This window comes from Camelus bactrianus, chromosome 8, assembly GCF_048773025.1.
Source record: "Camelus bactrianus isolate YW-2024 breed Bactrian camel chromosome 8, ASM4877302v1, whole genome shotgun sequence".
Classification (NCBI taxonomy): domain Eukaryota; kingdom Metazoa; phylum Chordata; class Mammalia; order Artiodactyla; family Camelidae; genus Camelus; species Camelus bactrianus.
In genome coordinates, this window is record NC_133546.1 from 25627488 (window position 1) to 25746612 (window position 119125).

General features: G+C 34.4%; 1 protein-coding gene across 4 annotated transcripts; it reads left to right on the top strand.

Annotated features, from left to right (window-relative positions):
- The first annotated feature begins 40299 nt into the window (after positions 1-40299).
- Positions 40300-115994, top strand: HBS1L (HBS1 like translational GTPase). Of its 4 annotated transcripts, none has more exons than XM_010965609.3 (18): positions 40321-40503; positions 43918-43983; positions 51219-51347; positions 54046-54240; positions 86625-86721; positions 91058-91320; positions 91791-91956; positions 94646-94763; positions 97907-98053; positions 99645-99719; positions 100278-100395; positions 100810-100878; positions 103327-103431; positions 106611-106701; positions 107112-107220; positions 110984-111084; positions 113575-113719; positions 115330-115994. In XM_010965609.3, the coding sequence occupies exons 1-18, from the start codon at positions 40461-40463 to the stop codon at positions 115339-115341; spliced, it is 2049 nt and encodes a 682-aa protein (XP_010963911.2). In that variant the 5' UTR covers positions 40321-40460; the 3' UTR covers positions 115342-115994. The 4 variants fall into 4 exon arrangements, with proteins under 4 accessions (XP_045380378.2, XP_010963911.2, XP_010963910.2 ...); XM_010965608.3 differs by having other exon boundaries at positions 40322-40503; positions 86613-86721; XM_074368319.1 differs by lacking the exons at positions 40321-40503; positions 43918-43983; positions 51219-51347; positions 54046-54240 and adding an exon at positions 55674-55697 and having other exon boundaries at positions 86613-86721.
- The last annotated feature ends 3131 nt before the right edge of the window (positions 115995-119125 follow it).

The window sequence follows — 119125 nt, forward strand, 5'->3', positions numbered from 1 at the left end:
AAAGAGCAGTCTTCAATCGATGATTCTCAGCATTTGTTGCGTAAGTACTATAGCTCATGTCCTTCAGTGGAGGAGGTTGGGAGTAAGGAGTAGCTGTCTTAATGATATACTGTTTATTGGCTACCATCCCTTCCCAGTATCAATTCTCCAGTTCCCTACCAACTTGCATTTCTCAAATAAACATTGTCCTTTAAATTCTCATCTCAGGATCTGTTTGGGGTAACCCAAACCAAGATAAAAAATATTTGTTATTGTTGAATGAATTACTCACAAGGGATTCTGGATACATGTTTAGAAAAAAGGCTGAAAAGGGGACAGTGCAGCATAGTTTCATGGACGGTGGACAGCTGGTTCAGCAACCAAGAAATGGGGCCACCACATCCTAGGGAGGAGACAAAATGGCTATACTACAAAGAAAATGAACACGAACTCTTGGCAGCATCTGAGAATCAGTATCTGCAATTGAGTCCTCAGAAATATACAAAGCTGAACACAGAAACAAGGGCACATAATACTGACTTTCTCACATGAAACCTGTGTAGTTGCACAGGGCCCCATGCTCAGAGTGAACCTGGACTTTGTTTAACACTCTGCTGTTGCCATCTTGAAATTCTTAATAATTTTTAAAAATCAAGGATCCTTGTGTTTTCATGTATGTAGCCAACCTAAGGTGCCCACCATATTTTCTCATTACAGTTGAGGACGATGAATAGACTATCAAGGATTTGGAATGGAAAGAAATAGAGAGGTTTTATACAGCTAGATGGTAGGTCACTGAAAAGTCCTTAGGGTCTTCTCATAGTCTAATTAAGAGTGCTCATTTTTTATTTCAGATAGCTATAGCAGTCTTGGAAGCAGAAATAAGTGATCTAGAAATATTTCATGCTAATAATTACTTAGTATAAATCATTAAGGCATTTTTGGATGGATGTGTTATATATTCTTAGTTTTTGGTTTGATTTGTTCAGAGAAAAAGATACAATTGATGCTAACTAGAAAAACTATGATGGGACACTTACAAAAAAGTTATATTTGTCATCTTCATTGACCTGTAATATTCTGTTTTTGTGGTATGTGCCCTCTTTGCTGCTGGTGACTTTTTAATTGATCAGTCATCTGACTTTCCAGTTGGAGACTGCCAAGAATTCTTGATATTTCAAGTCTGACAACTGGCATGTAAAATGCTATTTTTTCCAAATATACCATTTTCTTTATTCCCATTTAAAATAGTAGAGATTCTAAATGGTACACTTAAATACTAAAAAGATAACTTTTGAAATGAAAAAGAAAAAATATTTGAGAAAAAAAACCAATTATCCCTTATAGGAAATTTTAGATTGTGAATTTTCAAGTTGGGTGACAAGTAAGTAGAGTATTGCAGCATTTTCCACTAACTAAAAACAGATGTCATGTGATGCTGGGTGTTACATTTGCAGCTGACACCCACTTCAAAGAACAGGTGCCTCTAGATGTTTATAAAAGAAAAAGCAACTCTTGTACCAGTCTATAGCAGCCTGCAGGAAGTGATGAGTGGGAGCGATGGGAAGACTAGCTCAGCGGCAGCTCTGGGTCACTATGTCGGGAAAGTTCATCAGGGCACTTAGGTTCTCATTGTACTTTCTCGTGGGTGAGCTTTCAAAGTCAAAAGCTAAATTACTGGATAACAATTATTAAAAAGTAATGACTTTACATGCAAAAGAATGAAGTTGGACCCTTACCTTACATCATGTACAAAAACTAGCTCAAAATTGATGAAAGACCTACATGTAAGATATAAACTACAAAACTCTTAGAAGAAAATAGGGAAAAAAAACTTCATGATACTGACCTTAACAATGATTTCTCAGATAAGACACCAGAAACATAGGCTACAAAGGAAAAAATAGGTAAATCGGACTTTTTCAAAACTGAAAAGTTTTATCCATAGAGTGAAAAGGCAACCCACAGATTAGAGAAAATGTTTGCAAATCGTATATCTGATGAGGGACTAGTATCCAGAATATAAAAAGAATTCCTCTAACTTAACAACAAAATCAAACAATTCAAATAAAAAATGGACAAGGGACTTGAATAGATATTTCTCCAAAGAGGATGTGTAAATGACCAATAAACACATAAAAAGATATTCAGCATAACTAATCATTAGAGAAATGCAAAAATCAAAGCCACAATAAGCTATTACTTCATACCCATTAGAATGGCTATTATCAAAAAACCAAGAAATAAGTGTTGTCAAAGAAGTGGGCAAATTGGAATCATTGTGTTTTACTGGTGGGTGTGTAAAATGATGTAACCATTGTGGAAAACATGGCCGTTTCTCAAAAAATTAATCATATAATCATATAATCAAATAATCATGTAATCCTGCAATTCTACTTCTAGGTATATGCTCAGAAGAATTGAAAACAGGAACTCTAACAGATATTTGTATACCAATGTTCATAATTATATTATTCACAATTGCCAAAAGGCAGAAACAACCCAAATGTCCAAGAACAGAAAAATGGATAGGCAAAATGTAGTATATATATATACAATGGAATATTATTTGGCTTTAAAAAGGAATTAAGTTGGCATATGCTACAACATGGACAAACTCTGAAAACATTATGCAACATGAAATAAAACCAGATACAAAAGGACAAATACTGTATGATTCCCCTTAAAAAAGGGACCTAGAATATGCAAATTCATACAGACAGAAAGTAAAGTAGTGATTACTAGGGGCTGGAGGAGTGGGGAATGGGGAGTTATTGTTTAATGGGTGCAGAGTTTCCATTTGGGATGATGGAAATTTTCTGGAGATGGATAACATTGATGGTTGCACAACATTGTGAAGGTATTTAATGCCACAAGGCTGTATACTTGGGCTAAAATGGTGAATTTTATGTATATTTTACCATGATTTTTTAAAAAAGAAAAGAAACCCTTTAATCAGTCAGAAAAAGGTAATGGCTTTATTACATTTTTAAAAAATGCTAACATGGGCATATGAATTTTAGGCACTAGAGAAAAGCACCAAGTGTAAAGCAACAAGTCTCACATTTGCCTCACATTCTGATAAAAATCATTTCAGGCATCTCTCTCTGCATTTATTTAAGATGGTTGAATGAATGAATAAATGGGTTGGCAGTGGCATAGACTGTGATAAAGAACATAAATTGACTAATAATGATGGAGATTCCTCAAAAGACTAGGAATAGATTTACCATATGACCCAGTAATCCCGCTCCTGGGCATATATCCAGAAAGAACTCTACTTCAGAAAAACACCTGCACCTCAATGTTCATAGCAGCACTATTTACAATAGTCAAGACATGGAAACAGCCTAAATGTCCATCAACAGATGACTGTATAAAGAAGATGTGGTATATTTATACAATGAGATACTATTGAGCCATAAAAACGACAACATAATGCCATTTGCAGCAAAATGGATGTCCCTGGAGAATGTCATACCAAGTGAAGTAAGCCAGGAAGAGAAAGAAAAATACCATATGATATCACTCATATGTGGAATCTAAAAAATAAAGAACATAAATACAAAACAGAAACAGACTCATAGACATAGAATACAAACTTGTGGTTGCCAAGTGGGAGGAGGGTGGGAACTGACAGACTGGGAGTCCAAAATCTGTAGACACTGACAGGCATATGCAGAATAGATAAACAAGATTATACTGTATAGCACAGGGAAATATATACAAGATCTTGTGGTAGCTCACAGCCAAAAAAATGTGACAATGAATATATGCATGTTCATGTATAACTGAAAAATCGTGCTCTACACTGGAATTTGACACAACATTGTAAAATGTCTATAATTCAATAAAAAAATGTTTAAAAAAAGAATGAGATCATACTATACATACTACTTTTAAAACAGAAATGTTATATTTAATTTGACCTAAATAAAACACAAGGGAAAAAAATGAAAAAGAAACTGAAGGAATTACTAAAATTCAGAGAAATGTTTCTTTTTATCACAAGAAGACTATGGTTAAGAAAAGAGGTTTGAATCATTTATTTTTTAAGCTACACAATTCAGTTTTGGATAATGACTCCATACTTTTATACTTTTATACTTCCATCTCCTCTACTCCAGTCTCCCAATTTTTGTTGCTTATATTATTTTCACTTTATTGGAGTTTATAGTATCTTATTCTGAAAATACAGTCTCCCAGGTTGTTTCATAGTAATTTTAAATTTAAATGGGTTTAGCGATCAACATCGTTTCCCTACTACCTCTATTGTTGAGCTTCATCTCCAAGTTGTTAGTTTTCATTGTTAAAATAGATTTTGTCAAGAAGGGCTCTTTTCCCTGAAAGCTTTCACACTGAAGTATGCCTGTACCTCTATATTTGAATGTTAAGTTGGCAGGGTATGGTATTCTTGAGTCATATTTTCTCTCCTTCAGAGAACTGTAAGCAAGCATGGCTCTACTGTGTCATGGTATTGACTGCTGCTATGAAGATGACCAAGTCCTGACTGATAAACCCCCATCCCTCACCTGTAGTAACTTCCCTTTCCTGCCTGCATGGATTTCAGAAGAACTCTTTCTTTGACCTTGAAACTCAAGAACTTAACTAGTGTATGTTCCAGTGTTGGCAATCAGTATCAATCTTTCCTAGTATACGGTGAGTCCATTTGACCTCCTATATCAACTACTCCTTCATTTCAGAAAAATATTGCTGAATTACACCTTTAAATAACTTTCATTAAGTTTGTTGTGATGCTATTTCAAGGACCAAAGTATCTATATGTTGGATAAATTTTCTGTGTTTTCTAATTACTTAATTATCTTTGCCCTCTATTTCCCTAGTCATTTATTTTTTAAAAAATCTTTTGGATTCACAGTGGATATTTCAAGCTCTTTTTCATTGAACACCAGATAATTCAATGTTCATATATACTATACATATGTACATAAATACATTCAAATCCTTATGACTTATAGATATTAAAATCTATAATTGTATAATTTTGTTTCAATTTATTTTATTGATTGAGAGCAGAGGTCAGCAGGCTTTTTCAGTAAAGGGTCAATATTATAGGCTTTGTGAGATTTTATGAGGTCTCTATCACACGTTCTTTGTTTTTTATTCTTTACAACCCTTAAAAATATAAAAAACAATATTAAGTTGCAATATTAAGTTGCAGTCACAGGTCATACAGAAATAGCTACAGTTTGTGGACTCCTGCTCGAGAATCACTTTATCATCTCTTTTTATTGTTTATCAGCTTGACTGTACTTTTTATTGAACCTATACACATATTTGATTATTTTATATACAAAGTACTCTTGAGAAATCTGCTTCTGTTTCTTTGTTTTCTTTTTTCCTCTTTCAAGCAAGGTTCTTCACCTAGTTTTGCTGCTAAAGTATTTTACTTCTTTCCATTCTCCCTCCCTCTTTCTATTTTTTCCTCCATTGCTCTTTCCCTTCCCCCTCCCCGCTTTCTTCTCTCTCTGTTTCCTTCTCTCCTTTCTTTTCTTTCTCTAGTGTGTTTGTCTAGTTGCCATGACATTTCTTTTCCTCTTGTGCAGGTTTGCTTAGATGGCTTAGTTCAAATACTCTACCTTCTGTAACAAAGTGTGGATGTGCGCTCTCTAAATCTCTGGGACCTCTTTGTTCTTTCCCCTCTGGGCTTATATTTGAGGGTAGTTTTTTTCTTTCAATCCACTTTTTCTGTAACGTAACAGCAAAGACAGTAGGGAGGAGAAGGAGCGCGAGTTTAAGCTGGGCTGGTGCAGTCCATGCTGGGAACTCTTGTTCTGCAGAGTTCCCTAGGATGTTACATGTTCTGTCCTATGGCTCACTCCACTTAGCCCAGGGGTATATCTCATCTATGGCTTTGGCTTACCACCCCAAGATAGCACAGAGCCTTGAGAGATGGTAAGTACTGAGGGCCTTCTGCCAAGCTTCTAAGTTAATTGCAAGTGCTTCTACTCTTGAGGAATTTCTCTTGACTTTTTCCTAGCAATAGGCACCCTAAGTCTACACTACAAAATTTTTAGCTCATCTTTTTTATTCCTTACTGATTATGTCTGGGGGAAAATGAAAAGCTATATAATGTCATATCGTGTCCTATCAAAAAAAATTTCCCTCCTATTCACCCCTTTTCTAATTTTATAGTCCAAGGTTATTTACTTTTCCTAGTATGTTTAGAAGGGAGATTCTGTGATTCTGCTTTATTCTACAATTTTCCCCCAGAAATCTTGAAAAATATACATCTCCAACATTAAGATTCTTATATGATCTATACTAACACAATGACAATCATTGCTCATTAACAAGTTAAGATATTTTAAATCCAGCAGGTGTTATACTCAAATACCAGGGCCAGACTATAATAAAATTATGACTATGATTGAATAGATAGTATAATCTTGGGGAACTCAAAACAAAAACATAGACTCACAGGATTGGAAATGACCTCACAGGACTGTGTATTGTCTTTGGGGCACGGGGCTGGCAGAGTGTTTGCAATCTGCTGTAGAGACTGGATACACACAACAGCACACACACATAGGGAAACAAGAACGTAGTTTGTGAACAAAGTGGCATTTCAAATCCTTGGGAGAAAGAAAAGTTATCCAATAAATGGTGTTATAACAAATGGCTAATCATTTGAAGGAGAAACTATGAAATACATATTATAGACATCCTTTTATGCAGGAGTCTCTATGTATGTGTGTATGGCTATCTCAAGTAATGTCCAAAAATAAATGACAGAGATATTGTTCTTAAATGTTAAAACCCAAACCTTTAAGTGCCAGAGAATAACTGTTAATATTTTTATAATCTCTGGGTAGAGTAAAAATTTCTGAGTTTGGTGCCAAAGGTAACAGATTAAATTACATAGAATGAAAAACTTGAGTATTTTTTTTGGTTAAAAACATCAAAAATTAAAAATCAAAAGAAAAGAGACTGAGGAAAGTATTGCTACATATTTAACAAAGGATAACTACATAAATAGTTCTCAGAGATAAGTAATAAAAATATCCAATGTGAAAATAACAACGTAGATAGACATTTCACAAAAGAGGAATATAAAATGAGAGATAAATATATCTTAAAATTTCGGTGTCATTAGTAACCAAAGAAATACAGGGTTTTAAAAACCTAACAAGATATCATTTAAAGAAAAATAACAACAGATAGCCAAAGATCATTTTAGTGATAATATCCATTATTGGCAAAGGTCATTCACTGCTGGAAGTAGTTTGGCAAGAATTAAAAATATTTAAAGCTTTGACCAGGTGATTCCACTTCCCAGAATTTTATTCTAAGAATTTAAGTTTATCTGTGAACAGGAATCTTCATTCACAGCAATAGTGCTTATAGTAGTAAATAAAGTGTAAACAAACATATGTTCAGTTAACTAAATTACTGTGCATCTATGCAGTAGAATTCCATGTAACCTTTTAAGGTGATGTTGTACAAGAGTACTTAATGGCATGGAAATATGCCTATTATAAAAGTAAAATGCAAATTACAAATATTGTATACTCTTCAGAACAGCTCTAATTTTTTTCACAGGCCTGTGCTTTTCTCAATGTAGACATTTCTGGAGATTTTTATTTTATTATTATTTTTTTCTTTGTACTTTCTCAATTTTCTACCATTAACTCTTAAAAAGAGAAAAATGTTAAATTTTTTGATAGTAAGTGTCAGAAGTTTTTGCCAGTAAGTGTCTTCTGAGGGAACCGCCCTGATAACATTTTGTGGTTTTGATACAGGAACATCTGCTTTCCAGAGTGAATTTAATCCTGATGTAGTGTCAGTAGGGCTCCTTAATCAGAAAGACCAAATTGCTTTGTTCTCCTGCAATGTCACGAAATTATTTTCACAATCAGGCTTAAAAAACAGAACTTAAAAATGGTATGCACTGAAAGTATGTCTGGTGGTGGTGTTAGCTGGATGTAAAAGTTATTTAATTTGCCCCAGTAACCACAGAGGGGAAGAATGGCAGTGGGCATCTGGACAGGCTGGATTAGAAATCCGAAGACCTAGCTTCTAGTTCCATTTGGCCCATCAGCTAGAAGTGTGCTTTGGAGCTAGTAAGAATAATAGTAACAATTACAGGCATTATTTTTTTAACCCCTTGATTGCTATGTGTTACTTTCTATAGCACTTTACTGTATTATCTCTGATTCTCACAACTTCTTTCTCAGAGTATTAAGTATCCCTATTTTACTGATGAAGAAACTGACATTCAGAAAGCGTGCTGACTGTTAGCCAACTTCCTAGTTGCAGAAAAAGGTGTGATAATATTTCCAGCTTGTTTCCTTCACGAAAGTCCCGATTGCCCCAGTAAACATCGATGAAAGGCAGTAGCTTTGGTTTACTTTGGAGACTGACTTAGAAAGAAAGGCTCACTAAACTGTTCTGATCAAAAAACTTCCACTATGGTCATAATTCTATTCAGCAAATACTTAAGAGATGTCTCTAAATACAGAATTCTGTGAGTAGGTATCAGGTTTAAGTCTTATTGTAGTACTTTAATAGACTTGAACATTAGCCTTTTAATGAGTTTGCGACACCATACAAAGTTCTGAGTCTGTATCCTTGCCTGGGTTGGCAAGGACAAAGAATATAATTCATACATTTATAAAGTGAAAAAAGACAGTCCTGTTTCATAGATATTGAGAAAGTTATTTAAACAAAGAAACGTGAAGAAACGGGAGTAAGAGACTTGGTTGAGCACATGATGTAAGTTAGTACCAGTACTAACTAATAAAATACTACAATTCTTGGCAAAGAACACTTTTCTGCCCGCTAAGTCAGATGAGATTGTTAAAATACCTATGCAGAAATGCACACCTCCTTTCTTAATTTGGTTTATTTTTCTGTGATTTCATTGCAATTCAAAGAATAGCAAAAGAGAACAAGGGACTGCCATGCTCGGGTGATGACCTGCTTTTGATATTCTTTAAAGTATTTCAGATTATTTTCTTATTCGTAAAGTATCAGGCATTAAAAAAAAAATAAAGTCAATGACTTAATGAAGAGTTCAGTTGTATCCAATCTACCTATCAGATGAGTTCACTCATTAATGAGCAAATGGAGTAGTGAGAATATCTGAAGTGATTAGCATCTCAGAAGATTCTCGGCCTCAGGCCAGGCCATTTTCCCTTAAAATATGACCATAATCATGCACATGTCAAAACTCATTTACTATGAAACTGATATTGGTTTTGGAATAGGGTAATACTTCTTAAAGTATAGGCAGTGAAAATGTCTCATGGACTTTTCCCTACCTCCCTCTCTGTCTTCCTTTGCTCATCTTTAAATGCTCAATATTTGAAATATATTGAAATAGCATTTTATAATATGTCTTTCAAATTTCTACTTTATAGCTAACTTGCAATTGGAAAAATCTTCTTATGCTTTCAAAAAAATGATCTAGAATAGAAACTCAAAATACATCCTGTATTACAAAAGTGTAACCAAGTCTTATGTTAGACTTGAAAGGCTCAGAGTATTTAATCTTATGTACATTAAACAATGGAATAAAAATCCAACAAAGCCTCAAGGGTCTAAAAAATTGTTTTTGGAAATAAGAAAAGCTTAATTTAAGCAGTAAAGATAATTATCACGCTTAAAAAAATAAGTAGTGGTGAATCACCAAGGACCATTTTACTATGAGTCATAATGATATGTGATCAGAGTCTTTAGTAGGTAGACTTTTTTTTTTTTTTTTAAAGAATACCCTTTGGTGGTTTTCTTCTGCCTCCGGATTTTTCATAATTTGACATTGCTTTCTGGGGCTGAGACTTTTCATCTCTAGAAGATTCACTACACTATAAATACTGTTCTTGTGGTTCACATGGTACAACAGAGTTGCTCATACAGATGAGTCCCTTCAGTATCACCTGTTCAGCTTCTTTCTCCACCTCATCCTGTCTCATGTGCAGACACATAATATGTTCAGTTGATAAACAGGATGGTTTAAGGAGAAAGGTGAGAAGCAAAAAAGGAGAGTATGAAGTTTTCTGAGGGTAGATGTGTTACATCTTTGTGTCCTCCCTCCCCTTTGTAACTAGCACAGTTACTCTGCCAGTAACATATAATTGGATGTTGATAAATATTTGTTGACAAAGAGAATGAATGGTTCAATGAGGAATTTTTGAGAATGGTTTGTAGCCTCTTTTATCGTATTTGGTAAAGCAATTTGAATAAAACAAAATTGTAAGTTAGTACATTGGAATAACAATATATGTTAATAGTACTTTATAAAACATATAAAACACTTTCATATAATTTATTTCATTTGAACCTCATGAAACTCCTGTTAAGGAGGCGAGTGTTATTATACAGGGAAAATAGAAGGTTCAGGATCAAAAGATGACAGTGTTTTTCTTCAGTATCTCACTACAAAACACCAACCTCTGAGAGTGTCTATCTTCTGGATAGCATATCGCTAGTTGTGGTCATTGTGGTGAGCAACAAACCATCCTGAAGATTAGAATTACACCAGTTTAGGGATGAAATAATTAGGTTAATGAGTAGTTTTAGGTATATATGGACAGAATGGTGGGGAATGGAATGGGATAGAAGCTTATAAACGAATATACAAACAATAAACATTTAATGAGGACTTACTATGTGCCAGGCACTTTGATAGGTCCCTTCTCATAACATTTTCTCCATTTTACAAATGAGGTAATTGAACTTCTTAAAGATTGAGTGACTTTCCCAAGGCCACACAGCAAATATGTGGCAGGGGTGGGATTTTAATACCCAAAAAGTATGATAAAGGTTTCTGTCTTAAAGAGTTTGAACTTTGGTTGGAGGAAAAACCATGAGCTACATGCATCAACTGGATAAATAGAGATACAGCATAGAACAAACTCAGCTGTTCAAATAGTGTATATGGCATGAGCTAGAACGGTGAAGTTCTTAGGAGAGGTGGAAAACTTGATTTGACCCTTGACAGGTGAGTAGGATTTAGTTACGTGTAAGGGAAAGGTGTTTCAGACAAAGTGAAATGCATCAGTAAATTGCCAAGATAAGGGTGAACATAACAGAGTCAAGGGACAATCAGAAGTCTGGAAAGATTTTCATGATCATTAACAGCTGTTGTCTTCCATGATTTAGGGTATGGTGCTGGATATGTCAGAAAGTTCAGAGGCATTAGTCATGTCATACAAGGGGTCAGAGAGGGCAGTCAAGGTCTGGGTTTGTCAATAAAGGTTTCATGGAGGAGCTGGATCATGAGCTCAATTCTACTGAAATCTTAGAACTGAGATATGCACGGAGGAGAGACCAGGAGAATGCTCTCGATAAAGACACGCTGGCTTTATGGTATGTTTTGGTGGAGAGCAATATTGCTATGGGCTTTGGCTTCCAGACTAAAGGGTTTGTGCTTTTTTCAGTCAAAATTTAGAACCATTGAAAGTTTGGAATTGCCTGTTAAGAAAAGACAGAGATATGACATTGGTTTTGTAAAATTGACTAAAGAAGAAAAGACACAGCAGTTGGAATTAGAGCTATTAGGAGCCTATTAAAATAATTGATCACTAGAATGTGGACTGGGCAGTGGAAAAGGAAAAGAGAGATGGAAAGGTCTGAGGACCTATTGGACATGGATGGAACAGAGGGCAAAGAAAAAGAGGATGTGAAGAAGTCTGGTCTGGTGACTAGCAGACTGAGGGCATCTTGGTCCGTCTGCACGATACTGCGTAACAGCCACAGCTCTCCAAACTTAAGGTGTTATTTCACCCCTTGCCCTTATGATGAACCTATGGAGTGGATCCCCAGGGGCCAGGCAAGTATTGCCAGTGAGCATAGGAGGTTGGTGGCGGGGAGTGGTGACAAGGGAAGAACCGGAGAGCTCATTTCCTATCTTCCATATTGTGTAGATTCTATTGGTTTTAACATTTTTGAAATTAGGGTACATCTTACAGTCTTACAGTCATTGTCAATGTGGTGACAACTGCAATGTAGTTGATTTCGCCTGAGCATGCATGAACTTGTCATAGCTATTTGTGTTATGGTCGATTCAATTTAATTACATGCATCTTGATATTACATGTATTGAGCTTAATTGTCGTATAAACGTCTTTTAATGCTACTATTTGGCATTAAAAGTAAAGGTAATTGTGTACAAAAAAATTCATGTAAACAAAGCAGTGGGGCATACCATTGATATTTGCTGTATTAGTTTTCTATAGTTTCTGTAACAAATTTACACAAATGTAGTGACTTAAAACAACACATGTTTATTATCTTATGGTTCTATAGACCAGAAGTCTGGCACAGGTTCCACCAGGCTAAAATTAAGATGCTGGTTGGGCTGCATTCCTTTCTGGAGACTCAAGGAGAGAATCCGTTTCCAGCTTCCTGGGGCTGCCCACATTCCTTGGCTCGTGGTCCTCCTCCTCCTCCATCCTCAGTGCTGGCAACGACAGGTTGACTCCTCAAGTCACATCTCTCTAATCCTTCTATAATCACATCTCCCTCTGAGCCTAACCTCAGCTGGGAAATGTTCTCTGCTTTTAAAGACTCATGTGATTAGGGTCTACCTAGGTAATTTGGGATAATCTCCCCATCTCAAGGTCCTTAACCTTAATCATTATATTTTTACACCTTAATCTTTATGTCTGTAAAGTCCTTTTCCTCCCATGTAATCTAACATACTCCTAGGTTCCAGGGATGGGGGATTCGGATGTCTATGGAGGCTAATATTCTGCTTACAACATTAGGTAAAGGAAAAATTCATCTTTTGAGAAATGACCATGGCTTCCTTTTTTTCTTACAAAGCAACAACCAGTACTTTATGAGACCCATAAAAGGGAGTGATCACAAAGCATATGCAACTATATTATGTTTCATTATTGAGATACTTAGAGAACATTTTCTCATAAGCCAAGCAGTACAACTGGGTGATGGGGAAATTGTCCAATACTTCAGGATGGATATAAAATATTTCAAAGCCAAGAGACTTTCCTGAAAGAGATTTAGAGTATCAGAAGGGTAATGATTTTCTAGACTATGTAAAATCTGAGCCACATAAGTTCTCATTGTTTTAGTGTCTGAATTAGTTCAGCATTTTTTTGCCCAGTTAAGTTTTTAAATTTAATTTTATTTTTTATTGACATATAGTTGATTTGCAATGTTTCAGGTGTACAGCAAAGTGATTCAGTTATATATATATATATAAATATGTTCTTTATCAAATTCTTTTCCATTCTAGGTTATTATAAGATATTGAGTAAACAATAAGTCCTTGCCCACTTAAGTTTTAATGTATTTCAACTTGGCTTTGTTAGAACTGTCCTCTCTTTGCCCCTTGACCTCTTCCTAGATAAGAGTGAAAGAACAAGACAAGCTTTATAAGTCAGAATATGTGTTATTCCTGGGCAAGAGTACGTTAGTGACAATTTCCAGTGTGGGTGGATTTGAGCTTCTGAAGGATGAATATTTTCCAGTCTGACTTTCTATCAACATCAAAGACTCTATTGTCATATCTGCCCCCATTTACTACTTCAATCTTGTGCCTATTATAAAATACGTTCTCAACCTCAAGATCTTTTACAGAAGTCTTGTTTCATATATTTAAGTTTATAGTTAGTTAAATACAGGCTTTTTGAATACCTACCTGTGCCAAAACTGTGCTAGCGGCTTCAACATGTGCCAGCATATCACATTTAATCCTCAGAGTGTGTCCAGGAGGCATATAGCCCATTACTGGGAGCTGAGCTTCATTTGTTCCCAATAATGTTCCACAGGTTAACTCTCGCCAACGGATAGTCTGGACTTGGAGCTATGTGATACCAACTACAGTGACCAATACTCCTCCAACGTCAAAGATTTACTAACTTGGAAGCTACTGAATGCTCCAAAGTCTCTGGTAGATGTTAGAAATGTTACAGTGCATAAGCAAGGCAACTGCTTTTAAGAAAACAACAATCCTTTATAGATAATTGGCTTCTGGTACTTTTATTTAACAAAAACCAATGTTAACTGTCAGTTATATTTGTGTGAGGGCTGCGAGCGATGAAAACTAACCATCATTTAGATCTGTATCCTTAGCTCCTATAGATTTTTTGCAATACGTGTGATTGCTCAGGAAATGTTAGCATAAATATGGGAGTGGAAAGTAAAATATTAGGAGCTACAAAAAACCCTAAAGAGTAGTAGCTGGTTAGATTGGGCATAAGTAGATAAATGAATAAATCAGAAATGTGAATCAGGTAACTTGTTTATAGAAATTTCCAATTTCGCTTCCAGTACTTCTGCTTCCTTCTGTCTATTGGGGTCCATGGAGGCTGTTTCTACTGGTTCTTATTCTCACTTAGAGTGAAGGCACTGTCTGATAAAAGATTAAAATGCCAGCTGTCTTTGGAGGATACTCACTTTTGCAGTGGCTTTAAACCCTAATAAACATAAAAGAAAGAACTCAAAGAATAGCACCTCTAATGTAGAATTTTAGGAACAGAGACTAGGGCAAAGAAATTTTGTTTAAAGTCCTTCAAGGTTTAATTTTGTGGCGGTCTATTAAGCTGATTTTTTAGCTGCCTGTAGAGGCCCAGACAATAATTTATAGAGTAAACATTGTTTTCCTTGTATTAGATTAATAACATTCTGAAATGAGAATCCATGTTCCCAGGTCACTGTTTCCCCAGAGTTCAAAAGTGAATCCATGTTCCATCAGACAAAATCCTAAGTATAATTTCAATCATATGCAGATTAAAAAAATTAACATTCATTTCCCAACAGAGTTGGCTTTTCCTGGTGAATCATTTGCATGCAACTTTATTTCATGAGGTCTCTAATTACATACTACCAGAGGACAAAAGGTACTGTAGGTTGCTCTTGTGTCAATAGATATGATAAACTAACAATGTAGTATTTAAGAATATCCCCTACCCCTGCATTGGAAAGTGATCTCAGGCTGCCTGTGCCCTGGTCATTGAAAAAAAAAAAAGAACGAATATCCCTGGCTGTGAGGCAGCAGTAGCCTCGTGCTGGTTCAGAGTGGCTCATAAGAACTGATTGCATACATTTCTTCCCAGCTCAACCCCAATGACTTCACTTTGGCAGCTTGAAATTGGATATGGTACAAGTATTTATACCATGGAAACTGGCAAACAATGCAGATCAGGTTTGTCGGTCTGTTTGTTTGTTTGTTTGTTTGTTTACAGAGCACTGGCTTACCGGCTCACCACTGGTGTGGGTAATTTCTGTCTCCCAAAGGAAGAAATATACACTGTCCCTCAGTATTTATTCACTTTATCCCAGCTGACCCCAAGCCAGGTCAGCTGAGCTATTACCTTAAGAATGTATAAGACTGCAGGCAATAAAACGATCTGCAATTGTTAACAAATAAATATTGAGTGCCGGCTACACACTGTGGATATACATGTATGTGACCACAGTTAAGGATGGTCCTGTCTTCTCATGATGCTTACAACTGGTAGAGCCTGATGTTAATCAAAGAACAGAAATGTAAAAGTCAGCTGTGGTAGGAGCCTTGATGGAGAGGTGCATAGTATCACCAACACATATCAGAGGATTTGACCTCTTCAGGGAAGGAAGGAAAGTCCTTCCTGAGTAATGATTCCCTGTGATTGAAAGAAACAGCTAGATTTAAAAAGACAAAGGTGGGAGATGCCCAGTACACAGGAGGTGCTCAAAAAGGCAAATGGTGGGTAAATTGCCTGCTTGTGTGCTGGAATCTCTGTTCAATGTTGATAGCAATTTCCTGGGAAACCCGGGTTTCTTTCGATTTCAAAAGCATATCACTCTGGCACAACAGCTGGAGGTGTCTTTCTGACCCTCTTTGGTCTCTTTTCAAAACTGGCTTTCAGGGACCGTTGGCACCTGCTCACTGGAAGAGCTCCAGCTCTGTGTGAGATCATGTGACAGGGGAGCCATGGCCTTTAGTTACACATCAACCACACAAACAGCTGTGGTTTGCCTAGTTCAAAAAAAAAAAAAAACTAGTCTACTTTAGAAGCCCAGAAACTGCCAGCCTCTCATTGTTGTGACGCCGTCTGTCTTCGTGTCTGGTTGTTAGGCTGTTTGTTCCCATGTGCACTGTGACACGTTCTGTCTTGCCCTTTGCTATACGGTTTATAAAGGTAAAATTCCCTCAAGGAAAAGAAAACACACACACACAACCACACCATCATTATTAAAGTAGCGGAACTTAGATTTGGAATGCAATTGTATGTGGAACATCAGAATATTTTGCTTAAAGACATAAAATATAATCATAATATATATATATATATATATATTTGTTGGTGGTGAAAGGGCAGGGAGGCGTGGAAAGTCTGCAGGACGCAAGGGTTATTTGATGAGAGTCAGTGGTGGATATGCCAAATGAGATCTGTTGTAGAAGATCTTAGCAGCCTCAGGCATGGAGGTACAAGCCTCACACAGTATTCTAAGATTTCTGGGTTGGGAAGGTGAAGAAGAAGGTTGTCCTCAACCCTTGGTCACTGTGTTGATTCAACCATCACTGTCTTGATGCTTACCCTGAAGCACTCCCAGCTCTTCCTTTTTCATTGACTTTCACAAAAGAATAAGAAAGTTCTATGTCTTAATTCCTATACCCATGACATCACCACAGAACCCAAAGTCTGTGCATAGTCATTGTAAATACCCTGGTCCATTTCTTTTTTTTTTTTTTTTTCCCCTGGTCCATTTCTTAACCACTGTCTATATCACGAGCTGAAAGAGGCTCTCCTAGTACTAATAGCTCCCATATATTGAGGGCATATCACATGCCAATTGTTAGAGTTCACCCTTTGTGCTGTAACCTGCACAGCAATGCCATGAAAGAGGTATCATCTTCATTTTCTAGATAAGGAAACTGAAGTGTAATGATAATAAATAGCTTCATAAAATGCCCTTATCCAGGGATTCATGTCTATGTGAGGCTCTAAAACCCACACTCTTTTGACTAACACAGTATTTTTGTTTCTGTTTGTTTTTTTCTCCATACTCTATTCATTATGGGAAAAAATTTGGAATAAATTATTTAGTTTCTCTTTCCAAATCTCAGACTAATTTTTTCCTAGTTTTAACGATGACATAACCGTAATAGCCAAGTGATGGGGTTCATAATAAATTTCCTTATCTTCTTTTAAATGCTGCTGAAGTTAAGTAAAAATAGGTGCTTTTTTAAAAAAAACACATCTTTTAAATATAAAGATCTTTAAGGGTTTATGAAAGCCTAGGATATTCAAATGAAAGTTATCTGTGTTGAGTTCCTGCTAATGGAATATTTTAAACAGAGTCACTGATCTTGACTTACCATGATTATCTTTAAGACTCTAAAGTCCAGATTGTGGAACCACAACAGTAGTGACAGACACAAAGTGTATAACACAGAAACACAAAGTTCAGAGACTTTATCAAAATCATAATAAATTTAAACCCAGACAACCTAGAGGAAACTATTACATAAACAAAAAGAGAAATTGCATTGAGAGAACTACCTTTGTGAAAGTGAAGTGAAAGCAGCTGAATTTGTCTTCCTTTGGTACAACTGCACACGTAAAACACGTTAAAGTTCAGCCTGAATGCAGTGACCTGGATCAGACCATCCTTAGAGTCAGTTTGTAGCAGCACTTTCTTCTGTCTGTCTGTAGCCATGGATAAATAACTCCAGCAGGAAATGTGCCAGGGATGTCAAATCAACATGGGTCATCCCAGACCCCACCTCTGCAAGCCCCAAGGAAGGGTAAAGCAGATCTGAAATTAAGCCCTAAGCCTAAACCAAGAGCTTAATTGAAAGTAATTTTAAAGACTGGTTTATCTACTTGTGGGGTGAGGGGAGTCCCAAGTTTGACTCAAAGACATATACCAATGTCACTGTTTTAAAAAATGGCTTGTAATTGTCATCCTCCACCTCTTATTAATTCTGAATATTTTTTGCTTTGACAACTGAAAGTCGGTCACATAGATTCTTGTTCTTTCTTAGGGTTTTCTTGGTGAAATATTCTAATTTTTAGTAAAAAACACCTCTAACGTTTGGTGATCTTACTCCTACTTATTTTGATGATCGCAGCATCTCCACCAACTTTACAAGATTTTTCATTAATTCTGATTTTTTTTTGAAGATCATGCTTTAAATTTGCAGCATATATTCCATTCTCAACAAGTTGGTTAGAGTGAAAATTGAATTTTGGGAACTGATGTCTATCTATTCATTTTTTCATTCACTTATTTTTGCCACTCTTCATCAAATTATGGTTTCCTATATTTGACTAATACTGTAAACTCTATTTCTAATTAAGATTTACTTATGGCTATTACATCATAGATAAAATGTATTGATTTTTCATAAATATTTATTTGGGACCTTCTCTCTGAGTAGATTAATGGGTTGAGCAGCTGTAAATAAAACCTGCAAATAATGAAGGAAATATGCATTCTAAGCCATTATATTTATTGATTTTTTTAGTGGAGGTACTAGGGATTGAACTCAGGACCTCCTGCATGCTAAGCATGCATTCTACCACTAAGCTATACCCCCCAAACCATTATATTTATTAAAATTAGCTGGCTATATTAATCAAATGTATGAAAACATTCAATAAAATCATAACTATATATTTTCTTCATAGCAGGAAACAAGTTAATTTTTTGGTGATTAGACTGAAAGTTTCCTTGACTCTTAGCCCAATAGATAGTTCTAAGAATTTTGAGCTCTTATAATAAGAACATCTTGTAATCCGGGATTGCTGACGGAGAGTTATTTATCTCTAAAGAATATACTTAGCATAAATTTTCAGTTTATTCTCGTATGAACTCTGGTGCATGGCAAAAGATGAGGAAATACACGACTTCTGAGAACTGAGTTTAACTGTAGAAATTCAGGACTCTATAGCAGAATAAGGATATTTCAGGCAAGGGGATACTAGGTAAAGAAAAAAGTGAAAAGGGATTTCATTATAATTATAGAGTTTTAAAACATAGACAAAAGTAAATAGTCTGCATGTTTTTCCCAGTCCATGTTGGGTAACCCTCTCTAAGTCCCCATTTGAAACATTTGCCTCTGCTCTGGTGTTCCCTCTTCGTTAGATGTTTCAAATAACTTCTTCTTAAGAGCACAAACCATATTCTCTGCAGTTAATGACTACACAAAAGTGGCTTACTTTTGAGTTTCTTTATGTCTTTGTATTTTATTTTCTCTGCTAGGTCGTCCAGATAGTAGTTGTTCCAAGAATCTGCTATAAATCAGTCCTCTCGTATGTCAGCCTTGGGAAGATAACCATGGTCTGCTGTTGATGGCCTTGCAAAAGATCTGACCATTACACGTTTTTACTTTTCTTCTTTACTTTTACTTTTATTGGAAAAGTATTTGTGTATTACTTCAAAGAGCAGTACAATCTATCGAGCAATAAAATGGGTACTTAATATGATACACAGTGATATGATGAATAATTTCAGATTGTATACAAGCACTAAAAGTATGCATGAAAGGATGTGGCACAAGGAGGTATGTGGAAATCATGGTCATATCATCATCTGTTAGGATAAAATTTTCTTTGGTTTTGTTTGTTTTTCTTCTTAAGTAATTAATAGTGGAAGAGCGATAGACTCCAGAGTTAAAAAAGAAGTTAGTAGTAGGGTAAATAAACATATTGCTATATTTGAGTACATTCTATTGAATAAGTTATGAAAATTCACTGGCAATTGAATAAAAAATTGCATGTCCATTATGAAAATTCAAAAGGAATAAACACATAAACATCTCTTCTCACAGCAAGACAAGGCTTTAGAAAGAATAAAAAAGATTTCACTGACCAATAATAGATCTTTAAAATAGTTTCCAGCAAATATATAATGGAATCTGGAAATGAAATGTTATTGATGTATTATACAGTCCTTTGCTGAAATAGGTTTTTCCCTTTAGCATGAGAAACCCATTTAAGCTATCTTAAACAAAGGGTAGACATACCACCACTTAACAACTCACCTATTGGCTCTATCCACTTAATTTCCTGTCATTACAAATAAGAGTTGTAATCAATATTTTTGTACTTATATCCTTATACTGGCTATGAAATAGATTCCCCCGCAGTGAGATTGCTGAGCTGAAAATATATGCATATTTTAATTTAAATTTTAATAGATGCTATTAAAATGCTTTCCAAAAATGTGTTAATAATTTACTTTTTCAAATATAATTTTCCTATATTCTTAGCATTAATATTTTAAAATTTTAGCCTTAAAACAATTTACCCTTGTATAAAAGAGTAAAATGAAATCTATTGAAAAAATAGAATTAAAAAGTGACTATATCAAGACTGCAGAATACAAAGTCAATATACAAAAATCAGTTCTGTCTTTCCATTAGCAGTAAATAAATTGAAAACATACAGATTAAAATAGCATAAAAATCATGAACTACTTAGGGATAAGTTTAAAAACATAAATGCAAGACCTTGTATAATGAAAACTACAAAACAATTTCCCTCAAATCTATAGAGCCAATACAATCCCAAACAAAATATTTCCTTGGTGGATTTAAATTATTAAAAGAAATTTCTCATAATCAGATAATCACAACGTTAAAACATAATGCCCCATTTGCCCTAGCAGTTAGTAGCCAACTATGAATACCAAACAATCTTTGATACAGTACAACTAAACTGATTGTTCAAAATACCTCAACATTTCTCTTAAAAGTAGGAAGTAGGATGATCTTATGTCTTGGTTAGCCAGAAATAGTTCCTATTTAAATCTTTTGTCCTAGCATAATTAGTAATAATGTCCTCTGCCACTCTCAAAAATACCTTGATTTCGATGATAAATTTTATGGTCATCTTAGTTAATAAATAAGAAATCAGTGGTTCAACTTTACCACAGTAAGCAAAAAAGTTGAGTGAAATTTAATAATTACCTGTTTTTATGTTAAATTGATATAGTCTTCTGTAAGATGTTAATTCTCTTGTTTCTTTTATTTTATATATGCATACATATTATATTACATATATACAATTCTTTAGTATGGGTTCCTTTAGTTCTTTAAACATAGGTAATAGTTGATTTAAGTCTTTGTCTAGGCAATCCAATGACTATGTTTTCTCAGGAACAATTTTTATTCACTCCTTTTCCCCTGTGTATGAGCCATACTTTCCTCTTTATCTGTGTCTTGTAATTTTTATGTTGAAATTTGAACATTTGAAATAGCTTAATAAGGCAATTGTGGAGCGCTAGAAATCCAGAGATTTATTGTGTTGTTTATTTAGTGACTTTCCAAGCTAATTCTATAAGGCCTCTTTATTTTGTAGTGTGTAACGACTAAAATCTCCATTTGGGTAGCTTAGTGATCAGTTAGGGATTAGTCTGCAGTTTCCTTCTACCCTTTGCTGGGGGGCTGTGTGTGTGTGTGTGTGTGTGTGTGTGTGTGTGTGTGTGTGTGTGTTGAGGCACACTTTCAACCTCAGGCAGCCTGTTTTTATTACGCAAAAAAGGAATAATTTTTATACATTTACCTTCTGTGTCTTAAGTTAAAAACAATTTAAACTTTCCTAAAACATTTTTAAACAGAAAAACTCAACACTGCTTCTTTCTAGTCTATCCATTGCTTTTGTTTAAAAAAAAAAAAGACTGTTTTACTATGCTCAGACATCCCAAGGACCATGTGGCAATGCTTACAAACACCTTCTTTCTGTAGCAAAATACTTGCTGTTCACAGAAATAAATGTGTCAGGCTTATATAGACTGTAAATAATTGAGCAGGCAGAAGTCTTGAACAGATTGTCTGCTTAAATATAATTGTTAGTATACATAGTGTTCTAGAGAAACCACACTCCCAACAATTCACTGTAATACTGCAGTATGCCCTCCCGCATATGGAGGGGCGATGTTTCAGAATGGCCTAAAATGATCTGTTGCATTTGATGTCTTTTTGTGTATACTCCAAAGCATGATTAGACATTTAATGTTCTTTAAATTAATAAAAATCCTGAAGACGCTATGAAAACCATGTATAAAAGCTTACTTCATCTAATTTAAGATTAAAATAAGACTAAAAGGTTCTAAAGGAAACTCATGGTTAGAATTTGGTGGCACAGCTTTCATGTTTCTTTTTTTCATATTTTTAGCACACTGTTATCGCATGGATGCTGCTGACTTTGAGTGTCTTTCTATGAGAGTCTAAGTGGGAGAATGGTTCCCTGAAAAATAAGGCATATTGTAAATATCAAACATGATATTTAACTAGCCTCAATATTTGTGATTTGTGTTTCCCACATTGCACACAACTAGCAATGTCTGCTTTAATTAGCACATGGTAACTGAATCAAAATTTCACACCAGGGGTATGTATTAGCAAGAGGAATTTACAAAGGTTTCTGAATCTCATATAAGAGTTTGGACTTCAAGCTGAAAACATCAATAGCTATTCAATGAGTGCCTCACTGAGAAATCCAAATGTTACTTCAAAATCTGTTTTACAGTAGAGAATAATGAGGGAAGGATTTAACATCTGTGAAGAACTTTTGAGTTTTGTCTTTAACTCTGTTCCCTATGGGACACGAGCATTTTCTGATTTTTTAGCATCTCAGCAGCATCATTGTGTGCTGAGCACCACCATATGCAATTTAGCTTTTATCATGCCAGTGTGGCACTGTGTTTTTGCAAGAAATTGGGGGGCAGAGCACTTATTCCCTACAGTGTGTGATATACTTTGTCATGTGGAAATCCAAGATGTACCCTTAGTGCCTTGTGGTTTACAATGATCCCAGGGATATGATCTCTTAAGCCTATTTACAGTCTCTCTCTTTTTCCTTTTAGGATTCCAAATTTGTCAAAAAGACCAAGCTAGGAAATGAATGCCATGCTATACTCTTTTTAAAAAAATTTTTCAATTGAAGTATAGTCAGTTTACAATATTGTGTCAGTTTCTGGTGTACAGCATAATAGTTCAGTCATGTATATACATATGTATATTCACTTCCATATTCTTTTTCATTATAGGTTACTACAAGATATTGAATATAGTTCCCTGTGCTATATAGTGTAAAATTGTTGTTTATCTTCTTTATATATAGTAGTTAGCATCTGCATATCTCAAACTCCCAATTTATCCCTTCCCACCCTGTTCCCCACCGATAACCATAACTTTATTTTCTATGTCTGTGAGTCTGTTTCTATTTTGTAAACAAATTCATTTGTCTTTTTTTTAAGATTCCACATATAAGTGATATTATGTGGTGTTTTTCTTTCTCTTTATGGTTTACTTTGCTTAGAATGACAATCTCCAGGTCCATCCATGTTGCTGCAAATGGCATTATTTTATTATTTTCTATGGCTGAGTAGTATTTCATTGTATAAATATACCACAACTTCTTTATCCAGTCATCTGCTGATGAACATTTAGGTTGTTTCCATGTCTTGGCTGTTGTAAAATAGTGCTGCTATGAATACTGGGGTGCAGGTGACATTTTGAAATAGCGTTCCTTCTGGTTATATGCCCAGGAGCAGGATTCCTGGGCCATATGGTAAGTCATTCTGACTGGTGTTAATTTGCATTTCTCTGATAATTAGAGATACTGAGCATTTTTCTCATGTGCCTATTGGCCATTTGTATGTCTTCATTGAAGAATTGCTTGTTTAGGTCTTCTGCCCTGTACTCTTTATTCTCCAGTCTTTCTCCCTAGACACTTGATCACTAAAACCTATTTCCTCCTCCTTGAGCCAAAACAAACAAAAAGACAAACAAGCAAACAAACAAATATGTCAACTGATAAACATTAACTTCTCTTAAGCCAGTCTCACAAGTTCAGTAAATATGCTTAGATATTCCTAAATTACGATAGTGGACATAGTCTAGGTGCAAGCTGAGATTTTTCTTCCCTACATGTTGTCCCAGCTGGAGAGTGCCCCACCCTAAGGGCCAAGTCCCAGTTCTCCATACCTCTTCCTCTAGGTTCCTGAGGTATCAACACCAACCAGGCCTGGCTCCTCCTCAGAGGCTCTGCTGGGTCCTTCCTCAGGCCTCTAGTTTCTGATAACTCACACTTCTTTCTTTTTGCCTTTGTGTGGTGGCTGCTTCCTGGGGTTGCTCATGTCAGTTTTACCTCAGTGCCTCCTTCTGCTTTTTCAGTCCTCTAAACATGTGTTTCATTACATTAACCTGGTGTCGTTTCTGTTTTCCTGACTGCACTGCACCCTGGTTGTATCAGGGCAGGGGCACCACGAGGCGGACAGGAGACAGGAATCATTGCCTCAATCAGGATGAGAGACCTTTGCTAGGACAACACCAACAGAACAAGAAGCAACGGGAAGCAGCAAGTCCTTTCTTCAGCCCCAGCTTTCCTGTCTTCCTCTAACATCTTCCATTGGCTGAGCCCAGCAGGGAGCCAGATGGCAAGGGAGAAATGTGCTTTGCTGAGTCTCGGCCCCAGTGTCACAAAACAGGATTAAAAAGTGGGTTTGGAGCTAAAAGATAATCACTTTATAATCATTACACATAATTTTGACCATTTCTTTTAAATGTTAGTGACCTCAGCTGGACTTCTGACAGTATTAGGAAGTCAATGTATGACGTTAGGCACTAGAAAGAGAGGCTTTGTACACAGCATACAAAACACTCATTTTTTAAAAATCTTGAATAAGTATACAGACATGTACCTTGTTATTTCATTACTAACAACTTTTATTTAGTAAAAAAAAAATGTGGATATGTACTCATATTTTCCAAGATAATTTTATGGTTCTAAAATCTAGAAAGCCTATAATCTAGGAATCAGAAAGTAATGAAGACAGAGTTACAGAATTCAGCTGTAACATACTGGAAAGACTTGAAAGTGGGTCTGACTCTGAACAGCAGAAAGTTACAGCACTGAAATCACAATACTATTGTGTTTTAATCTTTGCTTTAAAAATATTGTTTAACTTTACTCAACCTATTTATTACATAAACATACGTTTTCTTTATAAATGTTGAATTGCATCTATTTATTCATTTGTTAATTCATAAGTTATTTACTGAGCATTTGTTATGAGTCTAGAAATGTGCAGGGTATTAAGGATATAGTAGCCCCCCAAAAAACCAAAAAACCAAAAACAAAAATAACCCAGGATGTTTCTAGCTTTAATTTCCAAAGATAGATATTAAGCAAGTAATATAATAAAACTGTTGGGTTTTACTATAAGGAAAGATTGTGAGTTTATAGCCCATGTAGCTGACTATGTTGACAGAATTAGAGAAGGTCTTCCTGAAGGGGTGAAGTTTAAGTTGAAACCTGAAGGAGGAATTGGAGTTGAACAAGCAATGGAAAATAGGATGGAGTGAAGGAGGACCATGGGGCAGTGTGCGTGAATTGAGAAGGAATTAAGAGAAAAGGGAGGGGAGAAGAGGATTCTAGGTCTACAATCGTTCATATTCATTGACACTTTTGTTGTCTCTAGACTGGACTCTCCTATAATTTTATATTATTTTTCCTTTTTCAGTTTGTATCTCCAGTTGTCTAATGAAAAGTTTGTCACACAATGGTGTTCAATAAATAAATGAAAAAATGTATGCATGAATGTGTTTTCCCTTTTCCTAAAATATTCAATCTCACCGAGTTTCCTGGTGACCAAGATTCCATGACTAGACACTTCTACCTTCAGGTTTAGGCATGTTGGTTTTAGGAAACCCAGTTTAAAACCCAAAGATCTCACACCCTAAAAAGAAATAATACATTGACTTACACTTGGTCAATAACAGAAACATTTGAGACAATACTAGCATTTGAGGGTTCACAGAACTATTATAAGTTCAGGACCTCAAAGAGGAAATCAAATGTTGTCATGCTTTGGCTTTACCTAAAACACTCAAATATAAAATATCAATATTATCTCATCAGCTCACTAAAATTCAGTCAGAAAACATTGCATCTAATTCATTGAAAGTTTCTATGTTTGCATTTTAAATGGACATAGGAATAGAAAGCTGTCTATTAGTCTGCGTGGGAATTTTTCTAATACTATTCTTAAAGATGTGAGAGGTGAGATGTTATTCTAAATATATAATAATAAAAATAACAGGAGGTTTTTTCACCAGACTATAATCAAATTTCTAATTAGACTAAAGAAATAGGCAAAAACACACAATAACCAACAAAACAAGAAATATTAAAAAGCAAAACAAAACAAGTGTTTTAGTTAAATTCTTAAATTCTTGAGTAGAGTAAGTAACAAGAAAGGGAGGAAGGAGGAAAGGAAGGAAAGGGGAAAAAGGAAGGATAACTTTTATTCCTGCCACCTAGTATGATAGTAAAATGGTAAAATCAAGTCAAGGTCAAGTAGACGTGAGAAGTCAGGTGAGGAGCAATTAATTATCCATATACTAAGTAATGATAGAGATCCGAATTTACTATAATTAAAAATATTTTTGAGTCCCTGAGAATAGCAGAGTACCCTAACCAATACATCAAAGAAAAGTATTCTTGTTTGACTCTGTGTGTGTAGATTTGGTTTCTGAGGTTGGAGGGTGGGGGCTTGCAGAAATAATTAGGCAATGTGGCTTTTCAGGGCTGGACTTTGTAAACTTAAAAATGTTCCCACCTTAGACTTGTTTAATTAGATTTTAGAGGACCAGTTTCTCATGTGAAATTTGTCGTAATTAAATTAGAGTGCCTTATTAAAGTATTAATGCATCTACAGAAAACAATCTTCACATTCAGTTACAGGCTATTGGACTTAGCCAATGGCTTCTACAAGTAAGACTATAATACAATATATTCACAAATAACTAAATAAAGACTCTGGGGCAAGAAAATAGTGGAATCTGGGAAATGGTAGGGAGACAGAGTAAGGAGAGAAGTCTTCCTCCCTACTAGTATGCAAAATTGATTCTAATATTTGAAGCAAAGAAGACTTATATTCCCAATTTTAAACATATCGTTTGAGAATGAGTCACAACAATATGTGTAATCTCAATTTTAAAATAATAGCTAAAGTAAATGAAACCTTTCTTAAGATTTACCAATGTTTCAGGCAAATTGACAGTTTCTCTCTTTGTACTCATGTAATAAAGCCTAAAAACACTTGTTAGACAATTTTTTGTCTGGAGCTTAAAAAAATGTTTCTTCTTTTCATCTTGTGGCTAATGTTTTCCTATTATCAAGACTTTGCATGCTTTTAACACCCACCCAGCCCCATCACATTATTTTTTTTTGGGTGAGCTCTGAGTGACAAGTACATTGATACAACTGAATCATCCTTCTGCAGGCATGTCTTCGTTATCAGATTGGTTTTCAAGTAGATTTGTACATTTTAAAAGTGCATCCGTTGAACAAGATTAGTCTTTGCAAGATACGACATTTATCCTAGCTATGGGTGATAGAACTTTATACTTCAGACACGTGAAGCACTCTAGATAGTAAGCTGACATATTGTTAAGTAGTCCTTTATTTCTGGTTATCAGATTAATCCACCAAAATGAAGCTAAAAGAGTGTTATCATGAAAGTTTGTTAGGGCCAAGTTTCCACCCTCCTGTGAGGCCAGGATTTTCCAATAACCAAGCCAAGTTAAGTCTTGCCTTAATATAAAAGAGAATTCAGAAAAGCTGACAACTGAGAGGTGAAGTAAAGAAGCAAGCAGAAGCTGATGTTTTCTTGGATTTCTATGGTGAGTCTAAAAAACATTCTGAGGAGGACTGTGCAAAAGTTGAAAGTTGCTTTCCATCATGAAATTTTCAGAAAGATGCCACCTTGCTATATACGAATAATGATATTAACTTATATTCCCTAATCATGAGGATCCATAAACATATATTACTAACATAATAAAAACATACATTGCTAACATAATAAAGATCCAAAACGTTGTTGCTGGGGAAATTGTTAACAACCTAAATTTAAAGAGTCTTTTTTGAAGGATATAAAGAATTTGATGACTTTTAAAAAGCTAAGACTCACATTCTACCACGTAGTAAAATGATGTGAACAACTCCAGACATGATTTATTAGCTTTTCAGGAAATGAAGTATGACTTCCCTCAATTAAACAGCAGTGGGTTTAGGTAGGGAGAGAAATTATTTGACTTGGAATTTGACCAGAATGTGGAGATATTAACATACCTTCCTCTTGAAGTAGTGTGTAATCTTTAATAAATACAAATGTGTTAAGGGCTTAGATTTTTACTGATTTTCCAGAAAATAATTCCCTTTTGCTTGATGAGGAAATAAAACCATTATGTATAAATTCTGCAAGCCTTTTGGAAAGTTCTCTCCCTCACCTTTACACAAATTCCTCACATTTCCCTTTCATCCATTTCTCTCAACTTCTCACCTTCTTTCCCATCCACTCCCACATATTCCTTTGGTATATATTGTGCAAAATATATGGTCAAGGATTTAGCCCACATCCTGATCTTCTCCCACCTGAATTACTATATTTACAAAGTCAGTGGGTGCCTGACTTACTTTTAGCACTGAGTCAACAGTCTTCACCCCCACTCCTCTAAAGCATCACAGATTCTCTGATTTGTCTCCTTTCCCTTCCAGTTAATCTGTCATTGTATTTTTGGTTCAAGGCCTCATCATCCTGAAGGTCAAAATGCTTTACTGTATCTGGCTAAATTTCTTTACTGATCTTGTCTTTTCCTGTTCCATACTCTCTTCTGCTTAAACCCCATTAAAATCTCTATTACATTTCCAATGCTTAGCTTTCTTTCAGTCTCTATTATTCGCTTTAAATGTTTTCTTGCCTTAGCTTATTATCTGATTAAAAATTGATCAACAGACCAGAGTTGCATGAGCTTTAGAAAGGACATCTAGTGCAATCTCTTCCCAAATGAAGATACATTCTTAAAATTTTCTCAATAGAATGCTTCCCATAATGTGAAATTCACTCTCTCTTAAGGTACTCGGTTCCACTGTTAGAAAACTTTGCTTAAATTGTCCTAGTATTCAACTGAAATTTCTTTGTAAAGCTTACCCTTCTAGGGTAACACAAAATAAATTGATTCTATTATCCACTGGGTAGTTCTTAATATATTTGATAATAACAGTTATATCTTCCTTTGGTCTCCTCTTCTCTAGGCTAATTGATCCTAAGCCTTTCAATCATTTTTCCCTAAAGCATGGTATTCATTCTCTTACACCATCTTGGTCCATAACTCCCTCTCAGTCTTCATGTCCTCTGGATATGATCATCCTATTACCATGGTTCCCTTTCGTTGACTTCCCAGAAAGCATTTATCTCAATATTAACATTTATTTGATTATTTAACATAACTTTTGCATCTTATCTAATGTCCAAACTTGTATATATTGCTTATAAACAAGTTTAGAACAGGGACTATGTTGTTTCTAGCATTGCACTTATATAACATACATTAAAAGACAGAGAAATGGGCAAATTTTTCAATTCTAAAATAATTACCAAGATAGATATCAAGATGAGACATCTCAAACTGACTTCTACACGTGGAAATCAGCATCTGTCATATAGCTTATTATTTGCTATAATCTATACAGAGTTCCTTACAGAGTGATCAGGTCATATCAGCATTTAACATTAAAACTAGAACCTTGCTCCTATTTTCAGATCTGGTAAAGAACACTGTAAATGTACTTTCTTCTTTTACATTCAAAGATGACAGATGCTGATATTGCTGTAATTCAAGAATCAAGGAAATAATAAACTGGGAGGAAACTAACGGGTCATGTAGTACAATCTGTTTAAAAAGAAACAAACAAATGAAGGTAAAATGTGTTACCGGATGACACAGTTACTCTTGATTAGTAAACTAGACAAGAGCCAGAGCTCCTAAATGATAATCAGTTATTCGTTCTCTTACACCAAGTTGCTTCTTAAAAGGAAGCAAAATAAAGGAGTTTTTCCATGTATTTCTTCTTGACAAAGTTTTCTCTAGCCACTTCTTATATTGATAAATGAATTACTGTACTTCGGCTCCCTGAGACACACATTAAATCCCAGAAATGTGCTATGATGTGCATGACTGTGGAGTTTAGTTCTACCACAACTCAGAATGATCTAGATTCTTTCTAAATTCCCCATTTGTGACCTTTCTAGAGTGCCTGTCCTAAGGTATATCAATGATTTAAATATCTCTCCCTCTGAGATACTCTCCCCCTAGACATCAGTCCGACTCCCAAAAGGTTCTTCACCTGAAGTAGAAAGAGCCAGCAAACAGGCAGTCTTTCTGTGGACAAGGAGTTCAGAATTCATCAAGCGAATACCCCTGGGTCCACGGCTGAGAGGAAGAAAGAGGGGCCAATATAAAGGCCAGTCTATATCTGGCTCTTCTTATGTTGGCCAAACTGATTTTTTTTAAAATCATAATTTCCAATATTATTTTCCTCTCAAATTTTTTACTGTTTTCTCTTTCTGATTGACTCTCAATGGCTATGACTTACTTATGCTTACCTATACGTTAAAACAGATGTGTGTTTACCAATATGTTCTGAGTGAGGGAAAAACATTTTCACCTTTTCCATGGTCTAAAAGAACAATTAATTTTTAAGGATTTTACTAAAGTTTTAAAAATGTTCTTATAGAAAATATAGTGTGTTTTATTTAATTTGATGAAGACTGTTTTAGTGACATAGGTCATTATACCTTGCTTAATTTCTTACTCCCTTTCTCTTTTACTACTCAAAAAAATGACTTATGGAGCAAATAGTCCTTAGGAAAAGTCTGAATCAATTATCAGCACAATCAAAACATAATAAAATTGTAATAATATTTAAAAGAAATCATAAATGACCCACATTAATATTACTTGGGAAAGGGATATTTTATCAAAAGTTTCTTTGTTGAGTTGTGGTTTTTAAAAAAAGCATAAATCTTTGAATAAAATATTTGTTCCCTAAAACTTTTCAGGCAATTAATGTGTTGGGTAACATGTTAAAGAGTGGAGACTACAGAATTTCATAACATACATTTTCCAGTTAGAAAATCAAGTCCTTGTTACACTAGCTTTCCTGAGTAATTTCAGTATGAAGTATCAATGGAATTGAATAAAAAGATCTTTTGTGATTATTCACAGAATACCTAGGAGGCAGTTTTCAGAATTGTGGCTAGTGATCAAAAAAAAAAAAAAAAAAAAAGCCCATACCAAAACCTCACTTAAAACAGACTTTCTAAACTTTTATTCTTTGTCATAAAAATGATCATAATAGATAGTGTTGAACATTAACTACCATTAATATTTTTATGAATTATGAGTCTATAGGTACATGGAATTCTTTATTTAAATATGGCAGCATTTATTGCTATCTCCCTTTGAAATATTTTTGGGTTAACAATTATTCTGGTTATCTGTTGCTACCTATCAAATTACCGCCAAATTTATTAGCTTAAAACCAAAAAAACCCATTTATTTTTGTTCATATATCTGTAATATGAGTAGGATTGATCAGGACAGTAGGTTTTCTCTATTCCAAGGCATAATGAAGGCTGGGGTCTGGGATCATCTGAAGCCTCATGGTTGTGGATGCCGGCTATCATCTGGGATCTAAACTAAGGCTGATGCAGGAACATCTACACATGGCCTCTCCGTGTGGCTGTTTGGCTTCTTTACAATACGTGGCTAAGTTCCAAGAATGAGCATCCCAAGAGGATTGGATGGTGGATGGAAGCTGTATCATCTCGTATGGCAGCGTAGAAGATGCATAGTGTTGCTTCCACTGTAGTCACAGATCTACCCGGTTTTAAGTGGGGACATATAACCTCATATCTCTCAGTGGAGGAGTGCCAGCATTGCATAGTAAGGAAAGCACATTGGATAGAATACACTATTGTAGACATCTTAGGAAAATATAACCTACCACAATAGTGATGGGAAATCATTAGGACTAATTGCTGCTCAATGCTCTACTTGAAAAGATTAATGCCTATTCTATTTATCTAAACGCAAACATGGCTATAAACCTTCTAGTCATATCAACCTGATTATTATGTTTCAACCAGAGTCAAAGTAACTCTTGCTTACTTAAATCATACCCTAGAATCACAAATCAGTATGTAAGAAAAGTAAGGAGAATATGACTAATCATATTGAAACTTTTCCTGGTTCAAGTAAAAATGATGAGCCAAAAGTCTCCTAAATTATCTACGGCCCAATCACATAGAAAGTTAATCAGTATCAAGTGGTCACGTCTCAGTGTGATTTTTTTCAAAACTGCTAACAGATTTTACGGGATTGTCTACAAAATCTATGATCCAATATATAGGCAACATTGTTGCATGACTTTCCCATATCCCAGTTTTCCAAGATGATCCAACACCTCCAGCCTTATACACATATCGAGATGAGGAAGAAAAAAGTGCTTCCCTTCTGCTTTTCCCATTTTCCAACTTGTCTCTCTTAAGAAATTCTAAAAGGAGTTATCCCACATGGCTTAAATGGTTTTGATAGAAATTATTTTACTCTTGCCTTCTAAGAGTTTCTCTTGATTTAGTTTCTTAAATAACATATACCTCCATACCCCCTCCTCTGCCTTTTCAAAGAAAACAGAGCATGACAAGGCAAGGAAGGGAAATTCCTCCAACAGCTCACTGTTCTAAATGACTTCTAATGACAGCCTATTTTATCTTTTCAAACTCTACCTTTTATGTTTGTACTTTTCTTGATTTAAATTTGATTTGCAAATTTTCTTTGCTTTGAATTTTCCCTTGGGATTAGAAATGCTTTGCCCTTTGACTTGTTATTAATATTCTGTTGGTGCCTTGGAGCATTTTGTACTGTGAATACACCTCTTTCCCATGGCTAAGGAGCGGTATATGTCCCTCAACTAAATGTACGTAGGCAGCATTCAAGATGATACACACAAATTGACAGTTTACAGAACTAGAAGAAGTTGTGCATATGTTAGCAATGTATGTCCAGCAAGCCTGAATTGAGACCAGGATGGGCAAATAAGCATTTCATCTCTTCACTGAAGTATTCCCACTCAACATTCTCTTATCCAACTTTCTTCAATTTTCCAATCTGAACTAATACATTTCCCTTGGTCATTCTTTTTCAGACAATACAACAATCAAACCACATGATGTTACTTTTCTTTTTCTTTTAATTCTTATTTTTTATAGAAGTGTAGTTGATTTACAATGTTAGTTTCAGGTGTACAGCAAAGTGATTCAGTTATACATATATATACATGCATATATATATTTCAGTTTCTTTTCCACACAGCTCATTATAAGAAATTGAATATAGTTCCCTGTGCTATACAGTAGATCCTTGATGTTTGTCTATTTTATATATAGCAATGCATGTCTGTTAATTCCAAACTTCTAATCTATCTAACCCCCCCCTTACCCCCCTGTTAACCACAGTTTGTTTTCTGTCTGTGAGTCTAGTTCTGGTTTGCAGATAAAATTTGTAGTTTTTTTTAGATTTCACATATAAGTGACATCATATGATATTTGTATTTTTCTGTCTGACTTACTTCACTTAATATGATAATCTCTAGGTCCATCCATGTTGCTTCAAATGGCATTATTTCATTCATTTTATGACTGAGTAGTATTCATTCATTCATATATATTCATATATATGTGTGTGTGTGTGTATATATATATACCCCACAACTTCTTTATCCAGTCATATGTCAGTGGGCATTTAGATTGTTTCCATGTCTTGGCTATTGTAAATAGTTCTGCTTGTGAACACTGAGGTGTATGTGTCTCTTCAAATTACAGTTTTCTCTGGATATATGCCCAGGAGTGGGATTGCTGGATCATATGGGTAAGTCTTTTTTTAGCTTTTAAGAAACCTCCATACTGTCTTTCACAATGGCTGCACCAATTTACATTCCCACCAACAGTATAGGAGGTTTCCTTTTTCTCCACATCCTCTCCAGCATTTATTATTTGCAAACTTTTTAGTGATTGCCATTCTGACTAGTGGGAGGTGATACCTTATTGCAGTTTTGATTTGCATTTCTCTAATAATTAGTGAAATTGAGTATCTTTTCCTGTGCTTGTTGGCCATCTGGATGTCTTCTTTGGAGAAATGTCTATTTAGGTCTTCTGCCCATTTTTTGTTTGGGCTGCTTGTTTGTTGATATTAAGCTTAATGAGTTGTTTGTATATTTTGGAAACTAGTCTCTTGTTGATTGCATCATTTGCAGATATTTTCTCCCATTCTCTAGGTTGTCTTTTAGTTCTATTGATTGCTTCTTTTGCTGTGCAAAAGCTTTTAAGTTTAATTAGGTCCTGTTCCTTTATTTTTGCTTTTATTTCCATTATTCTACCAAGTGGTTCAAAAAAATATTGCTGCAATTTGTGTTGAAGAGTGTCCTGTCTATGTTTTCCTCTAGGAGTTTTAGAGTATCTGGTCTTACATTTAGGTCTTTAATCCATCTTGAGTTTATTTTTCTATATGGTGTTAGAGAATGTTGTAATTTCATTCTTTTACATGTAGCTGTCCAGTTTTCCCAGCCTTCTTTATTGAAAAGATTGTCTTTTCTCTAGTGTGTATTCTAGCCTCCTTTGTTTTAGATTAATTGACCATAAATGTGTGGGTTTATTTTTGGACTATCTATCCTGTTCCATTGATCTGTGTGTCTGTTTTTGTACCAGTACCATACTCTTTTAATTACTGTAGCTTTGAAGTGTAGTCTGAAATCAGGGAGTGTGATTCCCCCAGCTCCGCTCTTCTTTCTCAAGATTGTTTTGGCTATTTGGGTCTTTTGTGTTTCCATACAAATTTTAACATTTTGTTTCAGTTCTGCAAAGTATGTCATTGGTAATTTGATAAAGATTGCATATGAATCTGTATATTGCCTTGGGTAGTACAGCCATTTTAACAATATTAATTCTTCCAATCCACTACCTTTCCATCTGTTTGTATATAATGTTACTCTTCTTATTTGGTATGTTCCCCACCACCTCTATGTTATTCCTTGTCTAAGAAACTGTAGACTTATAAACTGCAACTGCTGATTGATGCTTGATGGAGAGAAGTAAAATGGAAGAAGCTAGCACATTATTTCAGATAATTCATCCTTGACACCTCTTCTCAAAGTAGATTCAGTTTGATGGGGTCTGTAGCATATTCAGTTTGGACTCCTTTAAAAAGAGAAATATGAAATGATTATAAAATTATTTTGAAAAGTAGATATGTATTTAGATTGAAAAAAAGATCTCAAAAATAACAAATTTATTTGAAAAACTGACGAATACCACAATCATAAAATCCATAAAATAGCATAATACACCTGTGAATTGCCTATCACACTTCTTTAATACTTTTCCCTACATTTTTACCTGCATATGATTTGATCACTTCTTTCCTTCCCATGACAATAATTTTGTGATATTTTCTGTAGAGAGAATAGGAAGATAATTCAATCTTTCTATTTGTGTAAAATTAAAAAAAATATTTTTCAAAGTCTATTGTGTGCCTGGCATCATGAATTACAAATATGAATTTATAGTTTGGTGAGTTCAGATTTCTTGAAAGCCTACTTTATTATACATATATGTGTGTGTGTGTGTATAATATATGTATATATTTATTGAGGTATAGTCAGTTTACAATGTTGTGTCAATTTCTGGTGTACAGCACAGTGCTTCAGTCATACAGGAATACACATATATTTGTTTTCATATTTCCTTTCACCATAAGTTACTACAAGATATTGAATATAGTCCCCTGTGTTATACAGTATAAACTTGTTGTTTGAAAATTTACTTCAAATTGTGATTTGTTGGCATTTTCAACATTCTTTCAACATGTAACTGTCAAATGCATTTATGCTTCGTGGTGGAATTCTACAGGTCTAATTAAAGGCATCATCCCTGTTAAGAGGAAATGAAGTATACATATTAACTATCAAATATAACTACAAAATAATTTCATATAAAATGTTTGAGTACTAACAGAATAATCATTGTGGAATAAATTTTTATAAAAATCTTGAAGTTGTCTTAAAAAAAGTTGTAGGCGTGGAGTGAAAAAAAGGATTGGGTGTGATGGGAAATAAACAAACAAATAAATACATAAAATACTACAACTATGTTCAATATCTTGTGATAACCTTTAATAAAAAATGAGAAAACAAAAAAAAAATACTCCAGAGATAATCTTGTATGAGCCCCTTATATATTTGTGGGAAATTGGGGTCCACAGAAAGCAAGTTACTTGCTCAAGAGTCCATAACCACTACAGATTAAACAACTTCCAGCTGCAGCAAAGAGAAATCAATCATTTATCATGCATTTTAAAGTATCTCCAATGTGATTTGTTAAAACTGAATACTAGCTAGATCAATGACACTGATTGTATAGAGAACCAGTGTATGGAAGGCAGCTAAAGGAACCTATATTATATAGCAGTATGTTAGTTTCAGGTGTACAATGTAACTATTCAATATTTGCATATTTGCAAAATGATCACTACACTAAGTCTAGTTAACATTTGTCACTATACATAATTACAAAATTTCTTTTCTTTTAATGAGAACTTTCAGCAACTTCCAAATATATGATACAGTATAATTAACTGTAGTTGCTGTGCTGTACATTACATCCCCAGGAGTTATTTATTTTATAACTGGAAGTTTGTACCTTCACCCATTCCACCCTGTTCCCTCCTACCCCCAATCAATCAGTTCTCTGTATCTATAAGCTTTTTTTAAAAAAAAGTTCCACATATAAGTGAGATAATACAGCATTTGTCTTTCTCTATCTGATTTATTCCACTTAGCATAATGCCCTCAAGATCCATCCACGTCACAAATGGCAAGATTTCATTCTTTTTTATGGCTGAATAATACTCCATTAAATAGCTATATCACATTTTCTTTATCCATTCAACCATTGACGAATATTTAGGTTGCTTCCATGTCTTGGCTATTGTAAATAGTGCTGCTAGGAACATTGGGGTGCATGTATATATATATTTTTAAATCCATTTATCAGTTAATGGACATTTCAGTTGTGCCTACCTTTTGACAACTGTGAATAATATAAAAATGTGAACAACTTTTTGTGTGAACAGGTGTTTCATTTCTTTTGAGTATATATAAAAAAATACTTGTAATCTAGAAATTTCTACCCACAGCCTATATTTCCAAATTATCCACTCTCCTTTCTCCCTTTCTCATTCCTTAAAGTTTCTCTTTCCAAAATCCTATTGATATATGTCTCCAAAGTTATGAAATTCTTCTACATTGCAAATATATTTATTTTATATGTTATAAATTTATTCAACAATTACTCAACAAAATGTATTTTATCTATTCCAGTTTTGTACTAGCCACTATAATGGATGCTGGAGATACAAAATTAGGTAAAGGATGTCCTGCTTTTGAGGAATTTGTATCTAGTTGGGGAGATGGAGAAGGATAGATACAAACATAGACAATTAGAATATTATTAATATGTGTTATAGCAAAGACAGCCAGACAGAACTTTGAGTGTCCAGAGTAGGGGTACTTGTTCTGTCAGAGTCAAGGAAGATATCACAAAATGTGTGATGCTACTGGGGATCTCCTGAGTAATATAAGAGGGCATGAACTTTGAAGGGTGTTCTAGGCAGAAGGAATAACATGTGCAAATGTCCTAGGGCAGAAAAAGCATGAAATCCTAAAAGTAGGAACTATGACATACAGTGCCTCAGGTAGGGTGGTGCAGTGGTGGCAGGTAAGGTACAAAACCAGGCAGCAGTGAAATCACAAAGGATGCCGATGTCTTTCTAAGGATTTAAACTTATTTTGTAAGTAATGTGGCTCCATTGAAAGATTTTAAATTGGAGGATTAGTTATTTCTAGAACACTTAGAACAACATGAACCTCGAAAAAGTTAATCTTATAATGAACTCTTGAACCATATTTATTCTTGTATTTCATGACAAAGTGCTTGACAGTCAGATAGCCCAGGATTGGTAGTTGAAAAAAACCTACCCTATGTAGGAAGAAGGTTTTGCCCGGGCATTATTGTTTTGCTGGTATTCCCCATTGAATGTAGTTCATATCTAAATATAGAACACTTTGACTTCTATTTTATTCTTGTAGGAAATTATTCTGCCTTATAAAGTTCACGACCCCACCTTTGCTTTTCAAAGTTTTGATATGTTCTGCATTAAGCTTCATAATACCACACAGAAATTAAAAAAAATCACCTACTGAATTTCTTTGAAGATGTGATTCAGCTTCCCTGAACACCTTCTTGTTTGTTTAGTTACACTGTCAATGCTTCTGTCAAACACGGAATCCTTGGATGGCCTCAAGCTTTTTAGGGGCAAAGCCTTGCCTTGATGAGGAACCTATTCACTGGATCTTGCCAATTTTCACTCAGGTAATGTATGCCTTTAAAAAAGAGAGAGAGAGAAGGAAAGAAAGGAAGAAAGAAAGAAAAAGGAAGGAAGGAAGAAAGAAAGAAAAGAAAGAAAGAAAAGAAAAGAAAATAAAAGAAAAGAAAAGAAGAGAAAAGAAGGAAGAAAGAAAGATGGGAGGGAAGTCAGGGGAAATTCCATAGAGGAGAGTAAGAATATCAATAGCTCAGACAGAGGGTTACATAACTAATATAGAAGATCAGGAGGAAAATTAAGTCACTTGTTTATAGATTTTACAGATATTTGATGATAATAATCAAGATGAATAGGAGGAGGGTATAGCTCAGTGGCAGAGTGCATGCCTAGCATGCATAAGATCCTGGGTTCAATACCCAGTATCTTCATTAAATAAATAAATAAACCTAAATATCCCTCCCCTGCAAACCCCAAAAAGATGAGTAGATTTACATTATTAATGTGTAATCATAATCACAGAACTGCAAAGGACCATAAGAGGATTCTTCTACTCACCTATGTCATTTTATAGTTTGGAGTATAGGCCATGCTTTCCTATAATTTAATTAGAAAACTCTAGAACTTTTCTTAAATGCTGTGTCTAATGTCACAATTACAACCATCCACCCTCTCTTCCTTTCTTAACGATTAAAATCAATTCCTTTATTTCTCTTTAGGAATTATAGAGTACAGAAGCCACCATAATGTATTTGCCAAAACGCCTATGAGTATTTAAGTAGCTGCCAAGAGTAGTGGGAATTGATGCTGAAATGGATCCGTACAAACTTACTGAAATATCTCTTATCTTGCACTGGTTTTACAGCCCTTCCTTTGTCCTCTTGTCTCCAGCATACTTTTCCTAGTCACATCCCCACAACTTACAACCCATAGACCAAACCATTTGTCTTGTCTGTGTAAAATCCTTTTTATTATTCACTCCTCTATGAGTTAGATACTATCACTATCTCCACTTTCCAGAAGACAGGCTACAATATAGACATTACCTAAAAGTGTAAAATAAAGAAAGCACTTAAGCCATACAAAATTAGCAGCTATTTTTACATAAAATTTTGTCTTCGAGTTACAGTGAACAGCAATGAGAACAAACATTTGGTAGTCAGACACAAACGTGGATAAATTACATTCCAAGCCACTTACAAATATGAATTGAATTTGTATTATTATTTCTTTCCATTATGGATAATAGAAAGCCAAGTAAACTTTTAATTTATTTCTAGAATTTGATGTAAATTGTCACTTCAAAAAACATAAACTATAACTGAAGTGTAGTTTGTTCAGTATAATAAGGAGGTTGGTTTTTTACATAGCACCATTCACTTTGTGATCAAAGAAATGACATTTAGTAATAGGTTATAGATTTATTCATTAAGAACATTTATCAACATTTGAGGTCATTGCTGTGTCTAAGAAGCAAAGTGATATTCAATACTCTTAGCAAGTTACACATGATTATGTGTTCAGTGAATGCTCAGTGAATCCTTCTTTATGTTGCTGCTGATCATTTACATGGCTAAGGGCAGATAGCTGTTTACTAGAGGTATCAATGCAGGATGGAGCAGATACATAAACCATGAATTAGAGGCACAAATGCATGGTGACCTATTGTAGCCAGCTTCTCAACTGAACCATATAAATCCGTTTAAAAAGAGTCCTTTTCCCCTTCTAAAGCTCGGGCTAATTCTTATACCAAACGCATTCAAGGTTATTAATGCCTGTTAGTGCCTAGCGTAGGTCCCAAAGACGAAAAGTTGTATAAAACAAGGTTCCTCCTCTTACTCAGCACACAGTGAGCTTTTTCACTAGATTATGAGAAATCAAATTTGGAAAATAATCTGGAACGGAGGTAGAGGTCGAGGATCTCTACTCGTAATATTTGCCCCAAACCAGCAAACTATAAATAGCGTGATTCCGCTACTTCGAAAGCCCCGTCAGTCAACCTGTCCATGGGCAGGGCCAAGCCGAAACGCACCCACCCATGAGCATGATTGCGCATGCGTCCTCAGGGAGGCGGATGACCCTGAGATGCTGTTATATGACCCTGAGAGGTTACCGTACTCAGATAAGACGTCGCTCATGCGCAGGAGCTCAGCGCTGAGGCCTGCCGGAAGCCAAGATGGCGTATATGTGTTCTCCAGGCCGCAGTTGGCGCTTTATCAGTATCTGAGCGGGTATTTTGTAAGGGGCTGTGGCGAACGCCCTTTCCGCCGTAATGGCCCGGCATCGGAATGTCCGAGGCTATAACTACGATGAAGGTAGGTGGCAGGGTCATTCCGGGACGTCATTTTCACCGTTCCAGCTGGGATCGCAGCGGTTTGGCGCCCGCTTCGATATGTTAGTTTCTCGTCAGTCGTGCCAGGCTGGAGTTTAGAGGAGGCTCATCTGGAGAAAATAACAGGACGTTTGGGTACTAGCTAATGGCGTTAAGTCGTGATTTTTACCCTCTAGGATTGATTTTATTTAGGGCAGGGGAGGTGCTGCAGGACGTCATATGGGAAGGACATTTGACGAGGTTGGGATCCGGTGATACTTATGCACAGTAAGCATATCACCTCTCCCATTGTTTTCTCCCAGGTCGGCTACACACTTTCCTAATTCGAGCTCCGCTCCTCTCCTCGACCCTCCTTTTAAAAATGCCCGTGAAGCGTTCTTATTTGTAAAACACGGATTGACTTAAAGCTTACATTCAGCTGTTTTGATGTAACTTTAGATTTACACGGTAAATCTTGTGTGTTTGTTCATACATACTTAGTGCAAAACCTGGCTTGAGTTGGCTGCTTTATTTTCTATACTTTTAAAGTTAAATTGGAAACTTAGGCGATGGTAGAAAAGATACATATTAAAAAGACCCCAAAAGTAAGTTGATTATATGATCTTGAGGTGAATACTCAGTTCTTGGTTGATCATGCTCAACATAAATGTATTTTTGGGGAAAAAAAAGCAGTATTGGAAAAAAGTGGGTTTCGAAAAGGACTTACTGAATTTAAAGATGATGTAAAAGAAAAAAATGTGAATGTTGTCTAGGAGTTTACATTTAGAACAAGCACAACATCTCTATGCAGTGGTTAGTTATAGGCATCAATCACCAAGCATCATACAAACTAAAACTATAAAATGTGAACGAGTGTAGAAGTATAAAGACCTGTCACTATCACTTTGTAAAGTATAGAGCATGAAGCTTGTTTATTATATTGGTGGTTGTTATTGGCACTCCCAGCAAATTATTCTACAACATCAGTATGCTGTAATCATAGTGGAGGGCAGCTAACACCTTTTGCTACATTTACTGACTGTGATCCAGTCAGCCTGGCACATGTTAGGTTCCTGGTGTTGCCTTCAGAATGGAGAACTTTTTAAATATTGCAGTGGATGTTGGGGTTGCATGTGGATCACTATTACCAGAGTAATAACTTTAGCCTGGGAGATATTTTTGCGAATATGATGTAAAAGACATGAGTGGGCCAAATTACTGCTTATTCACTTCTTCAATACAAATTTATCATTTCATCGATCAACATTAATTGAGTGCTTAGAGAACTGTTTGAGCTTTGGGGACCAACAGCGAGGGGTTTGAGGGAGTCTAAAGATAGACATACACAGTAACAGAAGATGATGAAATGCTACCAAAAGTGCTCACAGAGTGCTATGAGAGCTACTTAAGTGAGGACACTGTTCAGAATGAGTTTAAGCAGGATTTCTATGTAAAGGAAGGCATCCTGAAGGAGAGGTGCTTGGCTGGATGGAGTAAGTACTAAATATCTTCTCACCTTGGCAACCCCAGTCAGGGTGTCAAGTTTCTTTGGAATAGCTGATGACATCATAACCAGGCTGTTTCTATAGCATAAGTTCATCCCCTATTCTTGCTTATATGGGTTCTACTTATTTTAAGTGTCCAGTTTATTTCTCTTCTTCCTAGTTAAACTTTCCTTTTTCTCAGATAATAATTTAAAAATTCCCAAAAGTAGTATAACTACATTTCAGAGATTTAGTGCTCCACAACCTATTTGTTCCTTCTCTTAACTCTCATTTTGTTCTTCTCTGTAATTTGGGTAGTATTTTACTTGACTACTTTACCTGCTAATTAATAAAAGTGCCAGGAGTGCAAAGCCCATACTTTATTTTTTTATTTTTTCCAGTAGCCAGCACAATGCTTTCTGTGCAGTAAATACCCCAAATATTGTGGGGGAAAAGAACCGCTTTACAAAAATCCCAGGAAAGAATTCTCTTTATCTTTTGATATTGTGGCACTTTTAGGGTCAATTTTAGTATTGAAAAACTGACCGAGTATGAAAATTCCTGTTGCTTTTAATGTCTAAATACATTTTTTTTTTTGTGAATGGTGTCTCTTTTGTTTGCTAATACATTTTTATTAACTCGGGATTGAGCATTAATTTATTGAATGTTACACATTTTTATCCAATAGTAGCATGTATCTGATTTTTCTTTGCCGTAAATATTTGATTTCAGCCTTTGAACATGCTGTTTCTGCTACTGCTACATGAATACCCTCAGAAATCAGTGAACTATCCTTTGGAATTGGTTTAAATATTATATTCCTGGGTATCTTTCCCTAGCCACCTCACTCTTAATTCTGTTTTTGTTGTTCGTATGTGTGTTCCCTAGTCATTCTGTATTTCTCCTGTCTCAAGCACTTGTCGTATGCTTTTGTTATTGCCCATTTTCTTGTCTGTATTCCCTGTTAGATTTTAGGTTTGCAGAGATCTAGGAATATGCCTGTCACTCAGTCTTGTACCCCAAATGTCTTTTATAGTCCCTGGCATAGTCTTAGTATTTGTTGAATGAATAAAATGCATTTATGTAAACATACTTATATTCCTTGTGGATTTTTAGTTATAGTTTGTTTGATTCACTAACTTACAATAAAATAGATATTAATTTATGCCAAACATGTGTCAGGTAGTTGGCTAGACAGTCTTGCCCTGAAGGAGCTTATTGTCTCATGGAGTCAACCAGCTATGGTGATTTGAAGACATTCAATTGGAGGAGTGTGCTGGAGAGTCAAAGTGGTAGTGAGGCTTGCTGCTGTACCCCGAGGGGTCAGGGAAGACTTCTGCAAATAGATAACATTTTGAGCTGAAACCTTAACCAGGAGAAGGAAACAGCCTTAGGAAGATCTAGACACAGAGGATATTCTAGTCAGTAGGAAAAAAGGCCAATTAGCTAGAGTGAGGGAAGTTTAGGATAATCTGGTTTTTGTACATTACCTAGCTCTACATGAAGAAAAACTGCTTTCATGGTCTAATTGTATACCCTCCACTAGTCAGTTGTGTAGAAAATAAATGCTTTAGTTATAGAAGGCACTTGGTGAAAAAAAAAGGGTGGATGGCTTATTTCAGATTTTTGTCAATCCTGGAAAGACAAGTACTTGGTCTATGGGATTATTCTTTGATCACATGAAGTGAAAACTTGGAAAAGCTTCATAAAACTCAATTAGCTTAAAAACCTAAGAACATGTATATCTTTATAGAAAGTCAGTGCATATCAATTTTGGGTAGAATTTTTAGAATTTTTTTGAAAAGTGGACATTACAAGTTCCTTTCATTTAGATGAACAGTTTATTTTGGAGAGAATTCAGAAGCTTCCTCATTAATAACTGAGAATATGAAAAGAACTTGTAAATGAATTTATCTCTTGTATTTTTATTTTAGATTTTGAAGATGATGATTTCTATGGCCAGTCTGTAGAGGATGATTATTGTATTTCGCCATCAACAGGTAAATGTTAAAAAATAATTTGATTTTCATTATTTGGGGATTTAAAGATGTTAAGTGTTACTGTCATTCTAGGAGTGTTCCAGAAGGCTATAATATTATGTACTATTTAGAAAGATTCTTATATGTTAACTTTTAAAGGTATGTAAAATAATTTCCTTACTTAAGAATAGAATGTACAGTTTTAATTCCATCATTTAGCTTTAAACAATTTGAAGAAAAGTCTAAAAGCTATGGTTTTCCAATATTCTTTGCAGCATGCAGTTAATCTAAGTTGAGTGAAATGGTAATTTAGTCAGTAATGAAAATCTAAAACTTCTGAAGACAGACAGCAGTTAATTTTTTGTCTCCCTGAATTTCTTGGATATTGGAAACATTGAAGTATTATGCATAGACTTCCCTTCATACAGTACTTTAGTTTATCTACTGTTAAACAGTTTGGTAAATAAACGAAATACATGTAGTTCAGACTTCTGATGGAGCTGCAGAGTAATTTAGAGCTCAAATTCCTGTAGGATTCCATATTAGAGCTGCATCTTCTGTCTCATCTACTGAATGATATCTTCTTTGCCATCATATCAAGAAAACATTCCTGTATTCTTTACAGCAAAGACAGAGTCTTTGACCCAGCTGTTCCTCTCATTTCCCTAACAATATATTTGTCTTCAAATTTTAGCCTATTCTATAAACAGTTAGTTAAAATGCTCTGCTAAGTTTTACTATGCCTTAAAAACAGGTGCAGTTAGATATAGTTGTCTACAAAATAAATAGAATTCATGAAACTCATTTCCACAAGTTTAAAGGTTCAATATAGTAATTTAAATTTCCGTCAAAGTCTGCTTTGTCTGTAATACCTTATGGTCCGCTGAGCTGTGCTGTATACTTACACCTGCTTTAAGCCTCCTCTTAATCTCTGCAGACCAAATATGTCCCTTCTGACTTTTTAGAATTTCTTTTTCTTTCTAAAGGCATAGGTAGGTGCTCTAGGAGTTGTCTTAGCACCTCTACTCCTCCTGTCATCTTTTTTCCTGTTATTTATTACTCTGAAATGCATCTGGTTCTTTATGTGGACTTCCCTCATTTAGCCTAACTAATCAGGGCCTTCCCTCTCTTCCTTTAATGTTACATTGTTATCATTTACCATCCCAGGTTCCTAGGGGAACAGGTAGACAAGGTTGAATGCAACCTTTTGGAACCTTGTGGAGGAGCTCCTTGGAGCTGGGACTTAGACCTGTGACGAGAGGGTTCTGCTTTGTTGCTATGCCGTTGAAGTTCAGAGGAGGGACTGTGGAGCTGGGGCTCAGACCTCTGGAAAGGAGGACGCTGCATGGCTGGTTCTGGTATCTCTGAAGAGATACTGAAGCTGGGATTCAGCCTTTTGAAGAGGGAATTCTAGCTAACCGGATGGTCATGGTTGAAGCTGGTTCTGGAAGTTTTGGAAAAACTGCAAACTGATATTCATTGCTGTTACTGGTACAGACGATTTATACAAGATGAAGTGTTGCTGAGGTGATGGTAACCAGTCAGGAAGCAAAAGGTAAAGGAACATGTGTGTTCCTCTTCCGGCCTTCCAGTCTCCCTTTAGCATCTTCCTGGTGGCTGATCCTAAAAGGGAGCCAGCTGTCAAAGAAGAAATATGCTTTGCAGAGACTTCAACCCCAGCATTGCAAAGCAGAGAAAGGAAGGCTGGGTTAGAAGCTGAGGGGTGGCTCACTCAGCATTCCTTTAAAGCTCGTTACTCAGAGATTCAAAAAGACCATATTTTGTAGGGATTGGGGTTTTTCCCAAGGAACCTTCCAAGCACTTGTCATTTGTAGCATGTTAAAAAAAAAAATTATGGGTTAACCTTTTTGGGCTCCTGTAATTCATCATCATCAGTTGACTAGGGGACAAAGTGATGTCTGGTAGCACTAACTTCATCACTTGTATTGTAAATGCAGTAGAGAGCATGGCCTGTTTATGAAACTGAAAAGATGATGTGGGTGTAATAATTAGGTTTGAATTTAAAAAATGTCTTATACATAGCAGAGACTGGATTGAAGGTAGTACATAAGCGGATGTATATAGATTATTTAGGAGACTATTTTAATGATCTAGAGGAGATGAGGATATTTCAGGACTTTTCAAAATGTGGTCCATGTATCATTTGCATCACTTTAGAATTTATTAGAAAAGTAATTCTTGGCCCCACCCCAGAGTTAAAAACTCTGAGGGTGGGTCACAGCTCCACCAGGGTATTGCTGATGTTTGCTTTGAGAACTGTTTGTTTAGGACAGGGGTGATAGCACCGTATTTGGAAATAGATTCAAGAGATGATTACAGGAGCTTAAGTCTACTGGACTTGGAAGTTGGTTAACTGTGGCCTGTACAAGGAAACCTTCATAGAGAGAGGGACAACTGAAAGACATTTTAATGTTGCTGATTAATGCATTCATTTATCTAGGCATATCTAAATAAATCAAGCTGAATCTTGAGTAATGAGCTAAGGGTACACAAGGTCAGGCATTCTGAAGGTGTTTTTCTGAAATTTGCTTTTATGGCCTACCTTCCTTGAGGTCATAGTTTATCGCTTGTCTCTCACATATCTTGATGTGTGTTGTGTGTGATTCATATTTAGGACAGTCTGACTCTGAGAATTACCTTTGTACACACCAGGAAGTCAACCCACTTTATCAAAGCAGGAATTAGTTTAATGGTTTTGAGTTTCTTCTGTGACAAGCTTGTATTTTTAACGAAAGCATGTGGTTTTAGATTTTTAAATTTTTCCAAAACATGTATAAAGAAGCAGTCACATCAGATCAGAAACTTACTTCTCCTCTTTAGTGGTATATTTTTCCAAGTGATGTTCAATTAAAAACTGAATAGTTTTAGAAGGATACTTTCTGTTCTTAAAGAAGCAGCAAATGTCATTGAAGAGTTGTGTTATAATCATGGTCTAATGAATTCTGGTAGTTGAGTAACTTTATCAGCTAATAGGAATTTCTCTCTAAAATTCACTATGTATGTTTTTGAAACTCTAGTAAGCACAATTTTCCTGATGGAAAGGTGATTCCTAATGTTATAGCTTTTTTTTTTCCCTTTAGAAACATTGACTTTGGTACTGAGTATTGAATATACATTAGGGAGCTGGGGGTAGCAAAAAGAGCCTATGTATAAAACTTTATTTAAACAGTTACAAATTTTGTTTTAACTAATATAATTAGAAATTTTAAAAGATAAACTGAGGCATATTAAATTTTTAAGAGTTTATCTGAGCAAACATCAGTTTGAATCAGGCAGCTCCAAACTGGAAGTGGTTAGGAGTACTCCACTGACAGGAGCTGGGGCAAGGTTTTTATAGAGAAGACATGAAGCAAAGCACGGAAATTATTTGATTGGCTATAGCTTAAACTGTTACATTATTTGGAAGAGCTCAGGTGGCTTTTTGTGATTGGTTGTTCTTAACTCTGAGGAATTTACAGAAATTGACTCTGGGTTGGCTTTCCCTTTGCTTCCAAGGCCGTAGAGCCACTTCAGTCTAATGGCCTCCTTGTATGATTACTTAAGCAAAAGTTATCCTTATTCATTCCATTCCAACTCAGAACCTTTATTCAGCATCAGTTAACATGTTGGGAAAACCCTATTCTAACTAAGTTATAAATGAGTTTGTGATAAGGCAGCTTGTTAAAAGTTCCATTTAAGCAACAGTATGGAACAGTATGGGGGGTAGAGGGATAGTCCTGCCTGAAGAAGTCTGGAAAGGCTTCTGGAAGGAGGTGGGATTGGGACTGGTACATCTGGGAATGAGAATGGCCTCCTAGCTGAAGGAAACAGTGCTTGAGTAGTCGTGTCTAAGTGAGGTGTCTTTGGGAAGATTCACATGATTGATGCAGTTGCACCAGGAAAGAGGGCTAGGAAAGGAAATAAGAATCAAACTGTGGAAGGCAGTTTTTAATTTTCAGTGTGTAGTGTCAGCTTACTGTCAGCTTACTTGAGTAAGGGGGTAGTATTTTAGGAAGGTAACTGGTGATGGTTTACAAAGTGGACTACAGCTGGGGCAGACGAAAGAGGAGACTTGTAGGCTACTGTTTCCTACCTTAACTGACGATGCCAATCAGTTGGGAGTGATTGTAATAATACAGATTCCTTGCCGCATTCTAGCACCACGTGACGTGACCAGACTCTCTAGGCAAAGAAGTCTAGAAACCCGTATCTCTGAGTGTCTCACATGATTTTTATTTTAAGATGTTTAGGAAGTAATATTCGGCAGTTTCAAGAGTCAGGTTTTGAACTCTCTGAATTTTTATGTTTGTCAGAATGCTTTAAATTTTGAAAGTCACTGTGGCTGTCCAGTTTTTCAGAGAGCATTTCCATCAAAGTTTATGATTTAGATTTTTAGGAAGAAAGAGCATTTTATATTTATCCTTCTCTCCATTGCTTTTCTTGCACTCTTTTCATCATATTTGTGGCCTTTTGGGCTCTCATTTCACCTTCAAAGATCTGGACTATTTCTTTTTTCCCCAGTAGTGATTTTCCCTGGGGAAGTTTTCTATCCACCCTCCCTCCCCACTCTCTGGCAAATCCAGCCATTATTTACTTCCAAGACAGTGGTCACAGTACAGGTTTTTGAGTTGGATTTGTGTGTGGGACGGGGTAGAAAAAGCTCCAGGAAGAGTAGGTATTTGGAGATAAAGTGAAATCCTGCTTTGAGAACTTCCTTTTCCCTGTTAATATTTTTTCAGCGAAAATCGTTGACAGAAGTATCTGATTTTTTGCCTCACTTAATTTTTGATATGTCTTAGGTTTTTCCTCAGAGTTCAGAGCTATAAGTTGGGGAAAGTATATTTGTTGCTTTTAGGCTAAACTGAATGGTTTATTACAGCAGGAAAGTGACTTGAAAATCATCAGGCACTAGTTGATGAAAATGGCCCTGTTTACAATTTTTAGTACTACCACATTTTATTGTATCTAAGATGCCACGGGTTGTAAGATGTATCATTATTTTATATACCACTTAAAAAAAATCAGCTGTCAGTCTGAATATTACATAATACTAAGATGCCATTTCATTGTTAAGACTTGTCCCTCATTCTGCGAAAAAATGAAATGGAAAAAGTGATCATCTTAGAAAATCTGTGAAATGGAATGTTTTTCCTGCTGTTTAACCATTGCTGATTTTATAATGGCAGTATTATATTTTTCTTGCTTGAGGAGGGGGAGGGAATAGGGATATATATATATGTGTGTGTGTATATATATATAAATACACACACACACACAGCATAATATGTCATTCTTGAAAAACCTGTGACCTTCAAAATTGTGTACTAAAAAATAACAAAACCTCTGGGAAAAAATAGGATCATGACAGACCACTCAGCCTGTAAAGTACTTAAAAAAAAACAAACCAATAATCATCTAATAAAATGCTTGCACATTTAGAAAGTTACATTAACTTCCTAATAAAGGTATATTCCAGTAAACATAGGACTTTACATTTAACAAAACAGGTGAAAGCTTGATAGAGGTGTAAGGAAGAGTTGAAACCAATGAGTAATGTTGCAAAGACAAAATGCTCACAGGTCTTGGAGAGCCAAGCAAGAAGCATGCACAAAACAGCACATGAGGCTGAACTTAGCCAAGAGGAAGAATGTGGGGCTGGCTGGCATTACAGGACAATTGCAGTTACAGTATAATGTTCTGTCATTGGTGTTATTGGACTTTGCAGCTATTATTTGATGATGTGAAGTATTAAAGTGTTGGGGGAAAAAATCTCATCACTCAAAGCAACTTGAATGCTATACCTCATCATTCCCCCGTTGACTATTTGGTAGAAACTAGTTTGTGTTAAAGAAACATGCATTATAGCAGAATAGAATGGATTCTCTCAACTGCTTTGTGTTTCTCTTATTCTGTTCTCCTGGGTCAAGATATCTCCTACCTCTTCTTCAGTTTTTCTGATGTTCTTGCCTTCCTAATTATAACTGCTCCAATCTTTAGTAATTGCTTAAATCTTCTGTGCTTCTGCAGTGCTTGTCATCTGTGTTACTCATTTGACTTTTTAGAATATATCATTACATTTTCTTTTTTTTTACCTTCCCTGCTAATCTGTAAGGCCATCAGTGATTTATACTATGAATAGATAACACTTATGCCATGGCCTTTTGAGTATAGGTGTTATGCGTAAGCCATAGTTTTATCCATTGTTTATATATGCATTGTCTATAATTTTGAATGTAGTTAGCTTCCCTTACTTTCATGGATAGTGCCTTCCTGAAAACATGCACAAAAGTCAAATATGGCAACGCTAAGCAATAGACTTCCATGTTATGTGCTCTTCCAGAAAGCTAAATAATATGAAGTCCCTGATAACACCTTGCCTTTAGAATACTGTATTTATATTTTTATCCTTCTTAAACTTATTCTTTAATTTTATTCTTTCACAATTGAACACATTCTCCAGGAATTGAGTTTGGTGGTCATCTGGTTGATATGGAAAAGTGAATGCTTTGGGCCTGCATGATGATTTTCTCCTTTGCTCACTTGTATTTCATGTATGATACTCAAGTATGATTTAGAACTTTGATATTTCATTTTGTCTTTTCACCTCTTAATGAAATATATAATGCCCGTTTATGTATTGAGTGATGACACTGCCAGTACTGCAGAGTAGCACAGACTTATGTCTGAAAGTCAGGAGTTAGGTATACAACACTAATACACAGTGTCAGTGTATGACTGAAAGTGTAAGTTGTTTCAGAGTTAAAGCCTATGATTTTGGTCAGCTCTTGGGTTCAGGCAAAATTAGCAGCTCTTGGAAAGTGAAAATAAACCTAGTCTGTTTTCACTATTTTCTTAATTATGCAAATGAGCAAGTTTGATATGAGGTTTAAAATATTTGTACCAAAGAGGAGAAAATTTCAGAGAAGATGGAGTAGTAGGCAAGAATGAGATACTAGGAAAGGTAATTTTTGAAAACTAGAGAAAGTAAGCCCAGTGGAATGGTTTTGGAGATAGGAGGAAAGAAGGAAGATGATTGTAAGAGACTAGTGAATGGTTAGTAAGGACTTTTGAACAGGGTTTGGGGTATGATATGTTTTGTCTTAGTTTCTGTTTTCATCCATTATTATAGAATTTGGGCAAATGACTGTAGGTAGTAGTTCAGAATTTTTAATTTTTACTTTAACTTTTGTAAAAAAAAAAAAAGTTAATGGGAAATGGGCAATATTACAGCATTTTTCAATCCTTTTATATTCTAGCTGCTCAGTTTATTTACTCACGACGTGACAAACCGTCTGCTATTGAGCCTCTGGAAGAATATGATTATGAAGACTTGAAAACATCCTCCAATTCTCTTTTGAACCATCAGCTAAGTGAAATTGATGAAGGTATAGTAAAAAAAAAAATAGTCTGTGTTTTATCTGAAAATGATTAATCAATTTATTGAAATTTATCGGTTTTATTGTGATTGTTCATAATAATGATTGGGTAGTTATGGTTTAGAACATATATCTTATATCTTCAAGGAAAATTTACATCTTATTAATTATATTTTTTGAAAAGTGTATGGTTAATTGTATGTTTGAAAAACTGATCATGTGGCTGTTATTTAGTAACAGATTTTTGATTGGACTCTTCTTAGGAGAGAAACTTAAGTGACGTGTTTTCTTTTAGCAATATTTATTGTTTCATAAGCTCTATGTAGAGCTTATGGATAGATTACAGAAGCTCATTTCCTTGCAAAGTGTTAGGTTCCAAAAGTCTGGTTTTAGTTAAAAAAAAAGTCTTTTTAAATCCAGAGTAACACTGTACAAGTGTTCTGATTGGTCGTAGCCTTGAAAATTAAATTTCAAGATAGAACTCGTAAATGATAATGACATTGTTCCTGAATTTGCTTCTTTTTGGTTCTCTTAAACATTTTAACAAAGATGTTTTGTATTTTGGCTTTCCTCTTTTATAAATAAATTCCAGGTATGACATTGTTTCAAACATAGTAGTCAAGCCATAGGTTGATAAACAATGTAGTAGAACTAGAATTGCCCGATACAACAGTAATGCCATCTGTTGGTAGTGAGCAGGGCTGAACTGATTTGCTCTTTCTATAGAGTGTGGCTTTGTTCTGTAGATGTTTTTAAATTGAAAATTTATGACAATTTGGAAACAGAAGAAATGTATGAATCTGGGAGCTGATCTTTGGATAAATAGGTAAAATATATATCAGCCACTAACCAAATAAGAAAAATGGAGAGAAAGCACAGATATATAAAATTAGAAAGCAGAAAGGGAAACAACAGAGAATAAAAAAAAATTCTTTATCGGTTCTGTGAATACATTTGACAATCTGGATAAAAGTTTGTAGAGGAGTTGCTGTATACCCTTAGTAGTCTTAGTATTTTTAAAAAAATGTGTTACAGTTGTCCTTGTAGTGTTAGAGGGCAGAATAGAGTAGAAGTCATACTTTTTCTGCTATGCTTCAGAATGATGAAGGAGGTATGAAATTCAAAGATAATGTTTGAGAATAAAACTTAATCTTTCCCACCTGACATATGTAAGTAATTGCATGGTAATAATAATAATAATGATCGTAACTAACCGCTGCTAACTGCTTTCCAAGTATTGTTCGAAGTGCCATTTTAGGTATTAACATATTTAATCTTCATAACAACCTTATGAGGTAGGCCAGCTATTGTCCTCATTTTGCATGGGAGGAAAATGAGACACAGAGAAGTAACTTGGCCAAAGTTGTACCAGCTAATAAGTAGCATTAGGATATGAACCAAGACAGTTTGACTGCGTATCTCTACTCTTTGTGTATATGTAAACAACAGTTGCTATAATTAATTAGAAGAGGCCCTGCTCTAGCTATATGAAATATTCTTTTGCATATTTAGTAATTCATGTATTTATGAAATAAGTGTAATTTTCCAGGTTTAGCTTGTTAGCCGAAAATTAATCTTGGACTCAGGTAAAACAGAATTGCCCGATATTTGAGGAATTTATATTTAATAATTTTAAAGGGAGCAGTGGAAAGGGTATTAAATACTTAAAAAAAAGAAAAGGATATTGTCAGTAGATTTCATGTTCAATATGTAAGCATGTAAAATGTCATGTAAAGTGCATTCTGTGAACTGGTTTCATAGAGTAAGGAGTCTGAAAATCTGAGTTCTGTTTTAGTGATTGCTGATTTCATAGTACCATGATTTTCAGTCATCTTATCTTTATGAATTAGAATTTCCCTGATATATCTGTCATAGAGTTATTAAAAGGATTACAAAAGCTATTTATATATATATGTATATATATAAAGTATTTTGAATTTGTCAAGTGCTATTCAAATATAAATTAATATATTCATCTATTTTTATTCAGTGGCCTCTAGGTACCAGGTACCATTTTAGGATCTAGGAATATAAAGCCTTTGCTCTCAATGGAATTTACATCATTAATGATTATTATTAGTAATTGCTTTTTATAATAATATAATCATCAGAAAATAATCATTAAAAATTTTGGACTTTCAGATTTAAATTTTTTATTTTTAAAATGAATGTCCATTCTCTTAATCTACTGAACTTCCTTATTTTTATGGCATTTTTATATCAAGTTATCTTGCCCATTTTTAAAGCATTGTTGAGGATGATTTTATTTGGCTAGGAAAAACTAAAGTTAGCTTAAAAGAAAATTTAAGGTAGTAATGCAGGAAATTTAAGAAATATATTTCGCTAACAAGTTAGAAATATTTTCATAATGAACACTACCTTTCTATACATATGAAAAATAACCAGTACAGACATCACTATCATTGACTGAAGTAGTTATTTCTATATACAGTTTATACTTTCTTCAAACATTAGTCAGTAGTACTTTGGAGACATTTATTATAGTGATTTCTTAATTATTGAAATTGTTCCTCTGATAAGGGGAGATAGGTATATTGTGGTTAAGAATAGAATCATTGTAATTTTTGCCAAAGAAAAACAAGAGTTGAACATCCTACTATTTCATATGCTTTTTTCAGTTTTGAAGATTGAAGTTTCTTTCATGACACCAGTTAGTACAGCTTTTAATTATTGTTGTCTATTCTAGCTCGTCTCTATTCATGCCTTGATCACATGAGAGAGGTACTTGGAGATGCTGTGCCAGATGACACATTGATTGAAGCAGTACTGAGGAACAAGTTTGATGTGCAGAAGGCTTTGTCAGTGGTTCTGGAGCAAGATAAAATGCAGAATTTGAAAGTCAGGAGTGAAGAAGCAGTATCTACAAGAAAGATAGCAAAAGGTATGCTTTTACTTGTTCTCTTTTAGTTGTTTTACAGTTAATACTTTAAAGAGGCTTTGATTTGCTTGAGCTGTTAAAAAAATGGGCAGAAAATTTTGTATGTTATAATAATTCTTGATTATGATGAATTGATTTTCCAATTTATGAATTTTTAAGCTGAGTGCTATGTTCCCTTCACTCTACTAAAGCCTGCTTTTTGGTAATTTCCCTGCTTGTTTTTGTAACTAATGGAATATAAAGGAAATAAAAGTAGATAAAAATAAGACAAAACACTTTTTGCTTCTTGTTAGTATCTTACAGATCTTTTTAATTATTGCTGTTGTTTTTTTTAACTCTAATGGGTCAGGAGATGGAAGTAATAGTCAGACAATGTTAGAAAATCCCTTTATGCTTTTAGCATTTAATAAAATATAATTTAATTTTATTTAAATATCATAAGGTATCATAATTCTACCATGCTTCTGTTTCATAGACAGATCTTTAATTTTAAATTTTTAGAATTTGGGGTTAAATTTGGAATTTAGTCCACATGAGAAGGGAACCACTTATATTCATTGGCATGATATTTGTCAGTAGGAGTGTGGTGATTTGTTACCTGGGTTGATATTTCTTAGAACCTGAAGATTAGATTTTTGCCACAACCAAATTGTATGTAGTCTGTTACTATGAAATAGGGGTCATTTTTATTTAAATTAAAAAAAAATTTATTTTGGATTGGGGCAAGATGCACTTTTCACTGACCAGTAATATGAGAATGAGTCTGTAATATGTCATCTATATTAATAGTTTTTCCTAGTTCATAGTGGAAATTATAGGGTATATTTGTTTGCTTGTTTTTAATACATAAAAAATACAGAAGACAAACTTTACTCTTTCCATTGGTTTTTTTAGATGTTTTGAATTTGAGACAATCCTGACTATAATTTAAGTATCTTAAAACCTTACATTATAAAATTTGTGAAAATTAGAACATTGACTAACTTGGTAATTACCTTTGTATATATCAGTGAACAAAGTATGAAGGTCACTTAAGATGGTTAAAGGAAGGTAAAATCCTTTATTTTTGTTTTTTAGAATATTTACTTTTTATTAAATAATTAAGTATCACTTCATTCATGTCATAATCAAAAGAAACATTTAGTAATTAAATGCCTCATTTCATGTTTCTTTTTGGTTGCTGTGACTGTCTTCTGCATATGTCAACCTATTCATCTGAAAATTAATGGCTCTTGTAAGGTAAGGAGTCTTATTATCTTCCTCTGAAGTTTCAGCTGATAATGTTCAAAACTCTTGTCCTCAATCTGCAGACCGTCTGGATTGCAGTAGCAAATCCTTTGATTTTTCTGCCCCAGGAGCAAAATATGGATTATGTCATAGTTCATCCATTGTACCAAGTCGCTATTTACTTTATAAAAAAAAACTTGACAGACCTAAAAGTGAAAAGAAACTAGAATCATGTAAGTTAACAAAAGAGCTGTCACTAGCTGACCTAATTGATTATATGCCAAGAGATTCTTGCAAAAGTCAGCCATCAGTCAGATTATCATCCACAGATAGTCTGGAGAGTCCACCTTCAAAGAGTATAGATGCTGATTTGTTTAGACCTCATGCATCTGAATGTATTTCTAAAGATGATTCTGCGTTCAAAGAAATACCAGATTTAAAATCCTTAATGATAAAAAACACAACACCTAATAACTATCTATTTATTCAAAATAATTCAGTTCCTGATTTGCAAAATATTCCAGTACAAAACAGCTTTGAAAGTTTAAATAATCCTTTGCTCTTAACTAGCTCTTTGGAAAATATGGCTGTTGATAATTTAAATGCTAGTAAAATGGCTGAAGTTGGAAGTGTTTCTTCAGTTGAACAGAGTGCCAAGAATTGCATATTAAGAAATGACAACTTGCAGTTTTCCCAATGTGAAAGTTCATCTTTAGCTGAACTGTTTCAGAAGCACAAAGAAAACAATCCAAGCGAATGCTTTACTTTATCTGATCTTTGTAACCAGCCATCTGCCAGTTTCACAGATCTGAGTTTGGGATCCTTCCCCTTGTCACAACTAGCAAATCGGTATCAGTCTTCAACTGGAATATCAGAATTAACAGGATCTCTGTCATCCTTGGCATTTCGTAAAGCTTCTCCGACAAGAGACCTTGAGAATTTGTCACTTTCTGATTTGATTGCAGAAACAATTGATGTAGACAACTCTAAGATTAAGAAAGAGTCCTGTCCGCTCAGTTTATCTGAAGTGAGGGCACCTGAAATAGATTTGAATATAGATCTCAGTGTCCTCATAAAAGCCCCAGATAATGTTCCAAAACCTGTAGTAGACCAATCCGTTGCTCCAACATCAGGAACTAAAGTTCTAAGTTCAAGGTTAGGGAAAGATTCCAATTCTGCTAAGGATAATAAGAAAAACAGTAAAGGCTCTCTGACTAGGAAACCACCTTTTTCTCTCTCTTGGACCAAGGCTCTTGCTGCCCGACCTTCAGCTTTTGCTTCAACACTGTGTCTTCGTTACCCATTGAAAAGCTGCAAACGACGCACCCTTGACCTCTATAAGAGTTTTCTTTATAGCAGACAAGTTCAAGACGTAAAGGACAAAGAAATAAGTCCTCTTATAGCAATAACACCATTTGATTTCAAATCAGCATCTCCTGATGACATTGTAAAAGCTAATCAAAAGAAAGCTTTTACTAGAGAATAGTAACAAAAGGAAAACTTGATAACTTTTGTAGAGCTCTTTCTTTTAAATTAATTTGACGTCTTTATAGCATTGCTTTATATTATGGGATTTAATTTATGATTTTTATATTAAAATTGTCTTAACATCAGTTGATAGCTTTAGTTGATACATATTTTTGCACTGAATTTTTTTTTTAACAATCTTCTTTAGTGATAACTGGCTTTAAGTTGATAGCCTATTGAGTGTATGTTTACCAAGTGCATATGGAAATTTGATATTGTGAAATCAAGCCTCAGCTATTTTTGTTTAAAGCATTCAATTTTATAAGTTTTTACAATGAGATGTTTTCTTTTATAAAATATTTTTGTGCTTTGTTCTCAAGTGAGAATGCTATCACTTGGGATTATTATAGTTTAGTGATGAAGATTTTTCTTATATGTAGCATAGCATCGCTGAGACAGTATTATATTTTAAAAAATTAATGATATCATTCCAATTTCATTATTTTCTGCAGGTGAATACTAAGACTTTTCTATTAGAAAATCTTAAAATTCCTGACTTTTAATAATACTGTGGAGGTTGTTGAAATACATTTTTCATGATAATAAAATGAAAATCCTTTTAAGGGGCCATGTACATATTGAAGATGGATTAATACATAAATTATTTTTATACATTTTCAAAACCATTTGTCCTAAATGCACACTTTAAAATAAATATACAGAAAGCCTTTTCAAGTATGGTTGCATGTTCTTTGAATAGATAATCTTATCAGAGCTCTTTAACTTTTTTACTATAAGTGATGAAATGTAGAGTTTTCCCTCTTTGCTGCTGATGGCTTGTATATACTATAATGACATAGTTTCAGCAACGGCAAATCTTTTAGTCAGTAGAACAAATAGGTAATTCAACCCTTAAAGCAGTCATCCTCAACTGGCAGCCAGAATCACTGGGGGAGTTTTTTTCAAAACAGATACTGTGGCTTCACTCCAGACATGGTGACTCAATCTCTGAGGGGTGACACTTGGGAGTGTGTATTTTCATATTGGTCCCCAGTTGATTCTGATGGGTCACTTCTACTTGGGAATCACTGCCTTAAAGAAATCAATAGAATGATAGAAATTACTAATGCTAAGAATAATATCCAGCCAACTTGAATTTTTAATTTGTATTTTTAGTAATTAGAAATACTAAAGAAAATTGCTAATTAGGAATTAGGTCTTTTGCATAAGAAGATGCTGCTATAATATTATTAGTATTTCTTGCAGAAAAAAATATATAAAATGTTATTTCTTAATAAAAATAAAATAGCTATATTTTCCCAGTAAAGAAATATTTTTCTCTGACAGCTACTTCACTATGAATTTGATAATTTTTTTTTGTATTTCTTGTATGTTTATTTTCAGGATGACATTCCAGTATTTTTAGCTGTATGTGATTTTTTATATCCAGTGTTTTGGTGGAAAAGTTTATGCCAGCCTTATGGCTTCATTGTTCTTGACCAAACACTTTTTGTGATGTCTTCAGTTCTTGTTTTTAATGGGATATTTGAGTGCATATCATACTGATGCTTAGATCATATAAATTACAGGTTATATTTTAGGATTGATTTTAAAGTTTGAATTACCCACCCCAGCTGCTGATTTTCTTTTTCTAGTCTTGAACCTTAATTAAACATTTTAGTAATTTTGAACTATTAGTCTATGACTCATCAGCTGGATTTATAAATGGTAGGCAGTCTCCAATTTGGAAGCAAATTGTATTCTCAGTGTTTGTTTGGAACTGTCAATAATTCCTGATGGATTAAATGCTACACAGGTGGTTCTTAAACACTGTTTAACCCATGTTGAAGTTGAACAGTGTTACTGTTATTTTATCTTCTTTTATAACTAATTTTCAAGTGGAAATACAGTACTTTTTAAGCCATATAGTAGGTTTTATAGCATGAACTGTATCTCCCTTTGTTGGCTGATGAGGATTGTAACTACCATTTAGAAAATTTTGTTTTTTAGGGGGAAAAATTCTATATTGCAGGGTGATAGGGAAGGTAACAATTTTTAAATAGCTCTCCCTATTTTTGTTGTCATGGCCACTGGTCTGTCAGGTCTGTACCTGACATGCACTTGCCCTGTTGACTAAGGAAGTGTCACAGTCTCTGAGATTCAGAGAGTGGAAACCGAGAAGACCCACTGCCCCTTCTACCCTTGGCCACTGGCCCTCGGTAAAGAGACAGGTGCTTGCTCGTTCGTGGATACATTCCTAGTGATGACTGTTGCTTGCACTAAGTGTATATTTGTACCAGCTGCTGTTTATTGACTGACTGCTGTCTTGGTAGCTCAGGTAGGCTAAGTGTTTTTAGTTTATTTTCCAGTTCCAATATCAGTTTTGAAGTGCAATGCCATTTTTATTTGTGTTATGATCAAATGCATTAGTAGTTTACTTTAGGAATAGAAATAATGTGATTATATTCTAAATGATATAAATGTGAAAGACATTTAAAATGACCATTTTTACTCTTCACTTTTTAAAATTTTTAAAAGAGCTGATGTTCATAGATGTTTTTCCCTCTTGCATTCTCAAGTCTTTGGTTGGTTTTTTTGGTTATGGTTCTTGTTACCATTAATTGTCAAGAACCAGGGTTTCAGTTTTGTGCAGAGCACTTTGCTTAGCTTTTCTTTCTTAATTGTTTTATCTTTGTCATGTTCCCAATCTACTGAACTGGTATTCTAACCCTTATTCCTCCCTTTAGCTTTGAATCTTCCTTTCTTAAACTTTTCTTTCACCTGTTTTCTTCTCATATTAACAGTAATACCATTCCCAATGTATTATATTTAATTTTTAGTAGTCAGTGGGAGGTCGTGCAACTAATTGTCACACCAAGAATAAAACTAGTCCAGTGCTTTTCTATATGTGGACCATTGCAAATAAACAAGTATACAGTCATATATTGAGGAAGAACTGTGCATCAAGTTTTCTGTTTTGTGTTCACACAAGTATATATTTGCTTGTAAAATCAGATTTATAGCAGCCTAGAAATTGTTTTCTATTACCTGAATAAACAAAGGTAATACAGACTGGACAGGGAGGGATTGGTATGACTACTTTACTATTATATAAGGCTCAGTGTATGCAGTTGTATATTATAACTTTAATTTTCAAGGTATAAAAAACTTGTCACATTTTGATTGTATATATGCATTTTTGTAAAAGCTACGTTGAAATAAATTATAATTCTGAAGTTTTCTTAAATCAAGTATGAAAACACAATTTATCCATTAGGAGTTTTTACATAAACTTGGCATTTCAGAATGGTATTTTAATAATTTATACTGAAGGTTTCTGTAAACAAATTGAAAAACAAACTACCTGGTTGTGAAGAATTTCTTTGAGCGTATTTGTCATTTAGAATTCCTGTTTTCCAAAAGGTAGAATTTTATATTTTTACTTTTTAGAGCTCACATAGAAACACTGTTAGAGTATAGGTTGTGGTGATTATGGGTAATGTGATTGCAAAGATGACAGTGAAAGGTAAAAGAATTGATAAATTGTACATTTCTGATGTTGACATGCCTGGTTTTATTACGTGACTTAAAGGAAAGCATCATTTTAGTTATAGAATGTATCCCAAGATGAACAAAGATGTAGTTCTCAAATGGGAGGGGAAAATGAGTACTTAAAACACATAATTATATTTATTATAGTGTGCATAACGCTCTCTGAGGCTGACATCTTTGTCTTCCTGATCCAAGCTGCCATCGCCCTCTGTTTCCTGTCTTTATTAGCAGTATCGCCATCTTCCAGTTGCTTAAGCCAGAAACTTAGTTAGCATCGTCCTTGATTGCTCTCCCTCGTTTACTTATAATTGATTACCAGTCCTATTACTTCTGCTTTACAGATAAGTAAATATATGTGTGTACATATACAGTTGATTGTTATATCTTATTTATAAAGTCATAAATTAGTGAACATTGAACAAAATGTGCAAACATTTACTTAGTGAATATTGAACCGTTGCTTCTACAGGAAATACAGGGTTAGGTTTCTGTGATCCTCTGGTCACATTTTTGGTCAACCAGTCAATACATAACCTTGTTTTATGTATCTGTTTAAAGAAACTTTATTTAATATAGATTATTTATATGTTATTGATTCACTGACATTAAACTCAAGGCCAGTAGCACTATAACTTAATGCCTGAACAAAGGTTATCTAACATATATCTTTTATTTGTAAGGCATATTGCAGCTGCCTTGTGCTTAGGAACACTAGACAGTGCTTCAGACTACTCTTGGGGACCATTTTAAACAGCAGAATTACCAACTAAAAATCACAATGTGAAAAATGTGGCAGTGAAGATTAGATCATGAAAAGGATACTTCTTTACAGTATAAGAGCTGAAACAAGAAGGCATCACCTTGTTCAGCCTGAACTGGGAACAGGCATGCTGGGCGACTCAAATACTTTGCTGCTCTGCACCTGTCCTCAGGAGACTGCAAAAGTTCTGCAACTAATAGTTTTGGGGTTACAAATAAATTTTAGCAAGTAGTTGAATTCACAAAGGTGGAATCTTCAAATGAGGATTGACTGTACATTTTTCGACCCACTGCTCTCCATTCTTATTGTTACTTTTTCTCTTAAAGTCCATTAGCTTTGGGTGGAATTATTAAAATATTTAACTAGCTTCTTTACTTCTCAGTTTATTTTCCCCAGAACACTTTCTATAATACAGCCAGAGTAACTTTTCCAGAATATAGCTCTAATAATTTTCTGTTCCCTTTTATAAACCCTTTATTTTATAAGACCTTTCATCAACTGGTTTCTGTTTGTGTAACCCCTTATCTAAATCCACCCAAGAACACCTACCTGAGTTTCCTCTGCTTCCATAGTGTTTGCTCTTCGCCCTCTGTTTCTCCTTCTGGTAATTAGCTCTTGAGGTTGTAGTTTGTGTATCACTTTACTCCTAATCCTGGAATAGGGGAACCTATTCCATCTGGACCCATAGTTCAGTGCATTCCTTTTATTGCTACCCCATGTAAAATCGTAAGTACCCCCTCACACACCCATACATATAGTCCCTTTCCCTTATTACTCTTTTTTATTCCTAACAACCCTTACATATTTGACATTGTATGTGTATACAGTTTTTATTATCTCCCCATCGCTCCTCACACTCTCTCCTCATGCAGTTTCTATGAATGTAGGGTTTTTATATGTTCATATGCTTATATGCCCCAGCTTAGAATGTATCTGGCACATAAGTGTAGGAAAGGATTTAAAGTAAAAAGTGAGTCTCACTCTTCAATACAGTCCCATATCTTGTTCCCTAGAGGAAGCTGTGAAACAAATCTGTGAAAAAAAAAAAAGTTCTTTTATAATCTTCTGAAAACATTGCTTGCATGTTACACACGTCAAGTGTGTGTGTGTGTGTGTGTGTGTGTGTGTGTGTGTGTGTGTGTGTATGTGTGTGTATAAAGTACCTCTACCCAAATGGGAGGATACTATAACACTGCAATATGTGTATCACTTAGCAAAGTATATTATACATCTTTGCTTACCAGCATATAGAGATTAACCTCATTCTTTTTAACAGCTGTGTAGAATTTCCTAATATATACATTAAAAGCCCCTGTTGATAAACGTTTTAAGTTGTTATCACTAATGACAAAGTGAGCATCCTGCATTTCTAGAAATTGAATTTCTAGGCCAATAAGTATAAACTTAAATTTTTTGATAGATACTGTGTAATTGTCCTTAATAGAGGTTCTGCTAATTTCCTTCCCACAAGTTTATGAGTGTTTCTATTTAAATTCTCACAGATAGGGTTATTACTCTTTTTGGTATTATGCCAACCTGATAATTGGAAAATATTTTTTCATTTATTTATATGTCTTTAATGAGTTAGGCTGACTACTTTGTCATATATTTAAATCTATATATGTTTCTTTTTCTTGGAACTACCGGTTCCTCATCTTTACCCATTTTTCTGCTAGCTGTCTTTCATAATGGCTTCTAGGAATATATATATATATATGTGTGTGTCTGTATTTAATATATTTAATTTTTATATTTAAATTCTAAGAAAATCATTTTATTATATGCATGGAAACTACTTTTTCTAATTCTCAGTTTGTCATTTTTAGAAGACAAATTATTTTATCATATTCAAATGTATTAATCTTTTCTTTCATGGGCTTTTGTTTGAAAGTTCTGCTCTACTACAAGATAATAGATAATTTTTAAAAAATTGTTCATTTCTTCGAATACGTTGGACAGGTTTTTGTTTTTGTTTTGCTTTTTTTTTTACATTTAAGTGTTTGGTCCAGCTGCTATTAGGGGGGTAAGGTAAGATTTTTCTACCAATATCTTTTCTCTTTCCAATAGCTGGATTTGTTATAGTTACCTTTGTTGCCTTACAGATCCTTTTTCTTTTTAATCTGATTTGAAATGCCATCTGTGACATACACTAAAGTCTTCTCTCTCCGGTTGTCTTACCTACTTTGGGACTCTACTATTCCATTTCTTTGTGTTGTTCTATGCTATTATCAAATTTTTAATTACTGCAGCTTTTTATTACTGTCAGTTTTTTAATATTCTGTAGGCTGTCTTGGTTTTTTTCCTCTCCTTTTTCATAGTTTTCCTGAGTTATCTCACATGGCTCTTTTTTCCACAGGAGCTTTAGAAACAGCTTGTCAGATTACTGGAAAAAACCCAGTTCTGACTGTTATTGGGATGTTTTTGGAGAAAACAGATTATTTAAATAGATTATTACATTATTTTAGTAGACTTTCTGGTATTGATCTAGTCTTGTAATATTGGAACATTCCTAATTGGTCATGGTGGATTATTCTTTTAATGGAATAGATTTTATTTGATAATATTTTATTTAAAATTGTTCTATATATTCATAAAATTGATTCACAATTGTATGTGTATGTTCTTTGTCAGGTTTTGGTTTTTCTTGTGATGGTTTTTTAGAGAACTTACAAAGTTTTTCTTTATCCTTAAATAATTTGAAGACCATTAAAATTACTGGTTTCATGATAGGAATTGTCTTTCTTAATATTATAAGGACAGTTTGGAAGTTTTAATTTTCTGAGAAAATTATCCATTTTGTCCAGGTTGACAAATGTATTTGTTTAGCATTGTAGCAAACATTGTCTTAATTTAAATTCTTCTGTGCTGTAGTTAAATCTCTATTCTTATTTTAAATATTGTTTTCTCTTCTCTACTTTTCCCTTCTGTCAGCTTCTTCCCCCCTTTTTTTTTTTATCTTATAATTTATTTTTCTTCCCCAAAAGATGGGTTCCTTGATTGATAATTGGTCCTACTGATTTTAATTTGTTGGTTTATGAGTTATGACCTAATCTCTTTTCTGTTTTTAATTTTCTTCCTTTCTAAGTGAACATTTAATTTAAATACATTAAAAATTAATATTAATTTATGAAATTTCAAACAGAAAATGACATTCATGAACCCACCATTTAGTTTCAACAGAAGGTAACATTTTACCACACACAGTTCAGGTCTCTCTCTCTGTTCTAAGAAATAAATTGTTAGATGGGAATCCAAGCTCTACCCTTCCCTCATTCCTCCTCACTGCCTTGAAGTTGATATGTGTTGTTCCCATTCTCTCTTACTTAACTTTTGTCTCTGTAGTTTTTATTTTTCTTATGAATACTATATTTGCTGTGACATGTGGGCTTTTTTAGGTTATTTTTTTCTGGGTTCTGTTAGAGTGACTATTATTTTCTGGATATTTTGCAATTTAATTTTGATTTCCTTTTTAAGCCAAGAATCTAAGTTAAAAAAAAAAAAATCCCAGGTTGTTGTGGGATTTTTGTTTGCTGTTTTCATTATGATTACTGGTTTCATTGTATTGTTATCAGAGAATGTGGTCTGTGCCTTTTACTTTTTGAAGTTTATTGAGTTTTCCTTTGTGGTCCAATGTAGTTTTATGATTTCATAGGTACATGTCAAGGATATGAATTTCATCTGAAGAACAAATTATGATATATTTCTGTTCCTTTTCAAATTTTCATCGAGTTCAGTATTCTTACTTAACTTCTGTTTCCTTGATTGGCAGTAGGCAGGGAGGTAAGTTAAAATATGTCATATTACTTATAGATTTCATGCTAAGTTTTATTTGCCCATTCTTTTGCTTGTGTTTTGAGTCACTTTGGTTTGGTTTGGTTTTGTTTTCTGTATTTGTGTATGATTGGATTTGTTAGGGACAAATAATTATTTCCCACTTATGGTGTTGATAGAATAGATGTAATACCTTCTGTCACTTAAAAAATATCCTGTTGTCTTTTATATTGATGTATTTTGATAAATGGTCTGTGCTTATTTTGACTTTGTATATACCCTTTGATAACTTGGAAATGTTGTAGTTCATCTTTATAATATAATAACATTACCATTTAAAAAAAATTACCAACTTTAAACAGTATGTATGTATTGATCTCATTATGAAAGATGAAGAAATTAACATACTTATACTTCACCTCCTCTTTATTTCTCATAATTTTGGTTAATATTTTAAGTTCTTAGGGAAAGTATTTTTATACCTTTTATGATATATTTAAACTCCTATTAATTGAATTATTATCTTTAGACTGTTTTTTAATGAGTCTTGGCTTTAAAAGTTGAACTCATCAGTTATACTTTTTCATACTTGACCTCTTCTTGCCCTTTATCTCCTGATATTTTTAGTCATATTATTTTTTTGTTGCCAAGATTTGTATAGTATTTTCCTTAGATTCTGTACTCAAAATTTCCTTTATTTTAAACCAGCCATAGTTATCTTAAAATTGCTTGGTTTCATGATTAGGCCTCTGTTTATCTCGTTTGACTTTGTCATCTTTTCTACCTCTCACCTTCCCCTCCCCCCAAAAAATACAGATGTTTGAAATATTTCCCAAACTGCTGAATATACGAAAATGATTCTGTGATCTATGCCTGCATTATAAATGATAGTCCTTGTCCTCTTTCTTTCCTGGAAAGCTTTGTAGACATTGCAGTACTGTTTTCTATTATTGTATGTTGCTAGCTGACCCCATTTTGCTTCCAGTGTGGCTTTTATTTCTGTAAGTAGTTTTTTTTTTTTTTTCCCCTGATGTATATTTCTTGTGAGCTCAGTTGGTCTACTTTTTAACTTTTTCTCCTGTTGTTTTTGTCATCTTTTCTTCTATCCTCTCTGTGTGTTGTGTGTGTATATTTTGGGGGGGGAAGTGGGATAGAAACATCTTTATTTTGTCTCTTTAACTGGATATATGTTTCCAACAGCCCTTGATTAGATTAAATACCCCCATCAGCTGTGAAACTAGATTGAGTTTAGAGGCTTGTGAATAATTTCTTCCTGGGTATGTGGTATGGCAGACCTTGTTCCAAAGGTTTAGATGCTTAGATATAATGATTCCACTGTCCATATTGACCTGACTTTATAATGACATACCACTGAACAGTCTAGGAGAAAACTTCTTTTAGTGTACTTAATTTGGAGAATTTTTCAGTATTTTTGTATTTTTAGAATTTGGAATGGGAACTTAATATCTATATGAAAATGTTTTATCATGGTAATAAGTTGGAACTCTTTAATTTCTAAAATAATGTATTAAATGTTTATGTATCTCTTTAACTTAGGTAACATTTTAGTTTATTTTATTAACATATATAATATTGAAAGCAACCAATAGCAAATACAAATAACCTTAGAATGGGTTATCATATAATTTTGTTATACATTTATATGGTTGGACTGCTATAAAGTCTTTATTTACAGAGTAAAATTATGAGACAATCTTTATTTTCTGATGGTATTTTCTTTGCCTAGCAAGGGGAAATATACTCCCAAAATTATAAAACTTAGTAACAAGTTACTCTTGGGTTTCTTTTTCCCCACAAAACAAAATCCATAAATTGAAATACCTATAGTATTATTGTTTGAGAGGAAAATTCTTGGCAGAAAAATCTAATTCATGGTTTAAAATTTTATAATTAGCCAACTTGAAAGAGAAATAGTTTTCAACAAAATGGATATTACTGTCTGAAATAAAGCTTAATTCTTTTGATTGCTGTTGAGGCTTTTTCTAACATTGGGTTTATTGTGACACTTTTAGGAAAAATAGTTGATTAAAAAAAAGTATGCGTTACTTTTGAAAAGAAAAAAGTAGTTGGTTTACAAATATGGAAAAGGAATCATGTAATTTAAATTTAACATTTTATATGGTTCTTAAAATTGATATTTCCATTGCCTCACAAATAAAGTAGCCAATAAATGTTTATATTAACCAGATTATTAAGAAAGTTGCTTAAAAGTATTAGAGGCTTCGGAGAAATACAGGGCAGTTCAGCTCCTCCTTTTGATAAGATTTGTCTTAAGTAGTATTGGTTTGCTCATACTGTTTAGAAACCTGTTATGCATCGTTTTCCTTTCCCTTTGAATTTAATCTAGTTGTCTCTTCAAGTGAAGTTTTCATTTACAAAATAAAGCCTAATTTTACATAATGAGGATATAGTTATTAGCATTGTTTTGCTAGTTTTGTAGTATTAATAGTCTATTAAACAAATTTCATATAGTGTATCTATATACGGCTATTTGAATATCTGTAAATATAACTTGTACTCAGATCATGATTATCCTGTTCTTGAGTCTGAATGGCAGTTTGTTCCCTAGAGAAGGTACAGGAAATTAAAAAAAAAAAGGATAAAGCAGATCTATAAACAACTGGAACATGATCATTTTTTTTTCTACTTGTTTATTGTGCTGTATTGCCTCTTTCTTCAACATTACCCAAGTAACTAAATAGGAGTAATAATGATGTTAGATTTTTAGAAGGAGATGTAACCTCTTTTTTTCTCCCTTCTCAGGTCAAATGTATTATGAGACTTTATCCTTATCCTGGAAATAAAGACTGATTAATTTGAAAAGTCTGTGTTACAAAGAAAAATTATTAATATGAGATCTTATGAACACTTCTAAATCTGCATGAACTTTTCAGTAATATCCTTAAACTATATATTTTATTTTGCTCTAATCCTTTTATGTAGGGAGTTTAAAATAGGCATATTTAACTAATTTTTGATGTCCCTTTTTAAATGTATTTTTCTTTGAAAATTTTTTCATTAATTTTTCTATCACTTAGTAATTTTATTCACACAGTTAGAAGAATTTTGTACTTGTACAGAAAACTTCAGAATTAAGTGGCTTTCTGCTTTAAAATTATGTGGGCTTTTGAAAGGAAGTGGTTTATTTCAGTGAAAAAGCTTAAGTAGTTCAGAATGTTCTGATATGTCTTAAGATTCTCTTTGTATATACACCTACACTGGAAAAACTGAAGCACTAATTGCTTAATTTAAAAATAATTTGCTATAGACTCTCAAAACAGCTTATTTTCTTCATGAATAGCCAGTAGCTTATAAGAATTGCATGAATGTTAAATGCAGTATTCTTTTAATCCTAATTACTTTGCTTTTTAGTAAACCATAAAAATTATAATTAGATTACATGTATTTGTATATACTTTCTTATTTCATTCCAAGGCAATCATAAATTCTTTTTAATATTTTTTGAGTGCTTGGCATGTGCAAAGAACTGCTGAGTATTTAACAAGGGATTAGAATTAGAGTGGGAGCAGATAAATACAATTCAGGTTAGCCAGCATTTATTACATTTTCTTTTTATCAGAAAAAATGTGGTAGCCTTTGGGAACATAGATTTAAGTCCTAGACTTTTCCCTGGAACTTTATGGTAGCCCCTCAGGAGATGAGGCTGTTTAATAGAAGCACCAAATAAAGCCAAGGTGTTTTCCATGTGGACATGTTGCCTGTTTCTTTTTCTTGGCTATGTGTAAAAGTAGTCTGTTCTGGGAGCTGCTACCTCCTTAGTTAACATAGGGAAGTGAATTAATACATTGAGTGTAACTTTGTGTCAGGCTTTGTATGTATTTTATTTGATTATTATGAAACTGGGAGGTAGGTGGAAGAAACTGAGCTATTTCACACAGCTATTAAGAAGCAAATTGTAACTCAAACTGAGGTCAAACTGAATGCTCTTTTCATTGTTATATATTACTTGCAATAAATTTTTATATTGTAATGACTTATCTTTGTTTCCTTAAGATACCAACAAACACAGTCCCTTGTTAGGGAAACAAGTTCTGTCAAAGAGACTTTGGCATTCCTATGTAGAGAATTGGTATCAATTTCTAAATTCTTGCAAATTAGTGGTCCTCAGAAATGAAGTCCTTTTCTAGTTAATTTAATTTTAAATCACTATGTTGCCTTTGATTCCTTACTTGAGCAACAATTCTGTTTCATTTAAAGTCTTAAAGAATTTAATTTTTTAATAGTTAATAGCTTGGTGCATCTTTAAGCACATGCTTTAGTAATGAATAATAGTGTTTATTGAGTAAAGCTATAAAATCCAAATGAGCCGATGGATACCTAAGCCCATTATTCAGAATTTAGAACTAAGAGCAATTTGATGCATTTAAGCAATAATAGTAGGCAATATTAATGAAGACGTACTACACACCGGATATTATACTAAACTCTTTATATCTGCTATCTTATTAAATATTCACAATAATCATATAGAGTAGAAATTATTTTTATCCGGTGTCAACCAGGAAGCTCTGAGGCTGAAAAATGGCTACACACCTTGCCTAAGGTCACAGAACTAGTAAATGGTGGAACCAACATTCAGAATAAGATGCTTCTAATACTAAAGCTCTTCTGTCTTTTATAGTTTGTGTATGTTTCTAAATATAGGGAATGCCAGTTCTTTTTTTAAAAAATGAGGCCACACTCCACTTTTTAACCCATTTAACCTAATCATGTGCTACAGACATTAATTTTTTTTTTACTTTGTTAAATTTTATTCTTAATTGTGGTAAAATACACATAACATAAAATTTACCATGTTAACCATTTGTAAGCACAGTTCAGAAATGTTAAGTATATTCACATTGTTGTGCGCCCAATCTCCAGAACTTTTTCATTTTGTAAAACTGAAACTCAGTACTTATTCAACAATTCTTCCGTTTTCCTCTCCCCTAGTCCCTAGCAACTACTCAAAGCCCTTTTTTTGGTATGCCAATTAATTTAGGCTACATAGTATTGTTATTTTATTTAACTAAATGGCTATTATAGGAACTTAAGTTTTTCAATATATTTTTACAAAAAATGCTTCAGTAAACATGTTTTTACATTTTGTGTGTTTTTTCAATTAAAAAAAAGGATTTTTCTAAAGTAGTATTGCTAGATAAAGTATAGTCATTTTTAAGGGTTTTAGTATGTATTGTGAAGTTACTTTCAGAAACATTGTACCAGTTTACTTCTAATGTTTAATTGTTAATCATAATAACATTGATAGCATTAATGTATAAGGGATAACTATATTCCACAGAAGGATTTTATATTCATATTGAAGTCTTCATTCATGAATAGATAAGAATCAGAGATGGAATATGCCTTTGGGAGGGAGGGATTGTTGTGATGAGAGTCACCTTTGTGTCCCTGAAAATTGTGTCCATGGTGCATTGTGCATGCTGTTATAGGTTGGCAGTGTCTAAATTATCATTTTTTCATGAGAAAATAGTACCTAACCTAGAAATTTCTATCAGAAGTAAAATAACCCATGGCACAAAAAGAGTGCTCAACAAATGAAGTTAGTTCAAAAAATAAAGTGTTCTTTTACTACCACCTAAGGAACAAGTACTGCTAAAAAGTGATTGTGTCAGTCTAATGCATTGAGGTGCTTACATGATTTCCATTGACCTTTTTTTTGGTCATTCATGATATTTTTATGTCAGCCCTTTTGGGGAAAATTACCTAGCCTCTTTCTCCTCATGTAGCCACTTTTAACAGCCTGGTATAGATTATTCCATGCATTTATTTTCATGTAATTGTATATAAAAATAGACACATATAGGGATTTTTCACTACTATTCTAAAAAAAAAAAGATGTATATTTTCCTTATACTGTCCACTGGAGTATTTCCAATGTATTCTTTGATTATATAATATTCCATGGTGTGGCTGTATTACAGTTTATTCAAGATTTCCCATATTGAAGGACATTCATTGTATTTCCAAATTTTGCTTTTGTGAACTATGCTGTTTATAGAACATCTGTGTCCATAGCCTTAAAACTAGGGCTTTTGAGTCTGTAAGATAGATCCCCTCTGATGGGATTGCTGGGTTGAAAGGTATACTGTTCGATTTAAATAGATGTGGCCCTTGCTTAATGAGAGGTAACGTTCATCCCCCTTCCAGAAGTGTGTCATTACTTATCTTGATTTTGGACATTGCTGCTTTAATTTGCATTTCTGTGACCATTAATGAAGTTGTGTATGTTGTCATATATTAGCTTGCCATTTGAACTTGTTCTATGAATTGCTAAGTATATCTTTTGCCCATTTTTTAATTGAGTTGTCTTTTTCTTATTAACTGGAAGTCTTTTTATATTATAAATATTAATCTTTTATTAGCATATGCATTGTAAGTAATTTTCCCAGTCTTTATTTTCTTTATGATTTCTCTTTCTACAGAAAAATTTAAAACCTTCATGTTACTATATCTTTTTCCACTTGCCAGGTTACAGTCTTGAATTAAAAACAAAAACCCTTAACCTCTTTGTTATACATATTCTAAGTTTTCTTTTGAGAGAATTATATATGATTTTTTTACATTTAAGACTTTTAATTCCTCTAAAATATATTTCTGTGTAAATGTAAAAAAGGGTCAAAATTTATTTCCTTTCAGATTTTTATTAGAATTTTAAAAAGGCATCAGCTTGTATGCCGTGACCTGCAGCATGTAGTATAAAAGAAGGAGATGGTAGCTTTCAAGTTAGATTAATGTTGTTTTGCAACCTAGCTCTTTCGTATGTTATCTGCATGACCTTAGTAAAGTTACTGGATTTCTCTGAGACTTGGTTTTCTTCATTAAAATGGCAATAATATTATCTACCTCAAAATATTATGATAGTATTATGATGATTTATCCTTAATCCAGCTTCTACCATGTAGTAGTCTTTTAAAACAGTGTTTCCCTTTCCTTCCCTTTATTAATTGCTTTAAAGTTCATTATATTCGTTACAATGGAGTTATTTCTGGATATGGGATAATATTGCATATTACCAAGTCTTCTTAAGTTATTTAGGAATGACTCTTTGTCCCACATACGAATTCAAGATGATGTCTGGAGATAGTGTATGATCTATTGTATATCTTTTTAAAACTTAAATTTATTTGGAATTAGTCAAATACAGTAGCCTCTCCCTGTCTTTACAGTCTTATTGTAGAATATGTCAAAGCAAGCGTTTAGGAAAGAAATTGAAGACTAGGTTGAAATAAGGATTAAGTTGGCCTGTGTATATGTGTGTATTTTACAGTCACTAAAACAAAATGGTGTAAATGACACCTAAATAATGAGAATATTAATGAAATTTCACGCCTTTTTAATTTGATTATTAATACTGGTTAAATTTTCATTTATCATCTCTTGCTAGTTGGACCCTTTTCTTGAAATTTTCAGCAAGCTTCTTGTAAATGTTTTTTCTTATTTCAGCTCATACGCGTAGTTTGAGCCTTTTATTTCCCCTGTGCCTTTTCCTCTACCTAAATGTTTAGTATTTTTCTGATTGTATGACTAGGAGTTGTTAATTCTCACTGCTAGTTTCTACAGTAATTTTGGAAGAGCACAGGTACTTGTATAGGCTGTTTGGATTTATATTCCAGCAGAACCACCTATCTGTTAGCTGTGTGCCCTTAGCAGATTACCTGTGTCACAGTTTTCTCATGTGCAAAATTAGGATAATAATAGTTCTTATTTTTTAGGGTAGTTTTGATGTTAAATGAAGTCTTATATTAAGCCATTGTAGTATTTCTTGGCAAATAGTGGGACCTCATTAAATTTAGATTACTTGATGTTGTTGAGGTATTTCTCAAATATACATTCTTAGCTTTGCCCATAGAAGCATCATAGTGAAGTTTAAGACATGAAGGGTTAACATGATTTGTTAGGGAGTTGCTGGAGGATAGGTAATTCCAGGAATGATGATACAGATGAGATCTCTCAGGGAGAGTTTAGAGTAAGCTAAAACAGGCCTATGGAGGAATGGTGAAGAACACCGATACACTTGTCTAGTTTTCTTTAAAAGAGTTTTTATGTTTACGGTTTCATTCTGTAAAATAAAAAGGCTTTATTTTTTAGGCTGTTGTATTTCTGGTCTAAAAAACAAAATTTTTTATCACAGCAATAATATTTACAAGTGAAATATAAATGGCTTTTTTAAAGGAAAATTACTAGTAACACAGTATTTACTTTATTCCTTTCAACTTTTGAAGTAGCAAGAATTTTTATTAGTCATAATATCATAATTTAAATTAATGGCATATATTAGATTATAAAATTTTGTGGGTACTACTTCAAGGTACTGTTCAGTCTAATAAAAGGTTGAAATCTGTTCATCAAAAGTTTTTTAATTTTTAAGAATTGCTAGCTCAGTGATATTTATAGAAAATTGAGATTTAAAACATTTTTTCTTTTGTGTAATAGGAGACGGATAATGTATAATGAATTTGATGAGGCAGGTTTTTCTATATGAAGGATGTTTTAAAATAATTCATACTGAACAAATCACAGTGTGGCTCTAATATTGAAGGAAGTGGTTTATTCTCTGTAGCCTAGTTGGTGTACTTTCTGAATGTACATCTGATAACTAGAATTTAAATGTGTAGTCAGATTCAGTGAAATGATTTCCTATTTGAAATAGTTTTTCATTGAAAATTTAATGCTAATTTCTTTGAAATTTTGAAAGTCTTTTGTGTGTACCTATATTGAAACATTTATAGGAACAAAAATGATTAATGGCAAAAAGTGTATTTACCTGGAAGACCTCATTTTTAAAAAATAATCTTAAATGTTTTTTAAACCCTAGGTGTTTTGATCTGAATGACTTTAAATTGTAAACTTGTCTTCTATTTTAACCATTTAATACAAAAAATAATTTCTCCCTTTTGAAGTCTTTCAAATCACCTATTAACTTACTGTTTTCCTTAGTGTAGAAAAAGGAGGAAACGTCACTCATGATTTTCTTACCCAAAGACAAAATCTTGTGTTTTCCCACATTTCCTTTCAGTATTTTTATTCTTTATGTTATTAAGGTTTGTACATACAAATTATTATACATACAGTTTTGTATCGTGTGTTTTCCCTCTTCATTTTCTATCTACATGCACATATTTTAAAATGTAGAATCAATTTTTATATCCCAGTTAGATTCAGAGAATACTTTTAAAACATTGATTAAAAATTTTGAAAGGCATTTTAAATTTAAAATAAAAATTAGTGTTTCTGTACTAGTGTTTTCACATCTTTGTAGGTACTATTCAAATTTGAAATTATTTAATGCCATCAGCTAAATAAGCTTATTTTTAAAAAATACCCTTGTAATACCTCTCATGTTTAGTTTTGGATTTTATATTGAACAAGCAAACTTTGGCTGTTTTGATGGGATTTAAGAATATTATTTCCTAGAGAACTGTTTTCACTAACTAGTACCCTATTTGATGTGTGTGATAGTATTAAAATGTTCAAAGATTTTACAGTTGATGTCATTTAGATATTTAAAGATACACATATGGGAGTGAGATTCTCACTGAATAGGCTAAGTAGTTACTTTTAAAAATAGGAGGTTGAGGACAGTAACCTTAAAAGGTCATTTGAACTAATTTCCTGACCTAAGGCAGGCCTTCAAGCATCTTTTTAGTTAGAAACCTGAAACCAGTCAACAAGAATAGATAGAATTTGCAAAGAATATTAAACTGGATTGGACAAACTGTTTAATTTACATGAACTTCACTTCTTCATCTATAAAATTAGTTTTATATCAGTTAAGTCTTTCTCAACTATTTTTTCTGTCCCAGGACATCTGAGATGTAACACTTTCTTATAAGCATCAGTATTTGTTAGTGACAATGATTTTCAAAGGAGGAAGGGTCAAGAATGTACTTGTTTTCTGATCTACCTTCTCCCTCCAAACTGAGAATCACTGACTCAGAGAATATATTGCTTTTTTCCATATATAAAATTGTACAATATTAGTAAATATTTGAGTGCCTAATATGTACCAGGCACTGGACTGGATCTTGTGGAAAGTATTCTAAAAATACCCTTCTGGAGCTCAGAGGTTAGTTGGAGAGGTAAGGCACATACTTTATAATGATATTTTATAACACAGATTGAAAACAACACATGCTACATGAAGATATACAATAAAAGTTTTTTATTTCAAGTCACATCATTTTGGCTGGAGTTATCATTTTCAAGAGTTTGGAATTATTGTGTGTGACCTCAAATTGATGGCATTATGCTATGATGTATGCTTTAGACCCTAAATATCACTTTCCATACCTAAAATTAGCATAAGCAAAAGGTTAAGAATATAGTATCCAGATGTTTGTTATTGCAGGAAGACTAGCAACCTATAGTTTCCCACTGGAAATTAAAATTGTACTAAGCAGAAACTTTTCTTTATTAAGCTGAGAATGATTTAACTGCTAGGCTCTAACTATATATATTCTTAGGAGATTTTGAAATGCAAATGTTAAATGAAGTCAGAATTATTGATTTTAACATGAACTTATCAGAAGTATCTGAGTAGACACTAAAATCACAAAATCATGATCTGGACAAAGCATTAACATTTTATAGAGGCACTTACTTGAGCAAATTTTGTATACATTTAACTTCAAAATAAACCTGATTCAGTTATCTTGGGAAATCCACTTCCATGAAGTCCTGAGGAGGTGCAACCAGAAACAGGGTGGAAAGAAGAGGGTGGCTTGGAAACAGCTTGGAGAAAGGAAGCAAACTTCTATTAATTAGGCATGTGATCTTTAGAAATCTACTTAAATTTTCATCTATACAATGATGGACTGCACCAAATGACCTCTGATAATACAACCTTCAAAATTGCATGCTTGTATGAACCTAAATTCCATGGAAGGTCTCTACAAGGAATGTGAACACTTACTTTCTGCCTGCCTCTTTATTAGTCAGAGTTCCTTCATTGACTACCTTCTCACCCTTCATTTTCTATAAGTTATTTCATCCATTCCTAGGTCTCAGCTTACTTCATGTGTTTTACTGGTGCTCTCATTTCTTCTGCTCTGCAAACTTGATTGTCCAGGTTTCCATCCAGTTTCTATTTGTCTTGAAAGAATCTCAGATCCAATGTGTTCTATGTTCATATCTAATTTACAGTCCTAAGGATTTAGAGCTCTATTTTTTGCCTCCCTAACATTTAATTCATCACCATGTTCTATTAATATACTGTCTCTCATGCTTGTCCTTTATTTCCTGTGCTATGGTACTTGCTCAGCTGTAGTCACAGCACTGTGGTCTCCTGCAAATTTCTTTTAATTTCTTTGTCTATATTTTCGTTCAGTCTTTCTGCATGTCTATCACGTCTAGAATGAAAGCTACCTGAGAATAGAGATTATTACTCATCTTTGTGTCCCCAGTACCAAGAACATGTTGTAATTTAACTTGCAAAACTCAAAAGACCCGAGATAGTATCTAAGCACAAAATATTTGTTGGCGATCTCCATCTGTTTAGGAGGAAGCAGTTCCTCTATGGACTGTTCTAATTTTGCACTTGATGAAGGGACCGTCCAAGAGAAGATCCTGACCAGCAGCCTTCTCTTAGTTCTCTGCAATATATTCTCTATTTGGTAATGGCATAATCATCTACTCTTCCTTGCTAGAAAATTTGGGAACTGTTTTTTCTCTTACTTCCCTACATGCATTCAGGCATGAAGTGTTCCTAATTTTACCTTTGAATATCTTTTAAGTAACCCTTTCTCCAACTCCATTGTTCTTAGGTCAGTTTGTAGAATTTCTTACACATAGTAGTACAACAGTCTTCTAACTGCTCTCTCTCAGTCTTCACATTTTAAAGCACAATATGGTGTGTCACCTCAATGTTAAATTCTTCTAGTGGCTCTTGTATTTAAGAATCAAGTCAAGTACCTGAATGTTATACATGGCCCGAAATGAGTTGCCAGTTTTTCTATCCTTAAGTCTCACCCACTTAAACTCTTTTCCTATATCCCAGCCATGCCTATCTTCTGTCCGTTGCATGCACTGTGACATGTTCCCCCATCCTCTTTTCCTTGTTTTTCCCTCCAAGATTCATTAGGCATCTTTTGAAGGAAACCTTGCCTAATTCTTTGAGTTTGATGGGTTAGTACCTTTCCTATGTACTGTCACTGTACCTGCATAATAGCAGTTCACATTGTAATAATGTTTGTGTGGTATCTCTATTAGACTTACGTTTCTTGAGGATAGGAGTCATTTCTTAGTCTTTGATCCGTCTATTCTAGGACCTAGAACGGAGTCACACAGCTGGCATTTCCCTCCTCCCCCACCATGAATTAGTGATTGTCAGAGAATGATTTGTGTCTGTAGATTCCCTGGTGTCAAATGAGGAAGAGGAAGTTGATACTTCGGTGATATTAGAGGCCCACAGACTTGTTGCTTTCTGTCACTGATGTGAGTCATTGCATACTTAATATATGCCAGGCATGGCTCTAAACACTTTACTTGTGTTAACTCATTAAATTCTCCTAACATACTTGTTAGGTAGGTTCTGTTATTGTTATCATTTTATAGATGAGGAAACTAGGCACAGAAAGAGGTTAAATAATTCACTTGAAGTCACATAACTGAAGTGACAGGGCCTGGATTCAACCCAGGCTATCTGGCAGCAGAGTCTATTAAGTGACTACTTTACCAGACTCTTAAGTGACAGTGAATCGGAGGATTTTGACATGTAACGGTTATTGGAGTTCCCCTATAGGGTATGTAATATGTATTTAATTCTTTTGCTAATAACTCTCTAGAGCAGTACTCAACTGGAGGTGGTTTTTGCCCCACAAAGGTCATTTGGCTATGTCAATAGATATTTTGGGGATGCTGCTAAACATCCTGCAATACATGGGACACCTCCCCCGCAACAAAGAAATATCCTGCCCAAAATGTCAGCAGTCCTGAGTTTGAGAAATCTTGCTTTAGAAAAGCTGAGGCGTGCAGGATAGATTTTACTATGAGGTTCCCACCCCCTCATAAGAGGTTACATGTTCAAGGAAGTCACATTTATTATTCCCTTTAGTTTTCACCTTCATTACTTTAGGCATTTATTAGAGCACTGAAAGAGCTACCAGAAAATGATTTTGTTTACTTGATTCAGCACTAAGCAAACATATAAATGATGTACAGTGTATTAGATATTTATTTTGCAGAAATAGAAATATCCAGAAGATTCAGTTCTTGCCATCAGGAAGCCTCAGAGCCTAAACAAGGGGGTTACTTAACACAAAAGACAAAACTATTTAGAGCATTACTTCCAGCCTTACTAGAGCATTCTGAACGTAACGTTGTCATTGGATGAGTGATTGGATGAACTTTGTTCCTTTGTTTCAAAACATGAAATAAGAAAAATCAGGAGCATCTCTGAGGAATATTATAGAAATAAGTTTTTAGTGTTTTGAAATGTTTTAATATGCTTTTCACTTAAATGTTTTTAATTATAAAAATTGTATGTAGTCATTGTAGCATAGAAGTATGTAAATTTTGAAATGAAAGTCACTTCTCTTTCCTAATATCACTTTCTAGAAGTAATCACTTTAAAAAGTTCCCTTACATTCCTGTCGACTTTTTAATGTCAGTAACATAGTGGTATAGCATCTTTGCTATATAATATTGCAGTTGCTTTTTCCGTTTAATATGTCATGGTTTTCTATCTGACTTTTATATCTGAAGCAAACTGCTTCATTGTTTGGCTGCATCATAATTAGTTTAACCATTCCCTTATTAAGGTGCATCTACAGTTTTTTCACCATTGCAAACAGCACAATAGTAAACAGTCTTGTTCATATATTATGTTGCACAGTGGTGTTAGTGTTTCTGTAGAACACATTCTCAGAAATACAGTGTATATATATGGTAATTTTTTGATTTTATCAAATTTCTCCCTGCAAAAGGTTGTACCAGACTGTACTCTTGTCAACAGTGTCAGCACTCTTCCCCATGTTCCCTTGCAACTCTGGATGCTAATTTAAAAAAAAAATGTAGAAATCCTTGTACTTACTCCTCTCTTCCCTCTCCCCTTTTGTCATTCCTTGTCCATCATCTCCTCTTTTCAGTCCTTCCTTCCCTCCTCATCCCTCCCTCTCCCTGCATTTCCTCTGTTACACCTTTCTTTGACTTGTGTATTTTGAGCTGGTCTATTTATTGCTCACTTTCTTTTTCTGAGTTGTTTTCTTTTATTGGTTTGTGTGTGTGTGTGTATATATATATTATATTTTATATATATGTATTATATTATATCTGTATATATAATATGTAATATTGTGTATATATATATATATAATATATTTATTAACCCCTTGTATATACTTCCCCAAATATGTTATATTTGCTTGTGGTATCTTTAATCAGGGAGACATTTTAAAATTTTTATGTAAAGTTTGTCAGGCTTCTTTACCTGAAAATTAAATATATTTTTCTTCTTACTTTACGATCATATCTTTAATCAACAAGGAATTTATATATGGTACATCATAAACATATGATAGAGCCTTTTCTTTGAATAAATAGCCAATATTCCCAATACAGTATTGAATATAACCCATTCTTTCTCTACTGATTTGAAACATCTCTTTACACATACTGAATTTCTAACTACATGTAACATATATATCCTCATATTTTCCATATACTAAATTTTAATTTTATGTATAACTTATAAATATATTCCTATTAATTGGTTCATTTGCAGATGCTCTGTTCTAATTCGTCAAGCTATTTTTATGCCATTACCACATTTTACTGTACTTCAGCTTTACGATGGCTGGTAGTTCCAGTCTCCTGTCATTATCCTTAATTTAAAAAGTTTATTGGTCATTCCTACATTTACTTTTCCAGATGAACTTCAGCATCAGGTTAGCATGTTTCCCCCCAAAATAGTCCCATTGGATTTTGTACTACCAGATCATTCTTTTTTTTTTTTTTTTTTTTTGGCATGTACTCTTGTAGAACACTTAAGCAAATTAAAAAAAAAAAAGACCTACTGGGTTCAAGCCAGCATAAGGTATACTTTTTGTGTAATTGTTTATCTGTGACTAGGTATGTGTTTATTCTAGCACTTTTTGACCCTGTAATTCCTAAAATTACTTTTTAAAAAAGAAGGCTAATGGATGCAGCAGCATCCAGTCAAACTGAAGATAATTACAGTGAATATGTATTGACCACAAACTTCAGCAATTATTTTTGATTTAGAGGTTTTCTGGCAAGGATAGTTTATGAACAATGATGAGATTATACCATAGAATAAAGGCCTGATTTATTTATTTTTTCAGTTGAGAATTTATTTATTTTTTCAGTTGAGAATACTTTTATGAGTATAGTGTTTATTACAGCATTTTTGTCAAGTACATGATTTAGGTGGTGGTATTCTTATTTTGCATACGGGATAAACTTGGTCTCTGGAGTATTTGATGACTAGATCAAGGCTCAAGTTCGTGAATTTTCTGGTGGCAGAACCTTAGATTTCTAGCCATGCTAGACTAATTAGAATTGATTACTGCAAGGTAGATGATATCACAGAGTTTAAATAGCATCCTAGGACTGAAGAGTCGGGGATACCTCACTAGTAGCTAGGGAAGAGGTAAGGAATTATATAAACTGATGAGACATGGCAGCATGTTTTATGGAGAAATCATTATTACAAGTTTCTATGGTTTTTCTCTTACCTGTTTTTAATTTAGCCTTCCCCATTTCTAATAGTCTCAGTAATTATCCTCCCTAATTTAGAATATTTAATACTACTTGTTTTACTTTCTACTTTTTGAATGAGAAAAATAGTCCTTGAAAGTAAATCTGTAAAAGGTCTGTTTTGTTTTAAAAACATCTTTCCTTCAAAGCTTCAGTTATATCGTCTTAATTTAAAGGTTTATTGATCATTGCCCAGTCTGTTTCAGAAATTTTGCCCCATTAATCCTTAAATATGCTTTTTCTCATGTTATTTTTGCCTCTTCTTTGTTTATTATTCAGGATCAGGTCAAATCTCATTTTGTTAAGTTGTCTCTAATTACTCAGGTACATACTTAGAATTCTCTTCCTTATTGTTTCTACAGCTTATCTCCACAGCGTTTATAATTGTCTTAGTCAAAATGGTGTATAAACTCCTTGAGAATAGCTACCAGGTGATTCATACATACCTTTTTTTTAAATCTAGCTGTGTCACAAGCCAAGGTTGTATAATCTTTGGCAAATTAGCTACTTTGAACCTCAGTTTCTCTGAAGTAAAGTTGGGATGATTATGCCCACTTTGTGTGGTTGTTAGGAAGGTAAAAGAGCATATCAAAACCACCCAGCAGGAAGGCATACAAGAGTGCCCGTAGCCAGTGCCAGATCGGCTTTCTAGAACCCAGATCTCTAAACATCAGGTGGTGGCTGGTGTTAAGTGCAAAAAGTAGAAAGAGAGTGAGTTGAGGTTATTGCCTGAAGAAGAGGTCTAAGATAACTTAAAAACAATAGAGATCAACTCACGGTTTCAGAACTTAAACCCTTAGGGGTTAATCATTACAATCTATTTTTTGAAAGCTTGTTGTGAGCAGAGCACTGTGTCATGTGCTGTGTACTGTGTAGACACAGTTCCTACCCTCAAAGAGCTAGTTGTCTAATACTGATTGTGCTTTAAAGACCAAAGGGATGAGTCAGAAGAGGGAAAATCTTGTGGCTAGGTAAGCAAAAATTTCATTAAATTCAGCAAGTTTGATAATTGTGTGGTGCTGGGAGATTTAGCTGAATCCTTTACAAAGGAATACACACTGAAAAAAAAGAAAATCTTCAGGACAAGAGACCTGGGTCATTTCATGCTCAGGAGAAAACCCAGATTCTGCTATTTGGATCTTAGCCCCAGGAAAAAAGCACTGGAGTTCTGGAGGAAGCAGCCCAGCAAGGGGTAACCACCAGGGACAGAAGGCTTTGCTTTAGAGGCAGCTGGGGTATGAGAAAGGTGAACTGGACAGGTAGGTGAGCTGGTTAGGTACAGGCCCTGCCACTGAGGCGAAGTCCCTTTGTTCCTTGAGGCTTTTTTTGTCTATAAAATAAGCAAGTTAGACTTAACTGAGTAGCTGTTATTTCCATCCAAATGAAAAGTCTTAAGTGATGATCAGTTCTCCACCCTACCGAGACCGAATGCTAATCACTAATATATGGCTCTTTAGAATGTATTTCTTTTTGGTAACCATGATTTGGTGAATGAGTTTTTGTGTGGCTTAGAGGAAGACATTGATAATTTTCCTTTGGAATGGCACATTCTACTTTATCTCCTGGTGGCCTGTTTGATTTAAAGGACATCTTACTGGTTTGGGAGTCACAGACACATACATTCACAGAACTAGGAATCATTTAATGTACTTCATTCTGTAGATGAGAAAACTGAGGCTAGTGAAATTAAATGAACTATTTAAGTTGTAAGGTAGGTAAAAGTTAATTAGTGGCAGAGTAGGAATTAGAATCCAAGCTCCTTTTTCCCATCCAGTACTCATTCCATGCTACCATTATTTGGTGACTTTCTGAAAATGTAATACTCAATTTCTTGAGGTTGTTATGCAGTAAGTGAATTTCTAGTCGGTTGGGGAAGATGAGGGAACACAGTAAACATTTTACACTTCTGTGTGATGGATTTGAATACTCATAAATGTATCTCTTATTGATCCATGGCTGGTTGTTTTAGTTATTAGTTCATTTCTGAGCTGTGTCAGTAGATTTGACCTGTCATCAGCATACTGCTAGTTGTGAGGGAGACTTTGTAATGTCATTGGATAAGTGGAAGTACATTACATTGCTGTTAACAACAGCTTAGTGCAAAATTTACTGAATGTGTTTCACTGACTATGGATAACATCAAACTGAATTAACATATTTCCAGAATACCGAGTCAAGGTTGTCTCTCAAGGGGAGGGTTCTAGAGTTAGAATTATTGAACCCCTTGAAATAGCATGCAGAATTTTGTGTGTAGTGTATTTTTCTGTCAAGAGTATCCCATTGTTTTCATTAGCTTTTTCAAAGGGCTGTTTGACCTAAATAAAAAGGTTTAAAAACCACTGCTTTAATGGGTGATATTCAGATCTATATAATACTAGGCTTACTTTTTCTCTAAAAAAGACTCATTATTTAAATAGGTTTAAAGGTTTGAGGTTTGATATCCTGTAGAAAGAAATCACCAGAAATGAAAACTAATATTTACTGTGTACCCAGAAATATTACAGGATCATATTGTGACTTTTCTCTGTGCTTAAAGACCTTTTATTTCCTTTTATGACCCACTTACTTTTTTTTAAATCAAAATTACAGTATTTCAATGTACTAAATGTATAAGTGAGTCAGGAAATTTTTTAACACACAAAATGGTTAGAAGGTATTAAAATGAATCTTAATGGGAAGTGGGACTTAACTGTGTATAGCCTGGATTGAGATACTTTTATGCTTTATGGGTCTTTTTCCCTTTTTTGACAGAGGCCAAAATCCACCATGCCTCTTTTTAGGGTGTTCTCCCCACCTCCACACCTCCCTCCCCCCACCTCCCCCTCCTCATCTTCATCATCGTCACCATGCTCTCAGTTTTCTCCTTCCTTATCTCTCACTCACCTCTCTTTCCTCTCTACTTTTGCTGTAACTTTGGAACTGCTTTTTTCGTGAAACCGAAACCTCTTCATAATTCTCAGTGTTTTCCCAGTGTTTTTTCTACTTTCTTGCCTTATTTCATGTGTATCTTCTCAAACACTAGGGTCTGGAAGATCAGCTTTATTCTTTTTGCTGCCTCTTCCAACACCATTATTCCTTCATCCTCCACCCCCCTTTTGTCCCCTTAAATCTCTACTCCTTTGAAGTTCCTGTCTTTTGCTTTTTATTAGTCTTCACTGTTGTCATCCTCATAGTCACTTTTCCTTATTTGTTAAAGACTTTGACAACTGGCTTACAATTTCTTCTACACTCTAAGGCCTTCATGGTCAAAGCTTACTTGTGCATCGATATGGAAAAACAAGTCCAGCACCCAGGACTTTCAGTTCCTTGACCACCTCATTCCAGTGACCTTTACCTCTCATCAGCTATTCACTGTAACTCCCCCTCCTCCAAAGTCATGCAATCACTTGTTCCATTCTGACACAGCCATCTAGTTGTACTTCTTATATCATGACCTTTTCCTGACCTTTGGACCCATCAGCTTTCTGCCAGCACTTCAGTACTCTTCCTTTGTTTTATTTGTTTAATCCAGTTCAGAGCTCATGAATAACTTTTCCCCTATTTGTTGCCAGTGCCTTCGGCTACCTTGTTTTGGCACCTGTTGGATAGAAACTTAATCCTGAATGAAGCAGTGCCTGTTCCTGAATGGCTGAACATTGCTAGAAAAAGCATATAGAAAATCAGTTTTATCTTCTTTATCAGATGATCCCATATCCCCCTTTTGCCACCATTCTACCACATTTCTCCTTTTCCAACCAGATTTTTTTAAAGAGAATCATTTGTCCAGATCTACAGATTGCTTATCTAAAGCCCTTGGGAGCAGATTTGATTCAAAAATCAGAATTTTTTGGATTTAGGAAAGTATTAACATCTATGGAGTGATAACCCCAGTGGGATGTGGGGCGCACCCTATAATCATCATGCTGTTATTTCTGCCCTGAGATGTGTGGCTTTTCACTTTGGCCTAGGTCAGGCTTTGCTTCCAAGTAAGTTAAAACAAACCAAGCCTCACTTTTTCAGAGCTCTTGGATTTTGGAATTACGGATAAGATATTGGACATGTACTTGCTGCTTCTGTTTTCTCAACTTCTTTTTTTTTTTTTTTTAACCCATTCTGGCTTTCCCTTCCCTCACTTCTCTCAGATGACTCTTGCTAAGTCTACAAATGACCTTTTCCTAAAGGGATCATGTCACTAGTGAGTGTTTTCAGTCATTTCTTTTCACTTGACTGAGCAGCACCCTCGGACTCTGGTGATACCAGGTCCAGCAGACACTCTCTTGCCTTAGCTTCCTTGGCACCATCCTCCCCTGACCCTCCTCCGTCACTGTTTTGCAAGCTCATTGTCCTCTTTTTTTTCTGTCCTCTATCTTGTGATTAACAGTTGAGTTTCTGCCAAGGCTTTGTCCTCCGACCACTTTTTTTCTTACTCAGTATTCTCTCCCTTGGTCATCTCACTTATATCAATGCTTGCAGCAACTAATTATGTGCTGATGAATCATATGCACCAGCCCAGACTTTTCTGAACTTAACCATTTATTTTATCCTCTCCTCTCTTTCCCTTCCCCCTGCTTTCTTACATCATTTTGTTGGCTTCTGTTAGAACAAACATTAGGATCTTTGCTGCGGCTCAAAGGTCCTGCATTGCCTAGCCACTGCCTCCCTCTTCAGCTTCATTTAACTAAACTCCCTCTCCTCTGCTTTTACTCCCTCTGAAGTCCATCCATGCTGCCTCCTACTGCAGGGCCCTTATGCAAGCTACTCTCTGTTCAGAGTGCTCTTCTTGTGTGTGTAGTTAATTCCTACTTATTTTTTGTATCTTCACTCAACTCTCACTTTCCTGTGGAAGCACTCTAATTCGTTTGCCCTGTCACCAAATCTTAAGTGTTATGCCGATTATAACACTAATAACAGTTTTAATTTTACTTTTATTTTTTGTGATCAGTTAATACATTTTCTCCACTAGATTGTAATCTTTCTCAGTACAAGGGTTATGTCTGCTTTTGTTCACCATTATATTTCCAGCATAGTGCTTGGCATATAGTAGCAAATAGCAAACATTTTGAATGAATTATATACATTAATTTCTTATCTAATTTTTTTACAGTAATTTCTGTATATATATTTACCAATGTAGCACATGCAATTTCTGTAGTTTTATGTGGACCCAATCCTGATGGTACTCTTACTAAAAACTATAAAGATACATTCTAAAGAATTCCATACATATATTTTTAAGGGATCAAATGCATGAAAGTCTTACTTTGATCTAGCTTATAATTTATTCTCCTTTATGATATTAATTCACTTTTTCTATATTGAGCTCTTCCCTCATATTCTTTATAGATATCAAATATCTTACTAAATCTGGTTTTGTGTGCAAGTAAAATGTATGCAGTGTCTAGCACAATTCAGCAGACTCTCAGCTTGCTGATCAGTTTATAGGTATCACGATTAAAAATAGTTTAGCCATCTGCTAACTGACCAAACAATTTTAGTATCGTGAAAGGGCGTGGTTGGAGAGGGAGCTATAGGGTCTAGGTATAATGTCAGAACAAGGCTCAGTGCAGAAACCACCTTGTGACCTCTTAATACTGAAACTTAAGAGTCAATTCAAAATTAGGAAGAGATTTGGTGGAGGTTAAGCATAACAGAGCCCTGACAGTAGGGGATTTCCCAGAATAGGGTGACAGAAGAATTTCTTTCAACATTTTAATATTTCACTGAATTTTTTAGGGAAAAAATATGTATTTATAAAGATGTGATTCTGTGAAAATTATCATAATATGTATTTAATATGTAATAAATGTTTCTAGGAATCAACTTGAATTAATTAGCCTTTTATATTTTACTCTTTAATTAGGAAAATCAATAGATTCCCAGTCATCTCGCAGTGACTCTGAAATTGTGCCAAAAGTTGCTAAAATGACTGTATCTGGAAAGAAGCAAACTATGGGATTTGAAGTGCCTGGGTAAGGTTTTTTAATGCCTCCCCTCTTTTTTGAAATTAGTATTGTCTGCTTATTAGACTATGAGAAAGAGAATCTGTTTCAATTTTGCATAATATATCATAATCATTGGTGTATGTAATGGGTCCTCAGTATGGCATAGTACAAACAGGAGGGGATGAGAAATTAGGCTTGATTCTAGGCTTATCTTGGTGTATTAACCTGTCTCACTGTCAGTTTCCTCATGCAAATTAAATATAGCTACTTTAACGTAAAAAACCTATGATTTTGTGAAATCTAGTACTGGGAGGTAGGGAATCCTTGTGCCACTAGATGGCGTAGGTAAGTAGTGTTTAGGAATTAAATGTAGGTGAATCATGGAATCATTAATTAAAATTTTTTTACTACTATCTTTAAACTTTAAGATTTTCATACTGAATAAAATAGATCAGTATAACAAAGAGATAAATTATAAAATAAAACACACCCAGAATTGCAAGTATCTAGTGAGAAATGATAGTAAGTCATTTTAGTAGTACCTGTTTCACTATCTTTAGAATTCTCTGAAGAGTTTTTTATAGACAAGGGCATTGGGTTCCTTGGAACATAACAGCACAGTTTAAAGACATTAACTTTATCTGTTATTTATAAAGTATATTTATTTTGTCTACCAGTTACATAAGTAAGAAACACTATAATCAAATATAAGCAATACAGGGTTTTTTTTTTTTTTCCAGTTTCAGGAAATACAAATTCAGCAGCCCTATTTTTCCTCCTTTACAATATTCTTTTATGTAAATTAATGGAAGTATCTATGAGTCTTGGCTGGGAAGAATGTTAACAATTACCTAGTTCATTTCTTTGATTTTGTAGAAGCAGCACTTTATTCATTAGATTTTAGGTTTAGTGAGGGAAGGAACTCCATTTCTAGGACATAGCAGGCATTCAGTATATGTCAGTTGAATGACTGAATGAATGAAAAAGTTAATTTTTAATTTGAGTAACTTTAGTTCATTACAATAATTTTGATCTTGATTCAGTAACAGAAAGCTCAATGCATGTCTTTTCTCTCTGAATTGGGGTTGGGTTGCCAGAATTATAAATACCTTTTTTATCCCCATGTCTTAAGTACCATTTAATCCTATTAGGGGATTATTTCCATTGAGAGAAGAAAAAATAAATAGAATACATAATGCCTTGTTCTAAGGATTTTATAATCTTATGTGAAAGGTTTCAGCAGTCTTAGAAAGCAACATGCAAATGAACATAGTACAAAGAGAAGGGAATGAAAAAATAGGCTTGATTCTAAAGTTATCTATGTATGTTTGTCTATACATAGAAGTATATGCATAGTTATCTATGTGAATATTTATAAAAATAATGGAAAATAAATGAGCAAGAAAAAAATAAATAGTAAATATAAGTAAATAATTCTTGCAAACCCACCTCTATGCTTTACAAGTGTAATGCAAGCCTTTCAAAATCTTACAAGATTGTATGCTTCATGAGGACAGGGACCATTAATGTTCATCATCCTATTCCTTTCACAGTATAGTTGTTTAAATATTTATTGATCAGAATCCTTGGGAAAATACATTTTATTTTTAAAATAAACTTGTTCATAGTATAAAGGTAAAAAGCAGCCTGTGAGCCAGTATTGTGATGGGGTCCTATGGGAGAAGTCATCAGAATGTGAAAGATCTGCAGGTGCAGATGGAGATACTCAGAAATGCATCATGTTGCTCAAGGACCAAGCTATGTTTACATCAACTACTTTTATAGGATTTTCTGGGAAAATTTATAGTAGGGATAATGCTTGGGCTGTTGTTTTGATTTGGTCTCAAGGAAGCACAGAGAAACATAATTAAACACTTTTGAGTCAAGACTTCAGCATCATAGATTTCTACTTTGTATGATTCCCAGTGGCAGCTTATAAAAAAGAATAATGCATTTCTTAGAAGAAAGTGAAACTGCAGATTTTTCTTCACTAGTATTAAAAATAGTAAATACCCTCTAGAAAATGCATGTAAGTAAAAATGGTTAGAACCTTGCATAGAGAACAGATAACTTGGTGGTTAACCTTTTAAGTCTAAGTTAGCTTTTCAGTATCATTTAAATAACTCACAAAGAAAGATTAAGCCTCTATAGTCATGTAGAAATATTCCCACTTTTGGAAAAATGGTTTTAAAAAAAACCAGACCATTTTATAATAATAGGTGAGATTACAAAATTATATCAGAAAGCACCCGAAAATGTATTCAACCAACTTTTTCTTTTGTACCAGTCAGTAATTATAGCTCTGAACCCAGAATGGTCATTTTTAGACATCATCTTGGAGATTTTTCAAAAATCTTAAAACATTGACTTTTGCTTCATAATATGCAGAAGTTTTTAGTAAGTACAGACTTTACCTAGGATGTTCTTCTAATTACTTTGGCCACTCTCCTCTAACCCTGTACAATTTAGTGAACTAATTTGCAGTTTACCTAAAACTTACTTGAAAGGGGGTGTTACCATGATAGCAAGAGAAAAGCAACCTTTCATGTTACTGAATTGTAACTGAGACGATCAAGTCAGACCCATGCTTTGTGACATGCTTTCTGTTCTGAGCAGGGCTGCCTGGGTTGGTGGGTGAGTGAGCTTCAGGCCTCAACCCACTGTGTCAGCCATAGCTGTTCTGCTTTTATCTGTTTTCTATGTCGTAGTTAGCGTGAGCTTTCCTTTGAAGAAAAGCTTCTGTCACTAACAGCAGGAAGATTTGAAGCCACAGATTGTGATTTCTCCCAGGTCTGATCAGAACCAAGAGTCTGTGTCTAGTCATTCTGGCTGAATACTTTTATAGTAATTTGTAGGGTGTTTTTTTGTTTTTTTGTTTTTTTTGACTCCTCTAAATGTAGAGTTGTCATGTTTTTTGTTTCAGAACTAGCTGAGGTCATTCAAATAAATGTTTGCAAATTATAGTCTCAGTGTGATATCCTTAATTTAGTCCACTGGAATATTATAAAAGATTGGGAATATTTTCCACATAAATTTTTTCCCTGTAGTTCAAGATGAAGCTATTCTGTCTGAACAGTGTTAAAACCTGAACACCAAAGTTGCTAATTGGAGATTTGCAAAAGCAAAATAAAATGGGAATGGATATGAGGTTTTTAATGAAGTTGCAAATATAAAACTAATGTGGCTCTTTGCTGAAGCATAGTATGAAGGGTTAGTACTGAGCATATTAAAATACCCTGAAAGGGAACAACAAATCTAGAAGAAAATAGGTTTACTGTTCCCACACATTTCTATTGTGCTGCAGTTCTTAAGTGATTTTTTTTAAACTGCTTTTTGCATATAATTCTTCTCTGCCAGCTCCAGATTGAGTTGTAAATAATTGATTTCATTCTTAATAACTAGGAATTTACCCTGTTCTTTGTCCTAACCCTGTTTATCTGTGTCACTGCTTCTTGGCCTTTTGGCTATGATCAAGTATAGTATCTGTTTATCTGTGTCATTGAAGGAAAGGTGAGGCATATCATAGTCTGGTTGATTAGATCACATTCTTTATAGCTATCCATGGGGATAGCCCTGGTACAGTTTCTATGGAGGATAGTCAAAGAGCTAATGAAGAATTAAGATCAGTGTTTACTTTTGGAGGCATTGTTACTGTCAGGGAGAAAATAAATTAAGCTAGATGGTATTGTTTCTATTTTATATATCCCAGTCCCTCACTAGACTGTAAGCTTTTGGAATCAGTTGATAACTTTTTTATTTCTGTGTCATCATTTCTTTTCAACATCAGTGCCAAGTATATGTTACAGTTTTAAGTGAATCAAGTATTTGTTGAATTAATGAATCAAAACTCCTTTGCCAAACTAATAAGAAAATGTAGACATTTAGAGATATCTCCTTTAAGGATAGTGCTTGAGCAGAAAAGATGGTAAGTCTGTGTCCTGTTGGAAGAATGAGTTAGGGTTAAAACTGATTAAACTATTTTTTTAATGCTAATTTATCTCCAGGAGCACAATGGTGCCAATTTTTACAAAACATCTCCTTTATGCCATCTGTTTTGATAGGATTATATGGCTAAGCTATGGGCTTAGACATTGAATTTCAGTTATTTTACGGGATGTTTTCTTCTTATCTTAGTTTTTGGTAGTCTGTTTTTCTCCTGGGATCTCCCAAGTCTGTATTTTTGTGGTTTGGGTCTAACTACTTATCATTTCCACCTTAACAGACTCTAGCCACGTAGCGGCTAGAGATCATTTGGGTCTACAAGTGTAAGGAATATGAAGAGACAACTTCTCTGCCCTTCTGACATTATAGGAGGTCAGTCAAGTTGGTTTAAACACTTTATTCCTCTCTCTGCTTTCTGTAGGGTAACTGCTGAAGAAAATGGTCATAGTTTCCACGCGCCTCAAAAAGGACATTCTAGTGAAGATACCAGCGTTGTTTCTTCTGATGCACCTGACACTGTTCCTAAACCAGCTCTTCCATCCCACACCATTCAAGTGTCAGAAGAGCAGAGTTCAATACCAACACCAGTGAAAAAGTCTGGCAAACTGAGGCAGCAAATAGATATAAAGGCAGAACTGGAGAGGCGACAAGGAGGGAAGCAACTCCTCAACCTAGTGGTTATTGGTAAATGCCCTTTGTTCCTCCGGGTTGTCAGTCAACTGCTTGAGCCCAATAACTTCCTAGTGGCAGCGTGGAAATTCATTCCACTCTGAGTTTCTGTGTGAGTGTAAATAGACATGAAGCAAGAAGGCCTGGCATCATAATGCCAAGTTACCAAGGGCACTCTGGGTGAAATAATCCCCAGTTACCAAAAAAGTCATTAGATTTGGTTGTATCATTTTCATTTTGTGAACATTTGAAAATGGCATGTCTTGTTGACAATTTTAATTTCCAGAAATCAAGGAAATTTCCCCCCTCTCTAAAGAGACATGTTCTTTTTTTCTCCATTTAGACATTTTAACTGCTATTTGATAAGAATTGGTACTACTCTAAACACTGACACAAACTATCAAATTATCTGTTCATGCAGTGCCTCAATGTGAACAGCGTCTGGAAAATGTACCTAGTATTAATCCTGAATCAATTTTCCTTAGGTCATGTTGATGCTGGGAAAAGTACTCTGATGGGCCATTTGCTTTATCTTCTGGGTAATGTGAACAAAAGAACTATGCATAAGTATGAACAAGAGTCTAAAAAGGCTGGCAAAGCTTCGTTTGCATACGCATGGGTCTTGGATGAGACTGGCGAAGAGAGGGAAAGGTAGTCACTGTATTTCAACATTTTCATTTTGAAATAATATAAAGTCTTTTAAATAAGTATGTAATATATGTTGAATATCCATGAAACATACCATGAAATATTTGAGACACTTTTTTTAAAGCTTTCAATTATCAGGGAAATATTTTTATTGTAGTCTTCATTATAATATACATACATTTTTTTATTCTTCCAAATTCTATGAGAATCATTTAAAAGAATGCTTATCAAAAAAATTTAAAAGACACAGAGAAAAAGGCAGTGAAAACCCTTAGCTAATTAATTTTTAGGGAAAAGTTTCAGTTGCCACTTCCCCAAGCATATGTCAAATTGTCTTGGTTTTGGATTAAAATTATGAGTAAGACTTAATTTTATATCAGGTTATAAAGGAAAGGTAACTTCTTGTAGTAAACTGTCTTCTGTCTGGAATCAAAATGACCAGTAAATCCAACTTACCAGACTTAATTCATTTTTATACTTTCTGTACTATGTTTTTATGGGACAGAGTCAACAAATAATTAAACCTATCTCCTACCACATATATCTAATCCAGTCAATTACTCCTATATCTGTTACTGTGTTCAATGCCAACTTTGGAGAGATTCTAGCAGGAGAGTGCAGCTAATCATATACTTCTGGCCAAACTATTTCTTTTGAAGTTTTTTAGAGTGGTGACATATACCGTGTTAAAACTGTTAGGGATGGGGAAGCCAATAGCATCTTTGTCAGAAAGAAAGAGGGCACCTTAATAATTAAGTGAGGTTGTAGATGTATCAGCTATGTCAAAATAATACTCTACAAGTCCTAAATTGACAAAGAAATTACTCTGTGTTCCCTGATGTCTTCATTCTGAATATGATTAGAGAATATATTTGGATTTTCGTACTTTAAAAAAAATGTGTGTTAATTTTCTTGAAATATTGGATAGTCTATCTACATTGTAATATATAAGGTAATTCTCAGTAAAGAGGGTCATAATATTCCTTAGTTATTCTGGTAAATAGAATCTTATATCATAGTGGTTTGGCTTTTTTTTTTTCTACTTGTTAAAAATCTTTTTTATTTCATATAGTACACAAACTTATTTTCCAACCTAGTAAGAAAAATCAGTTGGACAGTTGCAAATTTTTGGAAAATGACTATTGGAAAACTAGAATTTTATATGATATCAGTATTATAAGACTAAATAATTTCCACCTGTCAACTTACCAAGCAGATTATTAAAATATATGGCTTTTTAGTTTTCTTTGTACTATCTATTAGGTAGATAAAGGGATTGAGAAGAACATAATTTAAGGTAGAATGACTTGTTTGAATTTATTTCATGTGTAAATTGACCTGGCAAGTGAACTAATAATCTGTCTCATTCTTTAGAATAAATAGTAATTTTATTGGGTTTTTTTTTTTTTTTTTCATAATACATCTGCTGGATGGCTGTTTTATTTTTGCTTCTGGTAGTTCTCTATTGCTCACTTTTTAGAATATTCCTGAATTCTGTAGATAGCAGGAGAGTCCAGATACATAATGGGAGTTTTAATTCACCACTATACATTCCTTAATAGCATCTCAAAAATACAATGTGTTGATAAATATTTAAAAATCCTCTGTTCTGCTTATGTGTTGAACAGAAATTAGTAACATGAGTGACATTTTCATTTCCTTAGCATTACAAGTGCAGAGCAGAGCTGGGTCAGAAGAGAACGGTCAAAGCAGCCTAGGGAGGAGCTCAGACTCAGTCTTGGTTCAGTACTATTCTCAGGCAGTTTATTTGGGGATTATTAAAGAGACATGAGCATCATTTTCACAAACTCAAATGGCCCATGGTTTCAGTTTCAACTAGAATAACTTGACTCAGGAGACCCACGGTTATCTTACTGCTAGAGTAAACACATGATTTACCATTGTAATTGTTGGGACACTTTGGTAGTAAAAGGGAATGCTTATTCTTTACTCTGGACTATCCTGGGCAAACAAGGATGAATAATTACCTAGTTTATTGTCCACCTGATTTCCCTTTCTAAATTCCAGACATCTAGGAAGACTCAGGACCTCTGTAGACCCTCCCTGGGCTTTCTTGCAATGTGAACCCATGTTTTTGTGCTAAGAAGAGACACTGCATTGATCTCCAAGAATGATGACATGAGATGTGAAACCACTACTGTTTCCCCTCTTTGAATTTTAAAAAATCATGCATCTCCTTTGATATTTTCTGTTTTCTAATTAGTAAAATACTAACTAGCCTCGGAAATGAAAGTTTTATAAGTTTATTTCTATAATTAGTAAGCATAAATGTAAGAGGATGAGGAAAACTACCGTCTAGTATTGGTCATTCTTCATTTTATCTTTTTTCATCTGCAGTATTTACTGCCCCTTCCAGAGTTGTCCCCAGATATCTTTATCTGTTCACAGTTTACACGACTTCTTACCCCAAAAAAGGAAATGGGAAACATCTATCATTTTGATTAAGCACTTACTGCATCCACAACCTTGTTTAAAAGCCTTATCAGTGTAATTCTGTTACAGCAAAAATTCCAGGTAGCCTAATTATTCAAAATAATAGACGTTATATAATAGAATTCCCATTGTTGCTTAAGACTTTAGACTGTCATTTTCGCCTATATTATTAAATAATTTAATTCATAACACTGATTGTTTCTGTAGTGCATACTAACCATTTTATGTTTTCTTTAAGGGGAGTAACAATGGATGTTGGCATGACCAAATTTGAGACCACAACCAAAGTGATTACATTAATGGATGCTCCGGGCCATAAAGATTTCATCCCAAATATGATTACAGGAGCAGCCCAGGTACCAGATATTTCCTTAACCAAAGTACACTAACAATACATAAAATTTCCTGATGCTGAGGTTGTAAATCTAGGATTGTAACTTGTAAAATATTTTTAAATTTAACATTTAAATTTTTTTAAAAATTTGAAAAAATTAGAGAAATATTGCATTTTTCATGATCTCTTGATTGATACTTCATAAAATCTTTTCTAATTTATTACAAGGAGTAGATGTATAAAAGCTATACATTTATAATAAAAATAATAGTCATTTTCTTGATGAAGTGGAGCTTTATATTTCATTTATTAATAATTTGGAGTGGATGTTCAACATCTGCCTTTTTGCTATATTTATATTCAAGTCCTGTATCTTTTTAAGGAGCTGATTTATTCAGAAATACTGAAGCTTGGCAGTTTTCCCCCTTTGGGAAATTTACTTTCTTTATAATATTGAAAAATATTTGCATGATTACATGATTCTTAATGAGGAGATTGAAAAAAATTAAAAGATAATAACTAATTAAAACAATGAAAATAGCACTATACATATAGGACATTGATTTCTTTTATAATAGGTGACTATTAGAAAATATGGAGAGTTCAGAAGTTTGCCTTTGTCACTTGGCAAAAGTGTGACTTCAGCAATTGACCTTTTCTAGATTTTTCCACCCATTTAAAGGGAATGTTAATATGAGCATTTTGTCAATCTAAAAGGGATGCTATATGAATAAGTTAGAACATATTTGAAGATAAATGAAAAAGTATTGGATTCTATTTTAGAAAGTTGATAAATAATTTAAGAATATTAATTTAAGGTCCATGGACTGATTGAGATCATGATGATGGAAAAGTAATAATTATTACTGTTGACTGAGTACTGAATATGGGCCACTGTACTAGGTGTTTTGTATGCATTTAGTTTAATCCTTATAACAACTCTATGAAGTACATGTTATCCTCATTTTAAATTGATGTACCTCTAATCACATTTACCAAAGAGTATTATATGTTTTTCTCTTTGTTTCCTTCTATGTATATGTGTGTGTGTGTTTTCATTCAGTGAATACTTATTGCATGCCTTCTGTGTGCCAGGCACCATGGTAGGAGTGTGGGGATATGATGGACTACAAAGCACATTTTGAGAGGTAAATGGGAGAGGCAGACACCAGAAAATGCTTTTGAATTCTGGAATCTTAGAGTGCAGAGTAATCGTAAGGATCATTTATTCCAAATTCTTATGGTATTAGGGTAGGAAAGGATTTTAGAGATTATCTAATGGAATTCTATATGTGACAAATGAAGAAATAGGCTCAAAAATATAAAAAAAAAAAAAAGGTAGGCTTTTGAGGATACAAAGAAACATACAAGGCATGCTGCCTCTCCTCAAGGAAGTCACAGTGTAGGAAGGTGAGACAGGTAAAGACAAAAGGCTAACACAAATGTCCTGCAAGAAGAACATGCACAGTACGCATGACAAGGAGAGATGCCTTTTTATGGCTTAAAAGGCTTCTTTGAAAATACATTAGCATTTGAACTCCCAAAGACTGTTGCATAGAAAAAATAGAGAAATTGCCCAGTAATTTTTTGGTGATGATAATAAGAAAGAGGATTAGGAAGAACACTTGCTGCTTTGGGTATCTTCCCAAATCAGTGAATTTTAAATTTTAACCTAAGAAAGTAAATAAAGTTTGACAGTTATTAACAAAACTTGATGAGGAGATTTATAATCATTGGGCCTAGGATTTGTAAAGTCAGGGCTGGGTACTTTATATAAACGACATTTACCCACCAGTGTTTCTGTGAAGTGAGATAGACAATTTGCCTGAGGTGTGAGACCTATTAGTGACAATACGTGAGTGTAAGAGCCAATTTTCAAACTGATTGCTTCAGTTTGTGCTCTTAACCAAGAATCCTTGATCAAAAGAACTGGATTTTATTGAAGAAGTTAAGAGTTTAACAGTATAAATCATGAAGGATTGGAAATTAATGCTACATTTAACAGTAGATACAAAGCATTGGCAAAAATCATTGATGAGAATGAAAATGGAGGAACATCTATGGTTGCACAAACTGTTTTCCTGCAAATTTTCAAAGCTGCATCCACATGATGCAAGTGGAGTCACATAAAGACATATCAATACAAAAGAACAGTGGGAACCTGTTGAACTAGTATCAGTAAAGCTAAAGAAGAAAATGAGCTGGGTCAAGGTTAACTTCCTTTCTTCTTTGTGTGTGTGTGTAAATTGAGTATAAGAGAAGACAAGTCTTTCATCTGATTGTCAAAATGATCCACAGAAGTTAGGAAACTGCTATTTAGGTACTTTTTCAGTAGCTGTAGTGCGAGAATATACTATTTTTTGCTAATTCGTTAGAGTACAGCTTTTCATCATTATGAACAATACTCTGACAAATATCTCTGTAAATCCATAATTATTTCTCTAGGATAAATTCCTAGAAGTAGAGTTGTTGGGAAACAAAATATACGTAATTTTAAGGCTCTTGACACTTATTGTGAAAATGCCCTCCAGAAAGGCGGTGGACTCACAGTCCCACAGGCAGTGTTTGTGTCAGTGTCCATCTGCCGGCACCCTTGCTTATAGTAAACAATTTCGTCTTTCAAATCTTTGCCAATGTGATTTGTACAAGTGGTCTAAGGGAAGAATACATTGATGCATTTTTAATGTCCTTTTTTTGTTTATTCTAATACATTTGAATTTTTGAATATTTATTGGCCATTTATATGTTTTCTTTAGCAAATTGTTAGCTAGTTTTCTGTAGAGCTGTGTCTTTTTCCTTTTTTGGCAAAGACTTTATATTAAGATTATAACTTTTACCATATGTGTTCTATGTTACAAATATTTGTTTTATTTACTTATGTTTTAATTTTATGTTTTTCTCCTTTGCTTAGTTATTGTGATTGTTATATAACCAAATATGACAATCTTTTATTCATTATGTTGTGTTTTTTTGGCCACATGCTAGTACTTTGTTTTAAAATTTTAATCCATCTTTGTAATTCCTTTGTTTGATTTGCTTTGTGTTTGGTGTCAAGTTAGAGTTGCCTTTAAAATCTGACCAACACAGTTAATTGAATAATCTGTCCATTGAATTAAAATGCTGGGACATTATTTCTAGTTTTGAAGATTTTTTTTTCTTCTTTAGGCAGATGTAGCTGTTTTAGTTGTAGATGCCAGCAGAGGAGAGTTTGAGGCTGGATTTGAGACTGGTGGACAAACACGGGAACATGGCCTCTTGGTTCGTTCTCTGGGAGTAACCCAGCTTGCAGTTGCAGTCAATAAAATGGATCAGGTATTTCAAGACTTGAAAATTCATTTTAGATGCTAATTAAGATGATTCTATGCCATATTGATGACCTGAGATATGACGAGTTTACATTTTATTAGTCCAGTTGTCATATTTTAAAAAATAAATGCACGATCCTGATAGTAAATAAATGAGATATTAGTAATTTTAAGCAAGAAGATAAATTCTCATTTTCAGAATTAATTTCTAAATCTTTATTTTTAGTTAAAAAATGCATATTTATTTTAGTATAAAGAAAACCTGAAACAACATGTATTTGCAACTCTCCCCACCCCTAATTTTTAACTTTTCATTTTGTACATCCATCCAGTGTATTTTAATATATAAAAATCTTTTTCTTTATAACATTGGGTACTAATCTGTTTCATTATCTGCTTTTTCAAAAAATTGACAATATTCTTGTTCATGTTTCCAAGTAATTAATAATTTTTATATAGAGTTTGTTTTTATAGCTTTATTCTAGTGTATTTTAAAGATATACTATAATTTATTTAAACAATCCCCTACTTTTGGATATTTCTAGTTTTGTGTGTGTGTACATAGAAATAGTTTATTCTATGGAAATTTCTGGGCCTAAGGACATACACATTTTTAAGACTTACTGTACATGATCGAAATGCCTTTGAGAAAAGCTCTCGTTATTTACTTCTATATGGTATGTTCACTTTCCCAAACTTTTATCAACACTGCTGTTATTAAAAGATTGTATTCCAATTTGACATATAAAACATGATTTTTCTTTTTTTAATTTACTCTTCTGTGAATGGTAATAATATTTAAATATATTTTGTATGTTTATTTACCATTTGTATTTTTTCTTTTGGAATTCATATAATTTGGAACTTTAAAAAAAATTTGTAATTTGTAAAGTAATTTATTTATTAAAGATATTAATGTTTACTTTTGATTTATTTCTTTATGCTTAGGTATTTTCATACCCTGAGATTAGATACATATTCACCTAAGTTTTTCTACATAGTTTTTTTATAGTATCAGTATTATATATATCTTTTATTTTTTCTCAGTATTTTAGTATGAAAATTTTCAAACATAAAGAAAACTTGAAAAAAATTTACAGTAAATACCCACATTATCCATCTTTTTTGACATGAATTTCCATGTAAGTTATAATTTGCAGTCATTGTTCCATTTACCCTTAGATACTATATAGCATGGGTGTGGGTATCTAGAGTTTTTATTACATACACATTCTTAGTCTGTTTGACTTGGGTGCGGATGGTCAGTAATTTTATTTTATTTCAGCAGTTGGTCTTAGCACAATTTAATAAGTTACTCACTTTTTCTCCCCAAATTTGAAATCCCTTTTAGCACTGAACAAAAAATTCTGTATGTACTGGAGTTTGTTTCTAGACTTTCTGTTGTAGGAAAAGTTACTTTTAGATCGTATTAATAGTAAGATCTGACATTCTAAGCTTTAATTTTAATATATTTCATATTGAATAGATTTTATAATTATATTTTATAGTGTTGATTGTTTATATTTTATTGCAGAAATTTAAATTTTATATAGCATGGTCTGAAGCATAGTTTTAAAAATAAATTGGATCTTTATCAGGTTAATTGGCAACAAGAAAGATTTCAAGAGATTACTGGAAAACTTGGGCACTTTCTTAAGCAAGCAGGTTTTAAGGTAAGATAATTTTAAATTTATTCAGTTACTTTCCTTATGTCTAATTTTACTGATATGAGAGAAAAAACTACTTTGTTGTCTTGTTCTGTATGTTTAATTCTTTTTGTTTTTATGTCCCCTTGGGATTATGTATATCCTATTTTATATTTTTTGGATTACTTCATTCTAGAAAATTGCATGCATTTTATAAATTGGCTTGGATTTAATATTAGTAAAAGACTTTATCTCCACCTATTAAATTAAATGTGTAGGTTTAGGGAGGTCACAGTGGAAGAGGAAAATTAGTAGAGAGAAATTTCTCCAGCAAAATATGCCTGTGTTACCAGGTAAAAATGCTTCTGTGTTTTGGAACAAACTTGTAAGTTTCCCACAAAATCAAAAAAGTTGAAAACTGTTGGATTAGATAATTTCAGGGCACTAGTTCTGTGATTTCTGTTACTTTTTAAAAAGTACATGGCTGCTTTTGCAAACTTGGTATAGTTATTGTATGGTGTCCCTTTTAACATTTTAAAAACAATGCTGTATTTAGTTTCATATATTCAATCTTTTTTTTAATAGGAAAATGATGTAGCTTTTATCCCTACAAGTGGTCTCAGTGGTGAAAATCTAATCACAAGATCTCAATCAAGTGAACTTACAAAATGGTATAAAGGCCAATGTTTATTAGAACAAATTGGTAAGAATTCTGCCATATTAATTTTATTGCATTGTGAACTTTATTGATTATTTAGAGTTCTTTATGGAGGGAAGAGTGAAGTATGTGAAAAAGCATAGGATTTGTAATCAGAGGAGCTCACTTACCAGTTTTGAAATTACATGCAATATTCAAACTAATGCTAAATTTTTCTTGTTTAATTAATGAGGCTCATGCCTACCCTACCTACCTCACAGAGTGTTGTGACATTAAATGAGGAAACATGTTGAAAACATTTTATAAACTGCAAAACATTACGTGAATGCCAGCCAATTTGCTATTAGCACTTATTAAAAAGAATATTTTCTAGGAGACATGAGACCATAATGGACTTATGGGAAATGAACCAAAAATTACTTCTGCATTAAATCTTGCTATTTTGCCCCTTTTTTCCAGATTCCTTCAAGCCTCCTCAAAGATCTATTGATAAGCCTTTTAGATTATGTGTATCTGATGTTTTCAAAGGTAAGTGCTACCTCCACTGTGCTGCTTCAGTAGGGACCTTGCCTTTTCATTACCTCTTTTGTTGGACAAAATTCTTATGTCATCTTTAGATTCTCCCTTCTTTATGCCAGTGGTACACAATTCTAGTTATTTAACATCCCTACCCAGAAAAATTTTCAATTTACTTACCATTTCCCCGTCTCATACTTATCCTCCAAGTATGAAAAAAACCCTGATCCTTTGTCTTTCTAGCCGCATAGGTCTTTTTTTTCCCGTTAGTTTCCTTTAGTTTCTATATCCTTCAACCAAACTGGATCGTTCACTTAATCACATAGGGTCTTTATTGCCACTATGTCTACCAGTGTTTTACTCTTCTCTCTCTTAATCTAATTTAATGTGTACAGGACCCTACATAGAAAAGTATATAGTAGAAATTGAATAAAAGATCTCAATAAATGAAAGGATATAACATACTTATGTATTGAAATAATCCTTATAGTAAAGATGTCAGCTGTCCCCCAAATCTCCATTATCACAGAGCAGGCAGTGAAGGGTGGATTCAGAACTGAGCAGCAGTAAAGTAGTAACTGGTGAGGCCACCCACACACATATCCCACGATGCCCGTCCATGTTCTCTATATCCTCCGTCATTGCATTTTTCATGCAGTGTTGTAATTGTTTCTGTGCTGTTTGTCCACTTAGATTGTGAGGTCCTCCAGGGCACATATTGTCACTTCTGTATCTGTATTTTGCAGGACCTAGCTCAGTGCCTGGCACATAACACATACCTAATAAATGAATAAATGAAGGTGCTTCATAAAAATCATTCAGTGAAATTGAAATGTATATTATTATTATTATCTTCCAGCATTCCAGTAGTAGAAAAAATATGATAATGCTATTCAAAATGTCTATTATCTATTTAAAATACAAGAGGTGTTTAATTTTCTTTTTGATTAACAATGTTTGCTGACTCTGCCTTTTCACCTCCTGTTCTCTCTTCAGGCTGCTTCTTGGCTTCTGCCTACACTGCTCTCTTCAGCATGTTCCCACTGAGACTACCAAATGACTTCTTGGTTGCCAACGTCAGTACACATTTTTCAGTTCTGTCTTACTTCCATCTTACTTGAATTTGGCATTACTTCTGAGGCTGGCAGCCACATCCACCTTGAAACTTTTCCCCCTTGGTTTCTGTGACCCACTTTCTCCTGCTCTTCTGTCTGTCTCTTTGACCTCTCTGTGGCCTCCTCTTTCACTGTCCCTTAGCTAATGTTCTCTGTTGCTTCACTACTCTTCTTAGTCTACAGGCTCCTTTTGGACCAACATTAATGAGTTCATTTATCTCCTGCGTCTTGATGCATCACAGATTTCCAACCTAAACCTGTTTTCGCTCTCCAGACACATCTGCTAACTGCTGCTGGGCATCTCCACAGGGAGTGTGTCCCCAGGGTACCATGCTCATGGCTTGTGTGCTTGGTGCCCCCTGGAATGTATCTACTCCACCTGTGTGTCTTGTAGACACCTCAGATTCCCCAAGGCTACCATGGATCTTGTTCCTTGACTTCCTGTCTCACAGTTAATACATCATCATCTCTCAGATTTCTCTGTTTTTGCCTTCATTCCCCACTTACTGTATCACCCTAAATCTGTCATACCTTTTTCTCAAATTCTTGAGTTTACTCCCTTTCTACAGTCAGTGTATGCATTTCAGTCACCTTCCCCTCCTCTCTGACACAGAAATACCATCATGTCTCTTCTGTGTTCACAATTCTTTACTGGTTTCCCTTTACTTAACTGAGGGTAAAATTCAAGTTCTAAGCGTGATTAATGGGGCCCCTTTATTATTTGTCCTGTGCCCACCTCTTTGCCTCATGCCTCACTTTTCCCTCGTGATTCCATATGGTCCCATATAAATTCCATTTAAATGACACATGGGTCTTAGCACGGCCCACATTCAGTTAAGTGTGCCTTTGCTCGTGCACACAAGCTACTTGATAAACCTTCTCCTTCTGAGTGCCCAGCTAAAGTGGAATCATCCCTCCTCATGGATTCTTTGATGCACGTTTTTTTGTTTCCATTGTACATTATAAATAGCATTTGTCTCAGGTCAGTGTGATTGTTTTCATCTTTCTCTTCGCTAATGTGAACCTATATGGTTAGGGGCTTATATTTTCATCTCTCTATTCCCAGAGTTTAGCATGGTACTTAGTAAGCATTCAGTAAATATTTGAAAAAGGAATGAATTTCCACTTTTTCTCATATAAATATTTTTATTTGTAAGAAACTCAAGAGTAGAATGTAGTGTACCATATTTAGTAGATATATTAAAAATTCTGAAATGATCATTGCTTAGTGTTCATTGAACTACTGGTTTTGTATAACTAGTAGGGAAGTAAGTATTGCTAGCAGTTTAAACATCATATAGCATTGCTGTGTGAGCATTTATTAAGAATTTGGCATGTTTTGCAGATCAAGGATCTGGATTTTGTGTAACTGGTAAAATTGAAGCTGGTTATATCCAAACTGGTGACCGACTACTAGTAATGCCTCCTAATGAAACTTGTACTACAAAAGGTATTCCTCTGCAAGATTCTTTTGTTAAACAGCCCTTAAGTTTGAGACAGCAGATTTTTAAAAGTAGTCTAGTTATTAACTCGAGAGTAGATAACCTCTTAGTGAAATTGTAACTGACTGTCAAAATGATACTAACTGTTAAAGATAAAAATGTGAAAACATTAAACGATTTTTTTCTGTTGTGACTATGTGTGTATAAATGTACATATAACATTCTAACTGTGGTAGCGGTTTTTTTTTTTTTTTTTTTTTTTTTTTTGAGATTGATTCAAAAAGCCTGGGTAGGATTGAACCAGACGTATAGACACCTGTCAGATATATTTAAAGTAGTATTGAGTAGCAGAAATTAAGTCTGACCCCATCCTGGCATTAAATAGTCAATGGCAAAGCAGATTGCTGTAGTCTGTTGTTTTGAAATGTGTATTTCAGAATTACAATAAGTTAACAACGTTGGTCATGTTTATACCAAAAAAAAAAAATTTTTTTTTTTTACAGGAAGACCTAAGTAAGAAAATAAGATGCAAATACAGAGAATCCTAATGTCGAGAAGAGAAATTGAGCTAGTTTTAAGTGCCACAGTTACTGCTTTTGCACATAGATTTAGTATATAACCTTTCATAACAGCTGATAACTATTTCTCTCTTCTAAACATCTGACTTTGTGTGTGTGCATGTTCTTCTTTTCTGAATTCTGCTTAAAAGTTTATAATTCTCTATTTACCTTAAGCTAGCTTCCAACTAAGTCTCTGGCTTCAACATAAAACCAAAGATTTGTTTAATACTAGAAAGTAATATGATTTGTAACAGTTTTCAGTTAATGTATAACCTACTGGTAATGTTAAATTTTTTTTTAAATTCAGTACTTTTTCTTCTGTTACTCTTTATGTATAGTTTATATCCAGAGTTGTACTTTATGAATTTGAATGTATATTTTATTTGAATTATTTTACTTATTTAAAAGCTGATTTCTTAAGAATTGTAAACAATTAATGAATATCTGTTTAGGTAGCAGAGTTAACCTAAATTTAAAGATGAATAAGGGAATGAAAGCCAAAGTTATTTCTATTTTACCTTTTTCTTTCTGCTTGCTTAGGGATCAGGAAAATTCTCTTTGGATCAAAAGTAATGTACACTTTTTAAAAAAGAATCATTTTCCATAGACCTGTTGTTTGCAAGTTTTTATCTCTGCTTTTGTTTTTTTAAAGTTATCAAGAGCTGCAATACTTTAGAAATGCTAATTTCTTTATATATTAAAGAGTTTTTTGAGAATAGAAATTTTTATATATATATGATAGATTTATATCTAATATATAAATATGTATATATATATAATATAAATATAGTAATAGACATAAATTAAAAACATGATCCTAAACCATGATCAAGGAGCTTACAGACTGGCTTCTTTGTGACCTCCAAAATCCTAATTTCGTCACCTCTGAGAGGTCTACATACTTTCCCTTTTTCCTTCCTGTCCCTACCCCACCAGAAAAACTCCAACCACTTATCTTTAATCCAGTGGTTCTTAAGGGAAGCCACATCAGATGCCCTGCTTCATTCCTTGAGAGCCACCGTTCTAACCCAACCTGGAGATTCTCAGTTTTCAATTTCTCACCCTATTGCTTTTGTTCGATTCACTTGATTGTTGAGTGCACCCTTTGAACATTTCAGGTGGAACTGTGGCTCAGTAACCAGTAGTATCCTAAAAAAGACAACTGACTAAATCTGCTACCAAAAAATGGAAATTCTAAATTACATTTCACTTTATTGGCATAAGTTCATAAAGTGTTAAAAAAGAACTTCTTTCTCCACTAAAGAAAATCCTTAAGAAGATAAATATCATAAATAGGACAGTGTAACATGTTTAGGGGAAAGAAATCAGATTATATTTATCTTTAGAAAGTTTTATATTATTAATCAAACTTCTAGTGTGAAAGCTCTTCAGAATCCTAAAGCTAAAGGCAATCCCTAGCCTGTGTAAGTAGCTAGCTCCTGACTTCAATTCCACATTTCATACCAAAAATCAGATATGGTCATTTTAAATTCACACTTAAAAACTAAATTTAACTAGTTGAAAATTTAACAAACATCTTAAAATATAGTTGTTAACATTTTTGAGGTCAAGAACCTCTTTGCTCAATTGATGAAAGGTGTGACCCCTCTTCTCAGATTAATAATACAGATGTGCACCTACATGAAATTTTGAATAAAACTTTAGGTGGTCTCAGAGCTCTTAAAGTTTTCGAACTCCCAGAAAGTCTCAAAGAAACTCACTTAAGAATATGCTACATGGGAAAAATAAGTATTTTCAGAAAGATATGGGTGAATTACAATTTACTAAAAACATGTCAATTGAGAACTATTCCCCAGTGGTTGGCCTACATTCTGTCTTCAGCAGAAGACTCAAGGTCCCATGGAAAGGAACTTCCCCCACAGGATTAGCAAAATGAGAAACCCTTTAAAAGCCTTTATTCAAATACCTGAGTATTATTGCCCTTTGCAGTTGTACTCCAGGATTATCCCTAGGTAATAAAGGTATATAGCAGCAGCTGGGATCATTTTTAAATTAAAATCTCTCACACTTTTAATCTCTTCCATTTCATATAACCATTTATCATTGTGCATATGTCACTATGGGAAGCCGTTCTTTTGAGCTAGAAATAGTGAAGGGGCCCGCAGAGAGCACATCTGTCTGAGTACTGATGCCCTGCGGTACTCGGAGAACACAGGCCATTGTTTAGGTGGCTGTCTGAGTAAAGCAAAGCTCAGGAGAATAAAATACTACTAGGCATCTTCCCCACCCTTTATGTTATTCAAAGTAATTGGAACTGTGCTATTATACCTGCATCTATTAAAATAAGAGAAGTATTGGAATGGGGCCTGTTTAGTGAATATACCAGTTATGTAAATGAATTTAAAAATATTGATAAATAAGTAGGAATCAGCCTTTTATGGACAGATGCAAGTCACTTTGTGTTTAGGGTGGTGGTCCAGAAGAGTCAAGTCTAGAGGAAGTGTGTTTTCCTCAACGCTCACAGTTAACACTTCTCACTCTCAATCCATTCATATTGAAAATGATGAGTAGTGACTGATGAGGCACAAATCAGCCAAACTCCCTTGGTTGTTATGGTTTGCTATTGAGGTGTTTCACTGTGTGCTTTGGTTCTTACTCATTTCCAGGAATCACTCTGCATGATGAACCTGTCGACTGGGCGGCAGCAGGCGATCATGTTAGTCTTACGTTGGTTGGGATGGATATCATCAAAATCAAGTGAGTGAGAAAATGAGTTTAGGCGACAATTGTTTTGGATATAGGACCGCAAGAAACGTAGAATTTGCAGTTGGCCAGCTCATATGAAAGAATGTGTATTAATTCTGAATCTCATCTGGCCAAAAATAGGCACTTGTGGAAGTATAAGGATAATAAGCAAAACCTACTTAAAATTGAAATTAATATGCATCAGTGTACGTACCTGACGTGTTCTTTGAAGGAAAGCTGTAATGTATGGAAATAAAACCATGCTTTAACCAAGAAGGGAATATTTAGAAAAAGTCCCTAATTTACTTGATTGTTTTGCTTTGTAAATGGTTTTAGAGGTATTCCTACTGGATGTATATTTAATTATCCCCCCAATTACCTGCTCTCCTTTTTTGTTTGTTTCTGGTTTTTTGTTGTTACAGTGTTGGCTGCGTATTTTGTGGCCCCAAAGAACCCATTAAGGCCTGCACTCGTTTCAGAGCCCGAATCCTCATCTTTAATATTGAAGTTCCTATCACGAAAGGATTTCCTGTAAGTTTCAAAACATTTAATTGTTACTGTTTTTATAAATTCAACATAACTTTATTCTAAAAAATAACAACTCTCTTCACAAGTGATGACGCTATGGTTATTTTCAACTGACATCTTATTACTCTAACCCAGAAAAACATGAAATTAGAATTTGAGAATTTTTTTTTTAATTTTGATCCTTAAGCCTGGGGATTTTTTCAAAGAGGCATTGAGAAGAAATTTCATAATTGATAGGATACAAACTGATGATAATAATAAAATTCATTTAGGGGGAATGATAGATAATTTTTTGCTGTGTTCTGAAGGTTACCTGACCAATCTTCTTAGGTTGGGCTTTTCAGGTTTTGTTTTGTTTTAATATGCTTATTTGTAATTTTTCTGATTATAAAAGTAGTAACATTGTTATAGAAAATTTTGGAAAACACAAAAATAGAGATAATAAGAATTCCTGTAGTTATGTAATCTATAAATGTCTACTCTTTACATTTCAGAGTATTTTTTTGTCTATATTGTGTCCACCTATTGATATTTATGGGTATGTTCTGGGGATGCTTGACATAGGGCAAACTTTAATTGTGCTGAAGCAACACATTCAGACCCTGTATGCTATGAGGTGGGTTTGCAGGTTTTCATTGACTAGCATCATTTGAACACACATATGTATGGGAAGAGAGGGATTTTATAAGATAATTTTACTTATCCAGAAAACATACTCCTTGTGAATAGCATGAATCCTTCGTTTTATGTGTAATTTTTTTTTAGATATTTGGGCCCCATGCTCTGTTTAGTTGGGTACCTTGCATTTGTCATTTAACAAATGGGCATTTTTTTCCCATTAGACTTGTTTCTTTTCTTGATCAGCTCATATAGCACAGGCTCTGCATGGCAATAAAAAATGTTTCTCAGTGGGATTAAATGGCTTGCCTTTGAAATATAAACAGATCATTTTCACCATTTGATGCATCTTTGAAATAAAACTAAGGCAGTAGTAATGCTAATTGACCTTTAAACTTCATTTAAAGTAGTGATAGTATTTTAAAGGTTAGGAATAAATTTATTTAGTTCATTTAAATTTATTTTATACCTCTGCACCTTTATTTGAGATAACCATGTGATGATTCTTAATAACTTTTCTATGAAAATTTGATCCTATAAAACTAATATTTATAAAATATTTAATGTTTAAGTATTTTAGTTTTATAATTGTATTCCATTTCTCCCATATGCTGAAAAGAAGGGGGCAAAAGGTTCTCTCCAAAAAATACTGTTATTGTTGAAAATACTTAATTTTTAAACATTCAATATTCATGTGTTGATAGGCAAGAAATTGCTACTGAGCGAATGGCACTCGTTCTTAGAAAGCAGTATGCCCAGTGGGGAGGAGTTGGAGAGGTTGGTTATTGTGTGTTTTCACTCGTGCAGCAGTAACTTTTGCCAGTGGAGAGGTAGAGGGGTCAAGAGGTTAGTAGTTACTCTGAATAGTAATACTGTCTTCCTGTGTACGATAGTTTCTTTTATGAATTAAAAGTTTTTCAGTGCGGCTTTATGAGATTTCACCCGCGTGTATTGATTCACGAATACCAGGATGAAATTTGTTTCAGAAAAAAAATGGTCATGTTTTGTCATTTAATTTACTTCCTGTGGGGAGAAACTTTCACAATTTTTTTTTTTTATTTAACTAAGAAAAGGCTTCCTAAGCAGTTAAAATTTCACTATTTAGGGACTAGTTCCTTAATACATAAATATTTTTGTTTCCCTCTGTTCATATGGTTAAATGCTCTATATATTTTAGTAGGAAAAAAAAGAAAAGTGGAGTAGATTTTAATTAAATTCATGTTTTGATTTTTTTACTGTGATAAAATATTCATAATGTAAAATTTACTATTTTAACCATTTTTAAGTGTTCAGTTCAGTGTCATTAAGTACATTCACCTTGTTGTGCAACCATCAACACCACCTACCTCCAGAACTTTTTCTTTATCCCAAACTCTGTTCCCATTAAACAAGAACTCCCCCGTTACACTTGCCCCGTATTGTCTGGTAACCACAGCTCTACTTTGTTTCTGTATGAATTTTCCTGTTCTATGTCCCTCATGTAAGTGGACTCACACATTTGTCCTTTTGTGTCTGACTTACTTCACTTAGTATAACATTTATGAGGTTTATCCATGTTGTAGCATGTATCAGAGTTTCATTTCTTTTTAAGGCTGAATAATATCCTGTTGATGCATACACCTCATTTTGTTTATCCATTCATCTGTTGATGGATGTTTGGATTGTTTCCATCTTTTTACAATTCTGAATGATGCTTCTGTGAATATTGGCATACAAGTATCTGTCTGAGCCCCTGCTTTCAGTTCTTTTGGGTATATACCTAGGAGTGGGACTGCTTGATCATACAGTAATTCTGTGTTTAACTTTTGAGAATCGCTAAACTGTTTTCCTGGCGCAGCTGTGCCCTTTTTACGTTCCCACCAGCAGTGCGCAGGGGTGCTTATTTCCCCATTTCCTCATCAGCACATGTTATTTTCCTTTCTGGGAGTGTGTGTGGGGAGATGATTTTTTTGTTTGTTCATAATAGGCAAACTAATGGGTTTGAAGGGTGTATCATTGTGGTTTTGATTTCCATTTCCTTAGTAGCTAATGATGTTGAACATCTTTTCATTCCTTTATATATTTTAGGTATTTATTTCTTATCAATACGATTTACATATGTTTTCTTCCATTCTGTTTTCTTTTCAGTCCTAAGTGTCCCTTGATGCACAAAACTTTTAAATTTTGATGAAGCCCAGTTTATCTGCTTTGTCTTTTGTTGCCTTTACTTTTGGTGTCATATGTAAGAAATCATAGCTAGATTCAACATAAGAAGAATCCCACCCCCCACCCCCATTTTCTTCTATAAGTTTCATAGTTTCAGTTCTTTTGTTTAGGGCTTTGACCCATTTTGAGTTAATTTTTGTATATGATACAAGGTGAGGCTTCATCTTCATTCTTTTGCTTGTGTATACCCAGTTTTCCCAGCACTGTTTGTTGAAAAGACTGTCCTTTCCCTATTGAGTCATCTTGGCACCCTTATTGCCACTTAGTCTTTTTGATATTAAATTTCTTTACATATGAAACATGAACAATAATAGCTAATATATAGGGTCACCCGCTAACTTCATGTTTACTGTGTACTAGGCACTACTTTAAAATAACATTATCTGGTTTTCCTCATTTAGTGACACGGGACCTGAGGCTGGGGACATTGAGGGGAGAAGGGTTGTTACAGGATTTACCTCAAATCACACTCAGGATTTGAACTCAGGTCTGCTTGACTTCAACACCTGTCTAAACTCCCATATAATATTTTATTCTCGTTAGCTGGCAATGAATACAGTTAATTACTGCTATCATGTGATTTCCCTTCCCCTCGTTTTTTATGATGAAATAGTTCACATTCGTTGAACATCTTACTGTGCCAAGCATCATCTCTGATCTTATGTTAACTCTCATCATAACCCTGTGAGGAAGGTTATGTCATTTACTCAGGTTTACACAGTAGGTGGTGGGGGAGAAATTGGAACTTCTTCGCATGTCCTCTTCCCCTAGTAAATTAAGGGACAACCTGATTAGAGTGGTGGGACTTGGAGGAAGGAACTGGGGAGGCTGACAGACTCTGAGCAGCACTGCTGAGTTCAGTATGATTAAATGTGTATGCTGGAATAAAAGGCCAGAGATGCTGTGGTGAGCAGCTTTTTAGTGTTACAATTTTTTGTTGTAGGTGCTGTTACACTACCAAACTGTCAGTGAACCCGCCGTTATTAAACGATTGATTAGTGTCTTGAACAAAAGCACCGGTGAAGTCACAAAGAAGAAGCCCAAGTGAGTGTTTTAAATCATAAATGATAAGCACAATTTAAGCACATTCTTTACAGAATTTGTTTGTACAGTATTTCTCTGTGTGGTGAGGGAAGTCTATTTCACTTGTTCCAGAAATCATTTTTATTAAGGACTAGACTAAAACACAAAAACAAATATTTAAGCTCCTGTTTTAGGTATGAATGCTAGATACAATTTCTGTTATGTATGGTGGTGATGAGTATAAATAAATATGTAAATATAAGTCTATGTATAAGTATCAATCCTTAGATACTGATGATACAGAACTGAAGGCATTTAAAAAATTAGTCCTACATTTTTAAAGATGAATTTGATTTATGCCTAGCCACTTGCTCCAAATTCCAGTTGATTATTCTTAACTTTCTTGTCACCTCCTCCTGAGACTCACTCCCTACGCTAAGAATACCCCAGGAAGAGAGCGAACAACACACTTTTTCTCCCACCGGGAAAGTATTCTTTTTTCTGCTTGAAGTCCACCTGGAGCCACCATGGTCACCGCCATGGCAGTCCCCTCTGATTACCATTAATATTTAAGTCTAGGTGTGGACAGCTCCCCTTTGGCTGGGATAGGCTTGGGATTTTTCAAAGGAAGTGCTTCCTGAGAAACTTGTGTTTCTTACTCTAATTCATACAGGCCAACCACAGTTTGGCTTGGCTGCTTCAGCCCTGGGGTTTTCCTCACTTCAGCCCTATGGGGAATCCCACCCAAAATCCCCTTTTTTCAGTCCTTGGGTGTTCCTCCTCATTTGCACCTGTGTAAGAGACCAAAGGTGGTTAGAGGGTTAATTTAGGGTTGGTTGCAAGTGGAAGAGAGACGCTTCAGACTCCTCGAAACTCATGCCTGTTTCTCTGTTAGTTAGAAAAAAGTGGCTACTCAATCTCTCTTTTAAAGATCTTTATTTTTAACTTGAGTCTTGAGCTTCTGGCATGAGTGTCTGCCACAGCGTGCTGAGAAGTGTGATGGAACTAATGGCTGGCATTTCTGGAGGACCATTCTTTTCTAAGCTCTGCCATAAGTGCTTTTGCATGGTTTATATTCTCAGCAAGCATACAAAGCAGGTAATACTGTTTTCCCCAGTTTTCAGATGAGGAAACTGAGACTTAGAGAGACTGTCTATCATATTCAGGGTCACAAAAGCTAGCAAGTGGCAGAGCCAGAATTCTAACCCAGTCGGTTGGTTCACATAAATTATATATATATATATTTTGGCGGGAGCCAGCCTGTTTAATTTAGGCAAGTGATTTGGAAAATTCTCAACCTGAAATGGGCTCATCAGAACTTCCCCCTCCCTGCTTCTGCTCCTGCTCCAGCCCCTGCCGCACAGTCCTAGCTCAGTAATGCTAGGTCTTAGGATGTTCTCATGTGTGTTTTTCCTGTCACCTTATTTGTAGCTTCATCCTTTTCTCTTACTTTGCACCAAAACCATTTGGCCTTTCCCCTTCATTTCCACTCCAGGCACATCGTAGGCTCAATTGCTTTATATGGGATGGAATCAAACTTTCTAGAACCGAACTTAGATGCAAAATTTGCATGTATTAGATGTTATCCTTCCTAAGGAGTGGAACCTTAAGCTGAAATTCATCCCAGACCAATATTTAGAATTTGGGTAATACTTTTTAGAAACCCTGGCTTATTCTATGTGTCTGTCCCTGAACTAATCTTTCAGGAGTTTATGATTGCTATCCTCTGTCCTTCTAGAACACATCAAAATTGAACTAGAGAACATTTCAGAATGTCCCCTTTGGGTTCTGCCTCTTTCTATAACTCTGGTGGGGCACAGGGTTTTTTATTTGTTTGCTTGTTTGTATGAAGCTGTTTACAGTCTGGGCCAGGCCTCATCCCCCTTCATTTCCTACAAACATCAGACTCTGGAAAAATCTTACGTGATTTTGTCCTGAACCTCTGTTAAAGATCCGCTGTTCCTATGTGAGAAAAAAAAAAGGAAGGAGAGAGAGAGAGAGATTTAGGGCAGTGTGCTGGCACTGGGAGATTATCCTCTTTAAAGATAACTTTCTAATGCATAGTCTACTAGGTAGGGTTTTACCCGGGAAGACATAGGGCCTTGTGTTCCTCTTTTAAAAAGCAAGCCCGTCACTTTCTTTGTTAGAAAATTAAACCCCTGAATTCCACGAGGGAAGGAAAGGAAAGGCTTTGGTGGAGGGGTCTTGAGTATTTTAGATTATAGAGCCCTTCAAGGGATACAGTTGAATTTGCAGGATTGTTAAATATATAAATATTATAACTAGCTAATATTTCTTAAGTCTAGAATTCTCTCATTTCTTTCAGCTAACCCAGAAACATTTAAAAGCACATATTTTCATTTTTAAGAAAGCCTTTTATTTCTTTTTAAGCTTTTGAAAGACTAAGTTGATTTGTAGATTGAATGTTAAATATTTATTTTTCAGGTTTTAATTACATTTATTTACTCTATTTGGTACCCATTTGTTCCTTTATTTTATTTTTCTTGATAGATTGTTGACCAAAGGCCAGAATGCATTGGTGGAGCTACAGACACAACGGCCAGTGGCTCTTGAGCTGTACAAAGACTTCAAGGAGCTGGGGAGGTTTATGCTGCGGTACGGTGGTTCCACGATAGCTGCCGGGGTCGTCACTGAGGTAATTTAGTGGCTGCCTGTGTGTCCATTAGTTATTATGTCTTTTTTCCCCCCTACTTTTTAAGAATGATTACAGAGATTTTATGGCCTGGCGGGGTACAGTTATGATATTGTAGTAACATTTAAAAATTTATATTCAAGTAATTAAAAGAATGATAGGAAGAAAGTATTTGGTCTTAGATTTTCCACGCTATCTTCTTCACCAGTATTAGTGCTCAAAATTAAAGGAAACTCATTGAAAAATAGATCTATAAGTATGCAGTCCAAATTATGAGAATATAGACTTGGAGTCAGATGAATTGGGGGTAGTAACTTCATTTAACAGAAGAGCCCTTGTTAAATTTTTTTTTTTAAATAACTGTCTCTCAGTGCATTTGAAATGATTCATTCAAAAAGTTCAGTTAATATACTAGTAATGTTTCTGAAACATACTTATTATATAATGAAAGGTACAATTGAGTTTTGGAGAAGATAATGAGAAATGAACCAGAATCTCAGTAATTTAAATTTTCTATCACACTATCATAGTTAATATAGATCGTATGAATACAGGCGTGCCTCACTTTTTTGAGCCTCACGGATACTGCGTTTCTTTTACAAAATGAAGGTGTGTGGCAACCTTGTGTCGAACAAGTCTGTGGGCGCCATTTTTCCAACAGCAGTTGCTCACTTTGTGTCTCTGTGTCATATTTTGGTAATTCTTGCAGTATTCCAAACTTTTGTATTATTATTATAGTTGCTATAATTTGCTGTCACTATTACAAAAAGATTATGACTTCCTGAAGGCTCAGATGATGGTTAGCATTTTTTAGCAAAAACGTATTTTTAAGGTATGTGTATTGGTTTTTTTAGACATAATGCTATTGCACTCTTAACAGGCAGTATTAGAATGTAAATATAACTTTTATGTACACTGGGAAATCCGAAAATTCCTGTGACTCGCTTTATTGCGATTCATACTTTATTGCAGCAGTCTGGAACCAAACCCACAATATCTCTGAGGTGTGCCTGTATTATATTTTTAAAGGGGGCTTCATTACTTCATGTGATTGTTTTCTGCCTAAAACTTACTCAGGTCATTTAATTGCAGGGATATTTTGAACATAAGGCTTTAGATTGCATCAAAATTCATTTATTATACATGTATCTTGTAAAAGGCTCTGGAGTTAACCTTAAGTCCAGGTTTGAGTTACTGCTCCATGGGTTCCTAGCAGCAGAAGTACCACATTTCTCCTGCAATTTATTCATCTGTAAAAATGGGGTGAAAGAACCTACCTCCTGGAGTTATGAAATGAAATAATCTGTACAAAGCACTTGGCACAGTGATTGGCATTCAGAAAGCATTCAATAAATGTTAGCTAATGTCATTGTCATCAGCATCACATTTAATCTGTCAAAATGTTCTTTATAAAAGCATTCTAAAATAAGATACAGTTTCTTGTGGAAAATAATGGAGCGATTATAGAAAATCTCAAGTAACATGAATAGGGAAGGAAAGAAGTTGCAGGAAAAAGAAACTTGATGTAATGTTTATTCCACTGCCATTTTCCTCTTGTTGTTCGTATAATGTGATTGGTTAAATTATAGCAAATATTTTTTTTTCCTTTACAGATAAAAGAATGATGGGTCAAAATTTCTACCATGTTTCTTGTTGCAGTGAAATAGCTAACCTCTGTTTTTGAAGAATCCAGTTATTCAGTTAAGGCAACAATGCGCAATTGATATTTTTTAAAATGAGAGAGAAAATTAAAGTTATAATCAGCTACAAAGAAGTATTACTTATCACTCCTACAAAAATTTCAGGTTGCCAACTGGTAAAGAAAGGCTAATACTTTACTTTCATTTAAAAAACTGTCTTTTCCTTTGGAATCTTAGTAAATGGATTTACCTCGCTGAGATCAATGGAAGCTATGAAACACATGTGTCAGAAGACATTGAACCATCATGAGGCAAACTCTACTTTCAGACAAACCGCAAAATGTTTACAGTTCTTTCTTGTGATTTTCAAGTCTACTACATACGTTCTTAAGGAAAAACAACTAAAATTGGCCATTGAGTTAGTTAATATTTGACCTGAGCAGTTTTCTTGGTTAACTCTTAGAAAAGATTAGGCGAAGGTTATGATAAAGGTATTTTGTGTTGCGCCTAAGAATGTTCTTCCTTCACCAAGCAACCATGTGAAAGCTTAGTTTGGAATCAGTGGAAATTGTTCCTTGTAACCAAGATACTATTTAAGGTGTAAAGCCAGCTAATAAAATGTCTTAGTTTGAGCATAACAGCAAAATGTGTTGTGTTTCTTGTGTTGTTGAGATTCTAAGTAGGACTTGGGGGTTTTATAGGATCTTTTCCACCTAAGAGTTTTCTGACTCTTTCACATGAATTCTTGCTTTCTAATAGCAAATTAAATGTAGTCTCATCCATTTCTCACCATAACTTAACTTTATTTTTCCCAGTCTCACTGGTACACCCCCACACGCATGATGACTTTACCTTGTGTGCCTTGTAGACCATAACTCCCCCATGAGTCAAAGTCATGTTTTTCTTTACAGTTTTGCCAAACTCCAAGGCGTATTTCACTGACAAGTGTTTGTTGAACCCCCTCCTAGATACAGTAGCTTTAGAGTAGACTTTGTCCTCAGCTGAGTCCAAGACTCTGAGCTGATGGACCACAGGATGCAGTTTTTTCTTGGGAAACGGTGTGATTTGTGTATTGATGGCTCACCGTATTCAGCAGCATTTCTTCTTAACTGAAGGATAACACTGGCGTGGGGAAGTGTACAGAGCTGGAACGTGCTGCTCAGTGGATGATCAGAGGGAACTCAGTTCCTTACCGAAAGCTGTGTAGTTGTCACTTGAGAGTAACCTTCTAAGGCAAGAAGGTGTTTTATGTATGTATTATATTGATTAACAGGTACATCTGACAGAAGACTAACTTAAAGTGACTTCAGCAAAAAAGAAAGATGAGTGGTAGCATTCAGTTGGTCTAGCCCGCCTAGCCCCCGGTGTCAGCAAGGACTCTGCTGGTCTCTGCCTTTTGCAGGGTTGGCTTTGCCCTTAGACTCTGTGCAGAACACCCTGCGATTCCACTCTAGATCCTCAGAGCCTCTGTCCAGGGCGTGAACAGGCTGAAAGAACATGTCTTTTGCAGAAATCCTAAAAAATCTCACCATTGACTATAATGGAGTTTAATTTCTTTCCTTGGGGGCATCTTTTGGAGGGGAAGTGAATATCACCCAAAGCGCATAGCTGAGGACTGTGGATGGGTTGGAAGGAAATTCAAGATACTGTAGGGAAGGGGAAATGGATTGGGGGTGGGGAGAGGAGGCTGCGAAAGCAAGAGACATCCATTCTGCATAGTGTGTATAAGGCCACGATAGAATTGAGAGTTTTAAATAAGGATTTGGCATAAAACAAATAGTAGCAGTAGTAGAAATGAATTTATTTCTTTTTAAATTGGGGTAGAGTGCTATTTTTATTTACATTGTGTTCACAATTGATTGCTGTTGACGGGGATGGCGCTATAAAGAGGACCCACAGTGGGAGGTCGGGTTTAAGTGACAAGATGTGCAAGTATGTTCCAACTCAGTTTTGGTCTGAAATCCTTTCCCTGAAACTCATCCCCACCAAACAGTACGTCCATTTGGGGTCATTTTGCTTCAGGTACTTTTTGTCTTTGCTTCTTCCCATTTGTGATTTCACTGTCTCTTCACACACGTGGCTTGTCCCCTGCCCTCCTCTCTTCATGGGTCTCCACTAGATCAATTATTTCAAGGGTAACTTGGCTGAAAAAAAATTTCAGATCCATGCTTTGACAATAGAGTTTTTCCACATGTTCATTATTTATGACAGTATTTGAGTTTTAGATATTCAAATATTGATTCAGAAAACAATTTCTAGACATAGTGTTTTTTCCTCCCATGAGTATGTGGATCAGTAATAATTCTAACCATTGTTAAAATGTAATTGGTCACTCTAGAAAATTTGGAAAATACAGAAAAGTAGAGGGAGGAATCAAATTCACCCATAGTAATATTGCCTAAATATTACCGCCTCTACCATGTTAATGCGTTTCTTTTCTGTCTCTAGTGGATATTTTTTGTAGTTGCGATCATTAGTCAGTGTCTTTTCATTGTGTAATGTAATCAAGATTTTTCGATACAAGTATTAGTAGCTTTTTAAAAAATGATGTAAAATTATAAAATTACAAACTCCGATGTATAGGAATAAGTCAGGATTATTCAGCTAAAAAAAATAGCTGGATAAGAAGGCCCGATAAAAGCTACTACATCATTATTTTTCAGCTTCTCTCTAAAATATCCAACAGAAATGAATAAATAGGAAAACCTTCCTCCCTAATGCGAGACTGCCGTATTCTAGGCCCAGGAGACAGCTCTGGAGCTCAGGCCTTCCTGGGACTGACAGTTCAGCCAGGGGGTTTCTCAGCACCACAAACTACAGATGAGAGTCAACAGTACGAAAGCATTCCAGGAGGATGCAGCCTAAAGACAGCGCACGAGGGGCAAGGTGGGGGTGCGGGACCATTAGTGCTGAAGGAAAATTTTACTTACGTAAAAGACTCTCTTGAGTTAAAGTAATTCAACCTGCAAATTATAATCTACTCCCAATTCAGTGATTAGGGGAGGGAGGGAAGGAGGCAGGTTTTGCACTGGCAAAATCATCCAACAGGTCAGCTTTGGGCCTCTAAACCAGCAACACTTAAAATCCCACCAACAGTAAAAACCATTCTTTAGACCCCACCCACCTCCAGTAAGAACCACACCAATGGGGATCTTGACAGTGGGGCTGCAGCTGACACAAGCCAGCAGAACAAGTGACATGAGGGATGGGTCCAAGAGGCAAGGTGAGAAGCCCGAGAATGACCCCCGTTGAAGGTAACGTAAACCCTTCTGCAGCCGAGGGCTTGGAGTCTTGCCAGCAGAGGAAAAGTAGAATGGATCAAGTAATTTACAATCTGGTTCTTTGAAAATGCCAAAGATAGATTTTTAAAAGGAAAAAAAAAACTGAACACACTAGGGATGAGATGGAGCATAAACTATGCATGATGAAGATTAATTAGAATCCCATGCAGATCATTAGGTTCAGTTCCCCAGGGAACCCTGGCCTCTGACCACTGTAAAGGAAATGGGTTACTGTGTGTTTCTAAGGGACCTTCTCCCTCCTTGGAATACCTTCATGGCTGCAATTTTATATTAACTTGTAGGTTAATTATTGTTTTCTCCTTTCACTAAAACACAAGTCCCAAGAGGACAGAGACTTCTTCTGTTTTACTTATGATTCTTTTTTAGCAACTAGTGTCGTCCCTCACACGTAAGATTGTTAAATGAATGCAAGAATTAAGGCTGGTGGTAGCAGTATGGATGATTTGAATTTCTTTCCGTCTGTATTG

Bases quoted from the DNA above. Each gene is read 5' to 3' on its own strand.
- HBS1L (XM_010965608.3), top strand. From the start codon at position 40,461: ATGGCCCGGCATCGGAATGTCCGAGGCTATAACTACGATGAAG. The intron at 40,504-43,917 runs GTAGGTGGCAGG...TTTTTATTTTAG, and splicing joins AGGCTATAACTACGATGAAG to ATTTTGAAGATGATGATTTC. The intron at 91,321-91,790 runs GTAAATGCCCTT...AATTTTCCTTAG, and splicing joins CCTCAACCTAGTGGTTATTG to GTCATGTTGATGCTGGGAAA.